At 53.3% G+C, this 140,872-nt stretch overlaps 4 protein-coding genes across 4 annotated transcripts; 2 read left to right on the forward strand and 2 right to left on the reverse strand.

The window, feature by feature from the left end:
• Positions 1-23,153: 23,153 nt before the first annotated feature.
• On the forward strand, positions 23,154-30,680 carry CCR9 (C-C motif chemokine receptor 9). Its single transcript, XM_049640315.1, has 2 exons — positions 23,154-23,192; positions 28,912-30,680. The coding sequence occupies exons 1-2, from the start codon at positions 23,172-23,174 to the stop codon at positions 29,992-29,994; spliced, it is 1,104 nt and encodes a 367-aa protein (XP_049496272.1). The 5' UTR covers positions 23,154-23,171; the 3' UTR covers positions 29,995-30,680.
• Positions 30,681-43,437: 12,757 nt separating this feature from the next.
• FYCO1 (FYVE and coiled-coil domain autophagy adaptor 1) lies at positions 43,438-117,910 on the reverse strand. The gene is made up of 18 exons (XM_049640317.1): positions 117,779-117,910; positions 106,604-106,741; positions 102,737-102,843; positions 100,873-100,998; positions 96,976-97,082; positions 94,910-95,053; positions 91,329-91,419; positions 87,876-90,170; positions 86,721-86,813; positions 85,958-86,076; positions 83,892-84,059; positions 80,850-80,999; positions 79,946-80,163; positions 75,760-75,901; positions 57,611-57,706; positions 54,674-54,884; positions 49,119-49,228; positions 43,438-47,177 (listed from the first exon to the last, which is right to left on the reverse strand). The coding sequence occupies exons 2-18, from the start codon at positions 106,656-106,658 to the stop codon at positions 47,102-47,104; spliced, it is 4,308 nt and encodes a 1,435-aa protein (XP_049496274.1). The 5' UTR covers positions 106,659-106,741; positions 117,779-117,910; the 3' UTR covers positions 43,438-47,101.
• CXCR6 (C-X-C motif chemokine receptor 6) lies at positions 65,449-70,757 on the forward strand. Its single transcript, XM_049640318.1, has 2 exons — positions 65,449-65,543; positions 68,575-70,757. Exon 2 carries the CDS (start codon positions 68,596-68,598, stop codon positions 69,619-69,621), a length of 1,026 nt encoding a protein of 341 aa, XP_049496275.1. The 5' UTR covers positions 65,449-65,543; positions 68,575-68,595; the 3' UTR covers positions 69,622-70,757.
• A 5,063-nt stretch (positions 117,911-122,973) lies between the features above and the next one.
• On the reverse strand, positions 122,974-132,881 carry XCR1 (X-C motif chemokine receptor 1). Its single transcript, XM_049640319.1, has 2 exons — positions 132,676-132,881; positions 122,974-126,368 (listed from the first exon to the last, which is right to left on the reverse strand). Exon 2 carries the CDS (start codon positions 126,349-126,351, stop codon positions 125,356-125,358), a length of 996 nt encoding a protein of 331 aa, XP_049496276.1. The 5' UTR covers positions 126,352-126,368; positions 132,676-132,881; the 3' UTR covers positions 122,974-125,355.
• Between the last annotated feature and the right edge of the window lie 7,991 nt (positions 132,882-140,872).

The raw sequence follows: 140,872 nt of genomic DNA on the forward strand, positions 1-140,872 counted from the left end.
GACAGAAAGCAGATTGATGGTTGATTGGGGAGGAGAGGCGGGGCGGGAATAGAGGAGGGAATTAATCACGAAGGATCACAAAGAAAGTTTCGAGAGTGATGGATGTGACCGCACCCTGCACTGGGCTGATGGTCTCACTGCTGTATATGGTACCAAAATTTATCCAAATGTACACTTTATTATTATTTTTTTAATGTTTATTTATTTTTGAGACAGAGAGAGAGACAGGGCATGAGTGGGAGAGGGGCAGAGAGAGAAGGAGACACAGAATCCGAAGCAGGCTCCAGGCTCTGAGCTGTCAGCACACAGCCCGGTGTGGGGCTCAAACCCACGAACCGTGAGATCATGACCTGAGTGAAAGTCGGATGCTTAACCGACTGAGCCACGCAGGGGGCCCCCCAACTGCACACTCTAAATAGGTACAGTTAATAGTGTGCCAATTACACCTCAATGAATCTGTTTTAAAAAAAAAGCTGCACATGTTTAATATAGAAAATTTGGAAATAACCTAAGAGTGAAGAAGAAAACTAAATAGCACCCTTACTCCCATGAGAAGACAACGACTGACAGGAGGGGGCTTTTCCTTCCCAGCAATTTTCATACCAGACTGTTAGCCCCTCAAGGTCAGGTCCGCCCGATCCACTGGCTGTATTCCCAGCACGGTCCTGGCAAAGCAAATGTTCGACAACTATTGTGAGTAACTAAGTGAACAGGTAAATAACTTGCTCTATTTCAAATCCTCTCATTAGAGCTTCTTCATGTCACTTAAAAAGTCTTTGAAAATGTATTTGTGGCTTCTCTATAGCACGGACAACTCCCAAACAACGAACGGACCCAATTAAACAGGCTAACAGCTTAATTTACATCGCGCGTGGGGGCACCTGGGTGGCTCAATTAGTTAACGTCCAGCTTAGGCTCAGGTCGTGATCTTGAGGTTCATGAATCCAAGCCCCGTGTTGGGCTCCGTGCTGACAGCTTGGAGCCTGGAGCCTGCTTCTGATTCTATGTCTCCCTTTCTCTCTGTCCCTCCCCTGCTCAGGCTCTGTCTCTCTTTCAAAAATAAATAAACTTTAAAAAAAAATTTACATCACACAGATACAAGTAAGGCAGTTAAGTTTTCTACCTTTTAAATGTGCTTGTCGATTAACTTCTCCTTTCCTCAGTTTGCTCTTCTATAAAATGGAAGTCTAATCGTCTCCACCTGTCCAGGTGACTGAGGATTCAAGGCAAGGGTGTGACCCGGGCGCCCAAGACAATGCCGGCACAGCACAGTTTAGGGCTGGCACATACTGGCATTCTTGGGCCGCCGGCGCTGTCCATGGTTCCTGCTCAGTTCCCTCTATGCAAGTTCTTTTTCTTGGGATCTGCCAGTTGAAAAGCACCTGTCAGCCTGGCTGGAAGAGCCCTTTGGAGAGGTTGGAATTAAGTACTAAGCCCTGCAGTTTGCATTGTTACCATTTAGCACCTCTTTAGATGAACATTGGCCCCAGTGGAATGGATTCCAAGTTCCAGAGAACTCTGGTGATGGGAAGGGTTCGGTGAAGCAATTTTCTTTCGAGTGGATTTCCCCAGCTTTCTGCTGAATTTCAGGGCTAAGTGACTCCGGACTGAAACCAGTAGCTTCATCAGGTTGTGGTGGCCACCTGTAAATCAGTCTGGGTTTCTCAGGCTCTGTAAACCTTAGAAAACCAGATGACTCTTAACAGAGCTGTTGGATTTCACAGTTTTGGAGTGGATTTTTAGTCAACCTCTGGTTCCAGCTCCCCCGCATTTAGCAGAAACCTTTAGTGAGTTAAACACACACACAGATAAACACAGAGAAGATGAATATATAACTATATATTGACTCAGACTATCTATGACTGTGTCTTTACTGAAACAATACCCTCCCATTTTATAGCTAATGAAACTGAGGCTTAACGAAATGGTGTGGCTTGCTCGAACTGCTACTTAGTAAGTGGCCAGAGGACTAAATCCAGCTCTCTCTGAAGCCAGGGTAAGCGAGTAATTTATATAGCAGAAAGCAATAGCAGTCAACATTTTCCTTGCCCACCACAGTTTGCAAACCCCTTTAGGTACACTGTTTGGACCCTGACACTGTTCTCTGCCAGGTGGCTACCGAGAGGCAGCGTGTCTTGCTCCAAATGTAGAAATAAGAAGAAGTAAGAGAGTTCTCTGACTTCGTGCCATGCCAACCGTGGTCCTGGCCCAGCCGCATGGACATCGCCTGGAAGCTTAGAAGAAATGCAGGCTCTCAGCTCCCTCCAGACCTGCCAAGTCAGAATCTGCATTTTAACAAGATCCCCAGGTGACTTGTGGGCACGCGACCGCTTGCAAAGCCCTCTCATCAAGAGAGCCATCGAAGCTATGCGTCCTGATCAGAGCAGAGACACACAGAGTCATGGGGACAGAGGGTCCCCCAGGCCAGCCGGTCTTGGGTGACGCTGGTCGAAAAGCTGAAGAAAGCATGTGTGCAAAGAAGATGCCGTGCCTGCCAGATAAGTTCCTCTTTGCTTACCAATCACGTTTCTTTCCTCTTTTATGTCTCTCTTGGAGAATACTGCCAATGTCTCCAGTGACGTGAGTGTCGGATATCCCCTTGTGCCCTGCCTGTGGTAAGGGCACAGCCACAAGAGGGAGCGTACCTCCCGTGGCTTGCCTCTCCTTTTTAAGGGAATGTGTCCAACTCCGAGCTTACGATTTGCTCCTATCATCGATGATCTCCTCCTTGGGGGCAGGTGGCGGGAGGCAGCGTGGGGAATGTCTGGAGGTGGTTTGGCCACTGCACTGGTAGAAAAAAACAAAGATCCCAAGAAGGCTTTGACGGGTCTCTTTTTGGTACCCTAAAATCCCCATCTCCTCGAAACAAAAAAAAATTTGGATATGTCAGATCCAGAGAGGGGAGGTCATCCCAAAGTCTCATAGATCCCAAGATGACACTGAAGTCCTCTTCTTACCTCTTTTTTATTTTAAAATTTTCTTAATGTTTATTTACTTTTGAGAAGAGAGAGACAGCATGAGCGGGGGAGGAGAGAGAAAGAGCTGAGCACAGAGCACTGAGCCCGCCGCGGGGCTCGAACTCACGGACTGCGAGATCATGACCTGAGCCGAAGTGGGAAGCTCAACACACCGAGCCACCCAGGCGCCCCCTCTTCTTTACCTCTTAAACCATTTCTTCAAGGCTTCTCTTTTGGCTTCTCCAGCGGGTCTGCCCGTGGAGTGCGGTTCCGCCCACAAAGGTACTCAAGTTTGTGTGACCTCTGGTCTTAGACGTTTGCCCCCAAATATACAACTGCCTTCTGAAATGGGGTATAAATTGGAGTGTTGAAATGAGGATATTTCTGGATGACTTCTGCCAGACCAGTGACCCCGTAGGACTTCTGTTATCACCCCAGTGCCCCTTCTTTTTTTTTTTTTTTTTTTAAATTTTTTTTTTCAACGTTTATTGATTTTTGGGACAGAGAGAGACAGAGCATGAACGGGGGAGGGACAGAGTCTAGAGAGGGAGTCCAGTGCCCCTTCTGAAGCCCAGGCTGTTGGGAGGGATGGGCTAGAATGTTACAAGGATGCTCGCGAGGCCATGTGGGGAGTCATGTGGTTTGGGGTCAGGAAACCAGGTGCCTGCTGTCAGGCTACACCCACAAACTTAGGCACCAAGCCGGGCGTCTCTTCAGTTCGCAGCTCAGAAATTACGAGCTGCCAGTCAGGTGGCCCGGAAATCTGTAAACAAAGTTATCAGCTAATCAGAGAAATCTGCTTGGATGTGGTTTTAGGTATCCTGAAAGTTAGCCCAATGTGGCATAAGGGTGGAAATTGCTGTGCCCAGGGTGTGTGTGTGTGTGTGTGTGTGTGTGTGTGTTTGTGGTTGGACCCAGAGAACCAACCTCTGTTCTTAACTCCCAGCTGAGTGAAGGGAGATGCTGACAAATGGAATAGTTTGGTAATAACTTTCTGCAGAGAACTAATCATATATTTGCACCAATTCGAAGTCCACATTCAAGACAAGCTACAGAGGTTTTGGGCCCCCCAACAGATGGGAACACTTATTAGAATACTAAAATGTTTAATGTTAATTACATCATTATGCAGTCTGTTCCTAAATACACCGTCATTGGAAAATATTCAGTGATTATAGACAAAGCTAAACTCTTTCTTGGCCCCCCCACCCCCACCCCGTAACTTCTTTCCGGAGGTAAGCAGTGTGATCATTTGGGCATGAAAGTCTTTTCCTTGCAGTGATAAAACATGTCTATGCTCCTAGACAGAGAGTCATTTTGGTGTTTTGTTTTGTTCCCAACAGCAATACCATCACATTGAATCTATCATCTATGATTTGCTCTGTCCCTTCAGAGATCTCAACAACCTGGAGATCTCTCCATGCTAATATGTATATATACACCAGATTTTTTTTTTTTTTTGAGAGAGAGAGAGAGCACAGAGCGCAAGCAGGGGAGGGGCAGAGAGAGAGAGAGGGAGGCACAGAATCAGAAGCAGGCTCCAGGCTCTGAGCGGTCAGCACGGGGCCAAACGTGGGGCTTGAACCCACAGACCACGAGATCATGATGTGAGCTGAAGTCGGACACTCCACCGACTGAGCCACCCAGGCGCCCCTCGATCCACCCGATTCTTTTATAACCTTTGCATCGAATTCCAGAGAATGAATAGAGCATCCTTTACGCAATCAATGTCTTATTGATGGACACGGAGGTTGTTTTCCATTTTCACCAACACAAGTACCTTTGTTGTGATTCATCCTCGAGGGCATGCGTGGATGTTCTCTAAAGAGGCCACCATCCGGGAATGGCTGAGACACAGGGATGCAAACTTTGTATGTTAACACACCCTCCCATCATCTCCTTGCAATGGCTGAACCAATTCACACACGCTGCGAGTGTGAGAGCGCCTGGTGCCCCTCCCCCATGCTCAGTATTCAACTTGTAGAGCTCTGGCCTTTTGAAGAGTGAAAATACTGCCGTTTAATGTGCACTTCCCCGGTTATGAGTTAGAGCATCTTTTCAGATGTTTTTCTTCCCTCGGTTGGGAAAAGCCTCTGCATATTTGTGCGCATTTGAAAATTGGGGTTATTTGTCTTTTTCATTTGGGTTTGTAGAAGCGATGCTTCTTTTCTAAGAGGTATTGCAAAAAGCAAGTAGTAGCAGACAGTTTCTTTCTTTCGGAAAGTCATAAAAGCATCTGCTTGTGTAGAAACGGAGGGAAAAAAAAAAGCCTGTGGTGTGTCTGTGCATGTGTTTTTTTCCATAGCGTGGCTTTAACACCCACACACCTTTGGTAAACGGGGTGAAGCCCCCAAAAGATTGCAGCGGCAAAGATGAAAAACAAAGAAAAGTAAGGTAGTCCCTACCAGACGCTTACTAACGAGAAGGGCAGTTTCCAGTTAACAGCTGAAATATGGCTTTCACGTTCTGCAGAAGGCTGGGTTTGCAATCCCGGGGCCAGCTCTTTCCTGTAGACATCTTTTCTCTAGCGGCGGCTTGGGATTTGGGCTTGCGCTCATCGGTTGCCCATCTGAGGAAGTGATGTAAGCCCGTGGCCCTTGTCTGGGTTATCTGAGGGGCTCATCGCTCCTGGTCGTGACAGAGGAGCGCCAGGTGATAGATAACAAGGAGTTAGCAGCCCAAGTTTCTTGACTTACCCTCAACCGCAAGGGAACTTATCTCCAGAGGGCATCTTCCTGGGTGAGAGCTGAAGTCTTGAGAAAGCAGGGCACTTATGGGGCGCAAAGGGGCTGGGGAGGGAGGGGGCAGGAGATCCGTCCTTTCTGTAGGCGGTTCTGGTATGTGTGTGGATGAAGCCAAGGAGCAGATTTAAAGATCATCTCCAAAGATGGGGGAGGTGTGGAGTAGAGAGCTGGATAGGTGTGACACAACCCCTCTAACCTGCCCATTTTATACAGCCTCCAAAAAGAGTTAATCGGGGGAGGTTCCAGACATTTTACAAAAAACAGGCTTGGGGGTGGCAATGCTTCCAACCTCTGTGAAAGTGACTCGTGAAACAAAACCATCGCTGGGAACCCCAGGCAACATGTGCAGCGAACAGACGTGGAAGCGGTGGCAGCTTGCGGGCAGCAGGATCCCCTGGACAGCCTGCTGAAACACAGATGGCCCCGCCAAGCCCCACAGTTTCTGACCTGGCGGGTGTGACGTGCCCCACAGCTATAACAAATGTCTGGGCGCCGCTGCTGATCCGGGGAACACACTTTGACAACCGCTGGGCAAGAGAGAAGTTGCCCTTTAAACAGGGAGAAAACAGATGCCAGGAGGTGCTTTAGACAGTTGCGTCTGTGGTCTCTCCTTAGGCTGCTGGGGGAGGGGAGTCAGAGGAGAAAGATCAACGGAAACAAATGCTCTATGGCAAAGTCTGCAGGTGGTGGGTGAGGGACTGCGTCTGCCTGACAAGCTTCTAAAGGCAAGTGAGGTTCAAGTCCTTGGTGGTACCGGCTGTGGGGCTGTGATGCCTTAGAAGGATCACCCTAGGTGAAGGCCAGGGCCAGGATTAGATTAAGCCGGGATGGAGAATAAATATTAGTGAGAAAGAGACCACATTCTACCCAGGTATTTATTAATTTTTTTTAACGGTTATTCATTTTTTTTTTTGATAGGGGAGGAGAGGCAGAGAGAGAGGGAGACACAGAATCCGAAGCAGGTTCCAGGCTCTGAGTGTCAGCACAGAGCCCGACGAGGGGCTTGAACTCACAAACTGTGAGATCATGATCTGAGCCGAAGTCAGACATTTAACCGACTGAACCACCCAGATGCCCCCATTTCGTTTCTTAAAAAGCCTTTTGTTTTGCCCAGAGTTTTGGATTGTCTTTCTTTTCTTCATACAACATCTTGCTCATAATCATCCTCTGTTTCTCTTCCAAAAGCTCACAGTAACAGACACTCTATGAAGTCTGCTTTTCTCTTGAAGACGTCCCTACCTCCACTCACTTTAATTCCTCCCCAAACTCAAAAACAAATCCTTCCTACCTCTGAGCAGTCCTCAAGTCATTCATGACTCCTAGAAAATCATCCCCCTGCCTACAGTCTCCCATGTGCAACTCATTGCTCAATCGTAACACAATCTTCCAAAGCCATTTAACTTTTTTACCCCTATCAGTAGAAATGTGTCTCTGTGCTTTTCTTTATCTCCCTTATTCCTCCATTGTGCATCTGCGTGTGTATGTGCTTAGGCACACACACAAGTATATTTGCATACATACATGTGTGTACACATATATGCGCATACCTCATGATGGTTTCCTATTCTGTCTTAGGTTAATTATTTGGCATCTGCTTTTTCTCACGCAGTAGACAGTGACCCCATCCATTCATGGATTCTTCAAGAATCTACCAACGGCTTACTGCATGTCAGGGTTGTTTCTACCCTTCTCCTTCTGGCTCTTCCCCCTTTCTTGTTATCATTCTCCCCTGTCTGCATTCTTCATGAAGGCACTTTTTTTGCTGCTCACCTGCGAGCCTGCTGTTCGGTCCTTCATCTAGTATATGTCTTCCCAGTAGATCTGTGTGCAGGATACGGACATTTGGCTGTAGGGATTGTATCTTTCATAATAACTTCTTAGAGGAAGGTCCTCCCTGCATCTTATTTTTTTTTTTTAATTTTTTAACGTTTATTTATTTTTGAGGCAGAGAGAGACAGAGCATGAACTGGGGAGGGAGAGGGAGAGGGAGACACAGAATCGGAAGCAGGCTCCAGGCTCTGAGCCATCAGCCCAGAGCCCGACACGGGGCTCGAACTCACAGACCGCGAGATCGTGACCTGAGCTGAAGTCGGACGCTTAACCGACTGAGCCACCCAGGTGCCCCGTCCCTGAATCTTAGAATGGCTCTTGTTTTCATACTTCAGCATAAATATCATCACCTTGGAGAAGGCTTCTCTGTCCTGCCCTCTATCCCAAAGTAGCCCTATCCTCTCCCTTTCCCACCAGCCAGCCACACTCTCGCACATCAGCCTGTGTGGTAGGTTAATTTCATTGATGTCCCCAATCAGTAGTGTCTCTTTATGCCTACCTGCCCTTTGGAATGGACTTTGCAGCTCTCTGCATCCAGAGGTAGAGTCTCCTTCCTCACTACTTGAATCTGGGCTAAACTTGTGACTTTGGCCATTAGGATGGGACAGAGGTGACAGTGGCCAGTTCTGAACCCAGACCTTGAGAGGCCTTGTGCACGTCTAACTCTTTCTCTTAGGACCTCATCATCAGCGTGTGGACAGACCCAGGCTGGCCGGCCGCAGGATGGGGGACCACATGGATGAGACCTCAGGCCATCCTGTACAGCCAGCCCTGGTCAGCTTGTTAGTGGACACAGACATATGAGCCGTCCTGGCTTTGGTCAGTTGAGGGTGGTTGAGACCAGAACTGTCCAGCTGAGCCCAGGTTTAAATTGTAACTTACAAAATCAAGAGCTAAATAATAAACATTGTGGTAAGCCCCTAAACTGCGGAGTGGTTTGTTATTCAGCAATAACCAACTGATACACCTTGTTTATTTCCTTTAGAGCACTCCTCAGGAAATTCAGCTAGCTGCTCAAAGACTCTGCGTCCTCATCTTTAAAAAGGACGCACTCTTTCTTGTAGAATTGTTATGGGATTCCATGGGATGATGTTTGTAAAGCTCCTGCACAAACTAGGTGCCCAGGACATTTGTTTATTTTCTCTTTCCCTGGAAAAGAGCCGAGATCACAGGCAAGAGGAAGCCTGAGCCGTTCTCCCCCAAGAACAGGAGAGAAAGCCCCAAGAAAGCCCGAGAGACCTTGGAGCCACAGGAAGAAAGGTTGTTGGAGAGGGGAGGCCAGACAAACAAACAAAAAGCAGAAAGAGGCCCATAAGTACAGAGAAAGGTGATGGTTGCCGGAAGGAAGGGGGTTGGGGGTTGGACATGATGGGTGAAAGAGAGCTGGGCGGGGGGGTGGGGGGGAGAAAGGGGAGCCCAAGGCCTGCTGATTCCGTTGAATTTGAGTGATGTTCCTGTATTGTCATTTATGGGATTTCTCTGTAGTGTTTAGAAATGAAGTCTCTTAACAGAAAAATGGCCAGCACTATTGTTTTGGCACCTGCAGAATGCCAGGAGACCCCTATAGCAATCCTGGGGCATAGATACCAATGTCCTGTTTTACAAAAGAGTAAACTGTGGCTCTGAGACAAAGAACACGCTGTGAGTAAGCGCAGCATGGGACAGACCCAGATATAACGGTAACGCTGTGACGACACCGTTCAGCAGCAGTTACCGCTCATGGAGCATGGGCCAGGGGCCCCGGCTGGGCTCTTGCCCGAGTTAGCTCTTTTTGCCCTGACGGCAACCCTCCCAGGGGCTGCTAGTCCCACATTTTACAGATAAGGAAAGTACTTCCCGGGACACACGGTCCACGGCCGTCGCCCAGCACTGCTCTGCTAAGCGTGGACCTTTCACTCTCTTTCTGGGCCATCTGGGGGAAGGTTGGGGGTTGGTTCGAGAAACCAGGTAGGCAGTAGGAGCCTTAGAAAGGAACGAGAAATGAGCAAAGTCTTTGAAGGCAGCAGGAAGGAAGAACGGGTCGTCTCAGTGGTAGCGGCAGGACCGAGGAGGAGAAGGGGACCTGTCCCCCAGCCTCTCCTCGGAGCTCCCTGGTTGGTGGACAGCAGACGTCTCCCTCTCGTGTCGTCTGGCGTATAGGGGAAAAGGCTTCATCAATACACGTCAGAGAGGGAGACGAGACTAGGGGTCCCAAAGTCCTACAGCATGAGATATGCTGAAGAAACCACTCAACACTACTGAAAAACAAGTTCCGAGTTTAAAAACTGTCAAGCAGGTTTCTTTTCTGCAGGGCTCCTCAGAACCTTCAAAATGCTGCTTTGCCTGTTTTGCAAACCGTTTCACATTTTGCTGAGCACCTACCCACACTCTGGGCCGTGGGACTCCGATAGGCTGTTCTGGGACATACTTTTTCGAAATGTGGTTCGCAGCAAAAACTGGATGACTGTTTCTTAGATGGAACCCTGCAAATAATCTGAGGCCCAGGATGGCGACTTAATTCGTGGTTCCCCGCCGGAGGCTCAATGAGGGATGCGTGCTTGACAGGTGTGATGCTGAGAGGGAAACAGGGGCCCGGAGGCCTCAGGCCAGCGGCCCCCCCAACCCCCACCCCCAAGAAGCTCTACTTTGGGCTCCGTTGTAGGGACCTGATCTTTTCATGTGGTTGTTTTGATGTGGCCATTTTGAAACTGAGGACATTTTGACACAGCTATTTTAATGCCCTGGAAATTTTCTGACTTTTAAAAAACACCAGCCATTTTGAACGTTCAAAAATGTATCACGTATCAGTGCATCACGGGGTCAGGGACAGGGCGAGAGTCGACATCATGGAGAAAACAGGGGACAGGATGAAGCTGTGGGATGGGGGGGGCCCACTTTTATTTACATTGCTTATAAGGAAAACAAGTTAAAAGTTTAATGGTCTGATTTTTTTTAGGGTCACCCAAAAGCCCCCAAGTTTATAAAGCCTGTCAGTAATCCAGACCGTGTGGTATTGGGGGGAAGAATAAATGAATAGATCAACAGAACACAGTAGAGAGCCCGGTGATTAGACCCCCATAAGTACAGTCAAATAGCAAATAATCATGGGTCGTCGGCAAAGTGTCAATTAAAACGACGTGGCATTACCACGCGGCGACAGGAACGCTTGCTCGTGGCTGCCAGGAATGCAAGATGGGTACAGCCGCTTTGGAAGACAGTTTGGGGGTTTCTTAAAAAGCCAAACGTGTTCTTAACGTCTCCTCCGGCCATCGAGCTCTTTGGTATTTACCCAGAGGAGCTGAAGACTGTGCCCACCCAGAACCCAGTGCACAGACGCTTACGACCGCTTTGCTCGTAACTGCCCAAACGTGGAAGGAACCACGGTGTCCTTTGGTGTAGGTGAACGGGTAAACGAGCTGCGGTCCATCCAGATGGTGGAGTATTTTTCAGTGCTAAAAAGAAAGGAGCCGGGAAGCCTTGAAAAGACGGGTGGGGAACTTAAATATATTTTACTCAGCGAAAGAAGCCAATCTGAAAAGGCGACACGAGGGAGGCTTCCAACTGTAGGACACTGTGGAAAGGGCACATTAGGGAGACCACGAAAGGATCAGTGTTTGCCAGGGCTCGTGGGGAGGGAGGGATGAACAGGGGGAGCACAGAGGATTTTTAGGGCAGTGAGACTGTTCTGGACGATACCGTAAAGGCGCTTACGTGTCATCACAGGGTTCGTTTGTCCAAACCCATAGAGTGTGCAACACCAGGGGGACCCTAAAGTAAACGACAGATGTAGAATGATCATGATATGTCCATGTGGGTTCATTAACTGCAGTAAATGTACCCTCTGGGGCTCCTCTGTGGAAGACGGGATATGTGGGGACTCTCTGTACCTTCCGTTCGATTTTGCCGTGAACTGAAAAGTGCTGTAAAAAATAGTCTTTTTATAAAAAAGAAAAATCGCCTCCAGCACATCTGGCTGTAGAAGTTGTCATCGTTTATTGCACAGATCGGCCCTCCCTGCATCTGGGGTGTGGGGAGGGAGGGAGGAGGTGAGGACTCTGAATTCACCCAGATGCCTCCCCGGAGGCGGAAGTCGGTGGAGGGACAGTGGTGGCAGGGCCGGGGGGTTCTGGCTCCTGCAGTGGCCCAGCTAAGGGGAAGCTGTGATGCCTCTGGCCGGGGGTGCTCAGCCGACGGCCCACACACAAACCTGGTCTCGCCGTTTCTCCTGAGGTTTCCCACACAACAGCCTGTGATCTGTTAGAAGTGGAACTTGGGTCGCGTCGTTGCCTACATGAATCCCTTCGGGGACTTTCCATCACCCCGGGCATCAGATCAAAACTACGGCCTCTTGGCCTCCAGTCCCCACAAGATCGGGCCCTTCCTGTTTCTCTGGCTGCAGGCACTTCCTGCCACCTGTTCCCCCTGCTGGGAATGGCCAACCCAATCTCCACCTTCATGGGAATGCCCTGGGATTCGGGTCTTAAATGTCGCCTCCTTAGTGAGCCCTACCTCATCACCCCTCACCACTCCCGCATTTCTGCCATTTTACACCCCATGTCATGTGTGTCGCTGTCTGCTCAAACCCACGTTTCCGGTCCCGTGCCCTCTCCATCAGAGGCATCTGGGTGTTTCCAGGGCCTCCCCATGACCTTGCTCCCCCACCCCTGCAACATCCCATCGTTCGCCAGCTCCTGTGGGTCACACGTCTCTCCCTCCCTCTCATTCCTTCTGCTGCTGTGTGGTGTGGACCCCACACCTTCTCCCCCCCACTTCCTCTCTCCCTTCCTTCATCTCTCTCTCTGTGTCTCTCTCTCCAAACATGAACAATTTAAAGAATCTACAGGTGTCCTGCAAAACCAATGGAGTGAAAGCCTGTGCTGGATTTAAGGCTGCTGGCGCAGAAGGGACTCCCCTTCAAGCCCCTCTGTGCTCTAGGAGAGGAGAGTGGTCTGCCCTGGGCCGGCTGCCCCCGGCTTGTATCAGACTGAGCCATCTCAAGGTACAGATATTAGCTGCAGCGTCGACCTGTCCTGTCCTGGCCACTATGGTGGCCACTAGCCCCGTGGAGTTATTTGAATTTAAATTTAAACCCACGGCAATAAAATAAATACAGTGCAATGCAACATATCAGTTTCTTAGGCACGCTGACTGCCGTTTAGACCCACATCAGCCACCTGTGGCTGGCGGCTGCCCACTGAATGGTAGAGATCTAGAACGTTCCCGCCACCGTGGAAAAGCTCGATCATTGGATGCCACTGTTCGACACCCCCAGCACTTCCGTGAGGTTTGTCTTTTCCATTAATGTAGTCAAAAGATGATTAGTAAGCCCCTAGATGCACCACGGGCAAGATGCCACGGGCCCTGTCCTCACGGAGTTAGCAGACAAAGAGAGAAATGCCCGCCGTGAAAGGGAGTCGGCAACCTCAGAAGCACCCAGCTCTGAATTCTAGCTACACGTGGCGAAACAGGGAGAGGGAACAGAAAAGTCAGGGGTGCTCCCTGCAAGGAATACACCCAGGCTGGGTGGCGGCCAAAAGAATCACGTTGGTCTTGGCTCCTTTGAGAAGTCGGCTGTCTCTTCTCCTTCTTCACGCCTCCCTGCCTTCCCAGCCTCGGGCCTCCTCTCGGCCGCGCCTTGGTGCTGCCCGAGCCTCCCTACCTCACCTGGACCACGAGGGTCCACACAGAGGAGGACGTCTCCCCACGACAGCACGTTTAGCCCTCTCTTCTTCCCTGAACCCCCTCCCCGACTTCCCTTCCTCTCGCCAGCCTCACCCCACCCATCTGCCCGGTGGCCGGCCGTGTCTACCTGGGATGCCCTTACCTGGCGAAGAAACAGCTTGAGTCGGGAGGACGTGGAAACACGGCATCTTCTTCGCCCCGGGGGGCCCTTGCATCTATAGCAGTGTCTCAGCCTCCTGGGACTCCCCCAGGCCCCGGTCCCACCCCGGGGACAAGCAAGTGCCCTGCTCCGCCTGCCCGAAGACAGCCAAAGATCAGCTCAGGGAGCATTTTCCCCTCTCCATCGCCCCTTCCTTTTCCATCAACAATCGCCAGTGTAGAAGTGAGAGAGCCAGAGCCCTTGGCTGGTGTACTCTTTTAGACACGACGTTCAACAAATATGGGCCAAGAGCAGGGAACTCACGGCTCCCTCGAGGCTGCTGAATCACCCATTGCTTTCGTTCTTACAGCTCATGGTCTGTAACTTTCGGATGTGCTGTTCATTGGCCTTTCCCATTTAGATAATCAGTCCAGATGCATCGAAGGCGTCACTTTATTCTGTATGAATGGACGGTGATTGAGGGGCCACGCGTCTGGGGAGACCCACTCTGCCAGAGGGCACCGGTGGGTCCGCAGGACGACAAAAGTACCGCAAAGAGGAAATCGGTCTTCACTCGTGATTGTACCCCGCGACAAAAATGAGAGAGAGGCCTCTGTTGCAATAACGACAAGGAACGGACTGGGGTCTTTTCTCCGTTACAGACAGTAGAAGTTACGGGCTGCGGCTTCTAGGCCATGATCATCCCCTAAACACCCTTCAACTACCAGGCACGGCACCTGACCCTGGGGCCCAGAACGGGGTGTGACCGTGTTGTGACGGAGGGCCCTACCATAGCTGTGGGCTGGAAAACTTCACCTGTGAGCTTCATTAAGAATATAACTTCATGTATGCTTAGGCTTTTTTTTTTTAATGCTTTTTTTAATGTTTTTATTTTATTTTTGAGAGAGAGAGAGACAAGGTGCAAGTGGGGGAGGGGCAGAGCAAGAGGGAGACACGGAATCCGAAGCAGGCTCCGGGCTCCGAGCCATCCGCACAGAGCCTGACGCGGGGCTCGAACTCACGGACCGCGAGATCATGACTTGAGCTGCAGTCGGACGCTCAACCGACCGAGCCACCCGGCTGCCCCTGTGTATGCGTAGGTTTTTTAAAAAAATGTCATCGAAACACCCAACCTTAATCAGATGAAACGTGTTGTCAGGGTCTACGTACCTGACGTATGGTAGTTACGTGAAAATAAAATCTTACCGTATCTGACCCCAGTTTTAAGGTGTTTGTGACCCCCCAGCATTCCCCGTGTTCCTGGGTGTGTATCACATCCATGATTTTCTAAAGGAGGGCCACCATTCAATAGGATTTTTAGACATCTGTGCTGCCTGCCACGGAAGCCTCCAGCTACGGGTGGCTATCCAGATCTTATAATGTGGTTGGTGCGACTAGGGGACTAGTTTCATTTTAATTAGTTTGAACTGAAAAAGACACACGTGGCCAGTAGCTACCGCATCGGCTGGCCCAGCTCTGTGGGTTTAGGTCCACCTGTCAAGGCCAAAAGGGGGGTTACGTGGTGGTAGATGGAGCTGGGGGTGACGGTCCCACGTCGGCCTGTCCAGGCAACGTCGCCCGAGGAAACCTCGCACACCCACCCGGTAGCCTGGCAAGGCTTGTTTTTCCACAGCCCCTCCTTTCCCCTTTTCCCTGGAGTGGCTGTGCTGTCTAGGAAAAGACGTTTTTGTAGACCATCGGTCTGCGTGTGTGTCTTCAGAGAAGATGGTTTCCCTTAGCCCAGGACATCTTGGCTTTTCACTTCTGGTTGCAAATCATCGATTCTGCTGATTGCTGAGGTTGCAGCTGGTGACTCCCTGCTCCCCACCCTCCCAGGCCACCCCACCAGTGACAACGCAGGTAGGGGTGGCCTGACTTCCTCTCTGGTGTTTTTACCGATATTGCCTGCACAACACTCGTAGAAGCCTTGCCCCTCATCCCAGGCAGAGAGCAGGCCAGCCCTTGCCCCCCGACGGAGCTGGTGGGACCCACCTTCTCGTGGAGCATCTCCCGCTGCCCTCCACAGTGAGTATCACCCTTCTCGGTGTCTCCTGTGCCCCCCACTCTTGTGTTTCCTCGATGGCTTCTAAAACCCAGGCTCTCACTCATTTGTTCAGTGGTCGTGAGCCCCAGGCACTTTGCTAGAAGCTTCCAAGAAGGCAAAGGCGAGTCCGGTAGTGGCCTGCCCAGGTTTCCAGGGATGAGTCAGAAGACTCCCTCCCACCCACACGTGTGAAGTAAAGGTTCGAGGCAGTGAGTTCTGTGATTTGTGACTTACAGGAGGGAGAAGCAGGTGCTCAGGACAGGTGACAAGAAGGGGGTCAGGACTGGGAAAGCGAAGCCCCCAGGAGGTCCTCGGGTCCGAGAGGCAGCCCCGCGGGACGGATGTTTGGGGCAGCCTTCTCCGTAGCAGGGAAAAATCGGAAACAAGCAAACTCCGCTCTAAGCGGTGACTGGTTAAGTGAAGTGTGGCATCGCCAGACAACAGAACACCCCCCAGCCATCCAGTCCGATGACAGCCCCGCGGTCACTGGCGTGAAATGTGGACCAGAAAGAGGGGTAATGAGAACGCAAGATAGAAAATGGGTTGTGTGGTCCGATTCCCTTCCCACTAAGGGTGCATGTGTGGGAAAAAGTATAAAGAAAGTGAACAGAGGCTGACCCAAGCAAGGGGTGTTTGAGCGGTGTTTATTTTCTTCCCCGTATACATTTGCTTTGGGTTTTTTGTTGTTGTTGTTGTTGTTTTTCTGGTACATTATGAAACGTGCAAAATCTCCTTTATAATCGGAAGAAAAGCAAAGCTGCTTCGTTTTCAGTGACCCATCCGTGACTACGGCTGTGTCCTTCCAAACACCCCAACCCTCTCCAGTTCTCTGTTCGCTATTGCTCTGCACCTGCCGGAAGGGCCGCTGAGGAGCCCAGAGCTGGAAACGCGGGGCAACCACCAGCCCCCCAGGGCCCGTCTCCTCCTCCCCCTGCTGAACAGGCCCAAGTCCATCTGCCCTTTCAGCCCCTGGAGCTCGATGCCTCTTTTCTCCATATCCGTCTATCTGCTCTGAAGTCTTCCTCCACCACCCCCCCGCCCCCTCCCACCCCTCCCGGCCAAGTTCAAGGACTCCCCACTCACAGGCTGCAGCGTCTACTGGGGGGCAGGGAGGCGGGCGCCCGACCCAGGCTTGGCGAGCAGCCGGCCCGAGAGACGGCTCAGAGACCCCACTTTTGTGCCGGGGGTGGGGGCTGGGGTGGGGTGGCGGGCAGAGCTACTAACAAATAGATGATTCAATCTCAGTGTAGCGAGTCGGACAAACGTGGACGTGAGACCTGAATTCCTGACTCCCGTCAGTATCTGTATCCAAGTCACTGGCTACGGGGAGCAGGGACGGGAAAATGCTGCAGCCGCAGACGCTCCGCGATGGTTTTGTTTTATTTATTGATTCACTTACGGAGAGCGAGCGAGCAGGGGAGGGGCAGAGAGAGAGAGAGAGAGAGAGACAGAGGATCCAAAGCGGGCTCTGCGCTGACAGGCTGACAGCAGTGAGCCCGATGCGGGGCTCAAACTCATGAACTGTGAGATCATGACCCGAACCAGAGTCGGAGGCTCAACCCACGGAGCCAGCGAGGTGCCCCTCCGTGATGATCTTCGTGGTGATTACCTAAGGACCGCAGGGAGCAAAAACGCATGGCCGGGGGCAGTAATGGATGTCAGCCTAACTTTTCTCCTAGGTCCTTTTTTTTTTTTTTTTTAAATGAATTAGCAGCCCCCCCTTCCCCCCCCCCCCGCCCCCCCCCCCCCACCAAGGTTCCTGTACACGCTTCCTGTTTTCTGGCCTTCATGCCTTTGTTGATACGTTTCCCTGTCCTCGAGCAGGGTTCCCTCCCCTCGTTGCATGTCTCCATGCTCTCCAGCCTTCAAGGGGTCAGCAAAAATGTCACCTCCTCAGGGAAGCCCTCCCGAGTTGCACTGGAGTCATGACTTCTGCCTCCTAATTCCCAAAGCGACTCGTGGCATTTAGCCTTGCTGGTATTTGGCAGCGATGACGAGCTCATTACCCTTGAACGTGAGCTTCTGGACGACTTGGATCATGTCTCATACAGAGTTCAAGCCAAGCAGGTGTTTCAGGTGTCAAGACACATTGCAGGGGTGAGCGGGGGGGGGGGGGATGAAGCATGTTCCCTCTCCTTCCCACAGAGCTCTCTGCATTCCGCAAAGAGCATGGCACTTGACCTTTGCCACGGGGTCCTGCAGGAGGCTGGGCTCTCACCTCCACTTTACAGCTGAGGAAACTAGGCGCGGTGAGGGCTGGTCTCCCAGGCAGAAAGGGCTGGACCAAGGGACAGACGGGGGCTTTCAAACGGGGGTCCATCGTGCTCCCCCCACCTCAGCCCATTATGCTACGGCACAGGGGCAGGCTTCGCAGATCCCAGCGGTTGCAGAACCGCAATGGGGCCACCGGGAGCACCACCGGGGAGAGACTGGGGCCGCACTGAGCCAGACGCCAGAGAGCACTCCCAGCAGACCGGAGAGGGGTCTGCTTTCAGGACGCTTTGTTGTGTGTGGGTGTTTGCCTCCTTCTCAGGGCCGAAGAGAAAATGAAAGCGAGCTTGGAGACTTTGCAACTGGTGCAATGAAATCTTTGGAAAGTATTCTGATGGAGGAGAGAGGGGATACGTGGAGAGCTGTCAGCAGCGTCTTTCTTTTAAAAAAAAATTTTTTTTTAATATCCATTTATTCTTGAGAGAGAGAGAGAGAAAGACAGAGCACAAGCCGGGGAGGGGCAGAGAGAGAGGGAGACACAGAATCTGAGGCAGGCTCCAGGCTCCGAGCTGTCAGCACAGAGCCCGACGCAGGGTTTGAACCCACGAACTATGAGATCATGACTTGAGCTGAAGTCGGACGCTTGACCGACTGAGCCACCCAGGGGCCCCTGTTAGTAGTGTCTCTGTGAGCCAGAAACACATTTATCATAGCAGAAAAAGAAAACTTCACGGAAAGCTGATGTAGGCTCTCAAAGTTGCAAACCGAAGCTGCCGAGAATTTGATTACTAGTCCTGACTGCCTTCCAGACCCTTCACTGGGGCAGCTGTGGGTACCTCCTGGGGATGAGATCTGCAAACAGGTGTACGGAAGGGAAGAGAACTGGGGCTTCTTAAAAAAAAAAAAAGGTTGACGAGTTATTTTTATGATAGTTCTTAAAATAAAATTTCACGCACAAAGGAACATATTTAAATAGTTTTCATAACCTAAAGGAAAAAAAACGAAAGTCTCACTTTCCACGGGTCATAATTGTTCAAGCTCCTTGCAGAAAATGTTTCAGTACTGATGAGCAGTGAAGTGTGTAACTTTTACATTTTTTTTTTTCTTAAAGACCGTGCAACACAGTCTTCTACCTTGCCTTTCTACCTAATACTCTTGGGGACCTCCTTATATCAGCGTGAGGTCTATTTTATTCCATTTATGGGTGACTTCTGTAGGTTTTTTTTTTTAATGTTCACTTATTTAGTTTGCGAGAGAGTGAGTGAGTAGGGGAGAAGCAGAGAGAGAGGGAGAGAGAGAAAATCCCAAGGAGGCTCCGCACTGTCAGCACAGAGCTCGAGGTGGGGCTGGAACTCACGAGCCGAGAGATCATGACCTGAGCTGAGATCGAGAGTCCGACATTTAACTGACCGAGCCCCCCAGGCGCCCCCGGGCTCCTTGTGTTTTATTGAAAGCTGTATCAGAATATTGCCAATTGTTGGGTATTTAGGTTGTTTCTGGTTTTTTTGTTCTGCGAAAAAATTGCCACATACATCTCCATATACGTATCTTTATTTAGGCTCTTTTGTGAAAACAGCAATAGACATGTTCCCAGCAGATGAAGTGCTGAGCCAGGGCTGTTGTGCTTTGTAAATTTGACAGATGTAGCTTAATACTCCGAGAAGGTTGCACAGGGCAAGAGGGCAGGAGAGGTGCAAATATCAACCATCCCGTCTCCAGCATCGGGGAAACCCAGGAGGGCTTCATTAAGGAGGTGACTTTTTTTTTTTTTTTTTGCTGGCCCTTGAAGGCTGGAGAGCACGGGGACACGCAATTTATACTGCCCACAGCAATGTGGAGGTCTCTTCCCCAAACCCTTACCAATATCATCATCTGCAGTCTTTATTTTCAACCTAAAACTAACTAGCTATAACGAACCATAACCAAAGCCACTCTTTCTTCTTTATGTGGCTTCTTTCCTTGGGAGCTTGTTTTCGTTGATGTCATCCGGTGAATATTCAAGTCTTTATTTAAATTTCTTTTTTAACGTTTATTCATTTTTGAGAGACCGAGAGACAGAGTATGAGCAGGGGAGGGGCAGAGAAAGAGGGAGACACAGAATCGGAAGCAGGCTCCGGGCTCTGAGCTGTCAGCACAGAGCCCGGACGCGGGGCTCAAACCCATGAACAGTGAGATCATGACCTGAGCAGAAGTTGGGTGCTCAACCGACTGAGCCCCCCAGGCTCCCGAATATTCAAGTCTTTTTATGCAGCTACTAGAAATACATGTGGTATTTTCTGGCTAATTAATGTCTCGAAAACCAATCTGTCTGTTCCCCAAGCTGTAATAAAATTAAACGAGCTGAGTGAGGAAGATCCAAATTTAACCGGGCATTTCAAAAAATGATTTATTGGTTCAGAGCATGATTCAGGGAGGAAAAAAAAGAGGATGGTAAAGTCAATGGGACCGTATGTAATTTGGGGAGTCGCCCTCTGAGAGGAGGTAAACACCCTTTCCTCATCAAACATCCCCCCGCTAATTTCAGCAGCCATTGGCGAGTTTCTAATCCCAAGACTCCTTTATATATGTATTAGCTGGCACTGCAAGAAGAGGTTTTTCACCTCTTTGTTCATGTTTTCATTTATTTTCATTAGTACGGACTCCTGGATCCTCACGTAGTTGGACGTGCTACGAGGATGGCCATCGTTATTTAATTTGGTGCCCGAGTTGCCTCTGATTTGGCTGGCGGGAGCCCCATCAAGTTGGCAGCTATGTCCTTTTGACGGGTCCTCATGGTCCTTTGAACACCTGCTTGCTTCCTGATGCAAAAAATCAGTTCTGGGTGCGTCTTGCAATTGCCCTAGCTGTGGAATCAGACATTTCTCCAGAGTCCTGCTTCCTTTTGGTGGAAGAAGGTATTTAGAGACCAAGATCAGGGCACTAGGTGCTTGTCTGCTGGGTCATTGTTTTGGAGCCCTTGGGGGACAGTGCCAGGAAATGTGCGTGAAACACAAATACATGTGCATATACACATAAATTATCTGTCTCTATCATCTATCATCTATCAATCTGTCTATTTATTTATCTCTAATCTGTCTATTATCTATCTATCCACGTATTATCTATCTATCTGTCATCTATCAATCTACCTATCAATCAATCAATCTATGTGTCTGTCTATAATATGTCTATTATCTATTGTCTATCTGTATATCTATCTCATCTATCATCTATCATCTATCTATCCATCTATCATCTATCAATCTATCAGTCTATCTATTTATCTATCTCTAATCTGTCTATTATCTATCTCTCCACCTATTATCTATCTATTTATCTATCATCTATGTATCTGTCATCTATAAATCTATTAATCTATCTGTCTACAATCTATTATCTATCTATTATCTATCTATCTACCTATCTCATCTATCATCTATCTATCTCATCTATCATCTATCAATCATCAATCTGTCTATTATCTATCTATCAATCATCTATGTGTCTATCATCTATCAATTTATCATTCTATTTATTTATCTATCTCTAATCTATTATCTATCTATCCACCTATTATCTATCTATCTATCTATCTATCATCTATCTATGTATCTGCCATCTATCAATCAATCAACCAATCTATGTATCTGTCTATAATATGTCTATTATCTATTATCTATTATCTATCTATCTATCTATCTCATCTATCATCTATCAATCATTTATCTGTCTGTCTATTATCTATCTATCTATCATCTATGTGTCTATCATCTATCTATCTATCTGTCTATCTCTCTAATCTAAGCTTGAAAACCCGAGTTCATCTTGAGCCCTCAGTTCCGTGAGAATGGCACAAGGCACTCCAAGGCATTTTCAAGAAGCAGCTGGCAAGAAGGTTTCAAGGAAGAAGTTCTGGCTGCCTTTCTCCCCACCTGCTAAAGGCCAGATAGGACTCTGAGGAGGGAAGTAAGCCAGAAAATTTCCATTAGCTCTCACTCACTTTCTTTTCTTTACTCGAATCATTTTACTGAGGTCCAACTACAAAAGGACTACATTTATAGTGCAGACTACAAGCTCTGACATACGTATACCCGTGAAACTTTCACGTAATGAGTATCATGAGTATATGTGTCACCCCCAAAGGCTTCCTTGTGAGCCTTTGTGCCCTCGCTCACCTCACACCCTCCCCCGCCTCGTCTCCCTCTCTCACCAGGAAATCACTGGTCTGTGTTCTCTCACGCTAGATTCGTTTGCATTTTCTAGAATTTTATGTAAGTGGAATCACGCTGTATGCGTGCTTTGGTCTGGCTTCTTTATGTAGCATAATTATTTTGAGATTCATTCGTACGACTGTGAGTATCAGTTGTTCATTCTGATTCCATTGTGTGGCTATGCCCACGGTCTATGTATCCCTTCCTGATAATGGATAGGGTATCCAGTATTTGGGTTATTTCCAGTAATTGCTGTTGCAATAGAGCAGCTACGAACATTCCTGCATCAGTCTTTGTATGGACACATGCTTGCATTTTTCTTAGGGAAGGACATCGCAGGGCGATGGTTAGGTCACGTGCTGGGTGTATGTATAACTTTTTTTTTTAATGTTTATTTACTTATTTTTGAGAGAGAGAGAGAACACAAGCAAGGGAGGGGCAGAGAGAGAGGGAGGCACAGAATCCCAAGCAGGCTCCAAGCTCTGAGCTATCAGCACAGAGCCTGACATGGGGCTTGAACTCACGAACTCTGACCTCATGACACGAGCTGAAGTCGGACGCTTACCCGACTGAGCCACCCAGGCGCCCTTATGTTTAACTTTTTAAGAAACTGACAAACGGTTTTCCAAAGTGGTTGTACCGCCGTTAGGTGCTGAAAACCACCACACTCTCAGAAAAGGAGGATGAGTCACGATGTTGTGTTGTAGAAAGGAAACCAACAGGTGAGGGTTGAATCTATGAAGGAGAATTGTTTTATTCTGAAAACTTGGGGTGTGGTGCTAGACGTGTTTCTTGGGAACTTTTCCTTGCTAAAAATATAAAAAGAAATGCCCGGCTCAGGCGGAGACACGTCCTCGAGTGAAGCAAGCTATTGTTCCCTTAGTCATACAGGGGTGGGTTTACAGAGATTCAAAACACATACGCACAACAGCCGAGATTTATGGAAGTCAGCTTGGAGTAGGTAGGTGTTGGGGCCCAGAGAGGTCTCAAGCCAACCTCTGTCCTGTGATCTTCAGGAGCCCCCTGGTTGGTAAAATAAGGAGGGGGGCATTTAGCAAAACAGACCCTGACTGAGAAGTGGAGTCGAGAGCAAATGAACTCAGGTAAAAAGAACGCTGGGAAAATATGAAGTCCCCAAAGGGGCTCTTAGGGGAGAGGTTTCTCTCGTTTCTATGTTGACAACCAAGATCATTTTGGAATCTAGAATATTTGGCTTGGTGTCGATATAACATGGACTGTAACTCTCGCCTGGGATTTTTATATTTTTTGCACAAGGACAAACAGATATAGCCTCCAGTCTCCATCGTTAGGCGTTTATTACTGTTCATTTATAAGACAGACCTCTTTTTGATTTTTGCCTTCTCTTCCTAGAAGCAAGCTTGCATCCGACCCATCATGGTGCCCACAGAACTCACAGTGAGTATCGCCATGTTCCTCAAGCTCCTCAAAATGCACTGTCAGAAAGTGGTCCAGGTTCATTCTTCTGCATGTCTCCGTCCAGTTTTCCCAGCACCACTTGCTGAAGAGACTGTCTTGATTCCATTGGATATTCTTTCCTGCTTTGTCAGAGAGGAGTTGGCCATACATTTGTGGGTCCATGTCTGGGTTCCCTATTCTGTTCCACGGATCTGAGTGTCTGTTTTTGTGCCAATACCATACTGTCTTGATGATTACAACTTTGTAGTATAGCTGGAAGTCCGGGATTGTGATGCCTCCTGCTTTGGTTTTCTTTTGCAAGATTGCTTTGGCTATTCAGGGTCTTTTCTGGTTCCATACAAATTGTAGGCTTATTTGTTCTAGCTCTGTGAAGAATGTTGGTGTTATTTTGATAGGGATTGCACTGAATGTGTAGATTGCTTTGGGTAGTATCGACATTTTAACAATATTTGTTCTTGTAATCAATGAGCATGGAATAGTTTCCCCCCACCCTTTTTTTTGTGGAAATGCACCGTCATCTTGCCTGTTTTTTTTTTGGGGGGGGGGGCGGTGTGGGAAGGAACCTGCTGTGGAGGAGACATTTCTCTGTGTGGGTTCCCAGGGGTAAGGTCTCTGCCGAGCAGTGCCCCATATGGGCGGCCAACGCCAGCACAGAGGGCTTTACAAACATGAAAAACCGGAAGAGCCTCAGGGTTTGTGGTGAAGTGAGAGGAACACACTATTTTAGATCTCATTAACAGGTAAGAGTTTTTATGATTGGATGTGTCTGTTTGGAAACTAAGACAAAGGAGGATATGGGACAACCCTGAATTTGTGGGGTTTTTTAAATGTTTATTTATTTATTTTTGAGAGAGAGCATGAGTAGGGAAGGGGCAGAGAGAGAGAGAGAAAGGGAGAGGGAGAGAGAGAATCCCAGGCAGGCTCCTTGCTGTCGACATGGGGCTTGAACTCACAAACCGTGAGATCATGACCTGAGCCAAGATCAAGAGTCGGACACTTAACCGACTGAGCCACCCAGGTGCCCTCATCATTTGTTTTGAATAAACCCGTGGTGAGCACATCAGTTCTGTCTCTTACGCAACAGGACATAGGCTTTTCAAAAACCACATAAGAGCCTATATTTCTCTAAACGAGACAAAGAGGCTAACGAAAATACTGGGTAAAGCCATCATCCAGAGAGTCATTTGGGATTTTGTAGCCAAATGTAATCAAGGACAGAATCACATCAGATTGCTCCGTTTTTTGCCGTCCTCATAAACGCCTCACAGAAATATCTAACTGGTTTAATTGTGCTTTTCTCAAAGAGAAAGTCTGGGTTTTACAAGTCGGTGGTTGAAATCAAGCCTTCTTAGTGGGGCTAACAGACTGCCCTTCAAGGTACACTGGTCTATGAGTTCCAAGGTCCACGGAGCTTGGTGGTCGCAATTGTTGACCTTAGACAAGTCGGCGATGCAACGCTAATGATGTTTAGTATTGCATGTGTATTGTTGCATATACCTAACAAGAAAAGAGACAATTAACTTGGATCTGCTGAAGTAAATGAGGTAAGTCTACTTTTCTGACCAGAATCAGACCCTTTGTTTCTCCTGTAGTTAGAATTTGCCTTTCATCCTGGAAACAGCTAGGTTGGGGCAGCCGAGCCGGGGCTGTGTCTCAGCCCGATTCGGTTTTGTCGTCTGGGATCTCAGAAGCTATCTAGACTCTGCAAGGCAGGCCCAGAGAGGAAGAAAAATACACCCCGATGATGACCTCTTATGGTCAAGAGGTGCCCAGCAGCACCTAAATGGGGAAAAGATGGGGCTCTTATGGCTATTGGCAAACAGCCCATGACATCCCAGTGGCCACTGTTCCGAGGAAGGGCTGTGCGCCGGTCAGTACCCAGGACGCCGCCTTCCTTCGACCTCACGGTGAAGGCAGAGCCATGTTTGTGGATGAGGAAACCGAGGCTGGGAGGGTGGGGGAGGGGTCAGGGTCATGGCGAATTGGAGGAGGAGACCCGCAGAATGCTCTCAGTGCCCACAGCATCCCCGGGGTGCTCCCTGTAAACAACTGTCAAAGGCGCTGAGATCCAGGTCTTACCGTTTGGAAGTCTTACTTCCTCAAGTGTGGAGACAGGGCGCCCTAGAGACGGAGGCCGGCCGTTCCCGATCCTCCTGACCAGCTCACATCCCTCCCTCCCTACCTCCCTCCATCTTCCCTCCCGCACCCCTTCCCCCACGCAGGTGCCCACTTTTATGCTGAGAAGCAGTAAGGGATGTGGCCTCACAGGACATGGGCTTTGCCCTTGGCCCTGTTCTCTGCCTAGAGGTGCAGGCGACGGGCCTGGGGCTGATAGAAGCCTTCCAGCCTTCCGGAGATAACCTGAGTCAATGCAGGAGGCTCCTGAAAATCCGGAGGCCTTCTTCCTGCCCCAGAAGATGCTTAGCCCTTGATGCTTGGCCCCACTGCTGCTTCTTCTTTTTTTTTTTTTAATTTTTTTTAACATTTATTTATTGTTGAGAGACAGAGTGCAAGCAGGGGAGGGGCAGAGAGAGAGGGAGACCCAGAATCAGAAGCAGGCTCCAGGCTCTGAGCTGTCAGCACAGCCCCGGTGTGGGGCTTGAACTCATGAACCATGAGATCATGACCTGAGCTGAAGTTGGACGCTTAACTGACCGAGCCACCCAGGTGTCCCTCTTTTTGCTTCTTTAACCAAGCTTAGCCTGGGGTTTCTGTACGTTTCTACTGTGCAGAGCTGGCCTAAGGGGTCTTGTCTGGTGACTGTAATTGGGCTAGAAACTTGGCCGAGCTTCCCAATTAAAAAGGGGCCCTGATATGGTTCATGAGGGAAAAAGAGACCCTTCCCTATTCTTCAAGAGATACGAAAGCCTTTCTTCACATCTCCTTTGTATTTAAAGGCCTAACGTCTTGGGTAGGTCTTAGTGAGTAGGACACAGATGTCTATGAAGCAGCCCCTGGAGGCCCTGCTCTCAGGGGAGAGAGTGGACCCCACGAGGGCTCCTTAGACACCACCTTGATGTAGACTTTAGGAAGGGTGCCCGGGAGAATGTGGGAAGTTGTTCTAGGCATTGCCCAAACTAGAAGGTTCTGGCATGGGCTCCTGGATGGGAAATAGACTGGAAACATGCAGATTAGCCTGTCATTTCACTGATTCTCTCCTGGGATCTCTTCCTGCTGTGCAAGGCTCTGAGAGCAGCCTGCCTAGGTAGCTTCTCCAGCAAGAACAGTGTCTCTAGGACCGCTCAGAGAGCAGGCGAGCTGGAAGGAAGGAATTCATTATCTCAGAGTCCTCATGGAAGCCTGAGCCCTCATCTGAGAGAGGTCTTCCTGCCCTGGAAATGTGAGGATTACGTCACACACGCACGTCACGGCCTCGGCACTGGGTCTGGCATGCACTAGGCACCCCAGCTATGGCGAATAAAATACGTTGGTAAATAGTGCCGTTTACGTCTGCTGGGAAGTTTTCGAAGGATACCGTGTCTAACATCCAAAGGATATATACCCATCGCGCATGTGCAGAGCTAGACGCGCGAGTCCCAGAATGGTGGGGGGACACGTTTGCCCAGGACTCCCCTAGCCTGGGAGGTGGACTCTTCCTCATAAAGGCAGCCAAACCTTTCATCTTGTACGGATGATGTAGGCCTACCTTGGTCTTCACAACAAATGTGGCCTTGACAACACGTATACAAATCTAGGATTTTTTTGTGTGTGAGTCAAACCACTTTTAAAATACGCCTGCGGGGGCGGGGGGGGGGAGTCCCTAACTAAATATAGTTCTATGCTGGACCACCGGGCCCTCCACCCTCAGCCAACCGGAGAACACACGCCTTGGGCTTCAAGCGGGACACATTCTGGGGGTCAGCACTGGGGAGTGGTGGTCGTGCCCGCTTACTGGGCAGTGGAGAAGGTTGGGTCTCCTGGGGCACTGGAAACGCTGAGGTCCCCCCCTTCCCCCCGCCACCCCCTGGGGCTGTATCTGTGGATGGGGACGCTGTTTCCCTCCCGGATTTATTATAGCTTGGGGCTCATGTGCATGTGACAGTCTATTAGAAGTATTTGATCACCCCCAAAAAACATAAAAAAGAAATAAAGGAAGGAAGGAAGGAAGGAAGGAAGGAAGGAAGGAAAAAGAGGAAAGGGAAGGGAAGGGAAGAAAAGAAAAAAAAAAGAAAAAAAAAAGAAGAGAAAAGAAAAGAACCCCTACAAAAGTAGTTTCACGCTTACTCATTGTGTGGATTCACAGTTAACACCTGCTCATCTGCACGAGCAGATGACTTTTCCCCAAAATGTCACCGTGCCGACCCATTAAAGCTACACTGATCCCCATCTTGGGGTCTCTGTGTTCTTCATATTCTTCCTTCCCGCCCTAACAGTTCTTTTTGCTCCAAGTCTACTCAAGCCCCACCTCTCAGGGGACAACCTCCCTGGGGGGCCACGACGATGCCAGGCTGCCAGGTTCGGCTTTGGGAGAAGTCTCCCGGCATCCTCACGAAAATATGTGTCTCCCAGGGAATCTGTCCTCCCAAGACACTGGGTTTCTGGGTAATAGCTGAAGCTGGAGGGAAATCTTTATTTTTTTATTAAAAAAATTTTTTTTGATGTTTATTTATTTTTGAGAGGGAGAGAGACAGAGTATGAGCAGGGGAGGGGCAAAGAGAGAGGGAGACACAGAATCTGAAGCAGGCTCCAGTCTCTGAGCTGTCAGCACAGAGCCCGACGCGGGGCTCAAACTCACAAACCATGAGATCATGACCTGAGCTGAAGTCGGATGCTTAACCGACTGAGCCACCCAGGTGCCCCTTAGAATTCTTAACAAAATTTGAATAAGGGATCCTGAAAGCTATGTAACCTGTCCCAGTGCTTGTGCATGTATGTGAAAGGGTATGAATGAGTGTGTGCATGTGAGTGTGTGTGTGTGTGTGTGTGTGTGTGTGTGTGTTGCTGTTTCAGGAGCAGAGGATACATAGTTTGCAGAAGGCTCAGAAGAATCTGGACCCAGAAAAGTTTAGGAGCCTCTGAGGACCTTTATGGGAGAATGGAATAGAGAGGAGAGGGGTGCCTGGGTGGCTCAGTCAGTTAAGCGTCCGACTTCGGCTCAGGTCATGATCTCACGGCTTGTGAGTTTGAGCCCCGAGTCGGGCTCTGTGCAGACAGCTTGGAGCCTGGAAACTGCTTTGGATTCTGTGTCTCCCTTTCTCTCTCTGCCCCTCCCCAGCTCGCACTCTGTCTCTCCCTCTCTCAAAAATAAACATTAAAAAAAATGTTTTAAAAACTTAAAAAAAAATGGAATAGAGAGGAGAAGGAAGAAGTTCAATACAGGTTTGTGCCCATCATTGGTCCCAAGGGGGTCCTACCACATCCGATCACTTGTCATGTGTCCTGTAACTGTTCATGTGTGCCCTCCACCAGCAGGTGGGTTCCACGAGAGCTGGAACCACATCTGACTTACCCACTACTGTGTTTTTGGCATGCACGCGGTACCTGACACGGAATAGGCGTGCGAGAGATAGTCATGGACTGTATAAATCTGTTGTGATGTGGGCAGATGCCCTCAGAAATTCCTGCTTGCCCTGCATGCATTTCTCTGTCTCGTCACAGATTTTGGGGGCTGGGAGGGTCACGGGGTCTGGGCCCCTGCCGTTCTGAGATCCTCCGAAGGATCGTCCTTGACCTGATGGTGTCTGGTGTCTCCTTGCAGGGTCTTGTCTCTAACATGTCTGACGATTACAGCTACCATCCCACGTCTCCTCTGGATGACTACCTAAACCTCCCTGAACTTTACTGTAAGAAAAACAACGTCCGGCAGTTTGCGAGCTACTTCCTCCCGCCCTTGTACTGGCTCGTGTTCATCGCGGGCGCCTTGGGCAACAGTCTGGTCGTCCTTGTCTACTGGTACTGCACGAGAGTGAAGACCATGACCGACATGTTCCTCCTGAATTTGGCAATTGCTGACCTCCTCTTTCTCGCCACGCTTCCTTTCTGGGCCATTGCCACTGCGGACCAGTGGAGATTCCACACCTTCCTGTGCAAAGTGGTCAACAGCATGTACAAGATGAACTTCTACAGCTGCGTGCTGCTGATCATGTGCATCAGCGTGGACAGGTACATTGCCATCGCTCAGGCCATGAAAGCGCAGACCTGGAGGCAGAAGAGGCTCGTGTACAGCAAAATGGTCTGCTTTGCTGTCTGGGTGCTGGCGGCCATGCTCTGCATCCCCGAAATCCTGTATAGTCAACTCAAGAAGGAATCCGGCATTACCATATGCACCATGGTTTACCCTAGTGACGAGAGCACCAAAGTGAAGTCGGTGGTCTTAACCTTGAAGGTCGTCCTGGGCTTTTTCCTTCCTTTCGTGGTCATGGCCTGCTGCTACACCATCATCATCCACACTCTGTTACAAGCCAAGAAGTCATCCAAGCACAAGGCCCTGAAGGTGACTGTCACCGTCCTTACTGTCTTCTTCCTATCTCAGTTCCCCTACAACTGCATTCTGTTGGTGCAGACCATCGATGCCTACGCCATGTTCATTTCCAACTGTGCCATTTCCACCAACATTGACATCTGCTTCCAGGTCACTCAAACCATCGCCTTCTTCCACAGTTGCCTGAACCCCGTGCTCTATGTTTTTGTGGGCGAGAGATTCCGCCGGGATCTTATGAAGACCCTGAAGAACTTGGGTTGCATCAGCCAGGCGCAGTGGGTCTCGTTCACGAGGAGAGAGGGAAGCGTGAAGCTGTCGTCCATGCTGCTGGAGACGACCTCGGGAGCGCTCTCCTACTGAGGGGTCTTGGCTCCGACGTGGATGGCCCTCTCGGAAGTAAGGAGAAATACAAGTACAGCTTCTCCACTGATGGGACCAGAGGGAAACTAATGAAGAAAAAGAAAAAGGAAGTGGGGGGTGGGGGGAGAAAAAGCCCAGAAAGGGATGAATTTGGACAATTACTTTAGTTAGAATTTCCAAGTCAGAGTTTTCCACATGGACTGGCCATCCCGTGAGACCATGGACTGGCTCTTGGCTGCAATGTGTACAATTTTCGGAGAAGGACCAACAGACAGCTCTTTAGACCACCCTGGCTTCGTCCCTCGTCTGAGCATTAATGCAACTGGAAAAGGCGTTTGATTTTCCCAGTATACTGCGGATGGCTGTGGCTTCGGTTCTGAAGCCACCCCTTCCAACAGGAGACACGGACCCACTGGCCGCTGCCACCAGGAGTCCACAAAGCACAAGGTTTCCTGAAAACTTCCATCTTGTGGGGGGGAATTTCTACCGTGACTTTGGGGCCTGGTGCCCATGCCAGGTCTTCTAGATTCTTGATCGGAATCTTTTCAAACAACCTCAGATCGTCTCCTCTGGTCTCCTTAATCTGTTCTGGGCCAGGGAGGGACCCTGAGCCTCTTTTGAACTACCTACTTGACTGGCCAGCGAGCCCCTGGACTAGTAGCCATCTCCGAACGTCATCCCTATTCTCTCGGTGCTCCCGTGTCCATTTCTGGGTCCCGCCGGGGGGTTCTGTGACTCCACAGAGTCTGCACAAGGACTCCGCGTGTCCACTCGTGTCACGGGGGCGGTCAGCCTGTGCGGGGACTCTGAGAACCCGAGCGCCCTGGCTCTGTTGTGGGCTCAGTCTTCCAGGTAGCTTTTGTGATGGTCCACTTCTCCACTTCCCATAAAATGGGTTGGTTTCACGGACCCTCTTGTTTCTCAGGCGGCTGGAAGGAGACCTGCATCCACGCCGCGCCTTTTCTTAATGGATAGCGCTCACATGTTCAAAAGCTTTCGATTTAGAGATTAGGCTGGAAAAAAGTAATAGAATTCACTTTTGCTTTGTTTCTTTTAACTATTTGGCTAGCACTTTTGAAAACATTTTATAGGGGCCCCTGGGTGGCTCAGTCGGTTGAGCATCCGACTTCGGCTCAGGTCACGATCTCACGGTTTGTGGGTTCGAGCCCTTCATAGGGCTCTGTGCTGACAGCTCGGAGCTTGGAGCCTGCTTTGGATTCTGTGTCTCCCTCTCTTTCCTGTTTGTGCTCTCTCTCTGTCAAAAATAAGTAAAAATTAAAAAAAATTTGTATATTAGAAAAGTGTTTTTTAATGATCATTACAAAAATACCCATACTTGTCACTTTCTTCACTGTCTCTGTATTTTAAATGTGTCTAACTGAAGATCCAAAAGCCATGTTAGAGGGTGAGGAATAAGGGTGGGATAAGGAAATAAAATCTCCAAAATATTTTAAAGCCATCTTGGCTGCCTCGTCTTCCTCTCTCCTCTGGTCAAACTTATTTCCCAGGCTTGTCCCAGTTAGCCCAGTGGGATTTCCAAGGGGGGGCTATTCGAGCAGCCCACGAATCACCCTGGCTTTGCTACTTGCTCTAGATGAAGCATCTGATTTTCTAGGTGTGCTATGAATTACTGTGGTTTCAGTCCCAAGACCATGGCTTCCAAAGGTGGCACCGAAGCCTGGACTCTGCCACCTCATCTTCCCTCTCCCAGTCCATGTCTCAAGTGTGCGTCAGTGAGAAATGAAGGGAGCAGAACATGGGCAGTGACACAAAGACCTTGCTAACCTACCCTGTGTGCAGGAGGCTGGAGGAAAACAAGCATTGGTCTGGGACCAGCCCAACGACGTGGGCCCCAGTGCAAGAAACACCACTTACAGTAGGGGGGAGGGTGATGTCTCCAAGGCCACTGTATGGACAGAGCCATTGCTCGGCTACCATTTCCAGGAGACCCAGGCGGCTTTGAAGGAACCCAGGAGAATAAGCAACAAGTGTGGGCCAAACCTAAATAACATTGCGCAGTTGTGTGGAAAGAACACGACCTAGTTTGGCTTTGCCATTCAGCGCGCTTCTGATACTGTGCTTCTGACATGTGTCACGGGGGCCCTGGTGGAGCTGAGGAAGTGGGGAGAGATGGAGGGAGAAAGGGGTGAGCCATGATGTGCTTGCTGGGTCTACGCTGGCTCAGATTTACCTAAGAGACACTGTAATGGAGATTTAGTGAGAGTTGAGACATAATGCACATTTGGCCAATGCCCATGAGTTGGAAAAAAATGCCGGGGACTATACTTTTCCCCTCTCTGATTTTTAAGGAGGGGGATGGGGGACACCATGAGAATGTCAAACCCTGGGTCGCACTCGGACGCATGGTGGTCATGCTTAGTTCCAAGGGTTTCCTTTAGGGCATGACTATCACTATTGCATCATCCCAGACCTAACAGCTCCAAAGGAGGATTAAAGACGGCTGCGATTGAATCCTATGGCAAAGACTGAAAGTATGTTTTGTGGCAAACTGTTTTCATTTTTAAATGATTGCATAAATAGGACCATTTTACATTCAAACTAATCTAGGTGTTGGTAGCAGATTTAAGCCACTCAACATTTCGAGAGAATACGCGCTGTGAGTACCTTTTGAAATAAAGATAAAAGAGGGCTATCATATATGATTACGTTTGACTAGAACTTTATAAAGGAGAACAACCAAGAAACTGAATGAAATGTGATGTGTTTTCATTGCCAAAAGAGAGATTGTCTTTTTTACCAAAATTTTTTTTTAGAAAACTAATTTTAAGTCCATACATCACAACATGTACATCCAAGTGGGGTTGTTGTTTTGATGTAGTCGACTTGGATGACTGGAGATTTGGTGTCTTGGGCTGCCTTTCAGGCCTGCAGAATGCTAAGTCACTCAGCAAACATTTGTGTCTATACTAGGAGCCAGACCCTCTCTACTCACCCAACAGGGTTACAATATGCTTTCCCTCAAGATGCTTACACTCTAGCAATGTGGAAAAGCCAAGCGCCATGTGGCCTCCAACATGGAAGATAGTATGGAAGGCTCTATCAGGTGATATCTCTTGGCTGACAAACATGAGGTGTCCTTGTATGGCTTAAAGACTGGTGTGTAGATAGTTCCCAGGACAAGTTGCATATGGCGACCTCGTCAGGTTGCCAAAGAGCAACAAGGATCTTCATGTGTGTTCCTGATCTGGTGTATGTGCCCAACGCCCTCACCCCGCACATAATGCCTTGTATGTAGAAGATACACTATGTTGAAGTAATAAATTCGTTAAAATGTAAAACTGGTCATTTCTCAAATGTGTATTTCGTGTGTCCGAACTCAGCCATCAGGAAACTTTTTAAGAGTAAAGATTGGCAACCTTGAGCAATGGGATGTTATGTCCTTAGGGCAGTGATGCAGTCCTGTTGTCTACGGGCAGCCTGAGAGGAGCCAGTGGTCAAGGGTGGGCGGGCTGAGCAGGACTGGACACAGTGCTTTCCCACGGCCTGGTGAGTGGCCTGGGTTGCCGCCTGTTGGCTTTTGCAAGACAGGTGTGCGGTTATAATGTCTTCCATTTGCCCATGGCAGTTGTTACAAATAGTCCTGCTCAAGGAAGCAACCAGCTCCAGTGGGCTCCTTCCCTGGATCTGGTCCCCCTTCTCTGGAGGCCATCACCACTGCAGTGTGGTGGTGATGGGTAGTGGCTCCACGATGGGCTTAAATACCCAGTAAAGGCTGTCACGAAGCATGAAACCTTTGGACATCATCGACTTTTGGCTCCAAGAAATGAAAAGCTGTCACACGTGTCCACATGGCCCTTTTGTGTTTATAATCTTTGAATGCTGTGCTTGGTTCTCTAATTCTGATTTGGCCTCATAAGTTGGAGCTTCCCATGGGGTCCAGGGCAAAGGAAGGGCAAAAGTATCCCCCACCTCCCCTGGCTCGGTGCCTGAGGATTTCTGTCCCGCACTGGACTTGACCTCTCTCCATTGGAGCGTCTCCTCCTTCTCCTACACTCTGGTCAAGGGGCTCCAGCAGACTCACCTTATTTATTTATTTATTTATTTATTCAGAGAGGTCACGAGCAACAGAGGGGCAGAGGGAGAGGGAGAGAATCCCAAGCAGACTCCAAGCCCAGCATGGAGTCTGATGCAGGGCTTGATCCCATGAGCCATGAGAGATCATGACCTGAGCTGAAATCAAGAGTCAGGTGCTCAAGTGGCTGAGCCACCCGGGTGCCCCAACCTTATGCACGTTAGATGCTCAAGAGAAATCTCTCTTTATTCAAGTTGTTTGCGGTGCATGATCAGTAAGCACCGTGGCTGTAGAGTGCAGTTGCCATCACAACCAAGAGGCAACGGTGCTTGTGCCATACCATCCTTTCTCCCCCATCCCGTCGGACCCTCCCGTTGCAGTTGAGTGAGGTCTGAGCCTGCATCCTCCCGGAACCGGGACTGTTTCTCTAATCAGGTCTATTTTATGGGTACAGGTGCCCCAAGAGCCAATGTCCCATTCCATGTCTTTCTTTGCTTTTATATCATTAAAACCTACAAAAGATATGCAGATGTATCTCTCCAACATTGGACTCTCGATGAGCTCTCTTCCGCCCTTAACGTGCTTACTTGTTACACTCGATTGTGGTACCAGGGGCCAAGTAAGAAGTCCCTCTGGTTGGGTGGAGGTTCCCCATCAACTGAATTTCCCCTCAAGGGCTTGCAGTGAATGTGGTCCGCACATAATCGCCAGCTGGCAGCTCCTCCAGGGTCCGCCTGTGCTCACCTGTGCTGCAGAGAGCAGCTCTGGCCAGAGCCGTGTCACCCCAGGCCACTGCAGCCAATGCCTGAGAGGCGGGGGATAGAGGGCTTCAGGCTGCCAGGCACTCTGATAGGCGCAGCTGCTCCAGAGCTCCCTGCCTGCCTGGCCCGCTGGCGGAGGATCGTCAGCCTCGCATCACCGTTGAGCCTCCTTCTGCTCAATCCCGTCTCTTCCCACCTCCTTCCGTGGGTGTTGATCCCTGATCAACATCTTGCACCTTGAACTCCAGCTCAGTGTCTGCTTCTAGAGAAGTCAGCCCGTAACAATCTTTCACCGGGGGCTACCCATCCTGAGAGCCCATCTAAGACCTGATGGGTGCAGAGCACGGGGTGTCTGAGAGCAACGGGCGGTGAGCACCCGTCACAGAACCCATCTCAGAAGGCTGGGGGCTCAGGCTGTGCCTGATCTTAATTGAGTCGTCAGAGATCTTGTGCACCGACGGCAGGTCAGGGTCTCGGTGTGCAGGACAGACACGGTCTCCCCCCAGCCCAGGACCTTTCAGCCACTGTCCCCTGCTCGCTCTCTCCAGGCCTGGTAGGTACTGTGATTAACCTCATTTTACAGACGAAGGGACTGAGTCTCAGATGTGTTAGTAACTCGTCCAAGGTCACGCAGTTCACGACAGGGTACGCCAGGCTCTCAAGCCTTGGCTTCTGCCCCGTGTTGCCATCCTGCCTTGCCTGCCATGGTCAGACAAACCAGCCATTGCTTTGGAGCGTTGACCAACACTTGGCCGAAAATACCAGGCCGAGTTCCAGGGAGCACAAGGACAGATGGACAGATACCATCGCACGCGATCTCTAACTGATGCCGTGTGACCGCCGAGGCCCAGCTGACACCTCCCTCAAAACATGGGCCGGGGGGGCGAACCAGCAACAGACGATGTCATCAGCCTCACAGAATCGAAAAAGGTTCCCACCTGCTCCCTCTCTTCAGGCTCCACCCCAAACACATAGAGCTGTGGACCCTCAAACTCTGCCGGAGGGGTGTGTGTGTGTGTGTGTGTGTGCGAGTGTGTGTGTGCACATAGGTGCAAGAGCACTGTACCCAAGCCCGGGCAGACACCTGGAACACAGAGCACCTGGTGGTGGCTTGTCCTCCCTCCCCTGACCCCAGCTTTCCTGACTACTTCCTCCCAAATCGACCTGTCCATCTGCCCCCTGAATACCACTGAGCGGCCTCCTTCAAGACCACGTGGAACGGGGGAATCACCCAGCTGAGCCCTGCTCACACTCCTGATCCACAGAATCCTGGGATGTAATAAAATCGTTACCATTTTCTTAAGCCATTGAGTTTTGGGGTAATTGATTTTGTAATCTTTAAAATCTTTTTAAGTTTATTTATTTATTTTGAGAGAGACAGAGACAACATGAGTGAGGGAAGGGGGCAGAGAGGGAGAGAGAGAATCCCAAGCAGGCTCCTCGTGTGGGGCTCGAACTCACCAACCGTGAGATCATGACCTGAGCCGGAGCCAAGAGTTGGGCGCTTAACCGACCGGGCCACCCAGGTGCCCCATGATTTCCTAATATTTCTTTGGCATAAAATTCTCTTTGGCTCACTCACAAGTCTGTGAAGAGAAGTGATTTTACAAATGGAGCTGAATGTGCTCCATTCAGCTGTGGTCTTGTTACGGCCGCCACAAAACTTAGTGATCTAAAGCAGTAATCACTTAATTGCGTTCCCCATTTTGTGGGTCACCAATTTAGAAACGACTGGGCATCTGGGGCGTGGCATCTGTCATGTGGTTGCAGTCAGACATTGGCTGGGGTTGCGGTCACCTGAAAGCTTGCCCAAGAGCTCTCCATCTTTCCATCTGTATGTGGGCTGCAAGTGGGGCGCCCACAGATGGCCTCTTCAGCATGGGGGTCATGGTACTTGGTTTCCACGGCCCTTGGTTTCCCCTGGGCAAGGATCCAAGAGCACCAGGGGGAAGCTGTCTGTCTTTTTCTGACCTGGCTCTGGCTGTTCCCCACTGGTCAGAATGGTGCCAGGCTGGCCCAGAGTCCTGGGGAGCAGCCACGGGCCCCCACCTCTTACGGGAAGAGTGCCATATAACTTTGGGGTCATGTGTTAAATCCACCACAAACTACTCTGTAAGTTGTCTTTCAACGACCCCAGTCACTCAATCCCCCAACTGCCTAGCTGACCAGTACCCAGGGACAAAAGAGCCTAGGAGAGGAGGAGGTAAATGTAGGCAACTTTCTCAAGAACAGCTGTCACAGTTTTGAGTGATTCTTATGGGGACCGCTACGCAAGGACCTTTGTTTTGTAAGTGATCTCTACACCCATTGTGGGGCTCGAACCCACAACCCCAAGATCAAGAGGTGCACACTCCACTGACTGAGCCAGCCAGGTGCCCCAGCAAGGCCCTTTTCCGATCTTATGCGGTCTCCACGACATCCTTCTGAAGCAGCTGCTGTCAGGTCTCCCATTCAACAGGTGGAGAAGCTGAGACACAGAGTGACTCAGTCACTTGCCTCAAGCCATAGCTAGTAGGTAGTGGCACCAGGAATCCAGGCATGCTTTTCTGATACTAGAATCTGACCTCTGAGATGCTCTGTTGCACTTTCTCCTCCACTGGAGTTCAAGTACATTTAGATTTTTGTTAACATTTATTTATTCCTGAGAGAGAGAGAGAGAGAGGGAGGGAGAGAGCGTGCGATCAGCAGAGGAGCAGAGAGAGAGGGAGACACAGACTCCGAAGCAGGCTCCAGGCTCTGAGCTGTCAGCGCAGAGCCCGGTGCGGGTCTCAAACCCATGAACTGTGAGATCATGACCTGAGCCGAAGTCGGACGCTTAACCGACAGAGCCATCCAGGTGCCCCGGAGTTCAAGCACATTTAGTTCCGGTGGTCCATTCACACCGTGGAATCCAGGCATGGCTCTGTTCCCGCACAGGCCCTGAGTCAGGAGGGTGGGGTGGCCCTAGACGGGCTGGTCCCCGGGCAGGGGAGCAGGAATCCTGCCCAGGCTTCGGCTTCCTCCCGGGCTCTCCCTTCCTGGCTTCATGTGGTCACGCTCGCTGTTGAGTAGGTGACCCTTTGGGTGAATGTAGAGACGTTAACTTCATTATGACTCGAGCTTGTAGGTTGTTTACTGGGAAACTGAGTGCAGTCATGAGCTGATGTGAATTTGTTCTTTTTGGGAATTAGTTTTCAGGGGCGCCTGGGTGGCCCCGTCGGTTAAGTGTCCGACTCTTGACGTCGGCCCAGGTCATGACCTCAGGTTTGCGAGCACGAGCCCCGAGTTGGGCTCTGCGTGGACAGCGTGGAGCCTGCTTGGGATTCCCTCTCTCCTTTTCTCTCTGCCCCTCCCCTGCTCTCTCTCTCTCAAAATAAATAAACTTAAAAAAAAAAAAAGAAATTTGTTTAAAAAATTTTAAAGTTAGACTGGTGTGTAACAAAAATAAGTCTGTGGTATAGAAGGGTATAACGAGAAAAGCAAAATTGTCCTCCCCCAGCACCACCTCCAAAGCCTGGACAGACCCCTCCCCCCCCCCCCCCCCCGCCCAGCCCCATTTCCAGGGGAAGCCGCTGTGGAGCGTCTAGCGCCCTCATCCAGAAACACGTGTCTTCTGCGGTGTGGGTGTGCGCTCCTTCCAGCCACCCCCTCTGACGTGGTCTTCCTTGCTTTGCTGTCACAGACGATGAGTCCTTGGAGAGTCTCGTGTGTGCTCTCACGTGCCTGGACGGGCGTGTCTGGAGAAGATGGCAAGCGTTTTCCCGAAGGAGGAGAGACTAGGGCGAAAGGGAAAGTGCGAGAACGGGAGATGGTGACTCGGGTGGTCTCCACCCCTGTTGGCCCCGTGCCCTTTACAGAGCTACCTGGCAGTGCTCCCGTCCAGAACGGTCTCTCTTCCCACACCTCAAACCCGGGCTGACCTTGACATTGGCTCTGGGCCAACAGAATACGGCCAGAGTGATGTCGTGCCAAGTTCTGGGAGAGGCTGTGCTTGCCTTCGCTGTCCTGGAAACCTCCCCAGCACTCCGCTGAACGAGCCTGGCTGTCCTGCTGGGGGTGGGGGACGCCGAGGAGCAGGGCTGTCACCTGGCCAAGGCCATCGTAGACAGGCCAGCCCCGCCTTTGACTAAGCAGCTGACCGCAGGCGTGGAGGTGAGCCCAGCCGCCACCAGCTGACAGCCAGCCTACCGGCAGACGCGAGAGCGCTCAGGTGACATGTGGCCGGCCAGGGCGGGCGCCTCAGTGACCAGCATGCGTCAGTTCACGAGAACGCCCACGTCCACCTGCGGGTCTGGGGGCTAAATACATGCTGAGGGTTTAAGCCGCTGGTTTTGAGGTTGCTTGTTTTGCAATGTTATCGTGACCATAAATAACCGATACGGCCCTTCCCGTGGAGGACGATACACGGTTTGAAGGTCAAGGGCTGCCATAGCAAATCCTGGTTAATGAAGGAGTTTGTTTTTTGTTTTGTTTTGTTTTGTTTTAAATCACTGGAATGTCTACATTCCAGTAAAATGAAAACAGTTTAGAGAAAACCATCCCACAGCCACCTCGGCATGGTGCAGTAGTAGAAACAAGCCCATAAATGGTTCAGACTTAACAGCTCCCCTGGGTCTTGGGCCGACTTATGGCAAGAGCCTGTTAGATTGGTTATATTTGCTCCTACTGTATTCATGAACCTGCGAAGCAGGGAGCTGATCTGATCTTTTGCATAAAGACCTGGCAGAAACCAAAGTTCCTTAACCTTTTTTTTTTTTTTTTTTTTGGTCTCATGCTCTCCTCTGGCAATCCTATAAAGCCTTCTGCCCTCTTCTTAGAATGTTTTAAAGTGAATAAAAAAAAATACATAGGATTCCAAAAAAAAAAAAAAAAACCCTCTGTTGAAATACAATCCTCTAAAAATCAGAACAAATTTACGAACCAGTAACATCTGTGCCTTTTTTTTTTTTTCATTATTAATGCATTAAGTAAAATCGACCAGCGGGTGTGATGACAACCTTTGTTGTAGAGCGGAGATGAGATTTTGAGAGTCTGTTAAATATGAAAACATCTGTCATTTCCATTGGCGACGAAATCATAGCCCTTGCTGACATGTGCTAGTGTGACACGTTGTTTACATTCACGGTGGGGGGAAGATCTACATTTTAGTGCAGAGTCAGGGGAAAGAGGCCATTTTCCCCCTATCCAAGTTCCCGGACCTTCTGAGTTCTGCGTATGGACCGGGTGAGGAGCCCATGTTTGACCCGACCTCCCCCGTCACGTATCCGTCGGCACTGAACTCCCGTTTCTTCCTGGAACTCTGAAATTTTGGACATGGATGGAGCCACTTTGGATTTGGGGCAGGGGATGTTTCCCCATTGAGGAACGATCTGTCAGTGAGCGACATGTCCTTGAAGGCAAACACGAGCCGTGGAAGAAATGGCGGCTGTGAAAACTTTTGCCCGTAGAACAGTTTCCTCCCCGGTGGTTTGTTTGGAAGTAGCTTCCTCTCCAAGAAGGAAGTCGCTGCCCCTGTGTCCCCGCGCTTGGGCCAACGGGCTGAGGTTGGAGAAGTCCCCGTTCCAAGGTTCAGGGGTCACTGGCGGAGTGAAATTCGAGGACAGATCCATGAGTTCGTTTCACCCCTTTCCTGAAGCTCTGACCGCAGTGGTGACACGGCAGTGACCCTCAAGGACCTCGGGGTGGCCCAGCGGGTCACCTGCGCTGATCCACTAGCAGGCTTCTGGGTGGCTCAGCCTGATGAACCAGAGTTGGCATGGCCGTGAGCGTGTGGTCCTCGTTCTGAGAACACCCAACGGTTCCATGGGGGTCCTTGTTGGTGGAGAAGGGCGGTCCCTGCCAAGACCTCTGGTCCCACACACGGACCCCGTCCCTTGTGCAAAGGCCTGGCGGCGGGGGGAGGACTCTGGCTGCCGTCCCTCCTCGGGGCCTTTCTGTGAGAGCATAGGAAGCCCTGAAGCCAAGCCCAGAGACACAGGAACAAACCCGACTACCTTTCCCGTGTCTCCAGCCACTGCCTTCCGTGTCTTTTTGGCAAACCGTCCAGGTCTTCCTTCTATTTAAATGTTGCCTCCGCTGGATGTGGTGGTTGGCCTTGGCCACACGTACGCTGCCATTTTCTCCGATGAGAAAGGTGAGTTCTGCTAACCCAGACTCCAGCCCGGCCCTCCCCGAGGCCTCTGGGAGGCCCCTCCCATGTACCTCTCTTTCCTCACCACCTCCCCCCGTCTCCCCTCCCCTCACCCCTTCCTTCCTCTTGGGAAGAAGACAGTACCTGTTCCACCGACCTGGCCGACAGGTATCCAGGCCCTTGCGGGAAACTTCCTTCTCTCCTCGTGGCTCAGCCGGAGGCTTCCTCCGCGGCAGAAAGCGAGGGAGGCCCTCCTGACTTGAAATTGCCTTCCCTTTGGTGATTCTAGGGAGCCACAGGCCCGCAAGCCCCACCTGGTCTGGGTCCGAGGCCTTCCTTTTGGTAAGGACGCTCACGTGCACCGGGTTTGCTGATGCCTGACTTTGTTCTTTTTTTTTTTTTTTCTTTTTTAGCAAAGAAGACAGTTCATTCCAGGCTTCGGATGGGGCTGCCGCGTCTGAGACAACCGCAGTCCATACATGCCCGAAGGTGTGAGGAAACCACACCAGGGTCCCGTCCTCCCGCAGAGCGCGGCGGGGGGGGGGGGGGGGGGGAGAGTAGGGAGGGGGGCTGGGGAGGGACGGGGGTACAGGTATCAAACCCCAGAGGCCGGCGATCACACTTGTGCTCGGGTTCACCCTCCTCCAGAAACCACCGTGTGGGGAACACAGAAGGCTGACCTTTCTGTCAACCCTAACCCACTTTGAACGGCTTTCATGATAGCTGTGCTCTCCGCCTGGCTTCTGATGGCTTCGGCTCAACTGTTCTCTCTCAAACAAACAAAAAAAAAGTCCATTTTCTCATCTGGGGTGACAGGTTTCACCGATCTGTGTGGGTGGCAAACTCCCCTCACCAGATTTTTCCCACGCATCTTCAAACCGAAAGGGCAGACCTGCCGAGAGTTTCCTTTTGAGTCCCCTGGGGAACCTGGGCGCCACAGGGCAACATGGCCAGAAGGGACAAGGCAGCAGCAGGTGCCACGGAGCCTGTGGGACCTGAGCTAGGCCGAGATCCCTGGAATGGAATGTGGGCCTTGGAGAATCTGGGGCAGACTCTGGTCATCTTGGGCTGCTCCGTGGTTTAGGCGCAATGGGGATTTTGGTTTTTTTTGTTTTTTTTTTTTAACATTTTTTTTATTTTTGAGACAGAGAGAGACAGAGCATGAATGGGGGAGGGGCAAAGAGAGAGGGAGACACAGAATGGGAAGCAGGCTCCAGGCTCTGAGCCATCAGCCCAGAGCCTGACGCGGGGCTCGAACTCACGGACCGCGAGATCGTGACCTGAGCTGAAGTCGGACGCTCAACCGACTGAGCCACCCAGGCGCCCCGGCGCAATGGGGATTTTGATATGGAGGCTCCCGGATCCCAGCCTCAGGGGCAGGGACACAGCTACGTGTGTCTCAGCTGGTTCTCTTTCAGCCCCCAGGCCCATGTGGTCACCAAGTCTCTGGAGGGATTGGTACCCAAGAACTCCCGCTGCATTGTTTTGGGCATTTGGATAAACCAATCTTCCATTCCTTCAACCTGCTCGCGGGACAGTAAGAGGCTTGACTTGAGGGCATCGCTAACACAAGAGGGGGTGGGGGGGGGCAGGATCGAGAGACCAGCTCACCTCCATTCTCCCCACAACCCCTCCTGGAGGCTTGCCCTTCTGTGCCATGGGGGCTACAGGGGCTCCTGTCCCTGGCCAAGTTGGCCAATGGGATTGGCGATGGCCTCAGAGCTGACCAAGCACGGGGACCGGCTGGTGGCCTCATTGACTCGGTAACTGCTGAGCGCTTCTGTGTCTGGCATGATGCTTGACGCTGTGGGGCTGAAAGGAAGGAGATGAAGGAAACACGGTGCCTGCCCTCAAGGGAGAACATGGTTACGGTTACAGAAAATAGAACTTATTCCTGCGTAACTGATCAGAGAAGAGGCCACATGAGAATCTGGGCGCCGGGGGAGGGTTGGAGGAGGAAGGGAGAGGGAGGGAAGGGGGGCTGTGATCCTCAGATGTGGGGTGTGGGGTGCGTGTACTCCATCTGACCAGTCCAGGGGTGACGGGGTCCCGCCCCTTCTGGGTCTGTGTCAGGTCTCTGCTGATTCAGCAGGAGTAGGCGTTAAGTTACGGTGGGAACGTGACTCCTTCCTCCGCCAGCTGCCGTGGCCCTGTGGTTTTGCCCAGCTTTGTACCACAGGCCAACTGAGCATGGTTTTAGGGCATCCGTGACCTTCCCCCCCTCCCCTACACCGTCCTGGTAGGTCACCATTGTGTTCTCTGCTCATCTGGCGGAGAGCAGCCGGGTTGGAAGGATGCCTTGACTCCAGCAGGCCTGAACGCCGACCTCAACCTCACGGTTGGCGGGGGTGGGAGTACCCAGATGCCAGGCCACACGGCAAACCTCTCGGAGCATCTGGTGGCTCGAGCCCTTCTAAAAAGCCGGGGTACAAGCCGATGCTCTATGTCCCAGCAGGGTGACTCCACACCCCCGGTCCGGTTTGGGTAACTTCATCACTCGCCTCGGGTCCTGGTGCAAAGAAAGACGACGCTACTCCCTGTGTCATAGTGTTTGCTTTATTTCAATCCTGAGGTTAAAAAGAAAACAGTTCCAAACAGTGCCGCAGATGCTATAAAGAAGTATGTTTGGGGTACAAAAGTTTCTCACCTCCCCCCGCCGCCGCCATGCAGGTGGGGTGTTGGCAATTTGATGTGCTCCTGGGTAGTTCTTTGGCAGGTAAGAACGCAATGGGTCCCCAGACCCACTATCCCGTAAGGCCTCGAGAATGGAGGGTTAGTCAATTAAAGTGCAATTCTGATTTGGAAGCTGCCCAGCCAAGGCCTGGGCGTCGCTGTGCAGCCCAGCCCCCAGAGGCAGGGGCATCTCTGGATAACACTCATCCTAAGGTTCTAAGGAAGCCTGTGTCTAAGGAAGCGATGTCTCCCGAAATTTAAAGATAGACTTCACTATTTTTTCAAGAGCCATTACAAGGGAAGAGGCATGATTCCCGTTTCCTCGGAAGAATCACAACGCAACGAAAAGACTTACCCAAGGCGCCACTAAAAAGTGCCTTTCGGGGTTAAGTGTTTTTGCGAACCTGGCTGGCTGGCTCGTTTCTGCTGCAAGACTCCTGGTTCTTGGAATCACGGATGGCTTCTCTCTGCCTTAATTCTCAACACCTCCGAGCCAAGGGTGGGATTCTCACGTGTGGGTACCAAGGTGGGCCTTAAAAAATGAAACTCCTAAAGACACTTTAAAACTCAGCGGACACCTAACCAGTTTCGCGTAAAACGCAGGCGCTGAGATCTCACTCCCAAATGGGGATTTCCTTTCCGCTGAGTCTAGGATGACTTCCCCACCCTAGGCGAGGGGATAACTGGAAGCGTTCAGGAAAACCATTCCCTTTCTTCTTCAGGTGCAGCGTGTGGCTTTTTCCCTTTCTACTTTTCAAGCCTGGTGGGGTGTTTCAGTTCCAGATTCCTTCTTGGGCATTTCTTTGCCTGCTCGTGATCCAGGTGACCGGGAGGCCAGCGGGATCCAGCCACGAGGGCTCTGCAGAGGCCATGCTTTATCCCGACACCCTTCCTTGCTATGGGCGGGCGTGCCTTAGAGGCTGTGTCCTTGGGGAAGGTTGGCGGGGAAGCGGCTTCTGAGCCAGAGGTGGACCAGGCAGCCGGCAGGAGTACTACAGGGTGAGCGACTGTTATTCAGAGAGCCGGCCATCCAGGGGCTTCTGGGTTCTTGTTGCGTTTCGTTTTGTTTTGCATAGTGATCTGGGGTCCCAAGGAGGTCTCCTCCTGATGATTTCTAGTGTCATTCAGTCTCCTGGCTGGGGCTACCACCTTCAATGGTTGTTCTGCATTGTCATCTGCGGTTTTGGAAAACTCCCCCCACCCCCAAACCTCAGAAAAGTCGAGAACCTGTTTAAAATGAGAATAAAGCTATTCGTACAAGCCACACTGAAACAGGCCAACGTGTTCTCTCTAGTTGCGTAACGCACAGCAAACTCGAGCTCACGCTGCAAAGTAACGAGGGAGAAGAGTCTGTCCAGCACAAACAATAAATAGGATATGGAGCTGGGACGTGACCGCCGGGGGATCGGGCGACCCTCTGAACAACTGCGGTCAGGGTCAGCGTTCCGGAGCGGGGGCACTGCACGCCACCAGGGGCCCCTGTGCTCCTGGAGCAGCAGCTCTGGGCTGGCTTCGCAAGAGCCGGGCGCGCTACGCGTGTTGTTGGGCCCCTGCCGGGCTGACTGACAGAGGTTCACGAGGGGGCTTGGATGGAATGTTCCAGGCCTTTCTCAGGAAACACAGGAGCCATTAGCTGCACAGGATGGTGGGGGCACCATCAGCTGGCCAGTCAGCATGGCATCCTGGGAAAGCACTCAGAACAAGACTCCAGACCGCTCTGGCTTCTCTTTTGTGGGTTTTGTTATTACGGGCAGCCACTAATTCTGATTACCCTTTCCAGGGGAGAGGGTGGGCTCAAAGGCGGCATGGTTTACTCTGGAACCATCCTCAGGCCGTGTGGCACACCGGGGAGGGCAGGCGTGGGGCTCGGGAGAGTCTCTGGGAGCCCGGCCGCATCTTGCCTTGGCGGTGAGCACGGTCAAGGCCTGGGCCACTGGGAGATGCTAGAGACCCCGGTGGCTTTCTGCCGTGGGCGGCCGCTCCAAGGAAAGAGCACGAGAGGCTCGGCTTTTCTCTGGGTTGATGTCTCCGGAAGGTTCTGTTCACCAACCCCCTTGCCCTGCCCAACCTGACTGCAAGCAGCCACGTCCCCAGTTAAGCGACAGCTCCAAGTCTATCATGGAGGTTACTTCCCCCACCCCTGCCCCACGAGTCCTCTCTGCTGGCTGGTAGCTTAGGGGTCTGTGCTGGACGTGGCCTGGGGTCCCTGACCTGTCCGAAGGGGGCCGCTCCAGATGCCCCGCTCACCTGTGGAAGTGTCTGAGCTCCGACTTCGGGCTCTGGCCTCTGTGAACCAGGCACAAAGAGGCCATCGAAGGTGAGCTCTGTACGGCGGGAGAAGAGGAGGGCCGCGGACAGCGGGAAGGCTATGTCCTTCCAGGAAAAGGACACAGGATTCCTCGGCCCCAAGGGGAGATGGCTCCTGGGGGTCAAGTGTAGGCTGAGCCACGGGAAGTGGGCAAACGGGGTGCTGGGGAGCAGGCGGGTGGCAAGTGGGGGCCGAGGAGTGAAGTCAAAGCAGATTCGTGAGTGATGCCTGTTACGCTTGGGTTACCAAAGACTTTTGTTAAGAAGGCCCCGAGTCTTGAAAGTGGTTCTTACCCAGATTATGATCGTTACTAAACACGTCTGAAGGTGGGGCGGAAGCTCTTATTTATACAAAGAGCCCATCAGCTGAACAGTGCGTCCTAAGGGCCAAGGCGCGATGCTGCCTGTCGGTCAGGCTGTCAGGGTTAGCCGGCTTCGGGGCTTCAGCCGCCCGTGCAGAGACAGCGCCGCAGTGCGCGTCCTCAGGGGGGTGGCTGAGGGGCCTGCCTGAGTGAAGGGCTTTGCGCGAGGACAGGACTTTGCAGACAGAAGAGCCAGGAAGAAAGTGGAGCTCGAGGCCCCTCCAAAACTGTTGAGTTTGAAGCAGTCCCAAATTTACTGGGGCAGGAAGGGACAGAGGCATGACGGGAAGAGGCTGGAGGGAGTCGCCGGAGGGGCCCCCCAGGCGCCCTGACTCTCAGGATGGCCCCGTGGCCTCCTTTTCCTGGGAGGACCAAGGGCCTCACGGCCTGAGGACTCAACAGGGTCTGGCCAGGACATCCCGGCTCATGGTCGCCCAGGACGCCTGGCCCCTGCTGGGCAGAGTGGGGCCTTTCTCTCCCCGGGCACGAGTTGGGATCATGGCCTCTGGCCTGTGCAACTCTCCACGGGGGCGGCCTGGAGCCAGATGTGGCTCCGGGAGAGGCCGATGGTCTCCTGAGGGTTTAAACCTTTGGCAGAGTGAGTGTCCCTTTGGGTGTGAGGATGGTCGGGTCCCTAATCACGGGAAACGGTGCTTGAGCCCTTAAAAGCCATGGAGGCTCAGAGTGACGGTGCGAAGTTCTGAGTACAAGGTGCTCCAGACAGAGCAGCTCTGAGGGGTGGCCCGTCAGCTTTGGAGCCGCTGCCTTTTTTTTTTTTTTTTTTTTTTTTTTTTAGTGCTTTATGTGACAGGTGAGCAAGAGTAGTGTTTCCTGTGGATAAAGTGAAACCAGGTGCTTGAGCCTACGGGAAATCGCTTCCATCGTAGATCACAGGCCTGTCAACCGTCAAGTGATAAAACACTTTCTTGGAGACAAACCTGAGGAAACAGAAGTGGAAAAGGAGGGTGTCACGCAGACGCAGAAGCCCGAGGGCAGCGGCTGCCGCTGGGGCCTCTGCGGGGGGCTGCGGTGACCTGGCTGGGTGGGGAGGGGCCCCGCAGGGAGGCCTGGGCCCCTCACCCCGTTTGTCCGGCAGACTTCTCCCCGGGCAAAGGGTCCGGGGGGGGGGGGGGGTCCTGGGACGTCAGCACCGACTGCCCTGGGGCGTGGGTGCAGAAAAGCCGCAGGGTTGCTGCTCGGCGGGGGGCTGCACGGGGAGGGGGTGGGCGGAGAGAGCAGACACTGAGAAGAGGTCTCTGGGGGAGCATGGGTTTCAGCACCCCCGGCCGCCTGAGCGTGTTCTGCCGTCCACGGTTCAGAACTCTCTGCAAGGGCACCAGGCCAGGGTTTGTCACAGCAGCACGGCCGCCTCCAGCGGTAACTAGGAGCCTGCCTGGGGCACAGGACTGCGTTCCACCCTCAGTGCGCCTCTCCTCCGCCGCGCCCACAACCCGCAGGGAATCCTCACGAGGTGGCATCTGTGCTCACGGCCACCGCACAGGAGGCGGGGCTCAGCTAAGGCCCACAGAGGGAAGGGCAGGGCCCGCGCGCCTGGCGGACCCGCACCCACTCGCCTGACCGCTGCCCCATCCCGCTGCCCTGCAGGGGGCTGGGGCTCACGGTCACTTGGAGCTCCGGAGGCCGTTCTCTGGAAATGCTGGGCCTGTGCCCCTGAGTCCTGCTAATTCAAGGTGCGTGTGTGTTCATGGGGCAGGGGAGGGGAAGGAGAGGGGAAGGAGGGGGGCAAGGGGGGAAAGTTCATGCTCTTAGCCTCTCGTGTGTGGACGCCCTTGGCCACAAGCCCTGGAGTTCAGGGCCTGAAGGTGGTGAGGGGTGGTATGGCTCTCTTCTAGAATATGCTATCTAGTCATTCTGCTAAAAGCCAAGTGGGCTGGGAAGGGTGCCCCGTGGGGGGGGATGTGGCCACCAGCTCAGGGCCCCACTCACAGAGGATGTGGCTGGTGCTGGTCAGGCAGGTCTCCTAAAAAAGGTGGCCCCGACAAGGGCTTATGCCAAAGCCAGAAGACACAAAAGGGATGTGTGCCAGCAACCTTAACCACCCCCGTCTCCTGTCTCCAGGACGTGGGGCCCTGGCGCATGGCACACGCCCAACCAATGTGCTCTTCTCCTCCACTTCCTTCCTCGGCTGCCCCTCCAGCTCGTGTCCCTACATTCCCAACGTCCTGCCCTCCAGCCCTTCACTGCTGACCCATATCTGGTGCTTTGATGTAGTGCTTCCCAGAGATGGCACACGCTGCTCCCGCTGCCATGCTGAGAAGGCCCAGGGGCTCCTCCTCAAAGCTCTAGTCCTGCCCTTCATTTCCCTCTTGCTTGTCCGTCCGTCCATCCATCCATCCATCCATCCATCCATCCAACCATCCACTGTTTCTACTGAGCCCCTTCTCTGGGCTGGGCAGTGGGAGCTTGGACACTCGCGAGAAGCAGGAGGGCATACGGTCGAGTCCAGAGCCTGGAGGCAGGCCCTCTGGGTTCCCAGCTGGCTTCACCACCGCCAGCTGTGTGACCTGGAGTGTCACTCTGTTACGCATCTGGTCCTCAGTCCCCTAGCAGCACCGTGAGGAGAACGGTGGTCGCTCCGACATGGGGGTGTTGCCGGGCGTAAGTGAGTCCGTAAGGGTGGAGGGCCGAGAACCACCTGACACGAGCTAAGACTCTGTAAGTACTGGCCCGTGTTTTATAAAATCTATAACAGACCCTAAACCACCACCGTATAGGGGTCTAAGGTAAAAAACAAAACAAAACAAACTATTAATAGTAAGTTACTGATAATTAAATAGTCTCTTTTAAATGTCCACCTCTGTTCTTGGGGCCAGGAGGCAGGTGAGTTGTTCTGGATGTTAATGAGCGAGCATCCCTACCTGGAAAAGGTGTTGTCGAAGATGAGCATGTAGATGCCTGGTGTGCGGACCTTGAGCTGGCCTTGGATGTTCTCCTTGTGGGAGCTGCATCGGGTCGTGGGGATGAGGACCTGGGAGGAAAAGCAGATCAGAAAAAGTGTCAGGGAAGCCGAGAGGGCCTAAAGGTCTTCTGGGCAGAGCCTTTATTTTGGGGAGGGAACTAGGCCCAGGGAGGCTAGGCGCCCTGTCTGAGGTCGCAGCGGGGCAAGGCTGGGGCTGTGGTCGGCCCCAGGAGCGGGGAGGGGTCTTCCACATGCCCTGCATTTGTTGATAACCTGTGTTAGGGAAGAGGCTGTGAGCATGAGTTTCACCCGGCATCGTGAACTAGTCAGCGCCCCAAAGGAGTGGCCCCAGCCTCTCTGACCATGGCCAGTGCCAGAATGTTCCACATGTGGAGGACCACTCATTTTATGGATTCAGAAAGCTGGGACTTATTCGAGGTGAAGTCCATAAGTCTGCCTGGCTCCGATTGGACCGAGGGCTGACCTGGGGTCAGGTGAGCCCCACAATTGCCCCAGGTCTCCACTTGGAGAGAAGGGAGCAACAGCCAGATGGGACAAATGGAAAACAGAGAGTACGATGACAGACTCAAACATTACCTGATCAATAAGCCCACTAAATGTAAATAGTCTAAACATCCCAATTAAAAGGCAAAGATTGTCAGGCTGACCCAACCCCATCATGCCTATAAGAAAAGACCATTTAAAGGTAAAGATACAAATAGGTTGAAAATCAAGGGATGTAAAAAGATATACCGTGGTAGCATGAGTCAAAAGAAGGGTGAATTGACTGCCTTAATATCAGACGAAATACATTTTATATCAAGGGATGTGGCCAGGGATAATTTCCTAATGATAAAGATGTTAGTGCATGAAGAGGACGGGCCAGTCCTGACACTGATGCCCCTAATGACTGAGCTTCAAAACACACGAAGCAAAAAGTGGTAGAATTGCAAGGCGAAATAGGTGAATTCACAATTATGGTTGTATATTTCAATCAGGGATGGAATAAAAGACAGGAGCTCAGTAGGGAAACGAAGACTCAAAGAACAGCATCAACTAACTCAATCCAACCGCCGCTTATGGAACACTCCACCTGACCATGGCAGAACAAACCGTCTTTTTCGAGTGCGCTTGGGATAATACACAGTAGGCCATCTTCTAGGCCATTAAAAAAAAAAAAAAAGCAACACTCATATTTAAAAGGATTCAAGTTATACAAAGTCGGTTTTCTGCCTGCAATGGATTTAAATTAGAAGTGAATAGATCTCCGGGGCACCTGTGTGGCTCCGTTGGTCAAGCAGCCGACTTCAGCTCAGGTCATGATCTCACAGTTCATGAGTTTGAGCCCCGCGTCAGGCTCCGTGCTGACAGCTCGGAGTCTGGACCCTGCTTCGGATTCCGTGTCTCCCTCTCTCTGCCCCTCCCCTGCTCACGCTCTATCTCTCTGTCTCCCAAAACTAAACGTTAGAAAAGAAATTAAAAAAAAAAAGTGAATAGATCTCTAGAAAATACCAAAATGTTGGGGCGCCTGGGTGGCTCAGTCGGTTAAACCCCCGACTTCAGCTCAGGTCATGCATGATCTCACGGCTCGTGTGTTCAAGCCCTGCATCGGGCTTTGTGCTGACGGCTCGGAGCCTGGAGCCTGTTTCAGATTCTGTGTCTCCACTTGTCTCTGCCCCTTCCCTGCTCATGCTCTGTCTCTGTCTCTCTTTCTCTCAGAAATAAACATTAAACCATTTAAAAAAAAGAAAATACCAAAATATTTATAAACTAATCATCACACTTTTAAATAACCCGTGGGCCAAAGAGAAATAAAAAATCAAGTGGGAGATCCCAAAGGCATGGGAGAGAATTGTGCACGGCACGTTCCGGATGCCACAGTACATTTGCTCTGGCTGGGAGCTGCTGGTGGAGAGGGAGTAGGTAGAGCCCAAGACAGGCCTGGGTGGGATCAAGGTGAATGAGGACCTACTGTGTGTAGGCTCTGGGGCGGCCACTTCTGCACATGGTCTCCTCAAGTCCCATTAACGGTCTCTCGCATTCTTATTTCCATCGGGCACTGAGAATTCTGAGAGGTTGAGAGGTTGGGTCTGCTTCTGTGGCCCGTAACCTACCAATTCTGAGCCTGGACATTCCAGCAAGCGCAGGCAGGAAGGAGCCGCTGGACAGGAAGGCTTGCTGTTGACACAGGGGCCACTGGGCGCCCCACACCTCAACCTCAGCATTTACGGCCTTGATTGCAAAGCAACCACCGGGAGCTCGTTGGGCACTAGAAGTTTCTATTCTGTAGACTTTTCACACGTCTTGATTCCTGTTTTCCCACCGGGGGCAAAATCTATGAGATTTTCTCTGGCCAAGGCTCATGCAGCTGCAGTGATAGGAAGATGATGGGGGGGGGGGGGGGGGAGTGGTCTCTGGAATAAACCCGAGGCAGGTCTCCGCTGTGTGAGCTCTGGCCTCCCACCAGCGCCAGCGCCTGGGTGGCCGTGCCCTGATTTACACCATGTGTCTGCGAGACAGCACGAGTTGGTTTCATTTATATTTGGACGGGTTCCTGTGGCCTGGGGCTCCCGTGCAAAGTGAGGGTTCTATGCTACATGGAAGAAGTGAGTCACAAGAGGCCACAAGAGGCCACGGTGGTGGTTGCTGGGGGGGCGGAGGTTTGGGAGTGACTGGCCATGATGTTTCTTTTGGGGATGATTAGAGTGGCAATGGTTACATAAGCTGCAATACACTGTATTTTAATGGGTCGATTATTTGGTATATGAACTGTATCTCAATAAAGCTGTCTAAAAAATACAATGTCAAGCGTCCTTGCTGCCGGTGCTGGTCTCTCCCCTGAGTCTCTGTGACCCCAGACAGGCTGTTGAGTTTCTCTGGCCAAACATGGGTCCCCACCCAGAGAGAGGGCAGGGCCTGGGTCCCGTTTCCTGTTCTGTCCCCAGGCTTTAAGACAGCGGTCGGCACACAGGCAGCCTCAAGTCCTTGATTTACTGTTTCTCTGGTCAAGCGTCTTCCCAAATTCACAGCCTTTGATCTCAGTGCTGAGGAACGACCTTGTCCCGGTGGAAACGCTCTGGAGAGGAGGGGGCCCGGGGATGGGGCAGTGTCTGCTGCGGGCTGCCAGAGATGGGCCTGGCCTTGTGCTGTGTGGCTCCCTCCACCAGGGCACGTCTCCTGGTGTGGCCCAAGGCCTCCTCCCCTGACCACTGCGCCCCAGGTGCCCGCCGTCCCCACCATGACACGCTACCTGGAATCATGGTTGTCTGTTCACTAGGGTCTCTCTCCTGAAGGGCAGATCTCACATTGTCCCTTCTCTCTCTCTAGCTCTGATAGGCGCAACAGAGCCCGGGGTTCAGCAGAAACTCAGGAAGTGGCTGTGAGCAGACCCCGAGTCCCTCATGTCTGTACCTCCATAACCACACTCTGGGTGCTGCAATTTGCTCTGGACCCCGGGGTTTCCTGTAAGGCCCAGGTCAGTCAGGGGATCCTAGGGGGAGTCCCTTAGACGGCCGCTGAGGACGTGCACCTGGAAACAGGTTCCCAGGCTGATGTCTGTTCAGGGGACCTCGGGGAGAAATAACAGCAGCCCCACGGCAGGCTGGGGATGCTGGGCTCCTGAAGGCAGACAGCGCCCGAAAGCCCTTCTGGCTTGCCCCGTGTACGGGCTCCTTCTGCCCCCTGGCGTCCACTCTGAGAAACACACGGGTAGTCCTGACCCCTGGAGGTCACCTGGGCGCCAGAGATGAGGAAGCTTCCTCCGGGTCCCCAAGCCCGCAAGAACCACACAGATCTCCCAGGGCCGTGAGGGTTTGGCAGGTGAGCGACTGAACAAGGGGAGAGGCCCACAGCTCGGCCACGCGTGGACAGGTGGAATAGCAAAGGCCTGGACACCCGATTGAGTCCCTTCCCCTGTCCCTGCCACAAACAGCCACCGGTGTCTGATGCGGGACGACGTGGTGCTGGTCCCTGGTAGGTGTTGGGGCTGTGGGGGCGAACGGCCCGGCTACCGGAGGCAAGTTCCTGCTGAGCGTGGCGCTGGCCCTGGCAAGCCACTCTGCCTCTTAGTGACCTCATCTGCCAACGTGAGCCCTGCACGCCATCTGCAGGGTGGAGTCTGTGCCCGCTCCCGGGCCCGCAAGCCCCAGGACCGCCTGGGGGCAGCCTCGGAACCCCAGGGAGTAAGGGCTCCGAGCTCGGAACGCGGCACGGCCAGGGGCCCCCCGAAGGGAAAGTGGGGGGCAGAGCGTGAATGAGAGGCTCCACAGAACAAGGCCAACTCAAGGAGGCTGGAATTAAGTCGTAGGAGTGAATTTGGAGAGGGCGGGAATGACAGAGTCGTCTCTGCAACGAGCCGGTACCAACAGGGCAGGGGACAGGACGGCGAGCCAGACAGGCACGGGGCGCACGGGGCGAGCCTGCTCTCCTTCAGCTCGGGGCCCGCACCCCGCCTCTCGCCGAGGGCCCCCCACAGCCAGCGCCCCACAGACGGGGGGTGGGGGGGACTCAGGGATTTTCTCACACAGACGTCACAGGAGGCTCCTTTCAGGCGATTTCAAACTGCTCTCCCCCACCCTTCTTCTCGCCATTGCTGGCACCTGGAAGTTTCCGCACGGTATAGCCACTAAGGGCCGCTCTGAGCTCTAGGCCAGCCTGGCCGTCCTCACCGGTCCTCCCACCCACAGTGTGTCAAACGGGACAGGAATTTCCGCCCAAACCAGCTCCTCTCCCCTCTGCCGAGTCAGTCAGCCACCCACGGAGTCCTGTTCAACCTCCTGTCCCGGGCTCTGGATCCCACCCATCCTTTCTATTCTGGCTCCCAAGCCCCTGGAGCTAGGCTCACCGGACGCACCTGGGGATGCCTGTGTGTCCACACTCTGCTACCCGCTGCCTGGATTCTGACCGAGCGGTGTGGCGGTGGCCTCAGGAGTGGGTGTTTCTAACGTGCAGACAACACTGAGACCCGTGGTCCAGGCCATCGTCAGCATGCCACGCTGAGAACGTCTTAGGACTTTATGAGCTTGCATCTGCCACCGAGATTTCAAGCCCCACCCACCACCCAAGGGACACAATGGCCAGGTGTCTCTGGCAAGGTCTCTGGGACCCAATGCCCCCTAACCTCGTCCACGGTGCCCTCCTCTTGCTCTGCACAGCCGGGCTACAAGAGGATCCTTAAACCGGGCCGCGTGTCTGTATTCTTCGCAATTTCACCCACTGACCTGTCCCGAGGTCAGACCGGAGATGTCTGACACAGGAGCAACCTTCAGTCGCCTGAGGACAGTGCTCTGGAGCCTCCAAGGTCTTTCCTTTCCCAAGCCGGCCAAGAACAGGAGCGTTGCCTGCTCCGTGGGACGCAGCCCGGAGGGCCCGTCCTCCTGCTTTCTCTCCACGTTCCTCTCACGGCCGAGGCCCAAACACTCCAGCGGAGGCCTGCCCAGCAGAAGGCTGGACGGCCACGGCCCCGCACCAGGGAAGGTCTGCCCAAGCACCCCGCTGGCGGAGGGCCGGCCTTACCTTACACTGGTCCAGCGGTGTGTCCTCGGCCTCCTGGAAGACCACGCTGAAGGAGATGCTCTTGGGGTCGGAGGAGAAGACCCAGCTGATGGTGAGGCCCGCCTCAGCCACGGTGATGGGGATGACGCTGTAGGTACTGGACCTCACGAACAGCTCCCTGTTGCTCTCCCCGAAGTTGGCGATCTCTTCCACCGTCAGCGGTAATTTTATCCTAAAACCCAAGGGCGGAGAGGGCCCGGATCAGATGGGCAAAGTGCCCGAGTCCTCTGGCCAGCTCGTCTGCGGCTCAGAGGTGGCCGGAAGCCCTGGAGGCTCTTGGGAGGACAAGGCCTGGGTACCCTTGACCAACACGCTTAACTATGCGAGAAACCTGGGTGCGCAGTGTGGGTCGAGGCACCGGGGACGCGTGTAAAGCACGCAGGTGACAGTCCCGGCTGCGTGGGGCTGGCATGTCCCTGCAAGCCTGTCGGAGAGGAGAACGGCCTGAGGCGATCCACGCGCCGCGAACGGGAAGCGGGTGCGGAGGCCTCGGCTTTCTGCAGCTTTCCCGGAGCTGCCCTGCTGCCCAGCACAGGTCCCCTCTCCAACTCCCTGCCGCCCTTCATGTCATTAGCACCAGCAGGAAGCACGCACGTCATTACAAACTTCCTGCCCTCTGGAAATCTGGGGCCTGCTGTAAGACTGCAAGGGGGCACCCTGATTTTCTTAAACGCAGCCGTCCCAGATTCTTTATACGGCAGGGGCGGTGGGGCAGGGTGATGGCCTCGGGGACGCAGGCTTCTCGGGGTCCGTGTCCCCGGTCCTAACGCTCGCCAGCTGGACAACAGCCGCTTCTGTAAGTTTAAAGGTTTAGTGACAGTGAGCTCCTCTGTTCCCGGGGTCCTGTGCGGGGCCCCGAGTGCGGAGCCAGAGGGACCCGGGTTCCGGTACCTGCTTTGCTTTCCTTCCCTCCTCCTGAGCCTCAGTTTCCTCATCTGCCAACGAGGACAACCAGGCCTGCCCGCTGATGGGTGTGAGGCATACATCAGAGCATGGACTTGGCGGAGGGGGGACTGCTCCCTGAGGCTGCCTGTTTTCCGACTCGGTGGCGCCCCCTCCTGGACCGTGCAAGTCGGGAGCCCGCATGTGAGCACCAGACGCGAGGACAGGGCCTCCACTGCTGAGCTGCCACCTCAGGGGCGGCGTGGCCTCGGGCGAGTCGCATCCCCTCGACTGTGAAGTGAGAAGGTGGCGGCCACTACGTGCGGGGCCCTCTGCTAGCAGGCTTCATGTGCTATCACCACGGCCACGTGAGGAAGCAGGTGCTCCCCCTTGCACATGAGGAAGCCAAGAATCACACAGATGAAGAAACTTGGTCCAGGCCCACACAGGTCTGATAGGAAGCCATTACCTGTCCACTCCACCAAACTGCCTTCCGTGGCGAAAATACATTACTGTCCCCTTCGAGACGCGGCGGTGGAAACCGAAGCTCAGAGAGGTTAGGTAACTCGCCCAAGACTGCACAGCAAGTAAGTCACGGGGCTGAGAGTTCTATCTGCCTTCAGAGGTGTGGAGACGGATGGAAATACTCCCCCCACCCCAAGCTATGCTAATGAGAAGAGAAATCAAGGATTAAAAAACCCAGAATGTGGGGCACCTGGGTGGCTTAGTCGGTTAAGCGTCTGACTCTTGGTTGAGCCTCAGGTCATGGTCTCGTGGTTCCGTGAGTTCGAGCCCATGACAGGCACTGTGCCGACCGCGTGGAGCCTGCTTGGGATTCTGTCTCCCTTTCTCTCTGCCCCTCCCCCACTTGCACTGTCTCTCTCAAAAATAAATAAACACCCTACTTTGTTTCTGTTCCACGGCCAGCACCACCCTGTGACACAGTATGTAATTTACTTGTGTATTTCTGTTTAATGTCTGCCAACCCCTGCTGGAATATAAGCTCAACAGGGGGGCTCTGTTTTGCTCAGTGATATACTCCAAGGACCTAGAACATACCTGGCACCTAGTAGGTGCTGAATAAATACGTGTGAGTGAGTCCATGAGTACGGGACTCGATGCAGTGACTCATGCAGCCGTTGGACGCGACACAGAAGAATACGATACGTGAAAATACTCACGCCGTTGAAAAATGAGGTACCTAGGTATTTAAAAAAACCGGAAGGCTATCCGCCAAAGTGGTTTCCTTGTCTCTATTTTCCTATTTTTCTACAATGAAAACGTATTGCTCTTACAGTGACAAAACAAAAAAAGTTATTTTCAAAAAAGAAGAACACAGGGCCACGGGTGTGAGAACGGGATGACGCTAAGGGGACACGGGGGAACTTCTGACGGGGAGGGGACCGCGCTCCGTCTTCACTGTGGTCACACGGGGCTGAATCACTGTTCTTTTCTGGACCTACGTTCCCTCTTTGGCAGAACCGGGCCACGGAGCCGGGTGGGATCGGAGGCCCCTGAGATCACAGAAGCCACTGGCCGTGCCCGGCATGGAGCCTGGCAGGATGACTGACTACAGTGTATTAATTGTCAAAGTCTAAGCACTGTACACATAAAGGGGGAAGTTTACTGTCCATAGATTGTACCTTAAGAAAAAAGCACAGACTGGAGCGCCTGGGTGGCTCAGTCGGTTAAGCTTCCGACTTTGGCTCAGGTCGTGATCTCACAGTTCCTGAGTTCAAGCCCCACATCGGGCCCTGTGCTGACAGCTCGGAGCCTGGAGCCTGCTTTGGATTCTGTGTCTCCCTCTCCCTCTTCCCCTCCCCTGCTCACTCTCTCAAAAACAAACATTACAAAAAGTTAAAAACATAAATAAAAGCACAGACTGCAAGCCATCATGGGTGCCGAGTCAGCCTGTGGGGTGCCCCTGGCTCTGGCACTGGAGGCCAGGGCTCCCCCTGTGGTGCTCCTGCCCCCCATACCCCCTGGGAAGCCCCTGCTCGGGGCTCAGTCACTCACATCAATTCTCCAGACTTCAGCAAGCAGACCTCAGCATCCTGCCCCAACGGCATGTCTTCGGTGTCCTCAGGGGTTAGCGAGCTTGACACGGCGTCCCTGAAACGTCACACACGAGAACACAGCCATTTTAGCCATCGGCACCTGGGAGTCCCACAGCCTTGGAGTCACGTGGCCAAGCTCAGAATGCCTGGGGTCCTTCAGTCACAGAGGCCACGACAGGGGCTGTGGCAGGCTCTCCAGGTAGGGGCGAGGGGCTGGGGCCACGCGGGCAGGATGGGGAGAAGACCACGAGGCCTCAGTGGTTTCCCTGCCGGGGTTCTGGTGGGCATAGGGAGGGGCCGCCCGCAACACAAAGGACCACCGTCCGACCCCGCGCCAGCCAGCGGAGCAGTGGGCAGCACCGTGGATCCCGCCTGGGGACCCATGACAGCCAAGACTGCTCTGGCCCATCTTGGGGGCAACAAGGACAGACACCCAGGGAATGGTGCGGGCCAGGAGGGAGCCGAGGGGCACGGCCATGGGCAGAGAGTGGACCTAAGCCACGTCCACATCGCCTCTTTCCCTCACAGCCCACTATCGGCTGCACTGAGAGCCGGCGGAGGGTGCCAGCTGCCAACGAAGACACACCGTGCTTTCCGCACAGTGCCCTGTGGGACGCCGGGGCCAGAGGCGGAGGGCAGCACACGCCCTCTCGTAGAGTCCCCGCGTATTTACACAGTAAGTTCGAGGTTCTAGGAACCCTGCAGCAAAGTCATCTCCTGGATTTAAAGCTAGCGTTCCTGCATTTATTTGATCGTGGGACATTTGATTTTTTTTTTTTTAAGTTTTTTATGTGTATTTATTTTGCGAGAGAGTGAGCAAGCGCGGGGGAGGGGCAGAGAGCGAGAAACCCATGCAGGCTCTGCCCTGCCAGCACAGAGCCTGACTCGGGGCTTGAACTAACGAACTGTGAGATACGACCTGAGCCGAAACCAAGAGTCAGATGTTTAACCGACTGAGCTACCCAGGCGCCCTGATGGTCGGACATTTTAAGCCCTTCCTGAACCCCCTGCTCTGGGAGTGCAGACTGCAGGCCTCCTCCTCACTGACGGGGCCACAGAGGCACAGGCAGCTCCCGAGACGCGGGCCTGAGCCCCGCGCCCCGACTCTGGCTCCCTGCTCACCCTGCCAGGCCCCAGTGTCCGCTCAGCCAATGGCCGAGTGGGGCGTCAGACCCAACCAGCTTGAGTGCGCGGTTCTGCTTAGAGAGAACTTAGGTCCAGAAAAGAAGAGCCATTTGCCCCGTGGGCAGGTGTCAATAAGGAAGATCTCCCACCCGGCACAGCTTCTTCCCCAAATGTCACAATAACCCCCTTCTCAACTGCCCGGAGGGCTCTCCCCAGAGGTCTCTGGGGTGAGGTCAGTGCGCCCCAAACCGCCCCCCTCCCACCGCCAACAGGTACCCTCGGGTTCTCACCAGCCTGGCCCCCGGGGGACACTCACTCGACCTCTGAGGTCCTGAAGGAACTTGAGTGAACTCAGTCCTGCCCCATCCCACCCCACCCCACCCCGCCTACTGCTGAAGTGCCTGGAGAGGCCAGCCCAGGTCCATGGTGGGGTGGGCACCGCACAGGACACTGACTCGGGCACGGGCCGCGTCCCGCAAACGCTCTCCGTCTGAGGCAGACTCGCGCGCGCACACACACACACACACACACACACACACACACACTCACACACACAGCTGGAAGCATCCTGCTGGAAGAATGGGGGGGGGGGTCTCAGCATACACAGTGGCACGTGCAAGGTCAGTGGCTGGCAGCAAGCGTCCGGACCACGTGCTCAGACAGCCCTCCGTCCACCAGCTTCACACCCACCTGGGCACCAAGTTCATGGCTCCACCCGGAGCGCAGCTGTGATTTGTGCTGGAAAACCGGTGTGCCCGGCCGACGGCGCAGTCTGGGCGGCACGGTGGGCGGCCCTCAGCCATGCCTGGGGATCCTCGCGCTCAGCTGAGCTCAGGACCTGACCTGATACCGTCCCTGGGACACCAGGAATTCAAGAGAGCATAGCGGCTGAGGCCCAGAGCTTCCGCCTGGAGGCGGCAGCCACCACCTCTGCCTGCAGGGGATTCTCCGCCCGCCGCTGCTGACATTTCACTGCCAGGCGAGTCCCACGGCCAAGCCCACGACCACGACCACGGGCGCGGGACATTCATCCTTCCACAGGGAGAGGCACCGACACGGACAGGTCGTGATGCCAGATGTGCCCGTGGGGAGCGGCTGCAGATGGCCTACCTGAAGGTCCCCCTGAGCAGCCAGGGGCTCTCCGCGTGGGGGCAGAAAGGGGTGGTTTAGAGCAGACGACACCCAGCGGGTCTCCGCGAAGCCTGTCCCGGCTGTCACTCGTCTATGGGGCCGCGGCGTCGGCACACGTGGTGGTGCACCTGCACAGACGGCACGGTGTGCACAGTCTGGGGGATGCGACAGGCAGCTTCCCCGGGGGCAGATACACAGGCAGATGCAGCCTGCTCCCACCCGCGAGCCCTCCTTCCCACTCCTCCCTGCACCCTGTCTACCACGGCCCTGGTCACCCTGGGCCTTCCTTCTCTTCTCTGGGTCCTCTCTCTCCCTAGGCTGAGGGCCCTTTGGAAGTAGGCCCGGCGCACATGGGGTGGCCGCTGCTGTCTGCGGGAACCACACGGTGCGCTCGCCGCTCGCTAAGCGACAGATGTAGGGGTGCAAACTGCTCGCATGGAAATTCAGAAGAGGGCGGAGAAATGCTGACAAAGAGAAGAACCGAGGACAGGTCCCGGAGGGCTGGAGACCGGGTCACGCATGGTGTGGCAGATGCTGGGTTCGCAGGGCGCCCACTGCTGACTTACAAGGCCCCTCTGTCCGGGGGAGAGCCGGTGCTGCCCAGGGAGAGGCCTCTGGCCTCCCGGGAAGCCTCCGGCACGAGACGGAGCTTCAAGACGTCACGCCCACTCGCCACCGGGCTCAGCAGCCCCTCTGGCATTTAGCTCTGTCGGCTGCCGGAGGGTGAGACGGCTGTCAGGCACCGCCGCGAGTGGGTGGTGGCAGGGCCAGCACGGGGAGCTGCCTAGATAACCAGGCACCCACTAGCACCCAGCTGCCCGGCCGGGGCTGTCCGCACACAGTCCCCGTCGGTCGGCCGGCCGGCCGTAAGCGGCACAGCCCGTCTTCAGACACCCTGCCCTGCAGGGGCGGAGCGTAGCGAGCCCTGAGCAAGTGGGCACTCCAGAGGCAGGAGAGGCCGTGTGGCTCCGGGTGGGGTCGTCACTCCGAGGTGGTTCCAGCCTTGGCTTTATGGCTGTGACTCTGGTGCCCTTCCCTCCTCCGAGGTCTGTTGTCCCTTCTCCACGCGGGCGAAGTGGGTGGAACCAGATGGGCTCCAGGCGGCGCTGGCTTGAGGAGGCAAGGTGTTTCAAAGGACCCTCCACGGCCTTCTCCACTCTTGCCAGGGAAGGCACGGCGAGAACATGCCTGCTGCTACTGAGGGCAAGCCTGGTCCCTCGCTGTCCCAGTCTGACCTCCTCCCTGCCCGCCTCCTTCCGTTGCTCTGGCAGCCACTGGCTTCCAGATCCAGAATCACAGAAGGTCAGTCAGTGCAAGAGGGTGTTCAAGGGACTGACTATACAACCCCCACTTGACGCCCACGGACACGGGGCTCCTGAGGAGCAGAAAGGGCCCAAGGCCGCTCAGGCCATTTGCTTTCATCCTCGTCCAAAGTGCAGACACCGTGCGAGAGAAACAAGTAAGCAGGGATGGAATAAACTCCGACGTTGTAGTTGGTTCTCTTGGTTTTCCAGCATCAAGGATAAAAGATGTCCTAACCTGTCATTCCTCTTCCTCCAGCTCCCCATCTCCGACCACGACAAGCCCTGATGACCTGTGGGTACATGCTTCCCAGGGTAGGTCCCCAGCCCCTGCCGGCCCAGGCTGAGACCCTGCGTGAGGGAGCTGAGCAAGGCAGGCATGCGTGGGTGATGCCCTCTCGAGGGTAACGATTAGGGGCACAGAGGTTTCTTCTCAAGGGCTTTTCAAACTGTGGCTCACGACCCGTTTAGTGGGTCATGAATCAATTTAGTAAGTTATGACCAACGTTGGAAGAAAGTGAACGGAAAGTACCAATATGGGGCACCTGGGTGGCTCAGTCGGTTGAGCGTCTGACTTCAGCTCAAGTCGTGATCTCATGGTTCGTGGGTTCGAGCCCCGCCTCGGGCTCTGTGCTGACAGCTTGGAGCCTGGAACCTGCTTCGGATTCTGTGTCTCCCTCTCTATCTGCCCCTCCCCCACTCGTGCTCTCTGTCTCTGTCTCTTCCTCAAAAATAAACATTAAAAAAATTAAAAAAAAAAAGTACCAATGCAACAGTATACTGCACGTTGAAAGGGTTAGTTTAGTACTGTTTCACGAGGGTCTTGCTTTGCCTTTCTGTGCATGTACGCAACCCCTTGGGTGGTCCTGTAAAACGTGTCTCTTACTGTGGGATGCGGTAGAAAAGCGACTTTTCTAGATTAGGATTAAAACAAAATTTAAAATTAAATCAGAGGATTACAAACAAGCTTGAGAATGCCGGGGAACAAAAGCAAGGCCACTAGGGGGCACCCTAACTCCTACCAGAACAATTTCCTTCTGTTGCCACTGCGGTGTTTTTCTCAGAGACAAGTTCACTGCCCACGGGCCCTTCCTCCTCTCCTTGCTCTGGCCACAGGAGCCCACTGCTAGCTATGGTGACCGCTGACGACGTGTCACCCTCTCCCGCTGAGTTTCCATCCAGAGCCTGTGGTCGGGAGAGATGAACTTGGCTCGAGGCACGCACACCTGTCTGTCAACTTGTTCCACCCTCTGGGGCTGGTCACCTTGGCGTCCCTCGGGGGTCCTGCCCCGCCAGTCTATGCTCAATAAATGTCTAGATTGCGTGCCCTGGGTAAGCTGGTTTCTGTCCCAAATGTCCCCAACAGAGGACATGACCAAGGTTCTACTTTAGAACCAAGTTAAGAATAAAGGGGACCAGCGGACGGTGAGGAAATCCCTGGCAATGCAGTCCAGGGGTCCATGCCTGCTTGGGTGAGGGGTCACAGGTGAGGTCCCCCCGGCTTGGTTCTCTACAATAGTTTCTGCTCACAAACCAAAATGCCTGCCTTTTCATTTAATTACTGTATAATTTCAATCCTGCAAGCTGCCTGGGGAAGCAGGTCCTCTGGCTGTTGGGACGGGCTGAGGAAGGAAAGGGTGCCCGAAAAGCCCCCCGTGGCCTAAGTCTCTTGCTGACATCCTTCCTAGCCTCGCTAAGCAGCCCTTTTCACTGTGCCCGATTACCCAGGGTCCACAGTCCCCAGAACAGCTTCTATCTGTGGTCAGGAGACGGCTCTCTGCTTACGATGTGCTGCCCAATTCAGCCGCCACCAGCCTCAAGGGGCCATTTGAACTCAAACTCATCAAAAATTTTAAATCGCCAACAATTTGGCTCCTTGGTTGCAGTGGCCACACTTCAGGTGCCCCACGGCCACTGTGTGGGGGCAGCGTGGACGCGGGACACGTCCGTCCTCGCAGACAATGCTCGTGAACAGCACCGGCTTGCAGCACAGGGCTGAGCTGCGCGGGGAACCGCAGTGTGGGACCCGGGGGCATTTCCACATTTTACTATTCAAAGTAAATTCCCAGTAGTTTTCCTTTTAGTCAGTGGCTTCCTTTTTTACCCAAGTACCAAGCGATGAAGAACACTTGTTGGTATTTTGATTTCTAATTACTTAGTAACCGCGGTCTGACTGCAACACCCAAAGCCGCATGCCTAGCCTCAGAACCAAGAGCCAGGCATCACCGGGCACGCCGCTCCCAGCTCACTGCTTGGGCTATTTCTCTGAGGCTTCCGGTCCTAACTCATCCTCCACGGCCCCCGTCATCCGCCAGTGCTTTGCAGCTAGACTTCTGCCAGCAGCAGTGACCGCCTCACTCCGGGCTCCTGGGATGGACACTCACCCCGGGCTCTGGGTTGGGAACGTCAGGTGCCCGGGAAAAGCGAGCAGGTCGGCGCTGACTTCCAGGACAGATCCGCAGCAGGCGCGGCCGCTGCTTTCCGTCTGTTCTTCCCCCAGTTCTGCTTAGAAAACGTTTCAGTATTCCAGGGGGAAGTCTAGGACCTATGCCTGGGTGTCTGCCCGTAAGAATGCTTAGAGCTTGGTTTCAGAGAAAAGTAAGGTCTTCAAAACAAAGAGCACTCCAAATCGGCAGACAAGAAGTTGCAAGCGGGCGTTTTGTAAAGTGGTTGAAATAAGGTTCTGTGCCGCCCCCCCACCCCGCCCCGACTCCGACGCTGTGAGCGGCTCCCTCCTCCAGCTCAGTTGCACGTCTTTCGCTGGAGAGCTTTCCCCTAGTGAAGGGTGACGACGTGCCCTCTCAAATACCTGCCCCCCCCCCGCAAGCGTGCGCACGGTGGTGGGGGGCACCGGGGTGAGCCCCGTCTCTTCCCACGGGGTGCAGACGCTTGCACGTCCGAGACAGCAGGGCATGGCCGCGTTGAGGGTGCTTGACAAGGCTCAGACTGTTCTCTGTTCTGTGGACTGGTCCCAAACGACACAGCTGGCCTGTCCCCGGGGAAAAAAGCTCCTCTCTCCGAGCTCCGAAGGTTCCAAGCTGAAAGGCTGGCTCACTCTTAAGGGATGTCTGTCGTAAAAGTCCTCTTTCAGAGGAGGGGTGCTTTGGCCCCGCTCGCCTGCGGTGTTTGGTTCAGCTCGTTCACCGTCCACTGGCCCGTGTCCCCCCACCGTCCGCCCAGAGGCAGACACCCCGCATAGCCTCCCGGCTCCTGCCCTCAGGGGAACATCTCGTTCGTGTGTACCAGTGTGGCGGGAGCGTTTGAACTAGTTCGTTCAAAAGGCCTTGAACATCCACTAGCGGTCTCCCAAGCCTCTGCTGAGACCCCCCGGGATAGCTCCACGCTCACACGGACCCTCGTGACCTGGCGGCTCCGGGGGACAGGAGTGTCACAGGCAAGCGAGCTCCTCTCTCGACCCTTCTGCTTACTCATCTGTGAAGGACGAGGGCTGGACGGCTAGGTGAGAAGCACCCAGAGCGGAGCCTGGCTCCTAGTGGAGCTGAGTGTTAGTCCCTAGGTCCTAGGCCGTGCCTGGCCCCTGCTCCCAGTGCCTGACACCCTGCCCTTAGGAAGAGCCACAGGAGCCCGTGTGACCAGCAGACGTGCACCGGCCACGGTGGGGACCGGGCTGAACACGGTGCAGGGTCGGGGGGGGGGGGGGGGCCTGGTGGCTCAGCGCGAGTCTGCTGCTGGGAAAGCAGAAATGGAGTCCACACCTCCAGAGACCTGGGTTTGTATCCTGGAAGCGCCAGTTTTTAGCTGTGTACACGCAGGGCTGTTATTTTGGCTGGGGTCCTCAGTGTTTCCATCTATAAAATGGGGATAACACTGACTTTGCAGGGCTGCTGTTTTTTGGAGTGGGGGTCAGTGGCTATCAAGCATATCCAGAACCCAGGCCACAGCATGCACTTTGCGGTGGTCCAGACCCCAACGGTTCCAGAGGGACAGGACTAGCGAGTGAAGTAATCTTACGGTACAAATGCCACCATCGTCAGTGGGCTGCCTGGGCCAGACCTACTTACTGCTCCCCTTCGGTTTATAAACAGAAGCCCTCTCAGGTCCTGACAGACGACTGCGTCCACAGCCAGGCGGCAGGGAGGGTAGCGCTTCGGAGCCACTGCTCCCTATCTCTGATCTCCCAAATTACGCGCGTGCAGGCGGGTCATGTGGATTCTGATGTACGAGGCAGGGGTAGGGCCGGGTCTCTTATGATCACCAACCAAGGGCTCTCAGAAGATATTCAACGGAAACACGGACCACATCACAGACAGGTAGAGGCAGACCTTGTGCCGTGAACGCTCATCTCTGCAACACGTCGACAGCGCCTCTCCACTGGTGAGTCATCCGTCTTCTTTAGAGTTAAAAGGCAGGTGCTAACCCCGGCTTGCTGGGGTCCTCTGATCCCTGCCCGTGGTGCAGTACCGTGTAAATGCCCGGACTTTAGAGCCCGACGGCTCTCGGTCTGAATTCTGCCTTTGCCCCACGACTAGAGAATTGTGGAGATGACTTAGCGTGGTTCGGGGCACACAGTCCGTGCTCGTAAGCTGACGGCACTGGGGGTGCCCTCCCCGGGAGACCAGGACAGGCTGGCCACTGTCCACATCTGTTCACAGAATAATCTCTCCGTCTCCATTTTCATTTCTTCTTCATTATATAATTTGCAACACTGGCTGCTCTCTCAGGCGGCTGTCTAGTTTCTTTTCTCAAGGTAAGTCAATATACCACTGCAGAGACTTCAGAGAAGGCGAGACTTAGGGGGAAGGGAAAGAAGTCAGCCCCGACTCCACAGCCAGACGCAAGCTGCTGATCAATTCTGGGCTTTTTTTTTTTTTTTTTTTTTTTACTGTTTTAGAACATATAGTCAAAACTGGGGTGCCTGGCTGGTTGAGTCGTGGAGCGTGCGACTCTCCATCTCGGGGTTGTGAGTTCAAGCCCCACGTTGGATGTGGAGCCTCCTTAAGATATATGCACATCTGAGGAAAAGGTCTGTGGCTTTTAGGAGATTCTCAAAGGGGTTTATGATCAAAGAAGTTCAGAATCACGACCAATTTTACATCCTTTTGGACACCCATTCATTGGAATACTTAACAGCCAATGCTAATTGTGCAGACTTACTCTGTTGTGAGAAATTTAAGCATACTGCTTTCTCCCGACTCACCAAAAGCATTTCCTAAACCTAAACATAGTTTGCGCTATATTCTATTTTCTGTCTGGATTGTAACTTGCTGATTTGTTTCGTATCAGACATTTACACTGCTTCCAAAGCTGAATACTGTGTTACTTGAAAAAAAAAAAAAAGTTGCATAGATCAACACAGGGCTTTGGCTACTCAAGACAAAGAAATGAATGATCTTAACCTTTCTGGAAGGGAAACTCATTCTCAGTTACTCAATCTGCACAGAGCTGGGCGGTTCCAGCCCGTCGGCACAGCACCCAAGTTTGCCAATTATCACAAGCGAGTTTGCACGGGCCCTTTGAGGAAACGTGTAACGCCAGCGCCAGGAGGATTTTCTTGTAAAAAGGCAAGAGGGAGGCAGGCAATCATGGAGATGTGATGTTACTCTTAAGGAGAGCAGAGCCGCCTGTGCACGTGCTAAGGGCTGAAAAAGATGTTTCTGTCCCCGCGTGAGGCAGGAACACACACACATCATCTGACCTACTTAACCCAGGAGTCCGAACGGCTGGCGGGGTGGCGTTATTACGGCTCGTCTCTCACCCTTACTGATCTCACATCTTGTGGTTGAGGGGCAGGGGCTTTTCACGGAGGCGTCTTACCCCAAGGCGAGCTTCCTCCTTGCAGAGAAAGGGCACTCTGTTCCCAGGAGGACCGGCAGGGCTGATACCGTCTCCAGTCAGGACAAGGAGTCCTCAAGTCGATCAGAAAGGAAGACGTGATCTCTCCTTGTACATGCCCTTGTCTGGCTGGCTGACATTCTGCCTTTGCTACACCAAATGCCTATTCTTCTCAAAACGCCTTCTTGAGGTGCTAGCGAGGTATGGCCCTGGGTCACCGGAAATGAGCCGCTGCGTGCCGGCTCTCTGCAGGTCAGTGACCTGGCACCCCAGGGCCGGTGCTGCCGTAGCTGCCTTTGCTCTCATGCCCGAGTACATCACCCTCGCGTCCCGTCCCTGCTCCTCGTCAGGGTCACAGGGCAGAGGGAAGTGACGGCCCTGAAAGGCCGGGGGCCCCGGGCAAGAAAGGCGGCTGTGGTGGCTGCTTCCTGCCTCACTGCAAGGCTGGCCCCCCGCTGGCGGGCCTTCCATTTGTTCAAGGAGACCCCTTGGGCATAAACTGCTAGTCTCGAAAGCTAAGTGATGTTCCCTTCTGGGGAGATGCTCCGTTTAAGAGGGTCCTGGGGATCAAGAAGTCTTCAGGAAACCAGGCTCCGGTGGAGGAGGGTCGTGTGACGGGCGGTGAGGGGCCGGCTGGGCTGGGGCTGGGCTGGGAGGGCAGCTGCCCGCTTCCCCGGCCGTGACCAGCTCAGCCACAGTGCTGGGCAGCTGGGGCTTCCCATGCCTGTCTCCCCACCTCCTAAATCTAGGCAGCTAAGGGCAAGAAAAGACAGAACGGACCGTCTACCCTGGTGGGAGAGGGTCAGCCCGCGAGCCCCTGTTGGTCTGCAGAAGTCTCCTCAATGGTGGAGCCCCCGGGGAGGGGGGCTACTTGGCTTAGCTTCCGCAGTTAGCAGCTCAGGGCTCTCATTCAACAGAAAATGAGGCACAGGATGGGCGGACGAAGGCAGGCCTGACCATGAGAGAGCAGTTCTTGGGGCGCCTGGGGTGGCTCAGTCGGTTAAGCTTCTGACTTCGGCTCAGGTCACGATCTCGCGGTTTATGAGTTCAAGCCCCGCGTCGGGCTCTGTGCTGACATCTCGGAGCCCGCAGCCTGCTTCAGATTCTGTGTCTCCCTCTCTCTCTCTCTGCCCCTCCCCAGCTGGTGCGCGTGCGCTCTCTCTCAAAAATAAAGATTAAATGAAAAAAGGTTAAAAAAAAAAAAAAAAAAAAAAGCAGTTCTACCCTTTCAGGAGGGCAATGCCCACACTCCACCACATGGTGACCTTTGGCTTCAAGGCCAGCTGGCACAGGATTTTATGGACTGTGCATGGGGGTCAGTTATGTGTTGTCTGTGAGGCGGGTGACAGCCTTAGAATCTTAGGGCCAATTCAGGGTCCCTCATCCCGCCCAGGCAATCGCCCCTCAGCTCTGGCTGTCTCCAGGGTACTGGAATGTGCTGCCACTGACCGGAACTCAGGTGGGTGGGTTCAGGAGATGACTACGCGCCCCCTAAAAGTGGGGCAACAGGACTGTGGGAGGACAGGAGGTGTCCCCCTCGGCCCTGACTGGAGTTCCCGTGTCTGCCTCCCAGGTGTTCATCAGAACGCACGCCATGGCTGAGTATGACTACGTGGACCCCGGCTTCTTCAACACCTCCAGCGACGGCAGCCGGGGGCACGAACGCTTCTTGGAGTTCCGCAAGGTCTTTCTGCCCTGCATGTACCTGGGGGTGTTCATCTGTGGCCTGGCGGGGAACGCGCTGGTGCTGGTCATCTACGTCTTCTACCAGAAGCTGAAGAGCCTGACGGACGTGTTCCTGGTGAACCTGCCCTTGGCCGACCTGGTGTTCGTCTGCACCCTGCCCTTCTGGGCCTACGCGAGCATCCACGAGTGGGTCTTCGGCGACGTCCTGTGCAAGACCCTGCTGGGCATCTACACCTTGAACTTCTACACATCCATGCTCATCCTCGCCTGCGTCACCATTGACCGCTTCGTCGCGGTGGCTCGGGCCACCAAGGCCTACAACCAGCAGGCGAGGCGGATGGCCTGGGGCAAGGCCATCTGTCTGTTCATCTGGGGGGCCTCCCTGCTGCTTTCGCTGCCGCAGATAATCTACGGCCACGTCCTCTATCTCGACAAGCTCGTCTGTGGTTATCACGACGAGGAGATTTCCACTGTGGTTCTCGCCACCCAGATGACACTGGGGTTCTTCCTGCCCCTGGTCGCCATGATCGTCTGCTACTCGGTCATAATCAAGACTCTGCTTCGCGCCCGAGGCTTCAAGAAGCACAAGTCTCTGAAGGTCATCTTCCTGGTGGTGGCCGCGTTCCTGCTGACCCAGACGCCCTTCAACCTCGTGAAGCTAATCCGCAGCACGAACTGGGAGCACTACACCATGACCAGCTTCCACTATGCCATCATCGTGACGGAGGCCATCGCCTACCTGCGGGCCTGCCTTAACCCCGTGCTCTATGCCTTTGTTGGCTTGAAGTTTCGGAGGAACTTCTGGAAACTCGTGAAAGACCTCGGCTGCCTCCCTTACCTGGGGGTCTCAGGTCAATGGAAGTCTTCCGACGATGCCTCCAAGACCTGTTCTGCCTCGCATCACGTGGAGGCCACCAGCATGTTCCAGCTGTAGGCCTCGGCCGGGCTTGGAGAGCCGCTCAGGAGCTTATAGGAGCATGGCTGTGCGCTCTGGACGCGACGAGGAAGGCTTTGTTTAGGACTTACGCATTCTCACGGAGAAGGCATGCGGCAGCCGGTGTGGGAGCCTGCTTCTCGGGCATGAACGCAATCTGCTCTCTTCTCAAACCCTCAGGCCTAAAGCTCAGGGTTGGGGGAAGGGCTCTAAAACCCGGAAGGGCTTTCCTTCCTCCATCCCCAAGAATGCTGGCTCCGAGGGAATGAAGTGCGACCCTTAAGACCTTAGGCCCTCCTCCGTGGGGGCTGGGACCGGATGCTGAAGGGGGAGCATGGCCACAAAACTGCTGAGGGCAGGTGACACTCCAGGCTCTCCGGTACAGAAGGTTCTTCTGGCCACTGGGAAGCGGGGAGACGAGAGCAGCCATGAAAACGAGGGCTCGTCCATCTGGCTCAGACCTCAATCGCCAGGTACCTGACAGAAATGAGATCAGGTTCTGCCTCACCTTCGGGTTTCGCCTTTATATAGAGAGATGATTATGTTCTCTTCGATTAATCTCGGAAGGAGGAACACCAGGGGACATGAACGGGCCCAAACGAATTACTCAGCTGAGGTCCCAGCGGTCCACAGGATGCTAGGAGAACGTGCAAAGCAGAGTTTACGACCATCATGGATCTAAGCAGCAGTTCTGAATCGGATTCTTGGGTGGGTTTGCTCATTTGAAAACTAAGCTGTCCAACGCCCGACATGCTCACATGCAGATAAATCATGTATCAGTGTATGTAGGATACAAACACATGCATATCAAATGGCATATGTCTTTCGTGGCTGCAAAATAAAACCCTTTTAAAGTCTCCAAGCTATGTTTATCCCCAGGCACGTTTTACTTTACCGTATGCTTGGCACATACTGGAGGTGATTACTTGTGGGCTCAGAGCATTGGGAAAGCAGTTAAAATTGTGAACTTTGAGGGCGCGGCCCGATCAAGGAAATGGAACACACCAGTGATAATGCTTTCACCGTGGCTTTCAACCTCCTGCCCAAAATGTGAGGTACACTCGTGTCACCTCTGTAACATGGTCACACGATGAAGCAGTTCTAAATGGCAGACGCTTGTGTGTGGTTTTTAGATTAGATCCTTGTAGCCATCTGCTCTATCGGCTTAAAGTTGCCTTTCTGGCTCATGCTTCGCAAAACCACTCACCAAACTGGAGAGGACCAATCACCTACGGTGAGAGAGCGAGCGAGCGAGCGAGCGCACAGGCAGGGCGGTGGGTCCGACCCCGCTGAGCGGTGCGGCTACGGGGCTGGCGTGGAGCCCTAGCTCCGGTGCTCACTGGTGAGCATGATCAGCTGGCAATCTCTCAGCCTCTTTTGTTTTGGTGAGACATGGGCCATAACAGCCCCCGCCTCTGGGGGCTGGGGGGGACTTGGGACAGTGCATACAGAACCGTTAGCACAGGGGGCACTCGGGGGTGGGAGGGCCCCAAAGACGGCAGTGACAGCTCAAGACCTAGTGACACACGGAGGCCGCAGGTCTGTCCCGTGCAGGTTGGCAGGGCGCGGGAAGGGCGCCTGGCATGTCGCACGTACCCTGGTCCAGCTGTGCACAGGCCGGGCCTCGCAGGCCCACGTGACCCCCGTACCGTCTCACACTCGTGCCTAAATGCACCCTGGAGGACGGCAGCCTCACGGGACACAGGCCCTGTGGACTGAGCGCTTCCTTGCACGGCAAACTCTGCCCTTTCTATGGTGACAAGCCTGACTTTTATCTTTAAATTGGCTTCAAATACAAAAAAAAAAAAAAAAAAAAAGCAGCAGGAAAAAAAACAAAAAGTACAAACTGGCTTCAAAGCGGGGAGTTTCACATGCCCCCCTCCTTTGTGCGTTCATCTCAAGGGTTAGCACTTCTGATGGAGGGGCCCCCGGCCCCTCACTTCCCCAGAACGAGAGACGGAGGCCCTGCCTGGAAAGGAGGACGTGAAGAAGCCGTAACCGGGGGCCCCGCAGCCGTGCGGCGTGACGGGCAGAGTAGGGCTCCGGCCCTGTGCGTCCCGGGATGAGGTGCTCGGCCTCCTAGGGCCCAGTTCACCATCCGCACCATCGGCTGAGGGCGGCCCTCCCTCCAGGAGAGCCCGTGAGGCCCAGACGGCGCACCGTGGGGGCCAAGCTGGGGGCTGCCTGGCCGAGGCAACGGGGCCGCTGGGCTCTCCCCAACCAGGTGCCTGCTGGGCTGAGGCAAACCAGACCAGGCACCCGTCGGGCCGCGCCCCGCCCCAGGCCTGGGTTATATGCCCTCTCTCCAGGCTCCCCGCAAAAAGGCTGCGTGCGTCCTTCTAAGGCTTAGGAAAACCCAGGAATGGCACAGCAGCAGAATCTTCCTTTACCTTCTGTGTGTTCTCACTCACTGGCCCTATACTCCTCTGGACTCTCATCTGCTACGCCTGAGAGTCGGGACTCTTCCCAGCCCTCCCCTGGGTACAGAGCAGTGCTGGCAACAGAGGCCGGCACAGCCCGCGTCGGGAGCGGAGGCCTTTGGCGACGTGACTTCGTTCTGTCCACACAACAGCCCCACGGGGAGCAAGTTCCCGGCCTCGGTCCTGCTCTGCTCCTCCCCTGACTGCTCACACGCAGCAGCACGCGATGGGGCGCAGGTGGGAGTGGGGGCTGTAGAAGGGTGGGCCAGGCTGCCTCGAGCGCGGCCTCGGGGTCCGCGGGCAAGCTACTCCCTCGCCAGGTCCCCGACACTTCAGGGCCGTTAGCGGTCCCGCGTGGCCGCACAGACGGGTGGTGAACATGGGGTGACCCCGATTCCAGGGGCCGTCCGGGAGCCAGAAGCCCAGGTGATCTCAGTGAGCATTCCGGACGGAGGGATTGGTGCTGCGGGAGAGAACGGCTGAAGCCTCCCCTGCTGGCGGGGTCCAGGAGTGGAGGGAGTGGTCGCTCTGACCTCCTCCCCCAAGGGGCCCCCCAGGCGGTGCCTCTTTCATGCGCCCGGTCCTCCACGGTCCGTGGGGACTCCCAACACCGAGCCGCACGAGGCCTGGCGTGCTCGTCCCCATGCTTCAGGTGAGTAAACTAGTTCAGAGAGATTAAGACCCGCCAAAGCTCACCCGGCACAGCCAGGGCTAGGACTCCGGTGAACAGCCTCTTTCTCTGCCCCCAAGTGTTGGCCAACAGAGGTTTCCTGCAGCGGATGCGCTCAAGGTACCGGCCAGCTCCGTCCTCCTCACGAAGGGGGAGAACGCTGGGCTAACCCGAGCACAAGGTGGCCTTTTGCCTTCACGGTCACTACCGTATCCTATTCTCGTTTTGTGTCTGAGATACAGGCGTCCCATCTCCCGGCCAGTGATCAACCGACCCCAGCCCCCCAGCAAAGCACTCTGACCGGGAAGTACCAGTTAGTTACAAAGCAATTACTGGCAAAGGTGCCCCGAGGGTCAGGGACAGTCTCGACGACTTTAGCTCAGTGTCACTGGGCACTGGGAGAGGTTTTTCCTTGGAGAAATACTGGGGTACCAGGCGCAAGCAGGAGACGGGCCCGGCTCAGCGCCTGGCATCACAACGCACGCGGGACATCACAGAAACGAGGCGCCTCCACGGGAGGCCTCCCAGGTGCCAGGCACCAGGCTCGGCGCTTTACACGCACCCTTCTCATCGAATCTTCCTGCCGGTCCCAGAGGGGGACGGTCCCCATCTCTCCTAGGGGAGGGCACTGAGTTCGGGAGGCTGCGGTACCCCAGCCCACGGAACCTGGAGGTGGCAGCTTACGCTCCGACCAGGTGTCGGATTCTGGAGATCAAGCTCTTCACGGCCGTATGGCCTGTTCGTCTCGTGACCAGAAGGGGAGGCCAGGCCGGGATGGAGGCAGAGCGGAGGCCGAGAGACCCAAGGCCCAGCCCTGTGACGGGCTGATGAGAGCTTTCTCTCCATCTCCGCCTGCCCCCTCGGTGCCGAGCACAGAAGGACACCTGGTCCCTGGAGAAGGCCGAGGGGGAGCTCGGCTGAGCGTGGGGAGCGGGTGCGGATAGGCTTGTCTGGAGGGCTCTGAAGAACGCCATCTTTTCTCCCCAGGGAAGGGGTTGTGCTTCTGTTTCTCATCAGTGGGGGCCAGTGGGAGGCTGCTCAGGGGTGTGGGGACCTCTGCCTGTCCCCTCACTGCCAGGAAGGGCGAGGCAGACAACTTCATTGCCCGCAGAATGTGTATACGTTGCAGGGCGGGAGGCAGAGCACAGGCTTCTGATGTGTACATGGGGAAGTGGGGCCCTGAGAAGAGAAATGAACTCTTTGGAATGAACCTCAAGCCTGTGGACGGAGGGAGGGGTTCTGGGCTCAAAGCCTAGTGCTGACACTTACAACCCCGTGCCCTGGAGCGGCTTATCTGGCCTCCCGAGGCTTCAGCAGCTTTACCTGTAAAATGAGGACCGTAATCCCTAAGCCTCAGAGGGCTGGGCAGGGACCGAGCGAGGCCACGCACAGAGGCGGCCGGCACAGGAAGGTGCCCGGCAGAGTGGCTTTCGACAACATGGCTTCCAAGCAGCCTTCTTTCCTCTGTGGATTTGGACACACCCGGTGTTCAATCCCTTCCGGAACACTTCTTACTTTGGACTTGCTGATTTCTTTCTCGAAGTGTTCCATCAGGGAGGCTTACGCAAATCCAGGCTTACCGCCTGCACTTTCTCGGGGTCCTGGCGTTTCTGATCGGTCTTAGGAAGAAAAAGAACGTACGACAAAGCTACCAGAGACACTTGGGTCTTCTCTGATGCACAGAGATGGCGTGTGAGGGTGCAGGCCCTTAGCTGAGTAGCAGAGGCCGCAGGGACCGCAGGCTCCCGACTGCCAGGCCCAGATCCACCCTAGGGGCCGCAGGCCAGCGCACTGGTGGTTTCCTTTCCCTGGGACACTTCCCGATTTCCCGGGACCGAAACACAGGTATTTGTCAGCGGTCAGAGTGCCTTCTGTTTCTGTTCTTACTGGCAAAGGGGAAGGTGAGGGGCGAGGGAAAGAGGGAGCTGCAGGGGGTCACTCTCTCCTGCAGGCGACAGCCAAAGGCCGTCCTCCCAGGTCTGGAGGCCCCAGTCCTGCTCACCTCACCACCTACCCACCTGGCGGGGAGTACAGTTGCCAGGTGATGGCGGCTCCGTGGCTCAGTGCCCTTGGGAGAACACTGCAGGCTATGGGGTCAGGGGCACTTCAGGAGGCGGGGGTTCCAGGAAGGGAAAGGCAAGGCCCAAAACCGCGGAAGCAGCACTGCACAGGGGCTGATGGGCTGGGTGATCCTGTGGGCTCTCTCCATGAGGCTACAACACGAGCGTTTGGTCACCCTCTAGTCAGAGAACAGGGGAGTGCGGAGGGATACACGTAAGCCTAAAATTTCTTGCACTGAGTGCTCCGTGAGGATTCAATACATCTCCTGCACGGCAGAAATCCTGGCTGATTAATCCTAGCCCTCCTCTGAGTCCTGGGCAGGAAGAGAGGGGCAGAGATGTGAATGTGGGTATTGGCCAGGTGCACCACGAAACTCCCTAACTGGAGGGAAAGTGGGTCGAGAAATGCCTGGACCCAGGGGGGGCCATGTAAATTCTTTCTTGGCTTTTGAGCAGTCTGTGCTTTGCTGTAGAAACCGCATTTAAGCCCGATACCAGGGGCTGAGAGACGCTGAGCAGGGCTGCCGTGGGGGGTGGGGGGCTTGACCTTTTCCTGTGGGTCCCCTTGGCATAAACTCTTGACACGGAAACATGGTGGCACTTCGTGAGGTTACCTCATATTATTTAAAAATTGGCCTTTGCAAAACTCTCCTCGCAAACCTGGTTGGAAAACAGCTGGCCTGGAAAAACGGGAAGACTGGTGGAGAGTAAGTACCAACGGACCAGCAGGACACAGAGAGGCACGAGGGGTGCACGGCGGGGCAACCGGGTGAAGAGGCAGTGGGTGGGTGGCCGTCCGCAAGCCCAGGACCCTCACCTGGAACTTCCAGTCTCCAGAACTGTCCCGAGCACTGTTCTGAGGCACCTTCCCTTAAGCAAAGACAGCCAATCCTGCTTCCAGAGTCTCACTTTCCTGGTCCTTTAATCAGGAGGCACGAGGGCCCGACACCCAGTGAGCACACAGGAAGTAAAGGTGAGGTCTACTCACTGTTCGGGCATGTTAGGGTCGAGGGAGTCAGTTTCGGTGGGTGTCTCAGGCGAGGAGCCCGACTCCTGAATCTGGCACAGCTCCTCATCGGTGATGATGTCAAACGCGGCATCGTCCGGCGGCCTGCAGTCCGCGTCTACACCTGGGCCACAGAGGCGGGTGGGGAGAGGAGAGACACACGCAGTTACGCACAGGATGGGGAGGGGACGCCGGGAGGCGAGGGGCTGTACCTGTGCGGGATGGGCCACCGGGACACGCTCTAAGTGCCCGCTCAACCCACAGCTACTCTGTCTGGATGGGAGAGAAATGGCTGCTGAGACATTCCAGAAAGCGGTGGGGCCTACAGGGAAGCTGAACACATGAATTAAGAGATTGCTCTGAAGCTCCTCAGTCGGGTCTTAAAGAGATTCAAGCCCTTACATATTCTCTGAGGCCTCTTATTCAGAAACAAACAAACAAAAAACCTGTCAAAACCTCATCAGGAAAGAACCTAACAGAAAAGTAAACACACTTCTCTGCTGCTGAGTCCTTGCTCCCGAAGACACAGACACGACTTGTTTATGCCTCCTTTGAAACCAAGATTCTGTCTGGATCCTGTGTTTCCATCTCCATCCACTGGGGGATGGGAAAGACCCTCCCTCTGCCCGAGGTGGCAGTGACCGCTGTGCTTCCGACTGGGGGACTTGTGTCTGACTTTGCAGGCCACTCAGTAGGAGGGACGCCGTACGGACACTCCTGTGCCGGCCACCTACCCACACGCACGCTCCTGCATACAGCATGGAAAATGTGACGGCAGGCCTGAGGCGAAAGAAAGGCAGACAGAAGGGAAGATAGAAAAAAAGGAAAGACAGAAAGAAACGCAGATAGACAAGGAGACAGGAAATGTCAGAAATCAAAACAAGTGACCTCGGGACTCTGGCACAGTGCCACCCTCTGTCATCACTGGAACACCTGCCTGTGAGTCAGGGCAGGGGAGATTCCTGGACTGTTTAGCAAGAACAGTTCACGCGAGCTCCAAGTTTCCAGCCGGTTCCACCACAGGGCTAGTGGGACAGGCCATGCTCTAGGAAGAGCAGCAGGACGTGGGGCTTGAGACACAGGCTGAAGGAGGAGACCAGAGACTGGTTTCCTTCCATAGACCCAGTCACACTTCTGAATCTACCTTCTGAGGCTGGTAGAGAGAAGGAAGGAGGACGACAAAGGAAGGGACAATGAGCACCAGGTGCCCCAAACGAGGGAGATTCACTGAGGGCAATCAAAGGAGACCTAAACAAGTGGAGAGCTATACATGTTCACTTATTGGAAGACTCAATTTTGTTAACATGTCAATCCTCTTCGACGTGATCTAGAAAGCACATCTCAGTCAAAATTTCAGCAGGATTTCTTGTAGAAGCCGACAAACTAAATTCTAAAATTTACACGGGTACACGAAACCATCAAAATCCCACAGGACAAAACAGACAGCAACCTCTTTGACCTCAGCCTCAGCAACTTCTTACCAGACATGTCTCCAGCGGCAAGGAAAACAAAGGCAAAAAATGAACTATTGAGGCCTCATCAAGATAAAAAGCTTCTCTACAGTGAGGGAAACAACCAACAAAACGAGGCAACCGATGGAATGAATGGGAGAAGATATGTGCAAGCGACCTATCTCCTAAAGGGGGAGTATCCAAAACCTATAAAGAACTTGTCAAACTCAACACCCAAAAAGCAAATAATCCAGTGAAGAAACGGGCAGAAGGCATGAAGAAACACTTTGCCAGAGAAGACATCCAGATAGTTTCACAGACACATGAAAACATGCTCACCATCACTCGCCGTCAGGAAAATACAAATCAAAATCACAATGAGACAGATGCCACCTCACACCTGTCAGAATGGCAAAAATTAACTCAGGAAATGACAGCTGTTGGTGAGGACGCGGAGAAAGGGGAAGCCTCTGGCACTGTTGGTGGGAATGCAAGCTGGTGCAGCCGCTCTGCAGGATGGAGGTTTCTCAAGAAACTGAAAACAGAACTACCCTATGACTCGGCAATTACACTACTGGGCATTTATCCAAAGGTTATAGGAGTGCCGACTTGAAGGGGCACATCTACCCCACTGTTTATAGCAGTGCCACCAACAACGGCCACGTTACGGAAAGAGCCCAAGTGTCCATCGACTGCTGAATGGATAGGGAAGATGCATGTGTGTGTGTGTGTGTACGTGTGTGTATACACACATACGACGGGGTATTACTCGGCGATCGAAAAGAATGAAACCTTGCCATCTGCAACAACACGGAGGAACTCGAGTGCGTTATGCTAAGCAAAGTAAGTCAGTCAGTGAAAGACAAGTATCATACGATTTCACTCATCCGTGGAATTTAAGAAACAAAACAGATGAACTTAGGAAAAATAAAAACACAGAGGGAGGCAGACCATAAGAGACTCTTATAGACAGAGAAAGACTGAGGGTTGCTGGAGGGGAGGTGGGGGGGCGGGATGTGGTGGGCATTAAGGAGGGCACCTGTTGGGATGAGCACTGGGTGTTATATGTAACTGATGAATCACTAAATTCTATTCCTGAAACCAATGCTAGCCTATACGTCTAGTCAGCTAACTGGAGTTTAAGTTAAAACGAAATAAGATAAAATTTACATGGATATGCAAAACACCTAGGATAGCCAACACTCTGATAAAGAACAAAACTAGAGGGGACCCGCTCTACCTGATTTGAAGACTCATTAGAACACCATGGTGATCTCGACAGTGTGGTATTGGTGAAAGAGAAGGCACATGGATACATGGGATGAGTCAGAAAGTCCGGATACAGACCCACATACATAAGAGCAATTGATTTTAGAAAATGGTGCAAAGGCAGTTCTATGAGAATGGACTTGTTAACCAATGGTGGTGGAAACACTGGACAGCCGTATGCAAAAAAATGAATCTCTACATGTGGCTTGTAGCATACACAAAAATCAATTCAGAATGTTTCACAGACCTAAAACCGTGAAATTTCTAGGAAAAACAAACAAACCAGGAGATCTTTGTGTCCTTAGGGTAAGCAAAGATAGATATGATCCCAAAAGATAAGAAAAAAATTGATCCATAAGGCAAAAAAAAAATTGATGGATCGGACTTCATGAGAATTCCAACCTTCCGTGTTTTGGAAAACGTTTCCGCTCTTTGTAAGGTGAAAAGACGGGTTTCTGGTTGGGAAAAAGGTATCCGTGAAACAGATCTATTAAACAAGTTCTACCCAGAATCTATACAGGACTCCCAAAACTTGATAAAAAAGAATGAAAAACGAGTTTGAGGAAGATACTGTTTGAGGAAGGCTGTGTTCACAGTGCATCCTGCCAACTCGACGTGGTTCTTCGTACCCAATATATGGAACGGGGCCTGCCAACCTCCTTGATGGTCCAGTTAAACAAGAGGGGAACTCACGGGATCTCGGAAGGCTGGCTGACCTGCGCCCAGGCAGAGGCCAAGGAGGAGCCCAGAGGGACCAGCCGCGGGAGACGGTGCTGCCTGAGCCGGGCCCAGCCTCGCTCCTGCCCCTGCCGTGTCAGGCCTGCCTCGCTGCTAGTCTGTATCCCCAGGGCAGTGCCGAGAGGGCAGCCTGGCCCGCCCGGCGGGGCTGTGCTGGGAGCAGGGGCAGAGGGAACCGGATCCCACTTCCTCTCCCCGAGCGCAGTGAGAGGGCGCGGGAGAACGCGTCCTCCTCGGCCTGCCGTGGCTCGAGCCACAGGAAGAAGGTGAAGGATGTGGTCATTTCCACGCAGCTCTGGGCCCGTGGCTGCTCCGCTGGGAGGGCGGGGTTATTGGGGCTGAGGCTCCGGAGGCAGTATTATCCACGGTGTGGGGGACGTCCCACTGGTAGCGCACGGAGTTATGAAGTACACGGACCTCACATTAAGTAACGCTGAATCGTATCAGGAGAAAGTTATTCACCTTTCAATTCTCTTTCTATCCTAACTACATAAAAACGGAAAGTCTCAAATTGGCGCAATACATTTTTGGTGCCTCTCTAACGCCCGAGTCCGGAAAACACTGAATTAAGCTGACCAGCCACGGGGGGGGGGGGGGGGGGGGGGCTCGGTGGTCCACCGGGGGGGGGGGGGGGGGGGGGGGGGGGGGGGGGGGGGGCGGGTGGAACCCTAAGCACCCGGGGGCGGGGAGGGCAGGGGCGGGAGCCTGACCTTGGCCTCCGGCGGCCTGGGGCCCGGCTCGGCCTGGGGCCGGCGACAGCGCAGGGCTGGGCTCTCCCTGGCTGGTGCCCGAGCTGGCGCTGTCGGGGGAGCCGGGGCCGTCACTGAACTTGCGGAAGCAGGCCCTGCAGCAGCGCTCCTTCTTGCCGCCGTGCTTGGTCAGGACGTAGTTGTTACAGCAGTAGTAACAGAAGATGCGGCCACAGATCCTGGGGTGAAACAAGCACGGGCCGTGAGGACGCCGCACCGCGGGCCTTGCGGTCTGCCCGGCACCAGAACCGGGCTCTGGAGGCCACACGGCTCCTCGGGCGGGGCTCCGCCCCCACTCAGGAACGTGGCCTCACGGTCAGTTTGGTGAGATGCCGGCTGAAGCCATCCTGACAAGCCCACCGGGAGGCGACGTTTTATTTCCCCAGGTGCCGGGAGGCAGGGGATAGGGTACGTGGTCGAGCCCGCCTTCTGGGACACACTGACGTGGGGGTTCAGAGGCTCTGAGGGGCCACAGACCCACCCGGGGCCGTGCTGATGACTTTCTATCTGCCTTGGCCCCCACTGAGATTTATAGGAATAACTCTGCCTACCCTTCCTCGGGCCCTAGGAGGGTCTTTGCCGTCTGTGTTCTCCCAGCAAAGCCTCAGCCCCCGCTCTCCCTGGGCTCCAGGAACACCGCCTTCCCTCTGGTCCCCGCAGCCTGAGGGAGGCCGACGGCTGCCGCTCTCTGGCTGCTCCACAGCCGGATGGGTCCCCTTGACTCTGCCCGCACCCCTGCACCCGACCTCCGCCCCCTTCAGGGATCCCTGCACAGCCCGCCAGGACCCGCGCCTGGCTCCCTGAAGACCGGATGGCCACGTGCTCCTCCCAGACACACAGCGGCGCCTGCGCCCCGCCCGCTGACCTGCAGTGGTGCCTCCGCACCATCCAGCTGAACTCCCGCTTGCAGTCGTGACAGTGGCTGGCCTCCGCGTCCCCGAGCCACCTCTCCTCAGCGCTGAGCTTCTGCTGGAACTCCAGGGCGTCCGACTTTTGCCAGAGAGCATCCTTGTCCCTGGGACAGAGCCACATCAGAATCAGAGAGGAATCCATGACAACAGCAGGGTGATCCCGGAATCACGTCCGAAGACCGAGTGCAAATTTCCCAAGACGTGGAAGGAAGATTCACTCCACTTGGAAACACTCGTCTGTCCCCTGCATCGGTCCCAGACTCAGCTGACGGCACGTGTGTGCGGGCAGAGGGGACCGTGATGCACGTACGGGGTGCCGGCGGCCGCAAAGAGCTGCCAGCACCCGCACGGGCCACACACTGCTCAGGGATCTAAACGATGCTGTACACGGTCACCTGGAGTTTAAGGTGTAATAGGCTGTCATAATTATAGGACACACGGCGTGCTCCGAGCCCAAGGACCTCGAATGTACTGCCCACACGAATCATACATGTATTCAGAAACCCTTATGTGTTTATGGTCTGCTCAAGTAACAAGTAATCGTTGGAGATGAAAGGCGTCCTCGCCGGAAAGCCTGATGGGATGTTACTTTCCCTTACTCCTCAGGGAGATGCTATGCGCTCCGGGACGCAAGACCGGAAGCACAGGGAGGCTTTCCAGAAAGGTCTGGCAGGTGTCAGAACATGCCTGACACACAGGGCAGATGCGCACACAGGTTTCCGTGTTGCTGCTATTACAACTTCTGACCTGGGAAGGTTTCCTTCTTTCCTAGATGGAACCCCGGCCACCATCCCAAGGTCAAGGCAGCCCCGACAGCACCTCAGTCCCAAAGAGTAACACTAGAGCCACTGAGGTCCGGTGACAAACTGATGCCACCACCAGAAATGGACTCCAAGGCCACAGACTCTCCCCTTAAATACAAAAGCCAGGGCATGCAACTGACAGGTTCTTCAGGTGCCTGCTGTAGTCAGGAAGCAGGAAGACTCATGCCCTGGACCGGCATCACCCTCCCCGCAGGTCCACAGCCCATCCCTTCTGTCCCCAGGAGGCCAGGGACCCACTCCCTGAAATGCGGGAACGCAGTCAGGACTCGGGCTTCTCCATCACACCCCTCAAGAACATGTCTGAGCTCACAGGTCGTAAGTGCCCTGAGTCCCAAATCTGCAAATCGATGATACGTGGGCAGAGGTTTTACACTTCCAGATCAGGTGGAATTTAGTGTCACCATTTTGCAACCCCAAATGAATTGGCAGATTTAGGCAGTGCTTTTAGGCTGCGAACATCGCAAAGAATGGGCTAATCAGATCTTACGTGGGCTCCTGAAGGAAAAGACCCAAACTATAAACCAATTCTATGAGGCGTTCTTGAGAGAACATTTTGAATCTGGGTCTGAGCCAGCCTCTAGTAGAGCAGTGGTTCTCCACTCTGGCTCACTGATCCCTGGGCCCCACCCCAGAAATTCCAGTTTGGTTGGACTGGGTGGGGTCTGGACGTGGGTATCATTTTAACAGCTCCCCTAGGGACTGAAATGTGCACGTAGGGTAGAGAACCACGGCTCTGGTTTCGGCTAACAATTCACAAGAAATAACAAAGATTGGGAGAACATGTTACGTGGTGCCATGGAGACACAACTGGCAAAATCCAGGCTGTGGGAAACTCTACCGGACGAAAGACCTAGCTTCCTCAAAAGTAAATTGTGAAGAAAAAGTTAGAGACACAGTGGCCAAATCAGACTAAGTAAGAGAGATCTAACATCTCGCCATGCAACGTATGGATCCAGATCCTCATTAGAAAAAAATGTAAGGAAAAAACAATAGGAAAAACACGAAACTGACCAGATGCTTAATGATATTGGGAACCACGGTTAATTTTTAAGCACGGCGATGACACCGTGGTGGCACAAAATGGAGAGTTCTTGTCTTAAGAGAAGCACGTACTGAAACATTTGGAGATGAAATAATATATCTGGAATCTGCGTCAAAATAATCTGGGGGGGGTGAGGGACACGGCGGGTCTCTGGATGAAACAAGACTGGCCGCGAGGTGAAGGACGCTGAAGCGGGGGGCAGGTACTTGGGGTGCACTGTGCTGGCCTGTTGCTGTACATCTGCAAATTTCCATATGAGAAAGTTAAGACTTTAGGGGCGCCTGGGTGTCCCAGTTGGTTGAGCGTCTTCTGACTCTTGGTTTCGGCTCAGGTCATGATCTCGTGGTTCGTGAGATCAGGCCCCCCGTCGGGCTCTGCGCTGATAGCGTGGGGCCTGCTTGAGATTCTCTCTCCCTCTCTCTGCCCCTCCCCAGCTCGTGCGGTCTCTCCCTTTCTGTCTCTCAACATAAGTAAATAAACTTAAGAAAACAGAAAAATATAAACAAGAAAAAAAAACGTTTTGAACCACTCTTGCCAACTTGAAAAGTCAGGCCAGTTTCACGTGAAAGTCCGGGCTTGCACCTTTTCTTCAGAGGGGAGGCGATGTGGCAAGCCAGGCCCGATGCCTGTGTGGCACCAAGCGGCAGGAGCAGAGCACGTGTGTCCTCCGGGTTCCGAGGGCCCAGCCGGCCCGGCTCACACACTTGCGATGCCACCTGCAGGTGTACGGGTTTGGGAGGCCCGGCACTGGGGAAAGGTGGGACGGAGGAGAAGGGGAAAACGGCTCGTGAAAGAGGGGCAAGGGGATGGAGAGATTCCTCAGGATACGAGACGGCACTTGCCGTCACTCTCATGGCTACGCACACAGAGGCTTGAAAAATGATTCCCCGGCAGTGTGACAACACAGACTCAGCTGAGCCCTGGTGGGAATGGTGAAATCCACTCGTACGAGGCTGCCGAGGGCCCAAGCAGCCCCTGTCCGTGTGGGAGGCCTTAACAACACAGCACAGACGGACACGGGCCCCCTTCCCGCGAACAGACCTTTCAAGAACAGCTACCTCTCTTTACAGAGAAACCCAGCTCGGGGCGGGGGAGGGAGGGGCAGACAGCTGCTCGCCCCACACTCTCACCTGAGCAGCTCGATCAGCCTCTCCTCCAGGTACTGCTTGGTTCTATTCAGGTCATCCAGGTCTGCGAGCATCTTCTGGTCATTCTTCTCCCGGTTCGTCACCTCCTGGCAGAGTCTGTTGTAATACTCCTGGATTTTTGTCATGGCCTTTTCGAGTTCCTTCTGGGTCCTGGTGGAGGGGTGGGGAGTTTACTGAGTGGCTCCTACTTCCGGCTTCCCCCAGGCCTCTGGGCTAACTCAGCCCTCTAACGAAGGCTCCCGCCATCCTCCCAGCCTTTCCCCCTCACGGTGGGGGCGCCCCTTGGTACCACCCGCTCGCAGGTTACGTACCCTCCTGGCCTTCAAAACCCCCCTCGCACACCCAGACTCTTCACACACGAGCCCCTGCAGCCAATACAGTGGACATTCGGGGAGGGCAGGTGACCTCAGGCTGCTGGGAGCACCTCAGCTGAGTTAACTCCACCCAATTGGTTTTCAGGCCGCACTGAGGTTATGAGAGAAGCCCCACGGGTATGGTTCATGGGCTGGGGCTGGGGAGGTTTGCAAGAGGAAAACAGAGTCGGGACAGAAAGAACACAGGAGTAGCTCCCTGGAGGTGACCACGCGGACGAGGACCCGTCTCCCAGGTGTCTTTGGGGCTCTGTGCACGGGGCGGGTGCTGGGCACACAGTGGGCACTCGACAGGCAATGCCAGGTGCTGACCCGACGGCCCGGAGGCCTCAGGAGCTCTGTCCCCTCGTCTCCGTGGTGCCAAATCATGGTCCTCCTGGCCCTGCCCACACCACCCGCGGCTCACCTGGCCCCGAGGGCAGTGGTTTCCCAGGGATGTGCTACAAACCCCCAGGCCTGGCAAGGCATTCACAGAAGCTCCACGAGACAGAGGGCTCTGCAGAGACTAATTAATCTCTATCTAATCCAGTCTTCCCACGCCCAGTATAAAGCTGTCGGGAAGTGGTTTACTAGACACCGTCCACCAAAATGACCCCGTGGGCGTGCACCCGATGAGTAAAGTAAAATCCAATCCTGGGCAGGCGGATTATGCGACATTGAGCAGCTAAAACAACTACTCTGAGATCTTACAAACATGCATTTTTTTTTTTTTTTTTTTTAATGCCACCAACTTAGGAGGTTCTTGCTACTTTTATTACCGCGTGAACACGACTGGGCAGCAGGAGCCCTACGGGGTCTGAACTCTGGAGGGGTCAGATGGGAAGAGATGTACATCCGGGTTACTGAACACCCAGCGTGCTCTAGATCTCACGCTGGGCCTGGGCCCACCTCAGAAGCCGGGCGGTGGGAGGCGATGAGGGACGGGCAGAGAATGGAAAGCCTCAGGACAGTGCGGGGTGCCAGTCTTCGCTGGGGGCACCCAGGTAACTGGGACCCAGCATCCCCGGCAGGACTGGCTTGGCCTCATCACCAAATGATGCCCAACCCCAGCCCCCCCGCCCCCCATCGCCTGAAAGTGAGGAAGCTCGGGGCGGCCTCGGGGCTGCACAAGTAGGGCCATCCTCCAAGGTTAGACAGTCATGATGGAGGGTGGCAGCACCATGGACAGACACAGACGCAGCGGCAAGAGTCTGCAGGAAGATAAGCCGGCCTGGTGCCGGGCACACTCACTCACCCTCGGCAGGTGCCCGGAAGGCTTCCCCAACCCCCAACCTGCAGACTCTCATTTCACAAAAGAAAAGAGGAAGAGCTCGAGTCACAGCTCGTAGTGGGGAAGCATGCACACACGCACACACACACACACACACACGCCAGTACCCTAACACAAGACCAGATGCAGAGCTATCTGTCCGAGTACTTTGGTGGGGCAGTTGTCAGGGAAACAGACTCGAGCCAAACGGTCTGGCCTGCGCTCCTGTCGCCATCACCTACGTGCTGTCTGACGCCGCCGGCCCTCTGGGGTACGCTTCTGGCAAAGCCCCTTCCGAGCCTGTGGCTTTTCTTGGAAAAGGTCTTCTTTCACCCGATGCGAGCGGCCGCGCTTCTACGTGACTGCACCAAAGCCCTCCTTCCCCAAAGCCCCCACCGCTGGCTGTGCGGGCGGACCGTGTAACTAACCTGTCCAAGCTCTCGCGCAGGACAGCCCCCTCCTCGTCCTTCTTCCGCAGGGCGGCCTGGCACTCTGCGAGACGCTTGCTGGTGCAGTTCAGCTTCTCTCCCAGCTCTGCCCGGGTGGCCTGGCACAGGACATCGAGGAGAAGACGCTTAGCAAGAGTGTCTTAACAAGAGCCCTCGAGGCAGGCCGGGAAGGGACCTGGCTCTCCGCCCCATCTGGTTGGGTCTCTTTTAACTGGAGGGGGTTTTAAGTTCAAGAGGCCAAGAACCTTTGGTCTGCGCTGGCGGGGCGTGACACACTCCTGTTTGTAATTCTAGCCCCCGAGTATTAATTGCAAGGCGTTGGGGTGCTTGGGGGGGGGGCCGCAGGAATCCGAATCTCGGAGGGGTGGCTGGGGGCAGGGCTCCCCCTGGGTTCAGAACCACCGGCTCAAGAGACGCCTGCAGAGACGGCTGAGGAGCACAGTCTGTTTCCTTTCCATAGGGCTGGCTGGAAACCACAGCTGGCAGCTCCAGCCAGGGGTCCAGGAGGTAGAAGGCTGCGGTGCAAGGCTGCGGTGCACACTCAGGATGCCTACAGGGCCGTACGGACGGGAGCTCCGGCTCGGGAACTGGGAGCCTTGCGGGCGGCCCTCCTAACAGGTCCAGTGGAAAGCATGCCGGGCCCTGTTCCCTGACAGGCGCACACACTGGGGTGGGAACGACCGGGCAGAGGTGGGCACCCCAGGCTCCCGGGCCGCTGGTCAGCACACTCCCCGGGGCCTACCTTCAGCCTCTCCGCAGCCTCCTCGGCGGCCTGCAGCTGCCGGCCTCGCTCCTCCAGCTGGGCCCTGAGGCTCCCGCAGTCTTCACTGGCAGCCTGGAGATGATGGGAGAAGGGTCGTCAAAGTGGGGTCCTGACATACGGAGACCCCCCCCCCCCCCGCAGCCCCATTCCCCCGAATGGGTAAAAACAAGCTACCCCTCTCTTCTGCACCAAACTCAGTAAGCTTTGGGCTTCACTGGTGACAACATCCTTTCAAGCTTACTAAGAAACTGAGTTTGGTCCTCAAACTTAGGGTTTAATTTCTGGAAGAAGAAAAGTGCCCCATGAGCCACACGGAGCAGCACAGGATGGGTGACACAGCGCGGGAGGCACATCTGTGTCTGGGAGTGAGCACAGACCTCGGTGCAAACGAGCAAGTCTGGAAGCCCAAACCCCACGGCCATCCTGCTCGTGTCCTGGGTCGTAGCCACTCTTAACCCTTTTTCTCTGTGCAGTCCGAAGGCACGTGGGAGCCCGCTGTCTATCCCAAGGGCTTTGTGACAAACTAACTGAGCCAGTTTCTTACCACGGCGCCTATCATCAGGATGGCACGTGAAGGGCCAGAAAACCCAGGGACAGGGCTCGCAGGCGGGACGTGCTGGTGCCTGCAGTAGGTTCCAGAGGCTAGGGCAAGGGTCTCAAACTCACAGGCCCAGAGGGGCTGGGCAAGTACCTAAACGAGTGTAAGGAAAACACCAAAGGGTGCGTGTGTCCTTGAAAGGGGGCAGCCACCACCCAGCTCCTGGCGACTGCTGCCGGGTGGCAAGGAGGGCACAGTCTCTGAGATCTTCTGAGATTTTAAAGGAAGCCCCCAGACTGAATTTGTAAACATCTGGCTCTTTAAATGCTGGCTACTAATTTTAAAAAGCCACTCCGTGTGAGCCAAACGTGTCTGCAACCACCTTGGGTTTAGACTTCTGGGCTGGGGCGTTGCTCTGGACACGTGCCCTAAAGTGTCAGTGCGGGGGGGCGGGGGAAGGGTGCTGTGGCCTAGCCATGTCTGCCCGGCTGCCCGGTACATTCTTAGGCCGTCGCGTGCCACATGGCTGCAGACGCGTCCTATCCTCTCGTGGGCCCGTCGGGCCCCGCCGCAGCGGGGGTCGAGGCCGGGACTACCTTCAGTCTGCTCTGGTGGTCCATGATCTCGGTGCTCAGCTGGAACTTGAGAGCGCTGAGCTCCTCGCGTGCGGCCTCCTGCAGGCTCTGCGCCCGCTGCTCGGCCTGGGCCAGCTGGGCCTGCAGGCCGGGCAAGGAGCGGGCCGCCTCCTCGGCCACCTTCAGCCTCTCCTGCAAGCTGTCCTTCTCTCGCTGCAGCCCAGCCACTCGGTGCTCCAGGCCCTCCCGCTCCCGTGAGGCCGCCTCTCTGGCGTCACGGAGCTCCCGGACGGCGCGGGCCAGGGCCTCCTCCGCCTGCTGTTTCTCCACGAGCTGAGTGCAGCGGTGGGCGTGGGGCTCGGCTGTGTCTGCGCTGGCCCCGGGCAACTGCTCCCGCGGCTCGGCCTGTCCCAGCGGGGCTTCCCGGGAGCCGTGTCCTGCCTGGGACTGCTCCTCCTCGGCCCTGTCCTCCCGCGGCGCCCCTTCGTGCCCCGAGCCCTGCGGCGGCTCCCGACCGCGGGCCTTCTTGAGGGCCTCGTTCTGCTCCTGCAGCCGCTGCACGAGGGCCCTGTGCTCCCTCAGAGCGGCCTCGGCCACACTCAGCTGGCTCTGGGCCTTCTCCCGGTCACCCAGGGCTGCCTGGAGCTCGGCCTGAAGGTCTGACACCCCCGCCTCCCCCTGCCGGGCCTCTGGCTCTGCCTGACTCGGGGCCAGCTGGGCCCCCGGCTCCCGGGGGGCGGTGCCTTCGGGGGGGCCGAGCCCCTGCTGGCCTTTCTCCGCACGGAGGGTCTCGATCAGCTGGGTCTGCCACTGGCACTGGCTCTCAAGAGCCTTGAGCTCCCTTTCCTGGGCCTCTGCCCGCTGCCGGCACTGCCCCACTGCCTCCTGCAGCTGCTGGCACTCGGCCTCCTTGCTCCGCAGGGCGGCCTCCTTCTCCGCCGCGTGGGCCCTCATGGTCTCCTTGGCCTTCCTCACGGCCAGGAGGCTCGCCTCCATCTGGTCTCCCATGTGCCGGATGCTGGCCTGCTCAGACTCCAGGGAGGCCAGGGAGCTCCGGATGGCCGCCTCCCGCTGCTGCAGCGCCTGGTAGTCGGCCTGCAGGGCCTGCAGCTTGCCCTCGAGGAGCTGGTTGCGCTCCAGTGCTTTCTGCAGCTCCTTCTTCAGCTCCCCGTCGGCCTGCTGGAGCCTCTCCTCCCGTCCGCCCCCTGGCGTCTCGGGGCCACCTGTCTGGCCCTCCTGTGGGCTGCGCTGCCCCTCCTCCGGCCCCCCGGAGGCCTGCCGCGGGGTGGCGCCCGGGGGCCCCGGCTGCTCGGCCAGCCGCTCCAGCGCCCCCACCTTCTGGCTCAGGTGGTCTCTGTCCCGGGCGAGCTGCTGCCTCTGTTCCTCCAGGTCACCCACGTGCTGGCTCAGCTGCGCCAGCTGGGCCTCCAGGACCCGCAGCTGCCGCGCCAGAGCCCCGGCCTCCTGCTCCAGCAACTCCTTCTCCTGTCGCCGCTGCCGCTCCTCCTGCCTCACCTCTGCCAGCTCCTCCTCCAGGGAGCTCAGGTGGGCGAGGGCCTCGTGTAGCTGTCGCCGCAGCCGGGTGGCCTCCTGCCCCTTCCCGGCCAGCTCCTCCAGCCGGTGCTCCAGGCCGGCCCGGGCCTCCTCCTTCAGCCGCAGCTCCTCGGCCAGCTGCGCCAGCTGGGCGCTCTGCTGCCTGCTGAGCTCCTGGACCTTGGCGTGCTCTCTCTCCAGGGCCCGAAGCTTCTCCCCCAGCTCCTGGGTCTCCGGCGCCGGGTCCCCGGGGAGGGGCTTCCGCCGCCCCGGCGTGTCCGGCACCGGAGCGGACACCGAATCTGCCTCCCGCTCTGCCGACCGCGGGTTCTTCCTGTCCGGCGAGCCCCACGCGGCCTCGAGCTCCCGGGCCAGAGGCTGCAGCACGGACTCCAGCCGCCGCAGGGCCGAGTGGGAATCCTCCTCCTTCTCTGCCACTCCCCGCTCCAGGGCCCGCAGGCACTCCTGAAGCTCCTTCACGGCGCTCTGTGTGGCCTGGGTGACCTCCCACTGCTTCTGGAGCTCGGCCACCAGGCGAGTGAGGCGGGCGTTGTCCTCAGCCGCGGCGCGGCCCCTCTCCCTCTCCGTCTGCAGCTGCTCCCCCAGCAGGCTGACGGTCGCCCTCAGCTCCTGGTTCTCTGTGTCCAGCTGGTGCACCTGCTCCTGCAGCTGCTTCTCCCGCACCTCCAGCTGGTCCAGCTCCAGGCGCATCTCGTCGAAGCCCTCCAGCGCCTCGTTGTGTAAGGGGCCGCTCAGGTCAAAGCTGGAGGCCGTCTCCTGAGTCTGGGGAGGAGAAAGAGAACACAAGTGGCTTTGGCACGGAAGCTACGCGGCTCCTGGGAAAAGCGCTCGAGTTTAATGAGAACAAAGACCAAACTACAGCAATCACGGGACGTAAGGCTGGTCTATCGAGCTAGCCAAAGGGCTGGAAGCACGAGCTGCAGGAGGTCAGGGCGCATCCTAAAGGCACAACCCACACACGTGAGCTCCGCCCGGGGCCTCGGAACCCGCGTGTCCCATCCAGCCTCCCGTAGCTTTGGGAGCGTAATGGACACTGGTGCTTAGATTCGTTAAGTTACATTCAAATTATTGTCCACCACCGCTCCAGACCTACAACTCCTGTTGTGATTCAACCACAAAACAGAGTTAAAGCTCCATTTATTCGCCAGTCTTAATGCTTTTCCTATTTTTACATCTTGTTCTTAACTGCACTGCTCTTTCCTATAGAACTACATGCAGCTATGATACATTCACTTTCTAACACAGTTAACAAAATTAACCCCGCCCACGAACACCGACTGAGCACTCACTGGTCTATGTCCAGCCCGGAAGCACTGTGCGTGCACTCCGTCACTCAGTCCGCAACATCACCTCGTGAGCTACGATGACTTTCATGCCCCCATTTTCTAGATGAGACAGCTGAGGTTTTAAGAGGGTGAGTGGTCTGCCCAGGGTCACACAACTCACGGGGGACAGTCAGCTGCTTTTAACCCAAGTGCCAAACTGCTTCGGGGCACCTTGGGTGGCTCAGTCGGTTTAAGCGTCCGACTTCGGCTCAGGTTATCATGTCACGGTTCGTGGGTTCGAGCCCCACGTCGGGCTCTGTGCTGACAGCTCGGAGCCTGGAGCCTGCTTCGGATTCTGTCTCCCTCTCTCTCTGCCCCTCCCCAGCTCATGCTCTTCCAAAAATAAATAAATAAATATTAAAAAAAAAAAAGATACTTTAAAAGCTTCTAACAAAATCTAACCTCCAAAAGGCCTAAATTCTCTTGGGTTATAAAAACCTGGACTGTAGGAAGCACAGGGTATAACTGAGGGTTTACGTTGCTCTGGCTGGAACAAAAGGTGTCTGAGAACAGCCCCCCCCCCCCCATTGTAAGCAGCAAGGACATACGCCGGCTGACACGGTAGGGAGGAAGTCCCCAGCCTTTCTGGCATTACCTGCAGGTAGTTGCTCACCAAGCTGCTCATGCTGGAGCTTCGGCTGGGGGGTCTCCACAGGTAGGCAGAGGAGCCAGCGGCCAGCGTCCTCCTGTGGGGCCACAGAGCAGACAGGCCTGGGTCAGAGCAGGAAATACACACCCGAGTACGTGCACCCGGGGGCCTTGGTTATCACAAGGCACCCAGTGGTGGGAGGGGGCAGTGCCCTCCCAGATAGAGCGTAACAAGGCAAAACCCATCAGCTTCTGCCAAAGGGCAGATTTACGTGGGTCTACAGCGGATGCACTCCACTGCTGAGTTTCAATGTAAGGCCTCTCCACCCGCTGCCCAAAAAGAACGAAATGAACATATTACTTCCCAATTTTTGCTTTAAATTTTCCTTACATCTCTGTTCCTGTCATAGTCTGCTCGTGAGGGAAAAGTGGCAATCAATCTGAGAAATAAAGGTGACATGGTGCTTGGAGGCAGCCTTGCAGTGGTCATAAAAGTACAACTAGCCTGGGGCGCCTGGGTGGCTCAGTCGGTTGGGCGTCCGACTTCGGCTCGGGTCGTGATCTCGCGGTCCGTGAGTTCAAGCCCCGCGTCGGGCTCTGTGCTGACAGCTCAGAGCCTGGAGCCTGTTTCAGATTCTGTGTCTCCCTCTCTCTGACCCTCCCCCGTTCATGCTCTGTCTCTCTCTGTCTCAAAAATAAATAAACGTTAAAAAAAAATTAAAAAAGGAAAAAAAAAAAAGTACAACTAGCCTAAGTCTGTATCCCTAGGGAAGCAGATAAACTGGTTTAGTTGCGGGGCACCCAGGTGGTGCAGTCGGTTAAGCGTCCAACTCTTGATCTCGGCTCAGGTCATGATCTCACGGTTGGTGGGTTTAATCCCTGCATCGGGCTCTGTGCTGACAGTGCAGAGCCTGCTTGGGATTTTCCCCCTCCTCTCTCTCTGCCCCTTCTCCGCTCATGCACGTGCTCTCCCTCTTAGAATAAACTTAAAAAAATAAAAAAATAAATAAATAAACTGGTTTACTTGCACAAGAGAATACTCTATACCATGGGTCAGAGATCTCTTTTTTAGTGAAGGACCACATAGAACGCATTTCACACTTGCAAGCCTTATGGTCTCCGTCACAACAACTCGACTCTGCCACTGTTGCAGGAGAGCAGCCGTGGACAACACGGAAATGAGTGTGGGAAGCCGTGTGGGCTGTGGCCTGTTGACCCCACTCTACAGCTACAGAACTCCGTGTGTCTAAAACCGTGTGAAATGAACAAAAGCAAGTTGCAAACGGATGGCTATCTCACGGTTCGGTGTGTGCAAAATTTAAAAATAAATACAAAACAAAACCATACGTATATAAGATATCTACGGATACACACACAGTGAAACACAAGAATACTTGGGAATGACCTGCATCGACTACAGGGCTGTGATTGCTTCTAGGCAGGAATTGAAGAGAAAAGCCTGACGGTGGGTGGGGCTTTATTTGGAGCTGGCAGATTTTATTTCCTACAAAGATAGTATCAGACATGACAACAACCAAAAAAAAAAAAAAAAAAACCCCCCCAAAAACAAAAACAGCCCCAAACCCCCAAAATCCCAGCTTGATGGGGCTCTCACTGGGCAAATACGGAATGATTTAAGCTTCAAAATGAAAGATTACAGTGACAGACTATAACCCACTGAATAAAATAACCCACGAGTCAACACTGCTATCAATCAATCAATACATGAATGAGGAAGAAGGAAAAGATCTTTCTTACGATAGGGTGCTAGCTACTAATGTAGAAGGAGGAATGGAGTCAGAAAAATCATGACGGACTCAGGCAAGAATTACCAACGGATGCTGAAACTAACAGGTGGCAGATTTAGAAACAAAAAATGGGGTAACAACCTCATTGTAAAATATCTTCCCCTAAGAAACACACCGATTACTTGGGGTGCCTGGGTGGCTCAGTCGGTTAAGTGTCCGACTTCGGCTCAGGTCATGATCTCACAGTTCGAGATTTTGAGCCCCCTGTCAGGCTCTGTTCTGACAGCTCAGAGCCTGAAGCCTGCTTGGGATTCTGTGTCACCCTCTCTCTCTCTGCCCCTTCCCCCACTCACACTCTGTCTCTCTCAAAAATAAATAAACATTAAAAAAAATAAAAAGAAACACACTGATTACAAAGGGAGATACAGTAACTTTAGGGAGATCTTGGAAACACCAGATGACTTAATAGTCACGGTTAACCACCCTGGTAATGAAACAAATCAACATCATGTGTCTCCAGACGATAGGCTGAGGAGGACACAACATCTGGGGTACTCCCTCTGGAAATACTTACCCTGCACCTCACAATGAGGAATAGCCTAGGCAAACACAAACGAAGGAACATTTTACAAAATAATTGGCTTGCGCTTTTCCAAAATGTCTACACTATCAAAGACAAAGACAGGGAAACTGTTCCAAGTTCAAAGAGATCAGAGAGACCTGGCATTAATTGCAGCATGTGTTTCTGGGCTGGCTTTTGGTTTATAAAAGACATTATTGGGATAATTCCTAAAATCTGGCCTATAAATCAGTAGCATTGTATCAATATTCATTTCCCAATCTTAATAACTACCCTGAGGTTATACATAAGAGGGTGCCCTTGACTTTAGGAAATATACCATGAGGTACCTAGGAATAGAGAGAGGGGAATCGACTCTGTAACTTACTCTCAAATGGCCTAGGAAATACACCAGCATGTACCGATAAAGAGAAAGAATGATAGAAACAGTTGTAGTAAAACACTGGTAATTAGGGAAATCGAGGTAACAGCCAGATGAACGCTCTGTGGCATTTCGGGGGCAACTCTGCTGGTAATTATGAATTGATTTCGAAAATTAAAAAGTTTTAAAAAGGACATGTACAGCAAATACGGCAAACGGTTAGCTATTTGATCTCGGAGGTTGGCCCGTGGGCATCGTCACGTCCAGTACTTTTCTCTACATAGAAAATACTCCTAATGTAAAATATAAAAATTTACATTAAGAAAAAATCTGTATCAACAGAAAGCAAAACAAAGAATGCTGGACTGGAGGTGAGCTCGAGTCTGGCACCTCATCCCTGATCTTGGGCAGGTCCCCCTGTCGTCTGAGCCTGTCCCCTCCCATCTCCGTCCTGGAGTGGCACGGGAGTGCCACACTGGTAAGAAGTGAAAATCCTGCAGCTTTTCCAGCAACCCCTGCATGGGTGAGCTGTACCTCCCTCTCCTGCGGCCTGCAACTCTGCAAGGACACAACCAGGAAAAAACCCACCGGCTCCCCGCAGGCCGCCCCCGAGTTCCTTAACACACTGAAGAAACCTCAGGTTTTGCATATGTGTCTCCACTGACTCATTTGCCACCTGGCTGATGGGGAGAGTTTCAGGTTGGAGCCTTCCGATGTTATCATCGTTAATCACAGACACAACAACGTCTGTTCGATCAGGAGGGCCTGAGAGAGCTGCCAAACCTTTATTTATGTAATTTACCGAGGGACCCAACTGCTGGCAGGACACTGGGGGCAATCTGGAGAACTTCAAGCATCTCTTTTCCCCGTCTTTTCAACCAAGCGATTCGTCAAAGTACCTGGCAAACGTCGGCCAGGCGGCGTCCAAATCGTAGCCCCTGGATGCCAGGTCAAACTGAACCTCAGTGAGCTCGTAGAGCTGGCCCACGATGTCGGAGCTCAGCTTCGGTTTCAGAAAGGGGCTCCGTGCATAATACCAGTCACTGCAGGGAAGCACAGATAGGGACTGATCGCAAGAGCAATAAAGGGTAAGGAAAGACTGAACCTGATACGGCTCTGCCTTAACAAATTCTAACTCCGGTGACTAATGAGTTAAATTCAGACAGACAGACACACACACACACCAATTTGATTTTCTTTCGAATGAGCTTGCTCTTCAAGGAAATTGCTGGAATGAACTAGATGCATATTCACTTATTGTTTACATCCTATTTCCCCAAAAAGGATATGAGAAAACTTAAATCTCAATTATTTGCCCGGAAAGGGACAGCTATTGGGGAAAGAACTCTTCTTTTTTGAAACGTAACCTCATCTTCTATTCCTTGTAGAGAAATCAACAACAGAACGGTGAGCTCACGGCTAACTTCTGTCCAGATGCCAATGTTAAAGCCAAGAAACAAAACATCTGCACTTGGAGGTGCTGGTTGTTTCGCTTCACCTGGAGCAAGAAGAATTTAAAAAGGCCACACTGTGGGGCTCCTGGGTGGCTCAGTCGGTTAAGCATCTGACTTCGGCTCGGGTCATGATCTCACAGCTTGTGAGTTCGAGCCCCACCTTGGGCTCTGTGCTGATAGCTCGGAGCCTGGAGCCTGCTTCGGATTCTGTCTCCCTCTCCCTCTGCCCCTCCCCTGCTCACACTTTGTCTGTCTGTCTCTCTCTCTCTCTCTCAATAATAAGTAAACATTAAAAAAAAAAAAATTTTTTTTTTTTTAAATTTAAAAAGGCCACACTGAGGGCCGCCTGGGTGGCTTAGCGGGCTAAGCGGTCGAGTCTTGATCTTGGCTCAGGTCACGATCTTGCGGTTTGTGAGTTCGAGCCCTGCGTCGGGCTGTGCGCTGACGGTGCGGAGCCTGCTTGGGATTCTGTCTTTCCTTCTCTCCGCCTCTCCCCTGCTTGTGCTCTCAATCTATCCCTCTCAAAAATAAACACACGCTAAAAAGTTTAAAGTAAATAAATAAGAAGGCCACGCTGATGAGTGCAAAGACGCCTGTGAAATGGGACACATTGGAAGCCAAGCTGCTTGTGACAGTTCTTACCACATACCTGGAACAAAATAATCTTCAAACCAAACGTGAGAAGATTCTTAACGCACCTGAATTCACAAAGCCCGTCACATGCATGAGACATACATCTTTATGCAAATCAATCTTAAAGACGACAAATGAAACACAGTATTTTCCCCCAACCTTTTTTTTTTTTTAATCCACAAGTGATTTCTTTGATTGAGTGGAAGAACCCTCCCTAGGGAGGGGGGGCTGGGAAAGGCTGCTGGGAAATTGGCAGGTTCTGCTGATAGGTGCCAGACCTGTAGCTCCTCTTTCCACACGCCGGTGACACGCTCAGTCCCCTCCCTCCCTCCCCCGCGGCCCAGGCTTCAGCACCAGCGCCACAAAGACCGACCCCCTGGACAACCCGGGCTCTCGACCTGGCCACCTACTTCAACGTCCAGAGAGCCTAGACACAGCCAGCAGGTGTCGACTCGGGGTCTCGGGCGAGGCCCCGGGCTCGGTGGGGTTAAAAATCCCATAGCTGAATCTGCCGAGAGGCCAAGGCTGCAGCCCGGTGGTTCAGGGTGGCCAGCGGGGCCCGTCCATTCATCAGGGTCAGGCCCCAGGACACGCCAGCCATGGGGGCAAACTCCCCGGCCTTACGAGCTCAGAGATCCGCATCCGAGCTCTTGCGTCAGGACTCAGCGTCAGTGGGGCCCGGAGAAAGGCCCTCGGCCTCTCGGGGCTTCAGGTCCTCACCTGGGACCAGGCGGTGCTGCTGTCGGGCAGGTGGGAGAGGACCGCGTGGGTGGGAGGGCCGGGGGGCCACCCCGGCAGGCGCGTCTGCTGTGGGCTCACTGTCCCGAACGAGGGGACCTCAGCTCGCGGCGTGCAGCCCAGCGCGGCCGTGCGTTTACCTGGTCACTTTGGTGTTCATGAAGCACTGCTGTAAGGTATCTGCCAACCGCTGGTGCACCAGGGAGTAGCGAACGAACGCCCTTCCTCTTCCCAGAGATGTCCGGAGCTGGAAACGAGGAGAGCACGTGGCCGTGAGGAGCCGGGAGCCTGACCTCCAGTCGCCCGGAGGGCGAGGCCTGGAGCAGCCAGACCCCTTGGCGTCCTTCAGGGGAGAAGGACCCGCAGACTCCGGGGAACACGGCAAGGAAGACGCGTTCACGGGAGGCTCTGGGACATCGCTTTCAGGACGCACGTGTCATTCTCCCGCCCCGGCTCCACCCGGAGCCCTGGGTTTGGCATCAGATGGGACACCGTGGGAACTCACTGGGGACACTTAGGAGAAAATGTGGCAGGTAGAGGAGGGGCCCCTCACACCAATATGAAGCGAGCTCGAGGAAGGGGCCATCTCGGTTTGCCTCATGTCCGGCTTAGTTTTGAGGTGCAGGGGAAGAGGCCAGGAGGCCGGCTGGAGCCCCCGTGGGAGGGGAAGAGAGAGGAGGGGAAAGGCAGGGGTGCGTAGGGGGGACTTATAAGAAGTTCAGATGGATGTGTGATGGCCCACTCGGTGTTCTCACGAAACCATCAGTAAAATCGGGATGTGTCGACGCCGTCCCGGTCGGATTTAAGATAGGCCAGCTCTGCACTTGGTCAGAAGGTACCCAGGGGGTAAGAGAGAGCTGGGCTCTCTCGAGGCAGCCCGGTCACACTGGGGTAACAAAGAAAAGCATCGCGTGTGGCTCCGTTTCAGGAAGTCTGAAACGGACAGCGCGGGAGGGTCCAGCTGCGGGCCCGCCTTGGAAACCTCACCCCACGGTGCCCGAACGTGGCTTCTCGAGAGGTTTCCGGGAGCTTATCGGGAGGGAGGTGGGCGTGCCGGCCAGAGACTCTGCTGTGAGGCGGCCAAAGCAGGGCTCTGCCAGTTGTGGGCACAGGCGGCCGGTTTGCGTAACGGGATTCATTCTCGATGTTTCGCCCCCAGCAGCTCCACGTTGAGTGGGAAGGAATCTGGGGCCCCCTCAAGCTGCCATGTGTACCCTGCCCTGTCAGGCTCGGGGGTCTGAGCGGGGTAAGTACAGACCCCATACCCTCCTCACCCCGTCAGAGGTGAGAAATGTTTAACCTGCTGGCGGGGGACAGGGGCAGCCCCGTTCCAACCAAAAGAAGGTCCTGACACCCCACGCCATCAGGACGCCAACCGTGGCACGGGCTTGAGACAGGAAATCTGTGGTACAGCCTCAAGTACGGCCTTTTCGAATCGATGAGGTAAACATTCCGGTACGCAGCACCCCTGCAGCTCAGAGCTGGGGGTTTTTGGATTGCTGACTCAAGAAAACGATACCACAATATGAAGTAGCCTTAAAAAAAATAAAAAGGTGTGAAGCATCAAGAACAGGAGAGGCTGTGAGCCTCTTATTTTAAGAGAGAGAGAGAGAGAGAGAGAGAGAGAGAGAGAGCGCGCGCGTGCACGCTAGTGGGGGAGGAGCAGAGAGAGAGGGAAGACACAGAATCCGAAGCAGGCTCCAGGCTCCGAGCTGTCAGCACAGAGCCCGATGGGGGCCTCGAACCCACAAACCGTGAGATCATGACCTGAGCCGAAGTCGGACGCTTAACCGACTGAGCCACCCAGGCGCCCCCCAAATTGATTATATATGTTACATATATGTGGAGTGATTCATTTAAAGAGGTATCTTGCAACATCCTTTGTACTCCGAGTGAAAACAGTGCAAAGCTTTTTTTATTTTTTAGTGTTCTGAGGTCATGGGTTCATTTTCCTTACCTATCTCCTTAAATGCTTAGCACCTAGTCCAAACTTCGCCGCACTGTATCGAGAAGCTCTACCACAGCTGGAGAGGGCAGGAAGTCCGCAAGGGACTCCAGAGCAGATTCGGTTTCCTGCCAGGCCACTGTGCTGACACCCCAACGGCGCGCTGCACCCCGGAAGGGAGCCTGTCCGTCTCGGGGAAAGACGCGTAGGCCAGGTTGAGCTTATTCGGAACCCCTGGAAGTGGCTGATTACAGCCTTGGATGAGTTTAGCCTAAAGGGCTGATTCCCACCCCGAGGGGGCCTGAGGTGGGCCCAGCTATGCTCCTTACCCATTAACTTTTACCTTCTGGCTTGTCGGCTTTGGGCAACACTCCATCGGTACGGTTAACCCGAACACCCGGCAGCCCTGTGGCCTGGTGCCATTCCCGGGAATCCCCACCAAGGGTGCCTGCGGGGAGCACGGTCTACACAGCCTTCAGGAAACCGACAATGTCCGTGCAAGCAGGGAACGCTTTTTTGCTTGAGAAGTCAGCTTCCCTGGCCTTGGATCATCTAAAGGTCTGTGTGCTATGCAAGAGGTAGATTTCAGCATTTTGTAACCCAGGGCCGTGAGGACTAAGCTAAACTTATTTGCAGACTTCAGCTGTCTGAAGCCGTAAAGTCAAAGGCCTCCAGTGCTCTGAGGAGTGGAAGGCCGGACAGCGACACCGAGAACTTCTTCCAGACTTTCGGAGAGAAGGCAATGAGACCTTCTCTGGGTGGGTGACGCATGAAAATGCTCAAGACCGTGGCGCTGCATGGACGTTATGGAAATCCAAGGAACAGACGCCTGACAGCCAACGTCTTTCCTCCTTTTCCCAGATGTCAGAGGGTGGAAAACGCTCGACCCTCAGTGTCAACGTATCTAACGTATCTAATGCTGTCATTCTCTGTAAGAAGAAACCCCTCGGGCTCCAGCTGGCAGGCGGCGGGAAGAGATCTCAGAGCACCCTCTGAGGGCTACCTCAGAGCCCCTGGGAGGGCCACCAGGGGGCACAGCTGCCGGCTTTACAGGGACTTGAACTATACTAAGGAGGCACTGAAAAGGAAGCTGAAAGGTAGAAACCCTTTAGGCCTCCCGCCCCACATCTAGGGGTTTAGTTGCTCCTGAACCTGCAAAGTTCTTCATTCCCAGAGGGACTAGGCTGAAGACAGAGAGAGAGGGAGAGACAGGGGAGAGAGGGGGACGGAGAGAGAGAGGGGGGACGGAGAGAGAGAGGGGGGAAGAGAGAGTGAGGAATAGAGAAAGGGAGGAGAGAGGGAGGGGGGAGAGAGGGGGAAAGAGAGAGAGGGGAGAGAAAGAGAGAGTGGCAGGGAGGGAGGAAGGGGAGGGAGGGGGAGAGAGAGAAGAGGGGGAGAGAGAGAAGAGGGGGAGAGAGAGAAGAGAGAGGGATGGAGGCAGAGAGAGAAGAGGGAGGGGGGAGGGAGAGAGGGGAGAGAGGGGCGAGAGGGAGGGAGGGAGGGAGGGAGGGAAGGAGGGAGGGGGGGAGGGAAGGAGGGAGGGGGGGAGGGAGGGAGAGAGAGAAGAGAGAGAGAGGGAGAATGTGCTGTTCCAGAGTTTTCTAAGACAGCAAAGCCCTGGCTTTCTGCTCTCCAGGGAAGCTGCTTAGCATAACCAGCGTTTTAAGAAACGTCTCCTGAGGTCTCACATCACTCTCTTCATTACAAAAACAAGTTTATTGGGCAAATTATAGGGAAAGCACCTAGTAAACTCTAAGAATTTTATCTAAGGAACTAATGTTTTTTAAAAGGCGGAGGCGTCCCGTGCTGCGTGCAACCCCTCCTCCCTCATGGTCCTGCAAACAGCCTCCAAGCAGGCAGACCACTTGTGGTCTAGGGAACAGGGTCAGGGCCGAGCCACCCCCGGGCTTGGTAAGCACTCACTTGGGTGGCTTCCCAGAGCCCGCACCGGGCACCAATTTCCTTACTTCTTTACCAGCCGTCCACCCCCCAACCCCCACGTCCTCACGGGGCCATCTGCTGCGGGGGTCCAGGTGAGAGATGCTTCAAGCGGGGGCAGAGAGAGATGTGGGATCCTCAGCCACGCGCTTACCTCCGGAATCGACTTGACGAATCGGATCCCGTCATTGGCTCCTTTCACCTTGGCCAGGCAGGCACAGAAGTAATCCCAGTAGTCCTTCCTGTTGCCCAGAAGGGTGGCCTTCTCCTTCTGATCGAACTGCGTAGAGGAAGGGACAGAGAGAGGAGGGCCATGCCCACTGCTGTTCATCCCACCATTTAAATGATAAAGAACAGCAAAACCTTCTTAGTTACCCGGTGCTGGGCAAGGCCCTTCATTGGCAAAGGAGGGTGTTTTAATCTCCAATTTATGGATGAGGAAACAGAGGCTAGGAGAGGTTAGGTGGCCGGCTCAAGTCCACACAACTGGTGAGATTTAGGAATAACAGCCCCCCCCCCCCAAAAAAGGTAACCCCTCTGTGCACCTTGTGGGGAGGAAGACCACCGAAGGGGGCTTAGTAACACAGGATGAAGAAATACAAGTGGAAAGTCTTCAGGGCAACACATGAGGGTCAACTTGGTCTCAACGCAGGGAAATGGGTTGGTGACATCTCATCCCAGTTACTCAAGTTCCAACACTGTTTTAATATGCGTGCAGTTAAGTTCAAATTGATGCTGGCTCTGAGTCATTTCAAATCCAAAACTAAAACCTAACTGAAAACAAAGAAGGTCCGTAAATCATTTCCCAACGTGAACCAGAACCAGTTGAAAAGGCAGGCGAAAGGTAAACTCTTCTAGCACGCTGGGGCCTCTCTCCCCAGGCCCCAGCAGGCTCTCATCCCTTACACAGGCTCTGGTGGGATGTGACGTTGCAAACTTAGGGTGTTCGGAATGATAAAGGTGGGTCTTTCTATAACATAGCATTTTGTAGTAGTTTTTCTGGTTATGGAAGTAAGACTGATAAATCATTAGAAAATCCGGATAAAACTAAAAAAAAAGAAAAAGAAAAACTATAATGCCCAATGCCCTGTCCCTCGGAGAACTTCTGTTAACATTTTGGTCCACTTCCTTCCTGCCTCCTGTGATTGCCTGTGGTTTTCCACATCTGCAGAGTTCTCTAGATCTGTGTGGTTGTGTTTTTTTTTTCTTTTAATGTTTTGTTTATTTTTGAGAGACAGCGCATGGGGGGCGGGGCAGAGAGAGGGGGAGACACAGAATCTGAAGCAGCCTCCAGGCTCCAAGCTGTCAGCACAGAGCCCGACACAGGGCTTGAACTCACAAAAATTCTGACATCTTAACCTGGGCCAAAGTTGGACGCTTAACCAACTGAGCCACCCAGGCGCCCCTGTAGATCTGCGTTTCTTGAACCAAGCGGACAGAAGCGTCACACTGTGAGCAAGTTCAAACAAAACTTCCTGGGTTGACCTCAGAGATCCCGATTCAGCAGGTCAGGGCGGGAACTGAGAATACATTTCTAACCTGCTCCCAGGTGATGCTGCTGCTGCTGGTCTGTGGGCCACACTTTGAGCAACAAGGATCTAAAACGGGGGCTTCTGGATCATCTTCAGTGTGGAGAACGTGTGACTGGGTGTGCATGCAACGCACATCTGCCTGGGGACAGATTCCACAGCTTTTAACTAGACTCTCAAAGGGGTCTGTGACTGCCCTAAAGTGAAGATCCCTGCTATCCAGTGACCTCATGACCTGCCTTAAGATGACCTAAATCTCTAAAGAATGTTCTTGATTCCTACAATCATCCTAAGGGGCAACATTCTGCCTTTTCAGAGGCTTGCACTTGGGAGGCTCAAGCTCTCGCCGGGGACTGCACGGACTTTCAGTCTAACCAGCAGGGCTTGATGGCTCCACAGAGCTGTCTAACCCACATCCTGAAGGCTGATGAGTCACGCAAGAGAGAAACAGAACAGAGCAGAAATCAACATGGTAAGGGAGTCACTTACTTGAAGGAGATACTCGAGTTTGTAAGAAAACTTGTGTAAGCTGGTGCTGTCATCCGTGATGGGCTCCCCTGCTTCCTTAAATTCTTTGCTTAGCTCTGTCACGGCATCTTTAAGACAACAAACAGGAACGCGTAACTGACCTCGGAGGGATAAACAGAATAACCCCAGGACGCGCGAGAAGCAAGTGGTCGATGATGGCAGAGCACCTTGGAAACAAAAAGCGATATGAAACGCTGGACGGATGTAATGCCGGGCCTGAAGGCGTCCGGGTGGCCTGAGAGCCCCCAGGTAGGTATTCTAGAACAGCTCCCTGATGGGGCACACTTCTCGGCCATCCCTGTAGGCCTCCACCACGTAGGCCTGTAATATGCATGCAACACACGTTTGCTATGTGCACGGGTCACTCAGCAGGCCCCTGCCGGTGACTTCCAGGAAGCTTTGCCCTTCATTCCGGTCACGTTCCTTGTCGTTCTTCCCCAGAACCCTACTGCTCAGTACAGGATAAGTCCCGGCTTCAAGAAGCCCCAGAATGTGCAAATAAGACAACAATCCCAAGAACGACGACGACACCTGCTTCTGGGAGCTGAGGGCCCCTCAGGGGCCAGGCCTTTGCCCGGCCTTCTCACTGAATACGGCACTGAGGGGCAGGGTTGTTTTGTTTTGACAAACCCAACACGCAACTGGTCTTAAAGTGATCCCAATTTCCAGACTGTTAAAATGTGAAAAAAAAAAAACAAAAAACCTTAAAGAATGATGAAGGCTGATGGGGCGCCTGGGTGGTTACATCGGTGAAGCGTCTGACTCTTGATTTCGGCTCCAGTCATGATCTCACGGTCCGTGAGATCGAGCCTCACGTCGGGCTCTGTGCTGACAGCACGGAGCCTGCTCGGGATTCCCTTTCTCTCTCACTCTCTGTCCCTCCCCACTCCTGTTCTTTCCCTCTCTCTCTCTCTCTCAAAATAAACAAACATTTTTTTTAATTAAAAAAAAAAAAGACTGATGAAGGCTGATATCATCATCCCTGTTGGCGGATAAGGAGCCCCTGGGGAAGTCAGAGCACTCGCCAAAGAACAGCAGAGCTGGAATGAGCACCCTGGTCTTCTCAAGGGCTTTCTGACTCCGGGGCTCGCCCCTCCACCTCTGAGAGAACTGACCTCCCTGTGCACAAAGAAAGGAAAACCACCTTGACTCTCATTTACGGCCTCTGCTGTGGGACAGAGAGACTGTGAGAAGCTGTGTTTGGTGTAGACACTGGGCAAAGCGCCCCCAGCTAGATGGCTGCGGCCCGCTGGACAAAACGACCTTCCCCTGGGACCTTCCTTCTTCGTAAGGAACAGGAGCTCCCAGGCACCACGGCTGGAAAGCAGGCCTGCCCGGCACTGAAGCTGAGCCCGAGCCGCTAAAATGCAATCGCTACCGACCCCTCAGGCAGAGGTCAGCAAAGGGCAAAGACAGGCTCTTGGGACTAATTGTCACAAGTGACTGCCGTCCAGTGGCACCCTCTAGAAGTGTTGGCCGCGGGTGGCTTTGAGAGCTGGGGGAGGGCCGGGGACCAGGGAAGGCACAAGCCTTTCCCCCCTCCACCACTCAGCCTGGATTAACGCTTACAACTTATCTGGGAACTCCTGAAATTTTGAAAGAAGGAGGCTTGGGTATGAAATACGAAGTTTGCCGCTCTAATCTCTGATAATCCAAATGCATTACTTAGGGATAATCTTAGTTTTATGTGAATTATACATCTGTGTCTGCCAACAATCTTGAGAAGTGGGTGTTACCGTCGAGCTGACCTCGCGCACAAAGAAAGCAACGGGACCTCGGAAAGGTGACGGGACTCATCCCACATCTTCCAGGGTTAAAAGGCAGAGCCAGGAGCTGACCCCAAAGCCCTCGTCAGTGCTGTCCCCAGGAGGACGAGTAGGCTGCCCTGTGCAGGCACGAAGGCTGTGCACTGCCCAAGGACCCCTCGCCCGGGGACGTTCCACTCCCATGCTAGATGCTGAAGATCTGTCGTGTGCCGATGAAGACAGTTACCAACAGATGCAAGGGAAGGGTCTTGAGAAAGTGGTGTTTCCAAGTGCTCAGCGGGCGGGTCAGATGGCCTTGGGATGCCAGAGATGACCAGAACAGTCGGGACAAGGGTGGGAAAGGGTACGTGAACAAGTGCCAATGTCTGGCCCCCTCCCTGGACCAGAGGCTCTAGCAGGGGTCCTCTCTTCCCTCCCAATAAAGACTCCTGGGTCCCAAAGTGATGCTGGAGAACCAGAGACTGACACGCAGAAAAGGTGGCCTCCTTTGTGGAGAAACTTCTCAAGGCCAGTGGTGAACTCAGATTTGCAGGGCCTGTCATTTCACTTTCTCTGCGCGTGTGTGTGTATGTGTGTGTGTTTAGGCTGAAGGAGAAAAACCATCTACCGTTTTAGCTGGAAGTAGGCTGGTGTGGTTAAGAGTGTACACTCTGACACCTAGTGTGTATGCAAACCCAGGCTCTGCCCGACTGGATGTGTGACCTTAGGCAAGTCACTTAACCTCTCTGTGCCCCTCTCTGCATCTGTAGAATGGGGATAATGGTTCCTACCTCACAGACCAAACGTGAGGACATAACGGGCTACTGACGTAAGGCCTGGCACGTGTGGAACGCCATGTGAGTCTCGGCTTATTCGAGGCCCGAAGTGCTACACCAATGGGAGGCAAGCCTGACCGACTTTTCTCTCACCGACCTTTGACCAGCAGGGTGAGAAGCGTGCTGCGGCCGCCACTAGCCCAGCGGCCCTGGGTGTGACAGACCGCGGCTGCTCATCACTGTGCTCGCAGGTAGGAACCTGACTCAGGACGGCGTCGCCGTCATCTCCGTGACATGTTAGAAGCGGTCAGCCTCAGACCGTCTGTAGCAACCGCGCGGGAGCTCCGAAGACCCGTCCGGACCAGCCCAGGTGAGCTCAAGCGGGCGGGAAGCTCGCCCAACTCCTGACCCTCGGCACGTCACCTAAAAGGGTGAGCTCGGTCCCTAGACTCTGCAGCCGGGAGAGAAAGCGGTCGGCTCCTCCCCCGAGCCTGCCTCACTCCGCGTGCACCGTCCCCGGCCCTTCTCCAGGGACACGGGAGCTGCGAGTCTCGTCCCTGCGCTGAGCTCAGGGGCGTCCGGGAGGCGGCGGGCCCAGAACTGCAGTGCGTCACAGGAGACAGGCTGTCCGCCCGCCAGGGCTGGGTAGGACAACAAAACAAGAGAGATGGGTGTCTGGCCATCCTGCTGAGGCAGGGAGAACGCGGCCTCCCCAAATGGGCCAACTCCATTGCGGCCCAGAGGCCCGAGATTCCGCCAGACCGAACAGGGGGCTTGTAGCACTCACGCCCACACGAACTGAAAGCAGACCCCGGCCCAGGAAAGGGTATTGGCTTGGGGCGCCTGGGTGGCTCGGTCGGTTGAGCGACCGACTTCGGCTCAGGTCACGATCTCACGGTTTGTGGGTTCGAGCCCCGCGTCGGGCTCTGTGCTGACAGCTCGGAGCCTGGAGCCGGCTTCCGATTCTGTGTCTCCTTTTCTCTCCGCCCCTCCCCCGCTCATACTATGTCTCTGTCTCAGAAATAAACAAACATTAAAAAAAAAAAAAAAAATTTTTTTTTTAAAAAAAGAAGAAGAAAGAAAACGGTATTGGATTTTGTTGACAAACTGGCTTCCCAGGGCCCTGAGAGGAGGCCCGGGCCAGCCGCCCCCGCCTGACACAGGGCGGACACCCAAGCCCCAAACACCTCCACGCGACGTGTCCCGAGGGCTCCAGTTACACCCCGTGTGACGAGGATGAGAGGGCGGCAGGAGCACGGCCCAGCTCCCCCACAGCCAAGCCTGGCGTGTCCCCTCCCCAACGGCACCTTGCAAATCGCGGATGATTCTCTGCAGCTGGCTCTCTGCGATGGGGGAGGCCATGGCCACTGGCTGCGGGCCGCCTCTCTCGGCTGTGCGCCTCCCGCCTGGGTCCGCTCAGCAGAGGTCAGACTCCATGGTGACACCTGGAGAGGGAGAGGGAGGCCGTGGAGGGCTCAGTGACAGACACAACATGAAGACAGGACGAGAGGGGCATGCCCCGGGGCCCAAAGTCGCCCCATCTGGGTGTCTTCCCTCAGCGGAAAGGGCTCGACCTTTCTGTGTGGGCCTTGCCCGGTGGGCATTCCCTGGCTGGCTTCTGACACACTTCTATTCAGACACAATGACCTGGGTTGGGGCTTAAAAGGCGATAGGTTCAACCAAACAGCATGATTCACTGAGCGTCTCTCCTCTTCTCCGCTCTTAGGCACGACTGCCTCACCCTCCTTCCACCTTGAGAAATGCCTCCCAGGGGCTCCCGTCACCCTGGGGAGGCCAGACCCAGCCCAACCCACATTCAGACGGCCTGCTAAGCTGACGGTGCCGGCCACCACCAGACCCCTGTCTCCCCCACGCCCGGCCCCCTGTCCTCCCCAGGCTTGCTTCCTCTGACCAACAGTTAGTAACGTCTGGCGTCTGGCCGGTGGCGGCGGAGGCGAGAGGCTGAGGAGCCCTGGGGCTTCGGGACCAAAGAAAGCCAGGCTTGCCTTGTGGGGGAAGCAGCTCGCTCGTGGGGGCTCAGCAGCTCCAGCTGCCCAGAACCCAGCTCGGCCTGGCTGTGTAGACGCCGCCTGGCCTGCATCGGGGGCCCGGGCAACCCTCGGTCCAGTCAAGGGACACGGCTCTATTTTAAGCTTGGTTACAGTCCTCTTGCAGCTGGTGAGTCCTGAGTTACCAGCCCTGCTCGGGCAGCTGCTAAAGTGATTTAAGGACACGGTAGTGGCTGAAGACCAGCAGAGGTGAGGACACACGAGTGGCACTGGAGACAAGTGTGGGTATGCACGGGGACGCTCCAGTGTCCCTTCTACAGAAGGAACGTCAGAAATGGATGTCTCTAGGGGCGCCTGAGTGGCTCAGTCAGTTAAACATACGACTTCGGCTCAGGTCATGATCTCGATGTTTGTGAGTTTGAGTCCCACGTTGGGTTCTGTGCTGACAGCTCGGAGCCTGGAGCCTGCTTCGGATTCCGTGTCTCCCTCTCTCTCTGCTCCTCCCCAGCTTGCTCACACATGCATGTGCCCACTCTCTCTCTCTCTCTCTCAAAAATAAATAAACATTAAAAACAATTTAAAAAAAAAGAATTGGGCATCTCCAATTCGTAGACGTCCAACACCAGGTTGTGTCATGCTTGTTGGCAAAAGCAGGTGGCGAGACTAGAGGAAGCCAGAGCAGCCACCACTGAGTGAGGGCCTACTGTGTGCTACGCGCTGGGTCCTGATAGGGGCTTTACACGCGTGATCATTTTCATCCCACAACCGCCTTAGTGGGGTAGAGAACACCAGCTGGAGAAGCCACGTAACTCGCCTAAGGCCGTGGGCCAATAAGGGGCGAATCGTGGTCTGGGCCCTGGTCAGTCTGATTCAAACCCTGTGGATCTTCAGCTCAGCATCGTCCCTACTGCAAATGGCCAACCCCTTCCGCGGGCTTCTAGGAACCGCCCTGAACTCCAGTGTCTCCCAAATAACGTGCCGCCACCCTGAGTGTTTCTCACACGTGCTGGCCCTCCCTTTCCCCCAGCCCTAGTCCCCTTCCCGCTCCAAGAGTCCAGGCAATATGACTCTGGAATAGAAACAGTCCCAGGTTTCAAGTTCCTCCAAATATTTACATAAGCATTCCAGCGTGAGCCGGAAGCAAGAAGGGCCTGTCACAGGGCGGATATGCCTTGGCCTATTTTTAACTAACAAGCTGGCACAGCTGGGACTCAGTGCAAACAAGGCCCAAAGAGGGCTTCTCTGGCCTCGGAGGAATGAGACGGGCACACACCAAAACCACACTCCCAGCGATTCCTGACATGGAGCCCAAGAGAGGCAGGGGGTCCACAGAGAGCCCTCCAAAGCCCCTTAAGAGGTATTAGATACCCCCCTGTCCGCCACAGACACTACACCGAGGGTGGGACTGGGTTTCGAGAAGGCAGCCTGCCCATCCCTAGGCGGCTCTCCGGGCCACCTGCTGAGCACAGAGCCTGAGCAGGGGCCAGCCAGGGCCCTGAGGAGAGCCAGAACCCAGGCTCAGCCGGGCTTCTGCAGGGACTCCGATGCCTCAGTGGGCACGCTGCCCCTCCCGGAGAGGTAGGGTCCGCACTGTCGATGCACAGCTGCCCCGACACCATGCTGTGTCAAGTTCCTTCCATGCGCAGGCTGGGGACACGGACGCACGTGAGGCACGGTCTAACCCTGGTGGAGCTCGGCTGTGCACCAAGCAGACAGACAGAAAAATATCCCGCTATCTGGACACGGCAGAAGAGCTCCATGCAGAGATGGGAATAAAAAGCGACGGGTACTCAGCGATGAAAGGGTTGGGCCATGGACATGTACAACAGATGCTTCCTGCTGAGCGAAAACAGCCAGACGGAAAAGGCTACGTCTTTTATGATTCCATTTGCATGATATTCTCACAAAGGCAAAACGTGGGGGAGAGGTCACAGCGGTGGCTGCCAGGGCCTGGGCGGGAGGGGGGGGTGGTGAAGGGGGGGCATGACTACAAGAGTCGGCAGAAGGTGGGGGGGGGGCGGCAGTTCTGTTCCGTGTCTTGCCCGTGGTGGTGGTTACATGACCGTACGTATCTGACAAACATACGTTTGTCAAAACTCACAGACTGCAGATTGTATCTCAACAAAAAAGGCCGCACTGTGACGAATTTAGGAAGATGCCGTGGGGCCTCAGGAAGGGAAAATTAATTCCACTTGGGGGAGGGAGAGGGTGAGAGGCGGGGGCAACCGAGGTGTGCCAGGCCTGAAAAATGAGGATGAGGTCTTTTGAAGAGACCCAAGGAGGAAAGGGCACCGGGATGGGGGGGGGGGGGGGGGGGGGAAGGGGGTCAGCGAGCATGGAGGCTGCTTCTCTCCCGAAATTCCTCTCATTTGGCTGTTGTCAAGAGACAGCCTTGTCGTTCCTGGGAGAAAGACACTCAGAGGAAAATGACAGACACCCAAGTCCTCAAAGGCCCTGGGCCTGTGTGCACGCTTCAGACCAGGCCGAGACCCGACTCGCGGAAGAGGGCAGATTCTGAGTTAGGCTCCATAATTTGCTAGAACAGCTCTCAAGATTTGGAAAAACATTAAGATGACTGGTTTATCTTAAAAGATACAATCTGGGAACAGCCAGGTGGAAGAGACAAGAGGCGCAGAGTTGGGGGGGGGCGGTGGCGGCTGGTTCGAGGTTTGCGAAGCTTCTACGCCCTCAGGGCTTCCCACCCAGCAGCACCTCACAGGACCCCCTCACTTCGGGGTTTAATGCAGTCTCCGACCGGGTAGACACCCGGACACTGGGGACCAGCCGTCTCTGAGGCCTGGCGTCATGAGCCTCGACAGAAACGTGCTCCTTCGAGACGTGCGGGGACTCTGGGGAGACGGCCCTGTGTCCGCACGGCCGGGCGAGGCCGCCTCCGCCTGACCCTCGGAGCGCGCTCAGCTGATGCCAAGTTCCCGGGTCACGGGGTGAGCTGTGCCCAGCTGCTGATTACACAAGCTGCTTTTCCGGAAAGCCTGAGTCACCACCCAGGTAATGTGCTCCAAGAGAACCGGCTGCTGGACCTGAAGGTCGCGGTGGGCTTCCCCACCGCGGATGGGGGTCCCGCCTCACAGGGGTTTCTTTTGTTTTTCTTAACATTTATTTATTTTTGAGACCGAGAGAGACACCGTACCAGAGGCGGAAGGGCAGAGAGAGAGGGACACACAGAATCCGAAGCAGACTCCAGGCTCCGAGCTGTCAGCACAGAGCCCGACCTGGGGCTCGAACCCACGAACCATGAGATCACCACCTGAGCTGAAGTCAGACGTTCAACCGACTGAGCCACCCAGGTGCCCCCACCTCACAGGGTTTCAGGCAGTTAATCAGAGCTTCCTTGGAAGATCATGGTTCCTATAGGAATGTTCTTTTCCTGAACTTTGGGGTGACGGCTCTTAGCAGTCTGCCCTCCCTCTTCCCTGGTCTGAGGTCATTATTAACCACCGGAAGACACAGAATGCGGCACTCTCTCCACACCACAGTCATGTGGCTTTTTTTCCACACCAATAACCAGTTCTGACACCGACTGGGGGTTCTCCAGTTCGGTTCAGTTCTGACACTGGTGACCTGGAGTCAGTGCAGACCCCACAGGTCAAGGGCTCTGTCCACAGGACGGCCCTGGCTGTCAGACGCTGGTCCCAAGTCCCAGGCTGCTACCCGTACTTCTGACCAACCGGCTCTAAATTGGGGATTCCCACGATCCCCTCCTTAGCTTCCATAATTTGCTAGAACAGCTCTCAAGATTTGGAAAAACATTAAGATGACTGGTTTATCTTAAAAGATACAATCTGGGAACAGCCAGGCGGAAGAGACGAGAGGCGCAGAGTTGGGGGGCGGGGGGCTGGTTTGAGGTTTGCCAAGCTTCTATGCACTCAGGGCTCCCCACCCAGCAGCACCTCGCAGGACCCCCTCACTTTGGGGTTTCATGGAGGCCTCATTCCGCAGACTTGGGTGATTAACTCCTTCTTCAGCCCACTCCCCTGAGGTCTGGGGTGGGGCTGAAAGTTCCAACCCTCTAATCACATGGTTGCCTCTTCAGGCAACCAGCCCCCACCCTGAAGCCATCCCAGGGGCTGAGGAGGGTCACCCTATTAGCATAAACTCAATCGTGGCTGGCTGAAAAGAGGCACACAGAACAAAAGACACTCCCATCGCTCAGGAAATTCCTAGGGTTCCAGAAGCTGTGTGCCTGGAACCTGGGACAACCACAGACCATCTGTTTCTTGTGGTATCGCAGAGATGGCCTGAAGCAGCAGGATCCCGACAGGCCATCAGCCAGCTGCTCTCCTAACTCAGGAGACACGGAGAGCTTCGGTCTGCACCGCCTCGGCCTCGGCTGCTTCAGCACCAGGGGAACGACTCCAGGACTCCCACGCCTCGCGAGGGCCCCAAAGAGCGTATCCCATGCCTCCATGAACCCAGGGCCCTTGCTGCATGGCTTGTAAAAACCTCCCTCGCTTGTCTCTGGCAAGCTCTTTCAAATGGCAGAGAAATTCATTTTGTAAAATTTGGGGGAACATTGAAATCTCGTGCCAACAGCTCAAAATTATGTTTACGCTTATCCAGCATGTCTGCAAGCATCCAATATCCTGGTAAAGTGGAAAAAGGGACTAAATGCACCCGGGACTATTGCCTGAGTTCCTAGTCATGGCTTAGGTATTATAGTAGAGGTAAAACTCTTCCCCGACCTCCAAACTCCTCCTATGTCTGCCCAGATGCCGTAACAATAGAGACAGTAGTCCCAGATTAAGAAAGAAAGACACCAAACGGCTCACATAAACTTATTTACACTATGGTGCAAATGACTAATACTCTTAACGTTGCCCAGAAACTGGCTCTGGCAGGAGCAATTACAGCAAACTGACTAGTCACATTAGGAAAGAAGGATCCGAGGGGGAGCAGGCTTGGGGCGTGGAAGACAACCCTGCCTGGTCTTCAGAACGTTCTGTGCTTGCTCCTCACCCGCTAGCTGAGAAGGGACCCAGATAGGGGCCCCCACTCCCAGATGAGGTAGAGCATGCCAGTTGTGAATTCCACCCCGACCAGGAAAGCACGTTGGCAAGGACGGTTCAGATGGGCCGAAAGCAGAAAGCTTTTCTGGAAGAGTCCATCGCCTCGGTCTGGTTGAGCACAGCCACCAGCATCCATGTAGTGGCCACCCCTGGAAAGGGGGGCACTTGGCCGGTACCTGGGGCTCCGAAGGCCCGGCGGTCCTGCTGGCTCCACACAAAAGGGTCGGGGAGCAGGCTGCCCTCAGCAGAGCTTCGAGAGGGTGCCGAGGACGACGCTCAGAAGCTTGTCACAGGCCGGCTCGGGGGCAGACGTCACAGCACTTGTGAACAAAGCCTCACGAGGCGGCCCAACCCCTCGGACCTAATTGAAGTGTTGACCAACTGCAGGCCTGGGTCACCTTCCCCAAACACTCCTTCTCGCTTACACTCTTCTTTCTTAAAGGGAAGGGGGGCTTGAGAGTTGCCCATCACCGTTTGAACTTTCTCTTGGCCCTCGCGCTCCCACCAACGGCAACCATCCTGGGTTTCTTGGTCACTGCCTCCGGGACACACACAAAACTGGCCCCCCCGTTCCCGTCCACTGGCCCAGGAAGGCAGGACGGAGAGACCCGTGGGTGTGAGGTCTGGGCCTGGGGAAACCGAACCACCTCTTTCAGGAAGGTGGAAGGCAGGCCGCTCTGGCAGGAGCCGCACCCCCATACCTGGGCGGCAGGGCGGAGGCCTTGTCACTGGAGAGCCCAGAGGAAATGCCCGGGAGGTGGTGACGGCACGTGGGAAGCTCTGGGCAGCCTCTGGAACAGCTGCACGAACATGAGACACCATCTGGGGCATCTATGTATTCCTGCCCCCGAACAGCACTAACCCCGTGCACATGGAGAACGTCACAGAGCTCCAAGATCCCATGCTCAGGGCGGGGACAATCCTGACCAGAGTATCAAGGGGGCGAGCACAGCCAATGACGAATTATGAACGGAATCTCTGCCGGAATATGCTGTAGCCAAAAAACACAGCCTTGAAGAAGCCAACTGTAACCCGTATGTGTCAACAAACCGCCTGCCGGGCAGTTTGTTGGGCACCACTGGTAAGAGGCGGGCCTGACCCAGGAGCAGGGGCCGCAGCCGTGAACAAGGCCAGTGGGCACTGGCCTTCAAGGAACCCCCGTCCAGAGGGGCAAAGCTCCTCCTAAGCTTATAGACCAAAAAGAGGTCACCGGAGGCCTGAGAAGTTCTTCGATGAACAGAACACGTGGGACCCCAGGTTCTACGCTGCTCGGGATCCTAAGCCACCACTGCCTTTCTTCCACGTTTGTGGCCATTCGCCCGTACGGTCATTTCTCGTTTAATCTGTTTTCTCCATGAGTCCGTAAGCTCCACTGCTACTCACCATCTCCCCAGCACAGAGTGCAGTCCTGACCCCTAGAGAGCCCTCGATACCTTACTTGGGGAATGAATGAACCAGTTAGACAAAACCGGACCCGTAGTCTCTTACTCCGCAGATCTAACTAAAAACTTTAGGCATAGAAAGGCACCAACATGTAAATGATGAGAATTATCCTTCCATGGCGGGAAAACGTGGGTAAATTTTCAAAACATTCGATTTCTCTGATTTCTCAAGTTTCCTTTACTGGACATAAATTACTTTTGTACTTTGTAATTATAGACATTATACCGTCATTACTGTGGAAATATTACAGCATTACTATCCCAAGAAGAAAGGGAATAATGTAATTTAGGAACTGGCTGGATTAAGCGTGTCCACGGGAGAAAGTGTGCCCCACAGCTCTGGCCTGAGGCAGCCTTATCCAGAAGCCTCCTTCACTCTATCTGGTCAAGGATAGCCACAGCCGTTACAGCCACCTCCCCGACTCACCCAGCCCACACAAGGCCCTCTCCTCTCTGCATCCCTGGGACTTTGATCTGGAACCGTCAACCAGAACACTCCCAGGGTAGAGGGGAAGTATGGATGGGTCTGAGCACAGCCGTGTTTGGATGAAAAGTGGAACATCCCGGGTGCACACGGGCTCGGGGGTGGGGCTATGCTGGCAGACAGGAAGGGCAAGCAAGACCCAGGATGGCTCTGAGGCTGGGGCTTGGCGCTGGGCAAGAAAACTGTCTTCTCTTTTACCAATTGTAATGGAGGCTTGCCAATTTGGACCCTATTCAGATTCTGGAATCGGACTAGTCAATGTGAGATTTCCATTCCCTAACGTGCAACGGATTATGCGATAAAGATCATTCCCCAGTTGGTGATACTGTGCTATGTTTAGCTCACCAAACTCTTTTCAGGCAATTTTAGCAAATCTGTCTGTCCTGGGGAAGTTATTTGACCTTTTCCTACCTTGTGTGTGGTGTTTGTGGTTTTTTACTTTTTCCTGGTTTTCTGTTTGTTTGTTTGTTTGGGCTTTTTTCCCCGTGTGCAGTGTGGGGAGGTTACCCTTTACCTTCCTCAAGGAGGAGGGAGGGGAGGAGAAGAGCAGACGTTCCCAGTGGCTAACTTTGGTTGAGGCTTCCAAGTGCCCTCTCCCTGCTCTTGACCAAGGTTGCAGACAGCCCTGGAAGAAGCCCAAGGGGCTGTAGGTTCAGCTTGAGGAAATTCCTTCTGGCTCCTCGTGAAACCACCACATCTGGTTCAGCTGTCCAGCCCACCCCGGTCCTCCTACAGGGATTCTCCTCCTGGCCTATCCCCCTGCAGACCAACAGCTTGCTTGGGTTGCTTTTTCAGCTCAGGTTTTTCTTCTGGATCCCACAGGCTCGGTTTTCTGCCCCAGGTCAAGGATGCAGTACCCCAGGCTCCTGAGGTGGTTAGCCAGACCTGCCTGTGGGCCCCAGAACAGCCGCAGGGTGACGTACTATAACCAGACCACAGATCCCCTCAGAACCACACTGATGTACATGTCCTCATCCCTGGAAACAGGATCTGGCCAAACTAGAAACAGGCGCTCGGTGTCTTTCAAATGCCACAAAGGCCTTTGTGAATGTGGAAGACCATTGGTGGTCACGAAAACCATCAGGCTGACCGGCTGCAACATGTGGAAAAGGGGGAAATGCCCCCCTGCCCCACGGAGCTCCGCTCAACCACCCTCATCTCATAAAAGCCATGAGCCCACGTGCTCTGAGGCTGAAGCTCTTATTACAGGGACGTTACGGTGACAAACAATATGTCTACAAGCAGCAAGAGGATAATATAGACCCAAGGAAACATTTCAGTACCCACACTACTGATCCATTTCGTTGCTCAGAGGCCCTTATACCAATCAAGAGCTTTAAAAACAAAAACAAGCAAAAATCCCCAAGCTGACAATGAGATCACAAATAGAGAGTCTTGCTTATCTCTGGAGCAACACAATGACTTTGAGGCCCAGGTGAGCAGATGCTGACCAGCTGGACCCCCCTCATCTCTGCTCACGGGAGGCCTCTGGCTGGTCACGAGGCACCAGTTTTTGACCCTCACCTGCTGTGTGTCCTGAGGCTGCTCCAGGGAATGTGGCCCCAGACACTGAGCTCCTATCAGTGATTTTCACCATGAGACCACAGCTAGACAACACGTTTCCTCTGCCTCGTGTTTAAGGACATTCCAGTCTGGAGTCACCCAAGTTGTCCTTGGAATCACCAGAAAACACAGGTTACCCATCAGCCAAACCTCTCCCCTCAAGGGAAGGGAGGGACTGCCATTTCTTGTGTGCCTACTATGCGTTCTGGAGGCAGCAGCCCACAGCCTTGGTGACCAGCACAGGTCAAAGTCATCAGATGTTCTGATCTTATCTCTTTTGGGTAGTTTCTCTCATCGCAAACATCTGGGGGGGGGGGGGGAAGTGTCTTCCTGCCCCCAAAGGACTAGTGTGGTTTAAAGTGTGGCTCTTGATCTCCTGCTTTTGCCCCAAAACCAGCCACACGGAGCAAAGACCATCCAAGGAACAGCCAGAGGACTGACACTAAAACAACTACAAAAATAACTGAAGTAAACTATTGGTTTACTATTGGTTACTATTGGTAGATTCTAACAGGCGAGCCAATGTTCACTATACAATTCTTTCAATGATTATGCTTCACTATTTTCCTAATACCAAAAATAACTTAAAAACTAAAGGAAGCACAACCCAGAGATGAACACTTGTAAGAGAAGCAGAAAACCTGTTTCCTAAAGCAAAGAGGCTTCTCAGATCCCTTTAATCAAAGAAGGCCGACTCCCATCACTGAGACAATTAACTTTGGCTTCCAGGGTGATAAGAACAATGGCCCACAACTGGTACAGGGAATTCAGTAATTTATGAATAGCAGCTGTCACAGAAGGGAAAGTCCAGTGGAGCCCACTTGATATGGGCACACTTTGGAAGGTGGGAGCCACTGAAAGCAGAAAACCTCAGTGAGACCGCTCTTTATTAGCACCAACACGCAGGGGAAGCCGCATTAGGCAGATGGCAGGGGAGTAAAGCTTGCTACAGAGACCACAAGGCTTGCAGGGGCAGGAGAGCAGTGAGCTGATTACAGCCTGATCCTCTGCCCTCAAAGAGCCCCTGACCCATTTCTCTGTGGGAAAGGAAACTGCCGTGGTAAAGACAAGCAGAGGAGCAGAGGCTGTGGCCGACACAAGCAGCTTCAGTAAATGCTTTTTTTTTTTCTGGAGGGGGCAGCCAGTGGGAGTTGTGAAGAGTGACAAGGGGCATCAGAAGGTACATGTGCACAAAACAGGGAGCCGTGTGGTTAATGTGTCAACCACACACACACACACACACACACACACACGCTTTCCTTACACAAAAATAAAATCCAGGCCTCCCCCTAGAACATCCCCCAGCGAGGTTCCGAATAGCATGGACTCTTTAGCGCAAGTCCCAAGCAGCCACACCACAGACAATCCCAAATCCACAGGTGTTTCAGGAAAGATCGGGGGGGGGGGGGGGGGGGGGGGAACTATTTTGAGCCCCTGCACCTGAACACAAGGTAAAGAGAACGGGCCGTGGCCCGAAGATGGCCCGGGATGAACAAACTGTCCCCTTACGGGAGGGAGGGAGAAACAAGGTCTGGGCTATCCCCGCCCGGCTGAGCCCGGAACTTCGCTTCTTATAGTCAGTGGTCTCTCGGACAATCCTGGCAGAAACTCCACGACCTGTCCTCCTGTGCCTAAATGATCCAAGGGCTGTTCTGAGACTCCTATATGGTGGGCTCCTTTTCGGGGGTCCTGGAACCGGTGTTTGGGGATCTGTCTTTCCAACTGACCACCAGAGCCAGCCAGGGTTCCAGGGTCAGTTTCAGCAGCGGACCGAGAGGTGCCTCCCCGGCCCTCTGGCCAAGGGCAAGGGCTCGGACCGGGTCTGGGGGAGACCCGGGATGGGCGGGGACGGTGAGGGCAACAGGTGACAAGCCGCGTCGGGAGGGAAGTTCTCCGCTCCGAGGCCGACAGCGGCCCAGGCGCCCCCGAGGTCCGGCCGGCCCCCCGCGGCACTTACGCGCTCGTGGGTCCACTGTTTGGCAGAAGCGAAACTTTCTGGGGCCCAGCGGAAGAGTGCGGTAGCGCGGCGCAGCCCGCCATGATACGCAGAGCCGCCGCAGGCGGGCGCGGACTACAACTCCCGGCACGCTCCGCAGGCCAACGCCTACAAGTCCCGTCGGACCCCACGGCAGAGGGGCGTGGACTAGGACTCCCGGCTCGCGGCGCGCGCTGAGGTTTGCGTCTCCTCGCGCCGCGATGCCACCCGCCCTGGGCTAAGCCTCTCAGTCCCCGCAGGCTCGGTGTGTCCCCGAGTCATCGGTGTGGCACCTTGAAAGCAGCGCCGTCACCGTGTGGCTTTTGAGAACTTGCAGTGTGGCTAGTTTGAGCTGAACAGTACACGGGCTGTAAGTGCAAAATATACCTGACTTCCAGAGACTTCGTATGAAAACAATACCGTGAAGTAGCTTCTTACTACTTTTATACTGATTGCATGTTGAAAAGATAATATTTTTGGTAGGTTGGGCGGGCTAAATGAAAAGCATGTGTCGCTGGGCTTCCCGGATCCCCCTCACTTCTAAACCCAGGGACCTATTTGAACTCAGTGCTCAAAAACTATGTGTTAATGAATGAACTACCACTCCTGACTTCTGCCCCACTCTCGGCCCGATTTCTATTTGTAAGTTCTATTCTCTGTTTCTAAGTTGCAAGGCATTCTGAGGCTGGACTCAAGAGAGTGCATTCATTCATGATGTCTACTATGGATCCAAGGCAGGAGAGCAGCGCACCCGGGGTACTTCAGCCTGTGACGGAAGCCCGGGCTCTGCCATTCCTTAGCTCTGGCTGCAGCATCCTTTCCTCTGCCCTAGCTCCCACCACTTAATCGAGAAACACCGTTTTACCTCGCAGGATTTAGCTACTGGCGTCCAGCCAAGCGCCACGGCCCCAGCCATTGGCTGGGTGGGATAATACGGGAAAGGAAATAGATTTCCTACTTAAGGTTGGGGTATGGCATGTCATCAGCCATCTTTTATAAATTAATGAGGGACAGACAAATCAGTGATGAGATGGATGGAACAGTCAATCCGTGGGGGGTGTGGGGAAGTGATTTCCATTCTTCCTGTTGAAAACTATGAAAGGAAGAGGGAACAGGGGGACGATGGCAAAGGGAAAATCGTTGTGCCAACCACAGTCTGAGTGGTTTTGTGACATACTGAGGGTGGGAGAGATTTTAATGTCGGATTTTAGTGCCACTTTCTCAGGACTATGAGCTCACGTCCTCAGGACTGTGACCCCACGTGACTGGGGCTGTGACCCCACATGTTGAGAGCTATGGCCCCAGTGAATGGGTCATGACCCCATGTGCCAGAAGCCTTGCTCCCATGTCCCTGGTGTCATGACCTTACAGGCTTGCAGCCATGCCCCTACTTGATCAGGACTGTGAGCTCACGTCCTCAGGGCTGTGACACCTTGTGCTCAGGTGCATCACCCTGTGTCCTCTGAGCCGTGGCCCACGGCGCTGGAGGCCGTGACCCCACTTGATTGGGGCCGTGACCCCACATCCTTGGAGCTATGACGTCTTGCCTCAGGCAGCGATCCCACGTGTTCGGGGCTATGAATGTTAGAGTGGACCTCTCTGAGCTCTGATGCCCTCCTGGGTCAAAGTGGGAAACAGAAATGTCACAGGGTGGCTGTGAGATGTGCACATATATGGGCCTGGCACAGAGCAGATCTCAGTAAAAGTCAGTTTCCAGTCTCCTATGGGTGTCTTCAGTCAGGAGTCGTGTTCTGTGTGGTCAGGGTAGACACTAAAAGCCCACGAGGGGCTCTGAGATGCACTAGGATTCCCTTCACACCCACTGAAATGGCGCCCCGTGTTGGTCTGCTCATGCTGCCGTAACAAAGTCCCACCAGCTAGGTGGCTTAAACAGGTCTCCAGGCTAGACGTCTACGATCAGGGTGTCTGCCGGTTGGCTCCTTCTGTGGCTGTGAGGGAACACCCATCCCATGCCTTTCTCTTAACTTCTGGTGGTTGCTGGCAATCTCTGGTGTTCTTGACTTGTGATAGCGTTAAGTCCAGCCTTCACCTGGCATTCTCCCTTGGTCTGGGTCTCTGTCCAAATTTCCCGTTTTTATAGGGACACCGGTCATATTGGATTACAGGCCTGCCCTCACCCCTGTGACCTCATTTTAACTAATTACATATGCAGTGACCCTCTTTCCAGACAAGGTCACATTCAGAGGTACCGGGAATTAGGACATGAACACAAGAGTTTCTTGGGGAGTAGGAGGAGGACACAGTTCAACCGATAACGTGCATGGAGCTACAGATTTGTATCCCCTAAAGAACGTCATGGAAATGCAACTCATGAAATTATAGACTCATAGACTTCATTTTTTAATCACGGGGAGGGATCTTAGAGTTTAAACCTCTCCAGTTGAGTTGAATAGATAAGGAGAGGAAGTGGCTTGCTAGGGATCCAGTCAGAACGGGGGATGTGATTTCCTATTGAGGCCAATATTTGTGGGTTTCCTCTAACTTTTAAATAAACAAGATGCTTTGAGGGGCCCCTGGGTGACTCAGTTGGTTAAGCGTCCGGCTTCGGCTCAGGTCATGATCTCATGATTTGTGGGTTCGAGCCCCACGTCGGGCTCTGTGCTGAAAGCTCAGAGCCTGGAGCTTGCTTCGGATTCTATGTCTCCCTCTCCTCTCTGCCCCTCCCCTGCTCACACTGTGTCTATCTCTCAAAAATAAATAAACATTGAAAAAAATTAAATAAACAAGATGCTTTGAAAAGTTAGTAATGTTCAGTGTTGTTGTTGTTGTTGTTGTTGTTTTAACTCACATTATCCTTATTTTTGGAAAAAAACCAGAGGCAGATTGTTGAACCAATTGTAACCAAAGTGGGGGGACAGATACAAGTGGGTACTTCCTTCCCCAAACTCCCATAGTTCATTGCAAGGTGCCTTGGAATAATAGTTTTAATGACACGTTTAAGGTGACATGTTTAAGGCGTGCATTCCCAGTTGTGTGGACAATCGAGTCATATACTTTTCTCTGAGTCAAGGTTAAGTCATCTGGAAAAAGGACCACCAATTCCTTGGGACTAGAGTAATCCTATAGAAATCTTTCTCCAAATAAGAATGACCAGAGGCTGACCAACTTGAGAGTGGTGCTAATCCTTCTTTGCAAACTTACGCCCCTTAACATGGGCTTCCCTCTGCCTTCACACAGGGCAGGCCTGTACACACGTGGCCAGGAACATCCTGCAGGTCCACATGCCCCCTCTTATCCCCGGGCCCACCTCTAATCCTTGTAACCACCCAGTTCTCCATGCCCATCCATTGCCCATATCTTCTCTCTAACCATGAGTGATGCTCACCTCTGATTTTCTGAAATGGTCAAAGTCAAGGAACCAGGCTTCCATTGTCCTCCTTTGGGCCCTCTGGCCACACTTTCTCTTGTGGAGGAGCTGGGAGTGTGTGTCTAGCAGGGCGGGGGTGGGGTGGGGGGCGGGGGCGGTTACAACCATCCACACCTAAAATCTGGGCTGGCCCCAAAGTGGAGAGCATAGTTCAGGATAATCCTTCTTCCCCTTCCCAAACTTCCCCCAAACCTGCAAAGTATCTCCCACCAAGTTTTCAGGATGCCCCAAATTCCCGGGAGGAAGCATAGCATTCCTTCTGATTAGAGGGCTGATCTCTGAAAAGTCCTTGTTCCAACACAGTGGGTCATGAAATGGGGGGGGGGGGGGGGGGAACCTTGGACTTGAAGACAGCCCAGGGGAGAGACAGGGACAGAAAACTCGAGAGCCACAGAGCACTCGAGACACATTGGCCTCCTGGATAATTTTGCCTAAGGCCTAAATGGAGCAAATTTCCCACCATCCTGACCCACACAAGGCTTGTTCCACACTCTATGCCCCATCCTCTTCCTGTATCCCTCCCTTCACCCTGAATCCTAACCCAGATCCCCCGCAAGCAGAGGACTTTTAGGAATCTTATATAAAGACCTAGGTAGAAATGAGGGGAACACAGCCAGGGATGAGTCCATACACGCTACTCTTTTATTTGTGCGTATGATACAATGATGCTTTCTGTCTTTATGAGATGATTACAGTCGTAATTCCTATTTGGGGCTGAATCACTGGCAAAGCAAGTACTTTTACACACATGATCTCATGTGTATCTTCATTGTGTGAATAGAGTCTGTCTTTGTGCTTTTGGCATTTATACAGTTTTACAGATGAGGACGCGGAGAGTCTGGGAGGCCCATGGTCACAGTGATTCAGTAAAGGACCTTAGATTTGGGGTTTGGGTCCAAGGCTCACATCCCAAGGGCCTTCTCAGACAATCTACTTTGGGATCTGTTCTCCTGGATTTTCCAGACTCATGGGCCTCTTTGTCCCGTCACAGGGAGGCTTTACAAATGAAAGCTGTCAGGAGTTCAGCAAACCAGGCGATGTGTGGGCTGATGGGCCATAGGGGAGAGTTCACGGGACGCCATTGGGCAGTGCCTGGTGTTGACCAGAAGGTATAATGTAAGCAAGTGTGGAAAGAAAAAACAGAAGTAGGAAAAAGCCAGAAAGATGGTCTCCTATTCACTTACTCAACCAACCACAAACATTGCCGGGCGTTGAGGGAGGTTCTAGATCGGCCACACGTGGCTTGTGCCCTTGAGGAACTTCCATTCTGGCTGGGGTCATCTGAGGTCTGGGGCTGCCCTGGGCTTGGAGTTCCTATTCAGAGACCAGCAAAGCTCCTCCCTTCCGGGTTTTGTCCAAGAGAGTGGGGTGGTGGGAATGCTGTGAAGTCATCTTCCCTAGGAACTACCGTGGATTTTTTGTGTTCCCGGAGCAGCAGAAGGTCCGCAGCCCTGTGTCCAGGGCAACTTTTATTGACTCTCGTGGGACAGGCCCACAAGAGTGCAGCTGTGGTTCAGTGGGCGGAGGGAGGGGACAGCAGGAGGTTGTGGCCAACACAGTGTGTGGTCAAGGTGGCCACTAGTGTGCAGTGCTCTGGCTGATTTTTTTCAGCAGTGCTGCCTGTAGGGTCCTTTTCTGATAGGGCGTCTTCCCATCACGTCTCTGTTTCTCTGTGCCTCTTGCCTCGGTTTCCCAAGGAACTAAATTAGGAGAAGACGCTCTACTCTCTACCCTTGGAGATGACGAAACATCACGAGAAATGTAAGGACATGGACACGACTGTGTTTAGCGAAGTGCTCTCAGGGGTACGGCTGAATGTGTCGGAAGAAATGCTTAGATGAACATCTTTGGAGGTGAAGGGATGGGATGGGTGAGGAGCAAACGAGGCGAGCCTCTGTAGTGACGACCCCCCCTCCCAACCTGCCTTCCAGGAATAGTGGCGTTAAGACCACACTGCGTTGGTTTTGGGGGTTGCAAGCTGGAATCGTCTCCCCTTCTCCTCCCAGGGCTCAGCCTGCCCTCTGAATAAAAGTCAAACAAAACTTTAGTAATATTAGTTTGAAGGGGGTGCTGAACGACTACCCAGATCAGAAGCCTGAAGGCTTAACTCTGAGCCACGACTACCTCATTGCCTCTTTCTTTTTGCTGTTTCTTCTGTCCGTGGTGAGTGATGTCCCCACCTATTGGCTGGCAAGTCCATGAGAGCTTTATCCCTTCATGAGGGTCTGAGACTCAATGTGTTTGATAACTGTGCAGAGGCAGGCTGCTGGTGAGACGGTCTGGCCCCTGCCTGACCGGACGGCTGTGCCGGCTGGTTTTGGAGGGGTTGGCTCTGCTCAGTCCTCGGTGACTGCCGGGTGAGACCGTCTGCAGGGCCAACGTGAGCACATCCTAAAATAAGCATAGTCAGAGTGCAATCTGGATGCTGAAAACCCGCAGCTAGATGAGAGACGTGTTGCATATCATAGCTCCAGCTTCTTTCACATGAGCTGGCCCCTGCATATTCGGCCCATGATTCTTTGCGGGAAGGAACGAATGGAGTAAGTGCCACCTTCTGCATGAAGCATTTACTTGCAGGATATAAAGATGACGAGATACCACTGCCTCCCTCCGAATGCCAAGAGCCCAGCTCCAAAGGTCCAGATAAGCAAACACCCACCTTGGCCAAGGCACCCAGGGTGAAGATTCCTGCAACACCTCCTGCTCTCAGGATGGATATTGAGCTGACCCTTCAGATTCATCACTGTCACCAGGAATGTTCTCCACCTGCCTGGTGGGTGGCACCCACTTTCCCTGGCCACGCCCGTTCCAAAACTGAGTCATCTTTGAGTCTTGTGCTTCCCCTCCCTCCACCCCCACGGCCCAGTCCTGCTGACTCTGCCTTTTCCCCATTCCCTCAGAGTCGTTCTTGCCCACAGTGGCTGCGTGTCCGTGGTTCCACCCCCAGATGACCTCGCTTCCTCAGCATCCTTCTGCGGTGCATCTCTTTCCCCACCCAGTGTGCTCTGAATGGACACCGGGGTGCTTCAAGACCCTCAGCGGCTCCTCATCTCTTGCAGATAGGGCCCCGACACCTCAGCGAGTCTTTCCGGGCCCCTGCAAGTTGGCACCAAGGAACTTTCCCAAACTTCCTGCGGGCAGGAACCTGGTCTTCCGACCTGCTAGGCATGGGCCCTGGTGTTCCATCACTGTGTATGAGTGGGAGCAAAGAATGACAGGTGTCACTATTCTTCCAATGTATGTATTTTGGGGGGCCATGCCTGGGGGGCACGTGCCTCTTGCCCCAGGAGGCTAGTTTACAGATATTAACCTTTCTTCCCTAGTCTACACTCTCAGAGCACCACGCTTATTCGTCTCTGTGGCAATGGCTGTCACTTGACCTTGGTTTTTGGTTAGCAGCACACATGCCTACCTCCTACACTGTCCCATAGCTTCACATCCCAAGGACGTACATGAAAGCCACCTTCTAACCTTTCCATACAACAAACCTGGTCCCGATCTGTAAACCTGATTTAGTTCTGGAGCGGGGCCTTTGGAAAAGCTCCCCAGGTGATTCTGACGTGCACCCCAGTTAGGTACATTCGGCTGTAACTCCTTGAATTCCAGAGTCTTCCACAGTCCCCAGAGTGGGACTTTGCGCACAAGAAGCATGGAATATATGCTTGTTGAATAAAGTAGCTACTAATAACAGCCCTCGGCTGGAGCTTAGAGAGCATGTGAAGCCTTCTCCTCTTCACCTCCGGCTACAGGTTCCATGACGTATTTGCACTTGGGTGGCCAGGCTTGGAGGCGTTTTACTTGGCTGGGGAAGACTGAAGGTCCAGTTTTAAGAATTAGGCCAGTAGCACCTGCTGGAAAGGACTGAGTCTCGGACCCTCATGAAGTCTTGGAAGATCCTCCTTTCTGGGACTCCTTCCAAGTCTCAGAGCCTTCTGAACGAAGCGATGTCTAAGCGAATGAATTAATAAAAGCAAGAGTGATGAAGTCAGAATTCAAGGCTTGTTTTTGTGGATGGCAGTATAACATTTCCAGGTGGGAGCCACTTTCTGCAGAAGGGGCGACAAGTGGGACCTGCTGGTGGAAAGGTACTGCTTTGGCCCCCAGCCCCATGGCCTTGGCATTCCCCACGGTGCCCTCCACGGTGCTCCTTCCTGCACCACCGAACTCCCTTTCAAAAGAAGGAGGCGCCCTCATAGTTGAAGGTGCCCAGGGTGTGAGGGGGGATGCTGGACGCCTGCTGCCGACAGAGCCAGAAGTGCCGGAGCAGACTTTTGAGATGCCTGCGGAACTTGACCCCGACAAAGACGTAGAGCACCGGGTTGAAGCAGCAGTGGGAGAAGGCGACGTTGCGGCAGATGAGCAAGGCGTAATCCAGCTGCTGGATGAACTCGCAGCTCTGGATGACCCTGAGTTTCAGCAGTGTCTGTAGAAACAGGATCAGGTTGTAGGGAGCCCAGCTGAGGAAGTACACCACCACGATGGTGAAGATGAGCCGGACCGTCCGGTGGTGCCGTTTGGACCGCGAGCGGAACAGGGTCCTGAGAATCTCCACGTAGCAGAACAGGATGATCCCGACGGAGAGCAGGAAGATGATGTTGTGCTGGTAGACCGAGGCTATGAACCATCTGACTTCCGAATAGTTGCAGTCCGGAGGAAACACCTTGTGGAAGATGGCATCGATGATTGAGGACAGGATGCTGGTCGCCCACACGGCCGCAGTCACCAGCACGCGGCACTGGAGGGTGTGGACACGCATGGACGAGAGGGGCCTCACCACCGACACGTAGCGGTGGATGGTCATGATGGTCAAGAAGAAGATGCTGCTGTAGAGGCTGATGGAGAAGATCATGTTGAGGAGCTTGCAGAGGAAGTCCCCCAGCACCCAGCCCCAGTGGTACCCCAGGATCCACACCGGCAACAAGCAGGAGAAGGCCACGTCTGAGAGGCACAGGTTGAGGATAAAGACGTTGGTGAGGGACTCCAGGCTCTCGAACTTCACCAGGACCCACAACACCAGGCTGTTGCCCACCAGGCTGAGGAGAAACACCAGGAAGTACAGGATGGTGGTGCTGAGGGTGGCAAAGGCGAAGTTCTTGCTCTCACACAGAAAGCTCTGATCGTCATAGTCAAAAGGAGTGGTGGACTCTGGGATGCCTGAGGGCTCCATCTAGACATGGAGAGCATCTGAAATGAAAGAGATGGGGAGTTTCAAGCCACATGGTTAGGCGAGGATCGATAGGACCCACGTTATAAGAAAGTGTGGTCCAGGGGCGCCTGGGTGGCTCAGTCAATTGAGCCTCTGACTTCAGCTCAGGTGATGATCTCCTGGTTCACGAGTTTGAGCCCCACGTCGGGCTCTGTGCTGACAGCTCAGAGCCTGGAGCCTGCTTCGGATTCTGTGTCTCCCTCTCTCTCTGCTCCTCCCCCCCTCATGCTCTGTGTCTCTCTCTCTCTCAAAAATAAATAAAACATAAAAAAGAAAAAGTGTGGTCCATGGTCCAGCCGCCCGTCATGAACTATTTGTAATGAGACTAAGAACTTTTGCCGAAACATGAAGCCACTAAGCAAACTGTATAGTTTGGTGGGCATTTTTTTTCTTAGCCAGGCTCTCTTGATGGGGGAAGTGGTGCATTCATCCACGTTCATTTACTGTCACAAGCCCACTTTCTCTTGAAGCCTGGCATTGGAGTAGCACTAAGCTAGACCAGTCTCCCAGTACGTGTATGAGAAAGAGCAGCGGAACCAGATTCAAATTTGGGCCCCATTACTGTATTTTTGGGCAAGATGTCTAACCTTCCTGACCCTAAGGTCCTCATCTATAAAACAGGGCTAAGGATCCCCACATTGTTCCTTCATCTATTTACCAAGTGTCTAAGTGAGCATTGACTCTGCCTGCCTGCCTTCCTCACTCTGTCTCTCCCCCTATCCCTTCCTCCCTCCCTCCCTCCCTCCCTCTCTCCCTCTTTCTTTCTTTCTTTCTTTCTTCCCCCTCCTCTCCTTCCTTCCATAAATCCTGACGGCAGGATTGTTTCAGGAAGCTTGCTTTCTCTTGGAACAGGTCCAAAAAGAAAGGAGCAAACATCTCCCATGTGAACTCAGGTAGGAAATAATCTCAAGACTATGATGAACACTGAGACTCTGGGAGACCAAATCGTCACTAACACAGGTGTTCTGTGGAAGAAAGTATATGCAGAGTGACCTCTGAGGACCAAAGGAGCCATGAGGCAAAAAAAAAAAAAAAAAAAAAAAAGCTGACTGGTCCAATTTGCCAAGAAATGGTTTAGTAAAGGATCTTATGGATACAAGTCTGTCTTGGATGGCTGCGAGTCAAATAGATCTCTGCACCCCATCTCCCATAAGACCTGATCTTATAGCCCTAGAGGCTGGGGAGTACATCCTGGGAGACTCTCAGGAGGAAATGTTTGAGAATAGCTGTGTGTCATAGTCTTGTCTCCAGAGCAGGTCAAGGCCGCCATGCCCCAAGTGTATACTTACGGGTTCTTTATCATGCCCGTGGTTGGACAAAAAAAGAAAGAATGGTGGTGGCGGGGGGGGGGGGGGGGGGGCTTGGGGGGGACTGTGCTCAAGAAGGCTCCAGGTCACAGAGTGGTCACCATGGTGGCTTTGTCCAAGATGGCGTCAGGCTGGTGGACGCGGAGGATTAACTCTCAGAGCAGAAAGCCGCCTCACGCAGGAGTCTGGTTTACAGAACTTCCTACAGAGGCAAACAAGCAGAAGCAACCTAAGTATCCGGTAGGAGGGAAGTCGCTAAGAAAACCGCACGGAGTCACATTGATTCAATCCTCGGCGCTAGTGAGGTTTTGGAAACGGGGAGACTAGAAGGCCGAGGAGAGGAAAGGGAACGTGACAGAAGAGCCAGAACTCTCGTTGAAAGAGGTGAGTGAAGCTTTGGGGAGGAAGACGGGAGACTTGGCGAAGCGGCTGCCTGCACCACGTAGGGGCCCCCTCGTCACCTACTAGGTGCCAGGCACCGCGCTGTCACAGGCTACTCGTCTGCTCCCTCCGTGCCGTGACTGTCTGCAAGGCCGTCAGAGACACTGAGGCTCCGACTGGTGAAATGGCCTTCCCAGTGTTAATAGAGCCAGGGAGCAGGGAGGAGGGCCAAGCCGGGAGCCAGACCTAGGCTCTCCTGCCTTGTATTTGGAGAAGGAGAATTGGAAAGGTAGCCCAAGTGTCTCACTTACCTAGTTAGGGGCGGGAGGAATAACAAAGGGGGTCTCCAACGTGTCCTATTTTTAATACTGTTTTCTTACGGATTTTAAGAGCACTTCTTAGTCTTGTCAACCCATTGTGCCTTTTCTTTTTCGCTTTTGCTTTGAAGTTTATTTATTTAGGGGGGCCTGGGTGACTCAGTGGGTTGATTGTCTGACGTCAGCTCAGGTCACGATCTCGTGGGTTGTGAGTTTGAGCCCCACGTCAGTCTCTGTGCTGGCAGCTCAGAGCCCGCTTCGGATCCTGTGTCCCCCCCTCTCTCTGCCCCTTCCCAGCTTGTGCTCTCTGACACATAAATAAACACTAAAAGTAGAAAAATAAAGTTTATTTATTTTGAGAGAGAGAAAGAGAAAGAGAGAGAGGGAGAGAGAGAATCCCAAGCAGGCTCCACCCTGTCAGTGCAGAGCCCGATGTGGGGCTCAATCTCACGAATGGTGAGATCATGACCTGGACCGAAATCGAGAGTTGGAAGCATAACCAACAGAGCCACCCAGGCGCCCCAACCCACTGTGCTTTTTAGCTTTTCATTCTGTCCGGGTCTTTTAATTTTTTTGACATTTAGAAAGTAGGAGCTTACATCTGATTCAATACAACAGTACCTGATGACCTGTGACATAAGGCAGACCCTGTGACAGATGCTGGATTCTTGGGTGGAAACACGACTAATAAATAGTCTCTGTCTGCAAGAGGCTTCTAGTTCAGAATGACATTAGAAATCGTACAAAGGTCTGGGACCTCCTGTCGTGTGACTAGTTGGACGTGCAGGTAGTTTGGGACGGGAGCCTTGTACGCACCCCTTACGTCATATAGGGGATCCCCAAGTCTGCTGCTTGGCTCTTGTCTTCCTCTGACCCAGACCCAGTGGAGGCCGACCCATCTTCTTAACATCAGCGCCCCAGCTGCATGGTTGGAAATTTCTCAAAATGAAATGGCTTCTCCCGACAAAGGACGCAGGTACCCTCTTTTAATTTAGTAAAAACAAGTGGCTTTACACACTCTCGGTGTTGTCACATCTCTTGTGACCACCGAAGAAAGCACCGGAGAGATGGGGTGGCTTCCTGCGCTGATGATTTGTGTGGAATCACCGGAGCAGAATAGTCACACGTCTCTCCTTGTAGTGGAGTTCGCATTTTCTGCTCAACTCTCCGGAATAAAAGAAGTCCTCGGGCTGGTCTGGGATGACAGGAAGCCGGTGACCAAAGTACTCGATGTCGGTATCTCCCGCCTCACCTAGTCTTTTCCTGATCTGTGGTCCTGAGTAGTGCAGCTTGAGTGGGTTGGTAAGAGAACTTTCCAGTTCCTGTTCTGCCGGGTTACCAAATACTGAATTATTTGCTATGGAGAAAATAACGCTAAGGGGGTTTCACTTCTCGGTAAAGGCTGAGTAAGCTCCGGTGAACTAGGTACAAACCCTGGAACAAAAACGAAAACCGAACCCAGAAACCTGCCTGCGGGCACTGCTGAGCTACCAAAAGATGGTAAATATTGGAAGGGACTGGGCATCTGAAAAAGGAGAACGGCTGAATGGTGGGAGTCCTACTTTTATGGCTCTGGCCTCGGGGCAGGACCCGGTCATGAGGGGCAGCTGAAATTCCAGTAGCAAAGTCACCATTTTTTGGTCTTGAAAAACCGGAGGGCTGAGTTTAGGACAACCGCAGCCACTGGAGAGGAGGTGAGGGGACATCACAGAGAGGCTGTCCTCACTCTCTAGCTGACCTCTGAACCAGGAATGTCCCCTGGGAAAACCGGAGGCACCGAACTGAAATGGACTCACTGCCCACTTCGGGGGAGGCCGAGTTTAGAATGTGAGCCGGCCACGTTGATTACGTGCGGAAACCAACAACATATAAAACAATCAAAACGTTTCAGAAGAATGAAACAGAATCCGGTCTGCACAGCATAACGTCCACGATGATGAGGCTACAATACCACCTGTGCAGCATAGGGAGAAAAAGCAGAACGTGGCCCCTCCTCAAAAACGTGGCGCCTCGGTGGCTCAGTCGGTTGAGCATCTGACTTCAGCTCAAGTCATGATCTCGCGGTTTGTGGGTTCAAGCCCCACATCAGGCTCGCTGCTGTCAGCGTAGAGCCCGCTTCGGATCCTCTGTCCCCCTCTCTGTGTCCCTCCCCTGCTTGCGCTCTCCCAAAAAGAAAATAAATGTATAATAAAAAGGTAAGAAACTGACCCTGAGATGCCCCAGATATTAGAATCTACAGATATGCATGGGAATGCAACTCTTTTCACTGTGCCCCAGAGACTACAGGGAAATATATCCCTAATGAATGGACAGGTAAATCCCAGCAGAGAAGGAGAAAAAAAAAATCTATGAAAGAACCAAAAGGAAGTAGAAACCAATAACCATAAGATATCTGGAAGAGCCAAAATAATTTGGAAGTAAAACAACATACTTCTTTTTTTTTTAATTGTTTTAATGTTTTTATTTATTTCTGAGATAAGGAGACGGGGCAGGGGGAGGGAAGAGAGAGAGAGAAGAAGACACAGGATCCGAAGCAGGCTCCAGGCTTTGAGCTGTCAGCACAGAGGCTGACGTGCGGCTCAAACTCATGAACCGTGAGATCATGACCTGAGCTGAAGTCAGACGCTTAAAGGACGGAGCCACCCGGGTGCCCCCTAAAGCAATATGCTTCTAAAGAGTCTGAGTCAAAGAAGAATTCACAGGCAAACTGTGAAATATTTGGAACTGAATAATAAGAATAAATGGCACATGTTAAAACTCATGGCACACAACTGAAGCATACTTAGAGACAAATTTATACCTTTCAATGCTTAGGGTAGAAAGAAAAGAGGCCTAAAATTAAGGATCTGAAATCAATGATTCAGAAGCTGGGCGGAAAAAAAAGAGCAAATTAAAACCCAAAGAAAGTAGAAGAAAGGAAATAAAGATAAAAGAAGAAATAAAGAAATAGAGAGTAAGAAGAGAGAAAATGTGCAAAACCAAAGGTGGTTGCTTGAAAAATTTTTTTTGAAATATAATAAAATTCTAGCTACATTGAGAGCAGAAAGAAAGAGGACACAAATTCTGAATAGCAGATTTGAAAGAATGGTTATTGCTGCAGATTATTGCTGTACAGACAGATCTTACCAACTTTAAATGACTAACAAAGAAAAAAAAAACAAAAAGAATAAATGACAAAGAGCTATTATGATCAATTTTATGCCAGATTCAACAACTTACATAAAATGGACACATTTCTTTAAAAATTCCACCTACCAAAGCTGGCATGAAGTGATACGGCAAATCTGAAAAGTCCTACCTTTATGAGACAAATTTCATTAACTATTAAAAAAAAAAAACCTTCCCAGAAAGAAAACTCCAGAACTACATGATTTTTTCTCATACGTTCTGTCAAACATTTAAGGAAGAGATAACACCAATCCTAGACAAACGACCTGAGTGAGATACAGGATGGAATATCGCTCAGATCGTTTCATGAGGCCACCGTCACCCTGATACCAAAACCAGACAAAACCAGCACAATAAAGAAAACTACAGACCCATATCCCTCATGAACGCAGACACAAAAATCCTTATCCAAGTATTAGCACATCAAATCGGCAATAATTTAAAAGGACGATACGTCGTGACCAAGCGGTGTTTACCCCAGAAATATGAGAATGGCTTAATGTTTGAAGAACCAAGCCATTTAAATCCTTGCATTAACAGAATAAAGACAAAGACCACATGACACTGTTTGATCAACGCAGAAAAGTATTTGACAAAGCTCAATACCCACTCATGATGCCAACTCTCACCAAATCAGAAATTAAAGGGGTATTGGACGTCTGTAAAAGCGATTCCACTTTTCTGTTGGGTTGGTTATTCATTCATTTACTCAAAAGCTTCTGGGCTGGGCTTGGGAGGTCTTGGGGACACAAGGGAGAATGGCACCAAGTAACTCTCCGAGTTCCTTTCTAGGAGCCCGGTTCCCTTTTGCCTGTCACTGCTCTCCCTCCCTGTCTCTGCTTGCCCACCTCAGCTCCAAGAGAGCAAATGTAGCTTTTCCTGTCCGCCATATAACCTGGATCGAGAAACCCAGATTTAAATTATCCAACGACTAATAATAACAATGCCTGACCTTAGCGATGCAGATTTGGGGGAATCCCCATGAGGGCTTGGGACTCTCCATATTTACCAGCTCTCCAGTTGGTTCCGATGCCCACAGGGAGTTGAAGAACCCGTGGTACAAGCTATTAACATTAGAGGAAAACACAAGTTACACACATAAAGGAACTTACCTATATCTACACCTCCTGTGTGTCTTGAGGCGGAAATGATGTTTCCCTGTTGCACGTTGTGCTCCAAGAAACTGAAACAGCCAGAAGCTAGAGGAAGGTCGGAGAAAACTGTAGTACGCTGTCTCAGAGGGAGACAGGGAGCCTTGACTAATCCCTCCTCTCCCACCTCCTGGCTTCCCGCTTGACCCACCCCCAACTTCCCTAACTCCACCCAAGACCTCACGTCACAACCTGGCCCCATCACTGGTCACCCAGCGTGTCTCCAAAGGCAGGTGGGGTCGACAATGCAGGAGTCACCTGAGCCCCCGGATCCCACTGAGAATAGAGTCAGGTAATTTTGGAGTGGGAAGGGATCCTAAAGGGTACGTTTTTAAAAAGCTGCATTTGTATGTTAGCTGAAATTACATTTTATTAATGTACCAGTTACGTATGATGACGACGATGATGATTTTAAGTCGAGGTGAAATTCACGTAACATAGGATTTGCCATTTTATTTTATTTTTTTTTAATTTTTTTTAACGTTTATTTATTTTTGAGGCAGAGAGAGACAGAGCATGAACAGGGGAGGAGCAGAGAGAGAGGGAGACACAGAATCTGAAACAGGCTCCAGGCTCTGAGCTGTCAGCACAGAGCCCGACGCGGGGCTCGAACTCACAGACCGTGAGATCATGACCTGAGCCGAAGTCGGACGCTTAACCGACCAAGCCACCCAGGCGCCCCAAGATTTGCCATTTTAAATGGCAGGATTCAGTCGTTTCCGGCATATTTCACAATATTTATGAGCCATCATTGCTCTCCAATTCGGGAACATTTTCAGCGCCCTCAAAAGAAATCTCACACTTGTTAGAGGTCAGTCCGGTTCCCCATGTCCCTCCATCCCCGGGCAAACCACTGATCTACTTTCTGTCTTTATGGTTTTGCCTGTTCTGGACGTTTTGTCTAAGTGGAATCATACAATATGTGACCTTTGGTGACTGACCTCTTCCACTTACTATAATGTTTTGAAGGTTCATCCACATCGTGGCATGTATCACTACTTCACTCAATTTCATGGTTGAATATTATCCCCTTGTGTGGATAAACCACATTTCCTTGGCCCATCCATCAGTTGGAGGACATTTGGGTTGTTTCCGCTTTTGGGCTATGATGAACAATGTTGCTCTGAACAGTCACGCACAGGTTTTTTGCGTGGACATATATTTTCAGCTCTCTCGGGTTTCTACCCAAGAGTGGAATTGATGGGTTGTAGGGTGACTCCTATGTTTAACTTTTTGAGGACCTGCCGGCCTGTTTTCCACAGAGCTGCACCATTTTACTGTCCCACCAGTAATGCGTGAGGGTACCAGTTTCTCCATATCTTCACCGACACTGGCGAGTTTTCTATTTTTTAATTATACGGTATGACGTGGTAGCTCACTATGATTTTGATTTATGTTTCCGAAATGGGTAACAAGGTTAAGTATCTTTTCATGAGCTTATTGGTCAGGTGGGTGTCTCGTCGAGAAGTATCCATTCAGAACTTTTGCCTTTTGGGGGGCGGCTGGGTGGCTCAGTCAGTTGAGCATTCGACTGCAGCTCAGGTCATGATCTCGCAGTTCGTGGCTTCAAGCCCTGTGTCTGGCTGTGTGCTGACAGCTCGGAGCCCGCAGCCTGCTTCGGATTCTCTGTCTGTGTCTCTCTCTGCCCCTCCCCTGCTTGTGTGTGCACTCTCTTTCTTTCTCTCTCTATCTCTCTCAAAAATAAATAAATAAACATTAAAAAACAGGACCTTTGCCTTAAAAAAAATATTTATTTATTTTGAGAGAGAAAGCGTGGACATGCGTGAGTGGGGAAGGGCAGAGAGAGAGAGAGAGAGGGAGAGAGAGAATCCTAAGCAGGCTCCATGCTGGCAGCACAGAGCCTGACTCCGGGCTCGATCCCATGAACTGTGAGATCATGACCTGAGCCGAAACCAGGAGTCGGACACTTAATCAACTGAGCCCCCCAGGTGCCCTTGAACCTTTGTATTTTAAAAGGATAATACATCATGACTAAGTGGTGTTTATCCCAGAAATATGAGAATGGTTTTAAAATTTGGGTTATTTGGCTTTTAATTATTAAATTGCAAGCGTTATTTAAATATTCTGGATACTAGAGTCTTATCAGATATATGATTTGCAAATAACTTTTCCCATTTTGTGAGTACTTTTTAAATGTGTTGATAGTGTCCTTTGACACACGAAAGTTTTTAATTTTGATGAAACCAAATTTACGTATACATTTTTTATTCTTGTGATCAATTATATTAGGTTAATACTGGCTTCCCAGAATGAGTTAAGAATATTCCTTCTGCTTCTAACTTCTGAATGAGATGTAGAGAATTGATACAATTTCTTCTCTAAAGGTTTGGTAGAATTCACCCATGGACCCATCTGGGCCTGGGGATTTCTGTTTTGGAAAGTTATTAATTATGGATTCAGTTTCTTATTAGATATAAACCTGTTCACGTTGTCTGTTTCTTCTTGTGTGAGGTTTGACAGATTGTGTGTTTGAAGGAATTGGTCCGTAGGTTATCAAATTTGTGGGCCTAGTATTGTTCCGAATATTCCCCTAGTTTTCTTTTCGTGTTGATGGAGTTTGTAGTGATGTCTCATCTTTCATTTCTGGGATTAGTAATTTGAATCCTCTATCTTTTTCTTAGTCTGATTAGAAGCTTATTGATTTTATCAAATGTTTAAAGAACCAGCTTTAGTTTTGTTGAGTTTCTCTCCAAAAATGGGATCACATTTATCCTTTTTCCTTTAAACAAAATGCCATGAACATCTTTCCAAGCCTATTTTACTCTTTTTAGCTGCTGCACTGTGGTGTCATACTTTACGTATTTCCCTGTCCAAAGAAACAGGAGAGGTGTCCAAATGGACACCCAATTTGCTTCCAAATTTTCAAATGACCACAGTGATACAGGGAACATCAGTGTGTGTGTGTGTGTGTGTGTGTGTGTGTGTGTGTGTGATTGTTCTTTGCCAAGGTAGGTAACGATTGCGAGGGCTCGGAAGTGTTCAACAAGTGTTTATTCCTTAAACATGAAGACACAATTTGAAACTCAGGTTTTCGCATTTCCTCATGTTTGATTTCAGTGTGAAAAAGAACCCGTGGTCACGCCTTAAACACAAAGTCCTGAAACACTGGTCGGGCTGGACAAAGGTGGAACTGAGTTCCAGCCTCATGCAGATTCGACATGCAGAAGGGGAAGTCCAGTCGTAAGTACAGCACCATGCAGATGGGGGCCTGGTAACCACAGTTCGGGTCCGGACCCACACGTGGGGAAGTGGGATTCAGGGCAGAGACTAGCTAGCACCAGAGGCATCAACATCGAGTGGGACAGGAATTAATTGCTGTAATAGGCACGGCTGATTCTAGATCTCCTGGGTCTCACAGCCTCATTGGACCGTATGGCTCTGTCTGAGCCCATCGACACGAGACCAGCCACGAGCAGGTGTACGTCAAGGGTCTTGCAGCTTCGGGAGTCCTTGGAGAGATACACATTGGCCTCACTGGGTGGCCCGTTCCCAGGGGACATCTTCAGTCATGGAAGTGAGGAGTCCCAGAGACCAAGGATCTCACGGAGGGGTTACAAGGGAAGAACACCACAGTCTGTGGATGACCACACAAGACACCGCTTCAGGCACCTCATCATCAACTGACGTAGGCTTCGGGGACGGGATGGACAAGCGCCAAGGTTCTGTCAGTGGGGAGCGCGTGCTAGGGCCATCATAATCGGGACTTCGAGGTTAACATGCTTTTATTTGAAACTTAGGCTGGAGAGCTTGGGGTCTCTCTAGTTGTGCCAGAGCCTGGGACAGAGTTAGATCTACAGGAGGAAATTAAATCATCTTAGCTCCAAGGGTTACAGGAAAGCATGACTCCATGGGGGTCACAGGGAGTCACTGTACACTAGGTCCTCAAATATTATTTTTATTATATTATTATTATTGAATGGGTAATGGAGTCACAGGAGTCCATGTAGATCATAGATCAAAATCGAAGATACACATTGAAAGAAGAAAACAGGAATTCACAATTCCGTATCAATAATAAGTAAATCGGTGAGCGGGTAGGGCTCTGCTTGAGGGGAAAAGCCAGTAGGTAAATGTGGAGGCGGATCCGGGGTTGGAAAATCGCTGTGCAACCATCACAGAGAAGAACAAGAACCTCCAACAGGTGCTAACTCTCGGGGTGGGGATTTTTGATGAGGGGCAGTATATTTGCATGGTTCTTTTTTTAAATAATGTTATTTTTTTTAATGTTTATTTATTTAATTTTGAGAGAGAGAGAGAGAGAGAGAGAGAGAGAGAGTGCAGAACCAGATATGGGGCTTGAACTCATGAACCGTCAGATCACGACCTGAGCCGAAATCAAGGGTCAGATGCTCAACCGACTGAGCCACCCAGGCACCCTCATTTGCATAGTTCTAAAGTGTCTCCACACAGACTACTTATTAGTTATAAAGGAAACGATAGCAATTATACAGCAGAGAAATCAGACAACCTTGACCAAATGATCACATTTAACATCCCCAATAAGGGGCGGGTGGACGTCACGTGCCTCCAGATACGATATCCTGAGGAGGACACAATATCGGTGCCCCGAGGAGGGCACAGCAGAGATGCCCAGATGTTAAGTCACTCACCCACAGCCAAAGAGCAAGAAAACAGTAGCTGAGTGGGCTTTATCCCAGCTTGTGTGGCTCCAAGGTATCAGGTTGCAGGGCGGTGGGGGGAGGGGGGGGATGGCTTGGTTTAAGGTGAGCCACACCGCTGTCCAAGGTCGGGCTTGGGGCCGTGATGCAGTACCTGGTTCCGCAGGCTGGGGTGGACAGTCCCCGTCTATTCACCCTCCAGCCACTGTCAGAAATGCTGCCGCAGGCACAGCCCTCGTTATATGTGCCAGACCAGCACTGTGAGATTTCGACACCAATTTTTCTTTTCCTACGAAATCCTTTTTTTTTTTTTTTTAATTTTTTAACGTTTATTTATTTTTAAGAGAAAGAGACAGAACGTGAGCAGGGGAAGGGCAGAGAGAGGGAGACACAGAATCCGAAGGAGGCTCCAGGCTCCGAGCTGTCAGCACAGAGCCCGACGCGGGGCTCGAACTCACAAGCAGTGAGATCACGACCTGAGCTGAAGTCGGACACCCAAGCGACTGAGCCACCCAGGCGCCCCACTAATGTAGACTCTTAATCAAATACTTATACAGGTAAAGTTCTGGGTGTTCATGTATTTGATATCTTAGGACATTTTAGCCAAACTAAGGTGTATAATGAGAAAGGGGACAAAGAAAAGGATGAACTCGGGGTTTCCAGTTGCCGGCTCAAGTTGTGCGTAAATAACCTGAAAATTTCTATTATCTGTCCTTAAACCCTATGTCTTATAGCCACAGGGCTAAGATTTCTGAACACTAAACCAATTCTCCACCTGCCAGTGGCTGAATTACAATGTAAATCAAGTCCACAGTATCACAAGGTGTCTTCTGTTAAAGGAGGGCATTGGTTGGGAAGGAATGGGATTCCGAAAACTGGAACAGGGATATACAGGAAGATCTCAAGGAAGCTGAAGGTATAGAACCCTAAATTCTCCTGAGTCTTCTTTGGTTATTCTTTGACATGCAGGTACCACCCACAAATGGTGGCATCCTTCTCTGGGGCATTCCTGAGTGACAGGGATGAAGCGAAATCCTCTCGGTGAGCAGCATTTTGAGCATTGCACCTGGCTGTTCATTTTGCTTGGAAGGAGAAACGGGTACCCAGACACCCAGTCCTGCTATTTATAGATAGCCCCTGATTTCAGGGCCATGGACCTCATCCTGTACACAGCAAATTTGCTAGTTGATTTCAGAAAGAAAATCTTCCTTCCCTGACTTCTGAATTCAGGGAAGAGAAGTAAGGATTCTCACTGTCACTTCTATGGAACATGAATTTACAGGTTACATTTCCTATTTCTACCAAAAAGAAGAAAGGTTGCTGGGCCATTTTTCACTTCCACTTGGCTGAGGCCTGAATGCCCATGGCCAAAGCCAACCCCCCCTCCCCGCCCAAGGTTGTTTTTTTCCTTTGATCCAACTTTTAATATCGAGGTATGTGTAAGATGTATTGTACATTTACTAACATATGTGTTTATAATAGCAGACGTGCATGCATTTATAATAATAGAGTCATATTGCCACCTGACATGGTACGACCGTCTTGCATACAGCCGCCACTATGCTAACCCTTTCCCCACGCAGGTTGCAAAGTCTTTGGGTGATATTCACTCTTTCCCTTGATACACTTGAAAATGCGATGTATGGTTAATTATCGTTAATACATCTTGGGTTGAAAGAGAATAAGAGAAGGAAGAAAACACAAATACTTGCTTCATACGTGTGTATACAAACATATTCATAACAAAATAGGGAAGAAATACTCATAATAATGATAGTTCTCACTTCTGTATCTTGTCACCTGGTTATTTACAACTACCTTCTTCCACTCCCTGTTTCATATTCCCCTTGCCCTCAGTGACAACCTCACGGGGTCACGGGTCTTTGCCTGGGGGGTGACCCACACCTTCATACCTGGAACCTGGACCGTTAGCCTTCCTGCTTGAATTGGGTTGTTGTGGTTTCCCGCTGACTTGAATCACAGGACGTGGTAATGCGTGGCAAGAGACAGCCTAAGGGATCTCCTGTACTCCAGACACAGTCGTTACTTCTTCTCATGTGTAGTAGCCGATCGGTTTCCTCTTGGTGGCCAGGACCAATCACCCAGCCAGCACAGTGACTCCCTTCTTTGCCTGTTGAGTCAGAGGCAAGAGGATCCCAAAGCGACCAGGTGGTCGCCTCAACTTCCGGGCCAGTGGGATCGCTGTTGTGTCCTCTGGTGGAAGTGTGTGCAGCATGGCCTCAGGGCTCTCCCACCCCTGCTCCCTCCCCCTTTAGCCTTTCAGGAGTTCCCCCCCAATAAACCTCTTGGACGTCTAATCCTTACTTGGTGTCTGCTTTTGAAATTCCAAGAGAGCAGGAGCTCACGGGCCATCTGGGGATCTCTTCTCCCTTCGAGCTGGTTCCCACCAGCGTGTGCGGCACTTGTAGGAATTTTGCGAGCTGGCTGCTGTCATGAGGCTAGCTTGAAATCAGCCCTGGTGAAAGTATTTACACCTCAGAATTTGACAAACGCTACAAATCAGGGCTCTTTCCTCTGGAGGGCATGTTGTTCAAATTTACCAGCACACCGCTGCATGGAAGGTTATCCCTGGCTTGGGACTGTTCCCGAGAGAGAGTCCCCCCGGGTTGCTATCCTAGGTGGTATAGGGCTAGCGTTCAGGATGCCGGTAAGAGACAGATGGCCCTCTCGACAGGGTGAGTGAGGACAATTCAAGGAAAGGACTTTCCCCAGAGGTGTGGGCAGGGTGTAAGGAAGTCAAACAGCAGGGCTGAAGTATTCCTGATCTAGCAATAGGGGGCAGCTGCCGCTGATCGATCCGATCGCAGGAGGGAAGGCACAGGAGGAAGCGTCACTGAAGGCCCTGGAGAGACCCGGAGCCCTAGGAGAGGGCTGGCTGCTTGACGCGGGATGTGGCCTGCGGCTGCGGAAGTAGTCATTTCCACCCCTTGCCCAGCAGGGAGGGAGCCAGAGGAATAAATACACCGGCCTCTTTCTCCTCCCCTCCCACACCACCAAACTCCTGCTGGAGCCTTCCGCTGCTGCCAGCAAGGAGGCAAGAGGGGCTGTTGATGAAGCCCAGGCAGGTGGACGGCAGAAGGCAGACCTGGAGGGACGAGCGTGAGAGTCCCCGTTCCGAGCCTCGGGCAATCCATCCCAGTCCAGCCTCCTTGGGTGAGGTTTGCACTCGCCACACACGCTGTTTCCATTTGCACGAAGGCTCTCTTGCTTCCCCCCCTCCCGGTTCATTACCACCCCTCCTTGGCTCAGACGTCACCCTTTTGAACATGCCAGGCTCTTTGTTGATTGTTTGCTCTGGTCCCAACATTTTTATCCAACGGTGACTTGTTTGGCACCGTTTGGCAACGTTTTTATCCAACGGTGGCAACATTTTTATCCAACATTTTTATCCAACGTATGGCAACATTTTTATCCAATGGTGACTTGTTTGCTAGTCATAATACCAGGAGCCAACATTCCTGGGCACTTAACCACATGCCAGGCACCGTGTAACTATG

Source organism: Panthera uncia, chromosome A2, assembly GCF_023721935.1.
Source record: "Panthera uncia isolate 11264 chromosome A2, Puncia_PCG_1.0, whole genome shotgun sequence".
Classification (NCBI taxonomy): Eukaryota; Metazoa; Chordata; class Mammalia; order Carnivora; family Felidae; genus Panthera; species Panthera uncia.

Coding starts and splice junctions, on each gene's coding strand:
- CCR9 (XM_049640315.1), top strand. CDS start 23,172: ATGGTGCCCACAGAACTCACA. Junction 23,193..28,911: donor TGGTGCCCACAGAACTCACA/GTGAGTATCGCC, acceptor GTCTCCTTGCAG/GGTCTTGTCTCTAACATGTC.
- CXCR6 (XM_049640318.1), top strand. CDS start 68,596: ATGGCTGAGTATGACTACGTGGACCCCGGCTTCTTCAACACCTCCAGC.
- FYCO1 (XM_049640317.1), bottom strand. CDS start 106,658: ATGGCCTCCCCCATCGCAGAGAGCCAGCTGCAGAGAATCATCCGCGAT. Junction 80,164..80,849: donor GTGCGGAGGCACCACTGCAG/GTCAGCGGGCGG, acceptor GTTTCACCCCAG/GATCTGTGGCCGCATCTTCT. Junction 47,178..49,118: donor TTCGACAACACCTTTTCCAG/GTAGGGATGCTC, acceptor CTGTTTCCTCAG/GTTTGTCTCCAAGAAAGTGT.
- XCR1 (XM_049640319.1), bottom strand. CDS start 126,351: ATGGAGCCCTCAGGCATCCCAGAGTCCACCACTCCTTTTGACTATGAC.